Raw genomic sequence first — 144179 nt, 5'->3', positions numbered from 1 at the left:
AATTTTAGCAGAGGTACATGACTTCTAACTTGATCACATCATTTAAGAATAATATATGAAATCCTAAAATCTGAAGTCAAAATTATAATGGCATGAAGTCTAAACAAGAAGTTTGCAATCCCAGCAGCACATTGGGATCACTGGAGTGTTTAAAAACTTAAAAAAAAAAAAATTACATAGGCCCCACCTTCACAGATTCCAATATTATGGTGAAAGGTGGGGACCAGGCACTGGCATGTTTTTGAAACTCCACAGGTGACTCTGATGTGCAACCAGGTCTGAAAATCACAAGTTTAAATCAAGGCAAATAGATTCACTAGCAGATGGATGGAATGAATTTCCCTTCATTCAATAATTGTTGAATTCCACTCTGATTCTTGTAAACAGAAACTGTCGAGATGTCTGCCCTGTCTCACTTCCCTTCGAGGATGGCCTTCTTCTCCAGTTCCAATGGCCATGCGTGGACTATTCTCCCACCCACTCTGATCCGAGCCAACAGGACCAGGGATGGTCCAAGTGGACCACTAGACTCTCTCCCAGAACTTGGGCAGTAAGTTACCAGCCAGCTGGTTAGTGGTGCTGGGACCGGAAAAGTGTCATGGAGCCAGGGCTGGGGTGGGGAATGTCCACTTCCACAGAGAAGCAAGGAATGCTGAACAAACAAGGCTGAGAAGAAAACAGACCCGCAGAGAGGTCAAGGCTGAGAAGCCAGGGTGCAGCAGAGAGAGGCATGACCTTGATCGCTGACGTGTCTCCAAGAACTGGTTTCGGGGCTTGTGTGGCCTGGCTACACCACCAAGAGGTTGCTGCCTGTGGTTCAAAAAAAGCCCTCCCTACTCCTTTTCACTGGGAGCTGTTTTGTGCCGGTTTCTCTTGCTTGCAACTAAAAAGCCTTTGTTAGCACTGTGGTACGGACTTCCTTGGTAGTCCAGTGGCTAAGACTCCACACTGGAGGTGCAGGCGGCCGAGGTCTGATCCTTGATCAGGAACTAGATTCCACATGCTGCAACTAAAGGTCTGGTGCAGAAAAAAAGAAAAAAAAAAACCTATGTTAGTTTGGCAACGTGCTAAGTTTATGCCCCAAATATCTCTCAGTTAGGTAAAGGATGTGAGGTGATAGTGTATATACATTTCTGAGCCTGTGTGAAATTATTCTTCACCACCATGATTGTCTGCCTCACTGAACTAGAGGCCCCTTAAGGGAACGAGGCCATGCCTTCATCATCCAGCCAGTACCGGGCATAGTCAAATGGTACAGTAGATATTCAATAAATGATTGTTGAATTCAACTTTGAGGCTTGTCAAATAGTATATGTATAGTCTGCAAGGGCTGTCATAACACAATACTACAGACTGGGCAGTGGGAGTGCTTACACAATAGAAATTTATTTTCTCGCAGTTCTGGAGGTTGGAAGTCCAAGGTCAAGGTGTCAGTCACGTTGGTTTCTTCTGAGTCCTCTCTCCTTGGCACATTCTCACTGTTTTCACATTGCTGCTCCTTGGCCTTTTTTTCTGTGTCCTAATCTTCTCTTTTCATAAGGATTCCAGTCGTATCGGACTAACAGCCACCCTAATGACCCCATTTTAACTTAGTTACCTCTTGAAAGGCCCTGGTTCCACATATTCTCTATGTAGTAGCATTTTGAGGTACTGGGGATTAAGGCCTCCACATGCAAATTTGGGGGGGGTGGGGGGTGTACACAAGTCAGCTCATAACAATGTCTGCTCCTTTATTTATTTATTCAACTCGCTTTTATTGATTGTAATGAAACAAGCCTAGTATGATCCTTCAAACTAAAATTCTTGGGTGCTCCCTCACTGCTAAATATGCCAACCCTTCATATCCTTAGTCTGTAACTCTCAAAGACTCTTAGAGATTGAAGTTGCTCCAAATTATATAATTAGTCCTCAGAGGAAATCTAAAGCTACAAACTTCAGAAAAATAGGTAAGTTCCTAGCAAAAAATCTTATTTATTAAAATTAGTATGGATTCAGGTTGGATTTTTTTTTCTTTTATAAAAAAAATTTTTAAGATTTTTAAAATGTAGACCACGTTTAAAGTCTTTGTTGAATTTGTCGCAGTATTGCTTCTGTTTTTTATGTTTTGTTTTTTTTTGGTCACAAGGCATGTGGACTCTTAGCTCCCCAACCAGGGATCCAACCCATTCTCCCTGCATTGGAACTAAGCATAATATTCTACAGGTTCCTCCATGTTGTTGCAAATGGCACATTTTTATTCTTTTTTGTGGCTGAGCAGTATTCCATCTATTCATATGTTGATGGGCATTTAAGTTGTGTCCATATCTTGGCTATTGTAAATAATGTTGTTATGAACACAGGGATGCATGTATCTTTTTGAATTAGTTTTCTTTCTTTTTTCACACCCAGGAGTGAAATTGCTGGGTTATATGGTAGTTCTATTTTTAGGTTTTAGAGGAACCACTGGAGTGGGTTGCCATTTTCTTCTCCAATCAGTTCAGTTCAGTCGCTCAGTCATGTCCAACTTTGAAATCCCATGAATTGCAGCATGCCAGGCCTCCCTGTCCATCACAAACCCCCGGAGTTTACTCAAACTCATGCCCATCAAGTCGGTGATGCCATCCAGCCATCTCATCCTCTGTCATCCCCTTCTCCTCCTGCCCCCAATCCCCCCCAGCATCGGGGTCTTTTCCAATGAGTCAACTCTTTGCATGAGGTGGCCAAAGTATTGGAGTTTCAGCTTCAGCATCAGTCCTTCCCAATGCATGAAAGTAAAAAGTGAAAGTGAAGTCACTCAGTCATGTCTGACTCTTAGCAACCCCATGGACTTCAGCCCACCAGGCTCCTCCATCCATGGGATTTTCCAGACAACAGTACTGGAGTGGGTTGCCATTGCCTTCTCTGGTGTGTTTTTCAAAGTGACTGCATCAATTTATATTCCCACCAATGGTTTATGAGAGCTCCCTTTTCTCCACATCCTCACCAACATTTGTTATTTGTGGTCCTTTTTATAATAGTCATTCTGACAGATGTGAAGTGATATCTCATTGTGATTTTGATTTGCATTTACCTGGTAACTGGTAACACTGAGCAATTTTTCTTTTGCTTGTTGGCTATATGTATGACTTCTTTGGAAAAGTACCTATTCAGGTCTTCTGCCTATTTTCTGATCATGTTCTTAGTTTTTTTTATTATTGAGTTATATGAGCTGTTTATATATTTTGGATATTTATCCCTTATCAGACATATCATTTGAAAATATTTCTCCCATTCAATACGTTGTCTTTTAATTTTGCTGATGATATCCTTTGCTATGCAACAGCTTTTAAGTTTAATTAAGTTCCATTTCATTTTTGCTCTTTTCTTCCTTTGCCTGAGGAGTCAGATCCCCCCCAAAAAATTGTTATGAATTTTGATTTGCATTTGCATTGAAATTTGCTATGAAATTTGATTTGCATTATCATATCAAAAGTGTTTGCCTGTTTTCTTCTAGGAGTTTGTTCTAGACTCATGCCATCCAACCATCTCATCCTCTTTTGCCCCCTTCCCTTCATGCCCTCAGTCTGTCCCAGCATGTAACTAATATCCCAACCAAGCACATTTCCAGAATTTTTCTTCATGTTCTTTTTCTGTTCTGTTTAACACATCTTTGCCTTCAGAATTTATATAATTAGAATCATATACAGTGTGTTCTTTCGTGCCAGTCTTCTTTTTCACAATTAAATGTTTTTGAATTTCAATTATATTTTGTTTTTGAAATTCAAATATATTGTTTTATATTATGTTACAATATAAATGTTGTTATGTATAACAATAATTCTTTGATTTTTATTGCTGAGCAATATTTTATTACCTGGATATTATGCAATTTGTTTATCCAATCTCTTATTGATAAACATCTCAATTATTTCCAATTTGGGACTATTATGAATAAAGATACTATGGACATTCTTGTCCAGGTCTTTTTATGGATGCACACTTTTTATTTCTCTCAGCTAAAAACCTGGGAATGGACTGCTAGTTATTTAGAATATGTGTATGTTTAAAACAGAAGAAAGTTTCAGTTTCCCAATGTGGTTTTACCACCTTTTACTTCCAGCAGTAATGTATATGAGTTTGAGCTTCATATCTTTTCCAACACTTAATAAAGTCTTATAAATGTTAGTCATTCTAGAGGGTGGGTAGTAATATCACATAGTAGTTCTAATTTGCATTTCCCTGGTGACTTATGATATGTTGAACACTCATATATCTTACTTTGTAAAGTATGTGTTCAAGTATCTTGCCCATTTTAAAATTGAGCTGTCTTTTTCTTAATAATCTTCAGGCATTCCTTATATATCAGGTTATAAATAATTTTATGAGATATATGTATTGTAAATATGTTCTCCAACTTTGTAGCTTTTCTTAATAGCTTTTTGAGGAACAGAAAATTTTCATTTTGATGAAGCCAATATATCAATTTCTTCTTTTATGTTAAATGTACTTTATGTTCTGTCAAACAAATATTTGCCTGTGTCGAGGTAGAAAAGATACTCTCTCGTGTTGTCTTTTCTCTAGAAGCATTGAAATTTTAGTTTTACATTAAAAATAAATTTATTTATTTATTTTTGACTGTGCTGAGTCTTCGTTGCTGTGCAAGCTTCTCGCTGTGATGGTTTCTCTTGTTGTGGAGCATGGGCCTCGGTGGTTATGCACATGGGCTCAGCAGTTGCAGTTTCCCAGCTCTAGAGCACAGACTGAGTAGTTGTGGCGCACGGGCTAAGTTACTCCACAGCATGTGGGATCTTCCTGGACCAAGGAGCAAACCCGTGTCTCCTACATTGGCAAGCAGATTCTTTACCACTGAGCCACCACAGTGATTTTCCATTTAGATCTTTGGCCAATATGGAATTAGTTGTTACAGATAATATTAAGTATAATACTATAATATTAATATTATGTATATAATATCATAGTCATTGTTTTTATACAAGTATCCATTTTTAATCGTCATTTATTGAAAATACTTTCTCAGTGAATTACATCAGCACTTTTCCGAAAATCAGTTGACTCTGTAAATTTTTTTCTGGACTCTTTTGCCCTGTTGCATGGATATATTTGCCTATCACAAGGTTTCTCAATTTCAGCACTGTTGACATCTTGAGCCAAATAATTCTTTCTTGTGGAGAGGTTTGTTGTCCCTCACATTATGCATGCGTGCTAAGTCACTTCTGATGTGTCTGACTCTCTGTGACCCCATGGACCTGCCAGGTTCCTCTGTCCATGGAATTTTCTGGGTAAGAATACTGGAGTGGGTTGCCACTTGCTACTCCAGGGGATTTTCCCAACCCAGGGATCAAACCCACATCTCTTTCATCTCTTGCATTGGCAGGTAGATTCTTTACCCCTGTACCACCCACCTGACCCCCGCTCAAACCACTCCTCCACAGTGCCAGGTCTCAGGAAGCCACAGCTCAGAGAGCCTGGCTCTCACTATGAGGGAAAATGTTTTATAAAGTAACCCACCCCACACAACAGGGACTTGTAATTTTTGCCCAACTTAGGTGCTGTGTTAGTGTTTTCCTACTCCTCACCCATCCATTCAGCTCTCCGCATAGACTTGCACTATCCCATATGGCAGCTACTAACTAACATGGCTATTAAATTTAAATTCACTAAGATGAAATAAAATTGAAAAGTCAGGTCTGTGTACTAGTCACACTTCAAGTGTGACATGTAGCTACTGTGCGTGTGTGTGTGTGCAGTTATGGCCAATTCTTTGCAACCCCACAGACTACAGCCCGCCAGGCTCCTCTGTCCCAGTGGGATTTTCCAGGCAAGAATACTGGAGTGGGTTGCCATGCCCTCCTCCAGAGGATCTTCCAAACCCAGGGATCAAACATGCATCTCTTGCATCTCCTGCATTGGCAGGCGGGTTCTTCACCACTAACACCACCTGGGAAGCCCCCTGTGCATTATATAATAGGATAGTTGGCAGTGTCCCTGACCTCTCAGCTCATTAGATGCCTCTAGTACCCATTTCCTAATTGTGACAAATAAAAATGTCTCCATGTATTGTCAAATGTCTCCTGGGGGACAAAATTGTCCTTGGGGAGAGTCACTGGCATATCCTTTTGCCAACACCACATGACTTGAAATTACATGGTATAAGGTCTCCAATTTGTTCTTCTTTTTCAAGATTGTATTAGTTATTATAGCTCCTCCACATTTCTATATAGGCATAACTCAGAGATATGTGACTTTAGTTCCAGACCACTGCAACAAAATGACTATCATAATAAAGAAAGTCACATGAATTTTTTGGTTTCCCAGGGCACATTCAAGCTATGTTTACATTATACTATAGACCATTAAGTGTGCAGTAGCATTATTTCTAAAAAAAAAGTATACATATTAATTTTAAAATTCTTAATTGCTAAAAACAATTGTAACCATCATCTCAATTTTCAGTTAGTAGTAACCTTTTTGCAGTAGTAACATCAGAGATCAAATAACAAATATAATAATAATGGAAAACTTTGCCCTATTGTGAGAATTACCAAAATGTGACACAGAGACATGAAGGGAGCCAATGCTCTTGGGAAAATGGCATCAATAGATTTGCTGGATGCAGGGTTGCCACAAATTCAATTTATATAAAAACACAGTATCTGCAAAGCACAATAAAGGGAAGTGTAACAAAATAAGGTATGCTTGTGTAAGTTTTAGAATCAGCTTATCAATTTCTACCAAATAATACCTGCAGAGATTTTGATGAAATTATGTTGAGTCCATAGATCAATTTGGAAAGAATTAGCAATATAACAATTACTGAATCTTCCTATCTGTCTTAGCTTAGGCTGCCTTTATTATTTCATGATATAATAAAAACATCATGGACTTGGTGACCTAAACAGAGGTTTATTTCTCATAACTCTAGAGGCTGTGAAATCCAAGGTCAAAGTGATTTATTCCTGGCACTCACTTCCTGGATTGCATATAACCACTGTCTCACTGCCATTATATAGCCCTTATTACAGACTGGGTGGTTTTAACAAGAGAAATTTATCTTCTTACATTTTTGTAATCTGGAAGTCCAGTATCAAGGTATGCTTAGTTTGTTTCTCCTAAGGCCTCACTCCTTGGTTTGTAGATTGGCTCCTTCTTACTCTGTTTTCACACGACCTTTTCTCTGTACGCACATGTCATCGGTGTCCCTTCCTCTTCTTATGAGGATACTAGTCATATAGGATTAGGGCTCCACTATTACGACCTCATTTATCTTAATTATTTTCTTTAATGCCCTATCTTCAAATACAGTAACACTACAGATTAGAGCCTCAATGTGTAAATTTGAGGGGAACACAATTCATGAGGGTTATCAAATTTCCAAAGTATGTTTTTTTTTTTCAAAAGAAATTTTATTTATTTATTTTAATTGGAGGCTAATCACTTTACAATATTGTGTTGGTTTTTACCATACATCGACATGAATCAGCCATGGGTACACATGTGTTCCCCCATCCTGAACCCCCCTCTGACCTCCCTCCCCACCCCTTCCCTATGGGTTGTCCCAGAGCACCAGCTTTGAGTGCCCTGCTTCATGCATCAAACTTGCACTGGTCATCTATTTTACACATGGTAATATACATGTTTCAATGCTAATCTCTCATATCGCCCCACCCTTGTCTTCTCCCGCATAGTCCAAAAGTCTGTTCTTTACATCTGTGTCTCTTTTGCTGTCTTGCATATAGAGTCATCATTACCATCTTTCTAAATTCCATATATATGCGTTAATATACTGTATTGGTGTTTCTCTTTCTGACTTACTTCACTCTATATAATAGGCTTCAGTTTTGTCCACCTCATTAGAACTGACTCAAACATGTTATTTTTTATAGCTGAGTAGTATTCCATTGTGTCTATGTACCACAACTTCCTTATCCACTTGTCTGCCAATGTATATCTAGGTTGCTTCCAGGTCCTAGTTATTGTAAACAGTGCTGCAATGAACATTGGGGTACATGTGTCTCTTTCAGTTCTGGTTTCCCTGGTGTATATGCTCAGCAGTGGGATTGCTGGGTCATATGGCACTTCAAAATTGATGCTTTTGAACCATGGTGTTGGAGAAGATGCTTGAGAGTCCCTTGGACCGCAAAGAGATCAAACCAGTCAATCCTAAAAGAAATCATTCCTGAATATTCATTGGAAGGAATGATGCTGAAGCTGAAACTCCAATACTTTGGTCACCTGATGTAAAGAACTGACTTATTGCAAAAGACCCTGATGCTGGGAAAGATTGAGGGCAGGAGAAGAAGGGGATGACAGAGGATGAGATGGTTGGATGGCATCACCAACTCAATGGATATGAGTTTGAGCAAGCTCTGGGAGTTGGTGATGGACAGGGAAGACTGGTGTGCTGCAGGCCATGGGGTCGCAAAGAGTTGGATGTGACTGAACAACTGAACTGAACTGAACTGCGAGCAGTTCTAGTTTCAGTTTTTTAAGGAATCTCCACGCTTTTCTCCATTGTGGCTATACTGGTTTGCATTCCCACCAACAGTGTAAGAAGGTTCCCTTTTCTCCACAACTTCTCCAGCATTTATTGTTTGTAGGCTTTTTGATAGCAACCATTCTAACCATCCTGAGATGGTTCCTCATTGTGGTTTTAATTTGCATTTCTCTGATAATGAGTGATGTTGAGAATCTTTTCATGTGTTTGTTAGCCATCTGTATGTTTTCTTTGGAGAAATGTTTATTTAGTTCTTTGGCCCATTTTTTTATTGGGTCATTGATTTTTCTGGTATTAAGCAGAATGAGCTACTTGTATATTAATTGGAAATTAATTAATTGGAGTTGCTTGGAGATTAATTCTTTGTCAGTTGTTTCACCTGCTATTATCTTCTCCCATTCTGATGACTGCCTCTTCATCTTGCTTATAGTTTCCTTTGTTGTGCAAAAGCTTTTAAGTTTAATTAGGTCCCATGTACTTATTTTTTGTTTTTATTTTCATTACTCTGGGAGGTGGGTCATAGAGGATCTTGCTGTGATTTATGTCAGAGTGTTCTGCCTATGTTTTCCTCTAAGAGTTTTATAGCTTCTGGTCTTACATTTAGATCTTTAATCCATTTTGAGTTTATTTTTGTGTATGGTGTTAGGAAGTGTTCTAGTTTCATTCTTTTACAGGTGGTTGACCAGTTTTCTCCATTGTATATTTTTGCTTCCTTTGTCAAAGATAAGGTGTCTTTAGGTTTGTGGGTTTATAGCTGGGCTTTCTGTTTTGTTCCATTGATCTATATTTCTGTCTTTGTGCCAGTACCATACTGTCTTGATAACTGTAACTTTGTAGTATAGTCTGTAGTCAGGCAGGTTGATTCCCCCAGTTCCATTCTTTTTTCTCAAGATTGCTTTGGCTATTTGAGTTTTTTTGTGTTCCATACAAATTGTGAAAATATTTGTTCTAGTTCTGTGAAAAATACCATTGGTAGCTTGATAGGGATTGCATTGAATCTATAGATTGCTTGGGTGGTATACTCATTTTCACTGTATTGATTCTTCCAACCCACAAACTTGGTATATTTCTCCATCTAATTGTGTCATCTTTGATTTCTTTCATCAGTGTTTTACAGTTTTCTATATATAGGTTTTTTGTTTCTTTAGGTAAATTTATTCCTAAGTATTTTATTCTTTTCATTGCAATGGTGAATGTGATTGTTCCCTTAATTTCTCTTTCTGCTTTCTCATTGTTAGTGTATAGGAATGCAAGGGATTTCTGTGTGTTAATTTTATATCCTGCAACTTTACTATATTCATTGATTAGCTATAGTAATTTTCTGGTGGAGTCTTTAGGGTTTTCTATGTAAAGGATCATGTCATCTGCAAACAGTGAGAGTTTTACTTCTTCTTGTCTTATCTGAATTCCTTTTATTTTTTTCTTATCTGATTGCTGTGGCTATCAGCAAACATTCCAAATCTATGTTTAATAGCAGTGGTGAGCATGGGCACCCTTGTCTTATTCCTGATTTTAGAGGAAATGCTTTCAATTTTTCACCATTGAGGATAATGTTTGCTGTGGGTTTGTCATATATGGCTTTATTATGTTGAGATACATTCCTTCTATGCCTGGTTTCAATGAGCCAGAGTTTTGGCTTTGCTATTTTCTTTCTTTTGTCTGTTTTCTATTTCATTGTCTTATTCTCTTATCTTTATTATTTCCTTCCTTACACTTACTTTGAGTTTATTTTGCTCTTCTTTGTTGACTATCTTACAGTCTTACAGTGGAACATTAGATCATTGATTTAAGACCTTTTTCCTTTTTCTAACACGAGCATTTAAAACCATACATTTCCTCTCAGCACAGTATAAATGGCATTGTACAAATTTTGACATACTGTGGATTTACTATTTTTCAGTTTTAAATATTTTCTAATATCTCTTGTGATTTCTTTCTTGAGCCATATATCATTTAAAATGAGTTGCTGGTTTAAAATTTTTGGATGTTTTCTAAATTTTTTACTGCTTTTGATTTCTAGTTCTTGTTTTGGCCAAAGAACATACCTTGTATGATTATAATAATTTCATTTTAATTGAGAGTTTTTTTAATGCATAGCATATGATATATTGTTGTGAAAGCACCTCTAGAAAGGAATGTGTATTCTCTGGTTGGATGTAGCAGTCTATGAACATCAATTAGATCAAGGTGGTTGACAGTATGTTTAGATTATATTTTTGCTGATTTTTGGGAGGGAGTCTCTTGTTCTACCTCTTCCTACAAGATGTTAAAATCTCCTACCATTATTGTAGAATTGTCTGTTTCTCCATTTTGTTCTTTCAACTTTTGTTACATGTATTTCTGAAGCTCTGTTATTAGGCTCATACCCATTTATGATTATTATATGTTTCCCTGATGACTCAGATGGTAAAGGATCTGCCTGCAATGCAGGAAACCTGGGTTCAGTCCCTGGGTTGGGAAGATCCCCTGGAGAAGGAAATGGCTACCCACCCTAGAATTCTTGCCTGGAGAATTCCATGGACAGAGGAGCCTGGTGGGTTATACTCCACGGTGGCCAAGAGTCAGACATGACTGGATAACTCATACTTTCACGGCTTCCTGATTAGTTGATGCTTTCACCAGTATAAAATGTTATAAGATCTATTTTGTCCAATATTAATAGCCACTCTAGCCTTCCTATGGTTATTTTGCAGGATGTCTTTCATCATCTGGGCCTGCTATAATAGAATACCATAGACTAGGTGGCTTATAAACAACCAAAACCTATTTCTTAGTTTTAAAGGATCAATGTCCAGATCAGGGTGCCAACATGGTCAAGTTTTGGTGAAGGCCCTCTTCTGGGTGGCAAGACTACTTGTATCCTTATATAGTTGAAAGAGGACTAGAAAGTGCTCTACAGCCTCTTTTATAAGGGCACTAATTTCATTCATGACAGTGCTACCATCATGACTTAATTACTTTCCCAGAGGTCCCACTTCCCAATACCATTACACTGGGGGTAAAGATTTCAACATATGAATTTTAAAGGGGACAAAAACATTTAGTCCATTGCACATGGTATATTGGTATATCTCTTCTTTTTCCATCCATTTATATATGTTTTTATATTTAAAGTACATCTCTTGTGTAAAGCTTAGTTGGGTTTTGCTTTTAATTACATTTTGTTAATTTATGTCTTTGATTGTTATGTTTGCTCCATTAACATTTTAAGTAATTATTGATACGGTTGGATTTAGGTCTCTCATGTTATTATTTGCTTTCTATATTTGTCTCATTTACTGTTCTTTATTTTCTGCCTTCTTTTTCAGGTTTTTACTTTTAAAATTCCTGTTTAAGATTACCTGTTGGCTTTTTGAGCTACTAGGGAAGCATATGAATGTTCAAACCATCAGACAATTGCACTCATCTCCCATGTTAGTAAGGTCATGCTTAAAATCTTGCATTCTAGGTTTCAACATTACATGAACCAAGAGCTTCCAATTATTGAAGCTGGGCTTAGAAAAGGCAGAGGAACCAGAAATCAAATTGCCAGCATTTGTTGGCTCATAGAGGAAGCGAGAGAATTCAAGAAAAACATCTACCTCTGTTTCATTGACTACACTAAAGCCTTTGATTGTGTGGATCATAACAAACTGTGGAAAGCTCTTAAACAGATGAGAATAACAGACCATCTCACCTGTCTCCTGAGAAACCTGTATGTGGGTCAAGATGCAACAGTTAGAACCCTGTATAGAACAACTGGTTGGTTTAGGATTGATAAAGGAGTATGTCAGGGCTGTCTGTTGTCACTCTGTTTATTTAACCTATATTCTGAACACATCATGAGAAATGCCAGGCTAGATGAGTTACAAGCTGGAATCAAGATAGGCGGGAGAAACATCAACAACCTCAGATATGCAGATGATACCACTCTAGTGGCAGAAAGCAAAGAGGAACTAAAGAACCTTTTGATGAGGGTGAAAGAGGAGAGTGGGGAAAAAATGGCTTAAAACTGAATATTAAAAAAGCTAAGATCCCAGCGTCCGGCCCCACTCTTGCAGAGTTCATGGAGAAACCAAGCACCGCACTTGGAGAGTTGGGAGAACTCAGGTTTATTACGATGTGGGCCCAGAGGAGTTAACACTTCCAGCTCTGAGCCTGGAACAAAGGAGTTACAGAGTTTTAATAGACAGTGCATGATACCAGACTTTAGTGGGCAGTGTTAACTGTTAACAGGTTAGTTCAAACTAGGGGTTTCATGCACGTGGGACCAGCAGGTTAGGACACATCAGAGGGGATGCCTGACCTTTACACAAATAAACATTGTTAAGCAGGATTACAGGGCCTGGGTAATTGACAAGGGTGAGTGAGGTAAGGTTCAGCTCCTAGTATTGTTATAAGTTTCTGTTTTCCCCAAAACAATGTAACTTACATGACTTTGCAAGGAGTTAGCTGAGTTGCAGAAGCAGAAGGAGCATGAGGTTATTTCTGCTGCTGCTGCTGCTGCTAAGTCACTTCAGTCGTGTCTGACTCTACGTGACCCCATAGACGGCAGCCCACCAGGCTCCGCCGTCCCTGGGAGGTTATTTCTAGCGGGGTGCAAATTTTTAAATATTCCTCTTCACCACTACTTCATAGCAAATAGAAGGGGAAAAAGTGGAAGCAGTGACAGATTTCCTCTTCTTGGGCTCTGAAATCACTGTGGATGGTGACTGCAGTCATAAAATCAGAAGACGATTGCTTCTTTGCAGGAAAGTTGTGACAAACCTAGACAGTGTGTTGAAAAGTAGAGCCATCACTCTGCCAACAAAGGTCCGTATAGTCAAGGCTATGGTCATCCCAGTGGTCGTGTACGGTTGTGAGAGCTGGACCATAAAGAAGGCAGAGCACCAAAGAATTGATGGTTTTGAACGGTGGTGCTGGAGAAGACTCCTAAAAGTCCCTTGGACAACAAGGAGATCAAACCAGTTAATCTTAAAGGAAATCTTCCCTGAATACTCATTGGAAGGATTGATGCTGAAGCTGAAACTCCAGCATTTTGGTCTCCTGATTTGAACAGCTGGCTCATTGGAAAAGTCCCTGATGCTGGGAAAGATTGAGGGCAGAAGAGGGCGTCAGAGGATGAGATGGGTGGATGGTATCACCAACACAGTGGACATGAACTTGGGCAAAATCCTGGAGATGGTGAGGGACAGGAAGGCCTGGTGTTCTGCAGTCCATGGGGTCACAGAGTCATGGGGGACATGACTGAGCAACTGAACAACAATTGACATTTTAGCTATGCCTTTTACTTAATTTTCTTAGTGATTGCACTAGGGATTAAAATATCCATTGTTAACTTTCCACAGTCCACTTTTAGAGTTAGGACTGTTTCTTCCCATGAAATGTAGTAACTTTGTAATCACTTAGTTCCATTTATTAGCTCCTGTTATTGTCGTATGTATTCTATCTACACGTATTATATACACTATAATAAAATATTATACTTTTTCCTTTACATAAATATGTAGCATGTTATAAAGCCAATTCAATTAGTCTTTTATTTCAAATACTGAATGTTTTAAATTCTAAATTTTTCATTTTGGTCTTGTTTATATTTTGTTATCTGTTGGGGTTTTCTAATTTTTTATTGTTTGTTTTCCTTTACTTAATTGAACATTAATCTGATAATTCTAACATCTTGATCTTAACTGTCTTTTGAGAATGGGTCACATTTTCCTGGTTCTTTATATATTGAGTAATTTTTTATTGTATGCTGCACATTGTTATTTCGTTCAGACTAGATTCTGTTACATCTAAAAGGAAGAAAAGATGTGTGTGTCAACGTTTTTGTTTTAGCAGTACAATTAATTTGATTAAATTCAAACTTTAAACTATTTCCTCTGGGGTGGGTAACAGCTCAAAGCTCAGCTGATTTTTTTCATCCTTTTTGAGGTGCTCTGTGTCTATGGCAGAAGAGTCAGTCAGAGACTTGGGCAGAGTCTACACAAGAACCCAGGGATACTCTACTTTTCTCCTTTTCACAATTCCCTTTCTCACTTTTGAGTGGCTGTATTTAAATATCCAAAGCTCTAGTTTATGGCTCATCAGTCCAGGAATCTGATTGGTTTCCTATAAGTGCTTCAACCACCCAATGTCATGCTGAAATTATAGCCTGTTGTTAGAATAATGCTGCCTAAATGGGGTACACACCCTTTCTCAGAACTTTCTTTCAAGTTTTGATTCCTTTTTAAGACCTATATTTAATGCTCAGATCCTTCAAGTGGTTGTTTTTTGTCCAGAGTTTATAGTTGTTATCTCCTGGACGGTAGATTTGTTAAGATTTTATTCCTCAGGGTCAAAAGCAGTGCTCTTGATTGCTACATTTTTTCTTTTTTTGGATTGCTACACTTTTATTTAGGTTTATTTTAAAAGTCAAGGACTTCCCTCGTGGTTCAGTGTTTAAGAATCCATCTGCCAATGCAAGACATACGGGTTGGATCTCTGGTCCGGGAAGATCCCACATGCCATAGGGCAGCTAAGTCACGTGGCACAACTCCAGAGACCGTGCTCCTAAAGCCTAGAGTCTGTTCTCCCTAACAATGGAAGCGACCACAATGAGAAGCTGATGCACTGCAACTGGAGAGTGGTCCCTGCTCACTGCAACTAGAGAAAGCCGGAACCTGGCAAGGAAGATCCAGTGCAACGAAAAAAAGTCAACACTGTATCAGTAATACAGAAGGAAAGCATCACTTGCTGTGAACTGAATATAATCATAAAATAGTGATTCATTATTATTAATTTTTCAAACCTGAAAGTAGAAATAGAGAAGAACTATAATAATAAATAAAAATTTTAAATATAAATTCTTTGGTGAGAAAAATAAAACTGCTTTTAATGTCATTTGTAAAAGAGACAATAGCTCTCGTAGCTTAGTTTAAGATAAAGATATCTCACATCCTTGAATGGTTCAGTTTTTTAGATTTTACCAATAGAGATTCCCAACTAAAACGTGAACAAGAATGGAAAAGGGAAAAGATGTACCATAGTTTTTCTAATATGACTAAATACAGCTAGCCAAGAAAGGAAACAAAAATGTCACTCTAACAAACTTCTGCTTCAAGAAATCTCTAGAATCTGCTCTGAATGTGAATACTTACTCAGTAATGTCTGCAGGCTAATGGAGTAGGGGCTCTTTACCCTATCTAGTTTGAACAATGCATATTTAGCATTTGTAAAAATAAAAACTTTTTCAACTGTCAGTTCATGTTACAGTATTTTCATGTTCATCAGATGAGCTCAGAACCAGCTCATTCAGAAACAAATCACAGCATTGGTTTGCCCTCTGCCCATTTTCCTTGACTTGCCATCAAAATAATGAGATTTAGCATAAAATAAGTTACTAGGATCACTGCTCATCTTTTTATGAAGTTGAGGGAACAAAAATTGAGAATCCTCTTCTTCAAATAACAAGACTGATAATTTTATCTTTAATTTTGCCTGCATGGGCGGGCTTTCTACTTGTGGCACACTAGCCTAGTTACTCCCTGGCATGTGGGATCTCAGTTCCCCAATGAGGGACTGAACTTGCAGCCCCTGCACTGGAAGGCAGATTCTTTTTTTTTTTTTTGGAAGGCAGATTCTTAACCTGAGGACCACTGAAGTCCCAACATAACTAACAATTTTAAGTGGAAATACTTTCCCAAAGCTTTTCACCCCTTAGTACAAGAGTTCCTTGATTTACAGAGAACATCTCTCTAATCTGGTGGCCCCAGAAGACAACACATGAACCCCCTGAAGCCGCTGACACCCATTCTATAGTGCTGCAGAAAAAACGGCTGGGTTCCAGACAGTCTATTCAGCACCCTGTTCCTTTGGTTTTAAGCTGCTTGCTATGTGGATTACTCTGGAGAGGTGTTTGAGACAGTAAGTACAACAACAAATTGTTTCAGAGCTTCCAGTGTTCTTACCTTTGCTTCCTCAGGTCTGAAATTCTAAACCTTCCTCTCCAACAGGAGCTGAAAAGTGTTAGTTGCTCAGTTGTGTCTGACTCTTTGTGACCCTTTGAACTGTAGTCCTCCAAGCTTCTTAGTCCATGGGGTTCTCCAGGCAAGAATACTGGAATGGGTTGTCATGCCCTCCTCCAGGGGACTTTCCTGACCCAGGGATCAAACCCAGGTCTTCTGCATTGCAGGCAGATTCCTTACTGTCTGAGCCACCAGTGAACCCCTGGGGCTGAAAGCCCCATTTAATTTCTGCCCTTAGCTTTTACCCGAGGCAGAGACCATATATTTATCCACCCTCCCCCCAACTCCACAATGTCTCCACCTCTTCAGAGATGGCCTCGAGGCCATCTAGGCCTTGCCAATAAAGTTAGCTTACAAAAGTGAAAGAGTTACAGCCCCTTAAGGGCATGGGACTCCAGGCAGGGAATTCATTCACTCTAGGCTACCCTCTAGCTGTGAATGATACATGCGCAGAAATACTTCGGAAAATACTATGGTTAAGATTCTCTAGGATCACTGCTTAAATTAAGTTCAGGTTAAAATGCTCCATAAGTAGACAGAATATATCATTTATCACCCAAACCTATACTTTTGAGAAAGGTGGAGCTACTAACAATCATGCTTGGAAAGTAGGGTTAAACTAGAATTGCACCAGCAATCTGGGACCTGTGGTTACCCCAACAGTAAATGGTCTTCTGCGTGCCAAGATCCCCATTGTCTTTCTCAACTCAAATAGCACCTCCTCAGAGAACTCTTTGAAGGCTTTTTCTCTTAATTGTTCATCTTTCACAGGTACGGTTTCTCTAAACCAGAATCCTCTTATATCTCACCTCAGTCTATAGAGAGACAGATTGCTTAGCTTAGAATCCTGTCTCTACCTTTATTAGTAGAGTTTTTGGGCAAATAAACCTTTCTGTGGTGGTTTACTCACTTGTGAAGCAGGTATTAAAAAAAAAAGAACAATCGAACTTACTTGGGAGGATGAAATGAGTAATACATGCAAAGCACTCAGAATATCACCTAGTCCATAAGTGCTCAGTAAAGTTAGCTATCACTTCCTCTAAAAATGCCCCCCACTTCGAGAGTCAAGTATCTGATCATTTAAAAAATACAAGCAAAATTGTATTTGTCATTTCTGCCTCATCCATTCTTTCCATTCTGATATTTTGAGGAGGAATATTTTTTACTTTAATAGTGATCCTGAGTGAAAAAAAATTAAGTCATCTGGAGCCCAAATTTATGTCACAGTACTTGCTGCATTATAGAAGTTTCTATTTGCTTTTCCTGGGTGGTAGCTTTCTGGTTTTTATTCCAAGTCATGTTTTTGTCTTCTGTAGCAACGTGCCACATGTAGCAACGTCCCATATGTGGACAAAGTAGGTCCCTCCCGTCATTTCAGCAAACAAAGTGTGTAGCAGCCATAAAGCCACCTGTTATGCCCTGAGGGGAATTTTGGGCAGAGAAAGGATTCTGGCCCTCCATAGCACACATGTTGTTGTTCAGTCGCTAAGTGGTGTCCAACTTGTTTGTGACCGCATGGACGGCAGCACACCAGGCTCCTCGCTCCTCCACTATTTCCAGAGTTTGCTCAAATTCATGTCACTGAGTGAGTCGGTGATACTATCTAACCATCTCAATCTCTGCCGCCCCCTTCTCTTTCTGCCTTCAATCTTTCCTAGCATCATTTCCTAGGGTCTTTTCCAATGAGATGGCTCTTCACATCAGGTGGCCAATGTACTGGTGCTTCAGTTCTAGCACCAGTCCTTCCAAAGAATATTCAGGGTTGATTTCCTTTAGGATTGACTGGTTTGATCTTACAGTCCAAGGGACTCTGAAGAGTCTTCTACAGCACCACAATTGGAAAGCATCAGTTTTTTGGTGCTCAGTCATCACAGTCCAACTCTCACGTCTGTACATGACTACTGGAAAAACCGTAACTTTGACTATATGGACATTTGTCAGCAAAGTGATGTCTCTGCTTTTATAATACAGTTTAGGCTTGTCAGAGCTTTCCTTCCAAGGAGCAAGTTTCTTAGTTTCATGGTTGTAGTCATTATCCACAATGATTTTGGAGCCCAAGAAAATAAAATGTCACTGCTTCCACTTTTTCCTCTGCCATGAAGTGATGGGACCAGGTGCCATGATCTTAGTTTTTTGAATGTTGAGTTTCAAGCCAGCTTTTTCACTGTCCTCTTTCACCCTCATCAAGGGACAATTTAATACTTCACTTTCTGCCTTTAGACTGGTATCATCTGCATATTTGAAGTTGTTGATAAGATGCATATCAAAGGAATAATTTCAGTAAGCCCAGACTCTTACATCTTTCCTACATAGAAAAATACTAAAATCATCTTGAGATGTCTTTTTTTGTGATTAGCAATAATCTTTCAATGATTGACTACTTTTTCCTTTTCACAAAAACTCCTAAATACCCTTTTCCCTTATGGCCTTGGAACAATTCCTTAGAACATGGCTGTATCCTAGGCTATAGCCCTCATTAAAGCCACAGAATTAAACACAATTCTCAACTGCACCTGTGTGTTTTGTTTTTCAGTCAACCCACAGAAGTCTTTTGCTAAAAGAGCTAAAAGGGAAAATATTTTACAATGTAGACTTGCTAAAATCTAAAATCTGGATTTTTGGCACATCCTACATAAAATGGAATGGTAATTTTTGTTTATCTTGAAGATAGTCAACTTACAATTTCTACTTATTAGGAAAGAATGCCTTATCAATCACATAATAGTTTTATTTTCTGTAAATTTGAGACTTTGTCAGTTTTTTCAGGACCACAGAAATGCTATTAGAGAATGAGGATGGTATGCTTTTGAGCTTTATTTTTTGATTAGTGTACTTCTGATCTTTTGTTGTTATAGAACATACATAAAATGATTTAATGAATACTCACATATCTACCACTTGACTTAGGAAAATAGAACATTATCAGTATCTTTGAAGGACCTTATATGACTCTTCCCCCTCCCATCTCTTCCGTCACGGCTTCTATTCTGAATTTTGGGTTTATAGTGTTCTTGCTTTTATTTGTAGCTTTTCCATAGACAAAATATTAACATTTTAAAACTTTGTATAAATGGAGTCATGTTGTGTGTTATCATCTGTGCTTTGCTTTTCATCCCACAAGACTATGATCCTGAGCTTCATTCATGTTATTGCATGGCTCACATTCACTCCTTTTTGATGTTGTATGATGGTCCACTGAATGTCTATACAAGATTTGAGCAATTTATATACTTATATATTGTTGATTTATTTAGGTTGTTTCCTGTTTTGTGTGCTGTTGAAAGTGTTATGAACATTTTTGGACATATATTTTGGTAAAAATGGTCAAGAATCTTTCTAGGATACTTACTTAGGGGAGGAATTGTTGGCCATGAGCCATGCATGACTTCAAAGTTTAGTTGTTGTTATTTAATTGCTAAGTTGTGTCCAACTCTCTGCCACCCCACGGACTGTAGCCTGCCAGGCTCCTCTGTCCATGGGATTTCCCAGGCAAGAATACTGGAGTGGGATGTTTTCTTCCCCAAGGGATCTTTCTGACCCGGAGATCACACCTGTGACTCCGGCATCGGCAGATGGATTCTTTACCGCTGAGCCACTGCTGCTGCTGCTGCTAGGTCGCTTCAGTCGTGTCTGACTCTGTGCGACCCCATGGACTGTGGCCCACCAGGCTCCTCCGTCCATGGGGTTTTCCAGGCAAGAGTACTGGAGTGGGTTGCCATTGCCTTCTCCGGCTGAGCCACTAGCGAAGTCCAATTTTAGTAGCTAATGTCAAAGTGTTTTCCAAAGTGGTTGTGCTATTTTACACTACCAAAGTGTTCTTCCACTGCTCTGCATTGTCACCAATGCTTGTTAATGTGGACTTAAAGTATTTTGTCAGTTGAATACATGAAATGATGTATTTATGGTCTTAATTCATGTGCTCCTGATTACCAGTGAGTTTAGCACCTTTAAAAATTTATTTATTTCTGGTCAAGCCCTGCATGGCATGTAGAATCTTACTTACCAACCAGAGATGGAATTTGCACCCCCAGCAGAAGAAGCACCCACCAGGGAGTGCTTTTTGCACTCAGCTCCTTTTTGTATGTTTGTATTTCCTTTTCTGTGAAATGCCTTACTTAGGCCTTTAGCATTTTTTTTTCTATTACATTGTATTTTAATTTGTAAGAGTTTTTCACTTAATTTACTTATCTTTAATTAAAGTAAAGTTGATTTACAATGTATTAGTTTCAGGTTTACAGCATAGTAATTCAGTATTTTAATAGACTGCACTCCATTTAAAGTTATTACAACAAAGGATTACTCTCCAAAATATACAAGCAGCTCATCCAATCAAAAGGTGGGCAGAAGATCTGAACAGACATTTCTCCAAAGACATACAAATAGCTAACAAACACATGAAAAGATGCTCAATATCACTTATTATTAGAGAAATGCAAATCTAAACTACAGTGGTGTCACCTCGCACTGGTCAGAATGGTCATCATCAAAAAATCTACAAACAATAAATGCTGGAGAGGGTGTGAAATAAAGGCAACCCTCTTGAACTGTTGGTGGGAATGTAAACTGACACAGCCACTATAGAGAACACTATAGAGATTCCTAAAGAAACCAGGAATAAAACTACCATATGATCCAACAATCCCACTACTAGGCATGTACCCTGAGGATACCATAAATGAAAAAGACATATGTACCCCAATGTTCACTGCAGCACTATTTACAATAGCTAGGACATGGAAGCAACCTAGATGTCCATCAACAGATGAATGAATTAAGAGGTTGTGATGCTTATATACAACGGAATATTTCTTAGCCATAAAAAGGAACACATTTGAGTCAGTTCTAATCAGGTAGATGAACCTATTATACAGTGTGAATTAATTTAGAGAAACAAATATCTATAAAGGCATATATATGGAATCTAGAAAGATGGTACTGATGAACCTATTTGGAAGGCAGCAGTGGAGACGCAGACATAGAGAAAAGACTTGTGGACCTGTGGGGGAAGGAGAGGGAAGGACGAATTGACAGAGTAACAGTGAAACAAATATATTACCACATGTAAAATAGCCATGGGAATTTGCATATGATGCAGGGATCTCAAACCTAGTGTTCTGTGACAACCTAGAGGGGTGGGATGGGATGAGAGGTGGAAAGTAGGTTCAAGAGGGAGGAGACATATGTACACCTATGACTGATTCATGTCAATGTATAGTAGAAACACAATACTGTAATTATCTTCCAATTAAAAATATAATTAAAAAATCATAAAAGAGTAATTACAAAATAACGGCAATATTTCCCTGTTGTATAATATATCCTTGTTGCTTATTTATTTTATACATAGTAGTCTTTATCTCTTAATTCCCTACCCCTATCTTGCCCCTCTTTTCTTCCCTCTCTCCACTGGCAACACTAGATTTGTTCTCTATATCTGAATGTTTGTTTTGTCACATTCATTATTTTTTAGATTCCACATTATGTAGAATATTTGTCTTTGATATATCATTTTTCATGCAGTTTAAATATGTGATTCTCAAATGGAGGAGAAATTGCCCCTTAGGAAACATTTGGCAATGTCTGGAGACATTTTTAACGGTCACACAACTTGGCAGGGGAAGCATGTAATAGGTTGAGATCAGAGACGATACTAAAACATCCTATAAAGCACAGCCTCCACAGTAAAGAATTATCAGGCCTAATATGTTAATCATGTCAAACTAGAGATTTGTCCTAGATGCCAATATGTTATCAATTGTATGTGTTGTAAATATTTTTCCCAGTTTGTTGGTATCTTCATTTTTCCTGTGGTACTTTTTGATGATAAGAAATTCTTAATTTTAATATATTTAAGCTATCGATCTTTTCTTTTATGGACTATGCTTTTGTCTTTGATTTAATAAAGTTCTCCAGGCTTTAAGGATAGAGATGTTCCAATGAAATGTTCCATAAGTTTTAAATTTTGCTTTTTTATATTTAAGCCTTTGATTACACCTGTTTATAACCTACGAGTCCAAAACTAACTTTTATATGAAGAAATGAGGGCTATTTATTTAAAATCCATCTTATCCCCACTGGGTTACAATGCTGTCAAAACTGAAGTTTGCAAAAATGGGCTTATTTCTAGTTGTCTCTTTTTACCTTTTTATCTGGAGGCTAAAGTTGTTTTTACTTTCTAATAAAAGAAAAATTGAATCCCAAGAGTTTAAGGTTTTCATGAATTTCATGAAAGTAGATTTTAGAAGCTTTTTTAAAAGGTGTTTCTCTGTCTTTTCTAGAGATACAAAAAGAAGGGAATTTGATGTTATTTTGAATACCAAGACCAAATACTTCTCAAATTATTATAAAATGAACTCATTAATTTCACTGAAAGTTGTTTCACTTCTCCACAAACTACACTGTCTACAGTATACATTTCACAGAGGTTGGAAACCCATTTATTGTCTGGCAAAATGAGAGCCTTTCCTCAAATATTTTTTAACATCTATATTTAACCTTATACATCATCCAACTCTTTTATCTAGGGGTTGTAACAGAAATATCCATTTTCTTTCCTCCATAGTAAGAAAGACCATTTCCTAACTGCTGAGAAGCTGGCTCTTAAGGACATTCCCGACCAGATCATTCCTGGAAAGGAATCCATCGCTCAAAGAACATTCACACCTGTCAATCAACCTCAGCCATCAGCTTTCAAATCCAGTTGCTCTGAAGCCAGTGGGAAAACTATTCACAGGGTGAAGCAGAGACGAAATATATGTAAACATCTTTGTTTCCTTTTCTCTTTTTTAACGTTTCCCCTTCATTCTCATTTAGGCCACACAAGCTCCAAACTAGTATTCAATAACACTGAAGTGGGATCATTTTATTAAAAGAAACTATACCTTGGAATTGAGGTAAGTCAGAAGCAGAAATATAAATACACTGATTCAGAAAATAATTCAGCATTGGGACAAAAACTTTTCCAGGAAAGAAACATTTTTTTCAATTTTTTCCTTTGGGAAAATACTCTGGAAATGATTCCCTTTTTAAACAAGTATTTGCTACTGCTTGTTACTCTTTTTTTCTTGAATATTCTTGAAATGATTATCAACTAATAATGCAATTAATCTGGAGCTTCAAGTATAGGTTTAAGGGAAAATGAGAAGGGGTTTTCTGTAGTGACAGCACTTTCCATGATACCTACTTTTGATATCTGATCACCATAAAGATTGACAACTCATGGCAAAGCAATGATGTACAGTGGTCATTAAATACTCTGGTTGGACAGGGTGTCTCTAGCTGATTACCATGTCTGGGATCAGGTGGCAGTTAAACCCAAGGGTGCTAAGAGGATTTACCACACATACAGCTCTCAGATTCTATCAAATTTGTTACATCTGGAGCACTGTTTAGAACCATGTAGCAGAGAGACATTTACTCAAAACTCAAAAGAGACCTCTATTTACCAAATGGCTGTACATACGTCTTTCAGATACAGGAGTATAGATCTCTGGTGGTCTTATAAGGAAATTTTCATAAACAAGATTTGTAAGTTTCCAGCTCATTTAAACACATTAAACAAGCAATTTCCTAAAAATTGCAAAGGCAAATAGGAGCTGCTCTAGGAGCAATGTAGAAGTATGCAATGCTGCAAGTAAACTGGACTGAGAAATCAGTTTGTTTTGCAGGGACATCCTCCCCTCCAAGTTGAGGCCAGGAACACAGGATTATACATGAGGGGAAAAAAAAGACGAAGCCACAAGCATAAAAAGTCCTACAGCCATCAGACATAAACACACAGCCTGTTTTATGTGGAAGATTAAGGATCACGCTGCGAGTTTTTACCTGCCAGGCAAAGGGGACCCCCTGAATCTCCAGTTGAAGGAAGTAGCAGCAGTCATGGCCCATGCTCCTGAGAATAATCGGGTCTCCCATGGGAGCTGCACCTGATCTGTACCTGTTTACTTTTGCCTCAAACTGCTCACATGCAGACTAGGAAGGCCTGCAGCTGAAAACATCACAATCACATGGACAACAATGCCAGGAGCACAGGAAAGGCCATCATCCACATAAAATTCACACTGAAGGTGCTGCCCAAGGGCTTAGACCAGGGCAACGATATAAGCTGTGAGCCCTAAAAGAGATCCTTCCCTACCCAGCCTCCACACAGATTTGGAACAGCCAAGTGGTACATGTGAATGTGAAGTAGGGTTTAGCAGTTTCCATTTCCACTAAATTGTTGAAAATAAACTGAGGGCACCTTAGCTCTTTATATGCCATCATATATATCCGGCTCAAGCTTAACAAAACACTATGAAATTTTAGTCTGAACGTCAGAAAATCTAAAATGGGACAACGCGGCGATTCTTGCTCCCCACGCCCAGGTCGGTGTCAGGGTACCTCCCCGGTCATCAGTGAACACAAGTTCTGGTCCATTCGGTTAACTTCAGACGTCGGCCCACTCCATCGAGTCTCAGTCTTCCCATTTCTTCAGGAGGAAACATTTTTCGAGTCACTGGACTTGGAAACGACTCCACCGTGAGGTGAGACACCCTCTATTACACGTTCCCTAAGACAGGTTCCCAAAACAGGGAGTAGCTTTAACTCGTCTGTGAGGAGTCTAGAGCCGGCGGTGAGTCCGAAAAATGAGGAGGTTTTGACCGCTGACGTCGGAGAATGAGATTTGGGAAAGCAAGGTCCCGTCTCCGCAGCACCACTTCCGGGCCGCAGACCGCCCGACCGACGTACAAGCTGACCGTTAGGCGTGGGCGGGGCCGGGGTCACGTGGCCTGCGCGGGGTCAGAGCCCGGCGTACGCGGGAGCACGCAAAGCGGCTCGGGCCGCGGCCGCGCGCCTGGCGTGCGCGCGCAGGCCGGGGGCGGAGCGTGTGGGCTGAGCCTCAGGCGCGCGGCGGGGCGGAGGCGGGGCTCGAGCGGGGTGGAGGGCGGAGGCGGGGCCTCCTCCTTCACCTCCTCCTCCTCCTCCTCCTCCTCCAGCGAGGCTGGGCCGGCGGCGGCGGCGGCGGGAGGCGGGTGACCCGCGGAGGGGCGTCTCGGCCATGACTGCGGAGCTGCAGCAGGACGACGCGGCCGGAGCGACCGACCGCCACGGCTCGGTGGGCCTCGCGGCGGCGGGCGCGGACCAGGGGGCGGACTCCGGGTCCCACGGGGTAGGGGTGCGGGGCCCAGGCTGGAGCCGCGCGGGGCGCGGGCGGGCGGGCCTGCGGAGATGGGGCGCGGGGCTGCGGAGGGCGCCCGGGCCCGGCGGGGGCGAAGGCAGCGCGCCGGCAGGGGTGAGCACGGGGGCTCCGGGAGGAAGCTGAAGTCTCTGCAAGGCTCGCTCGCAGAGACTGAGGACTCTTCTTGGGGTCCGGAGACAGGCTGAAGTTCGAGGGAGGTTAGCTAATTTGGGATATCAAAAATAAAGGACTGGACGTGGGCTACTGTCTGCATCAGGGATCTCTAAAGAGAGCGCTCCTGGCCCCCGACTAGGGGTGAGAAACTTCGGAAAGGGGCAGCTTTGCTGGATTGTGTTTTTTTTTGTTTGTTTTTGTTTTCGAATCCGTTTTAGGGCAGTGCTGTTCTAAGAGTCTAAAGCAGACCGAAGTTATCTAAGTTAAAGCGAGGATTTTATCTACACCGTGTGAAAGACCAAGGGTCCTTGTTACCACTTCCTACCTTCCACATCCCCCCCCCCCCATATTTTTAAGCAGAAAGCAGCCTCCCCAGTTACTGCATTCATCACTGTAGATTTTTAAGGAAAGGGGAGGAACACCGTGATGAATAGAAGGTATGCTGATAATGCTTTCCTAGTTCTAGTATCTAAGAAGATTGAAATCAATACAGGGATTTCTGGGCTAAGAAGGTGAGAGGAAAAGAACACTGGTTTGAGAGAAAAAAAGGCTAATGTCTGTTCCAAAAAAGAAAAAGAAAAAAAAAACCTTGGGAAGTGGGCAATTTGAGAATGTCTTCTAATGTTACTTTGGAATGTTCTAACTTAACACTACCCTGTCACCCCTCAAGTGGTGCGCTTTTTCAAGACAGAATGGGGAACCTGTACCAAGTATTTAAATGCGAGTTTGGAAGTGAGGAATTTCATAAACTATTTATCTATTTACAGTACAGAGCTATCAAGATACCTCCACGTGAGAAACCTTTTACGCCCTTTTTTTAACCCCCTCTTCGGACACTCAAGAGACCAATAAAGTGACCGCACTTCCTTTTAAAATTCCGGTAGTAAAAGATACCTCCAGGTCCTGGGCTCCAAAGTGAAAGCAGGCAAATGGTGTTTCATGTGCTGATTTTTAATAGAAATATTGTTAGGTGTTTACAAATGACCCTTGGAATGTGAGTCAGGATTTTCTTCCGTTTCACAGATCAGTTCTGTTTCTTCAAAGGACAGTGACTTAAAAGCAGGTGGGAAAATCTTAGTTTTGAGATTGTCATGTTGATTTAGAGAAGAGACTATTTTAAGGGAGAGCAAGTCATATTTAAATTTGTTGGTTGAGACCATGTGTCCTTTGGTCAGCGGCAACTGCATTTACCTCTGCCTCAGTTTGAGGGATGACCACTGTCTCAGCCTTCTCGGTTTAAGCGCTCATGCTCATGTGTGAGGTGTTTGATGAACACTTGTATATAAGTCATAGCTATTTTTGGAAAGCTTTGGAACTCCAGTGGCTGTGGCTGGCTGGAGGACCTGATTCCTGGCAACCTGCAGAGTGATGACATTTACTGTTCTTCCCAGCGATTCGCCCCATACAGACAGATGATAAGCTTGGAATGCTTGATAATGTTTGCCCTTTCGGTTTTTTCTAATGTAAAATGCCTGAAGTTAGCAGGCTAGAATGAAGGAGTCTATATGGGGAGTACTTTTCCCATCTCAGAGGAAAGATTTTGGTATTTTCTTCTTCATCTTAAGTTTCATGTTAGAATGAACTCTAAATTCTCTGAAGTAATTCTTCATTGCCCTTAAAGGATCTTGAATTGTTCTAATTGAGGGGAGCGCTCCTCCCCTGACACTCAGCAGCTATTTAAAACTTAGAGTGCTTCCTTTCCCTTATTGGTCAGCGAACAGGCAGAATCTGTCATAGCCCTGAAGAACTTGAGTCAGACGAAAACGCAGTACTCTTGAAATCTGTTCTTAGTCTGCACTTGAGTCTAAAAGAGGATAGGTACCATTTAAATCGCAGCTTCCCAGGTGGCGCTAGTGGTAAAGAATCCACCTGCTAATGCAGGAGACCTGAGAGATGCAGGTTCCATCCCTGGGTTGGGAAAATTCCCTGGAGGAGGGCATGGCAGCCCACTCCAGTATTCTTGCCTGGAAAATCTCATGGACAGAGGAGCCTGGGGGGCTACAGTCCATGGGATCGCAAAGAGTCGGACGAGACTGAAGCGACTTAGCTTGCACCATTTAAATCAGTTCTTCACTTAGATGAAAACCCAGCAGCAGTGTGCTCTCGGAGGGAGAGCATTGAGCAGTCCTGAAGAGAGCTCTTGCTTCTCTGCTCAGGAATTAAACCTGGGTAACCTGGATGAAAACCAAGAGTCCTAGCCACTGGACCAAGGGCTAGAGGCTAGGGGCAAAGTGGCCCTGGCTCTTGCCCCGCTTTGAAGCAAGAATATTTCAAGGAGGCAAAAAGTATAAAAACAGATGGAAAGTTTATGATTTGAGACACAGCACAATATATGGGAGAGCACACAGGAAAACAGTTCGTTTATCCAACTCAGAATCAGGGCAGAGATACACACCCTGACAGGGTATGGGCATCCTCTCTGATGAGGAGTGGTGCAGTAAGTTAGAAGCTAGGCAGAGACACACACCCGGAGAGGAGCGCAGGCGTTTAGAGACACACCCAGAGAGATGTGTGGCCGTCCTGGATAAGGAGGAGGAGTGAGGAGGTGATGTAAATCATTTATATAGGACAGTCCTTCCAGGGCTTTGCTTACCTTTGACCCATTATCTTGTTTCTCTCTTCATGCCTGACTGGCCCATGGATCTTCCCCAAGATGCACGTGCAACTTTTTGCTGAGACGGTTCCCACTGTAGCGGCCTGTAGGTGCATGTCCACACTTATTATGGAGTGGGGTCCCCTCCCTTTTCAACTCCCAAAAGCATTCCTTCACATGTGCAGACAGGGAAGTCTTCCTTGACCTCAGGAGTGGGCACCTTATCTCTTTGCTTTAGCAGAGCTCAGCTTTTACCACTAGCTTTGTCCTTAGAGTGTCTGGTTGAGAACAAGGGCTTAGTTTTACTCCACTTGACAACCACCAGGTGTCCGGCCCAGAGACCCACTGCCTCCTACCTCAGTAGGACAAGCAATTTGAAGTCAGATTGGCTCTTACAAACCTGTCAACCTTTGTAGCTGTGCTAAGGCTCGTCATACATCCTGCTAACGGAAGCCCTGTGAAAACCTGTTTCTGAGAAAATTTAGTGCCTTCTTTTGATTTATTGGTTTTATACACTCTTTTATCTTATCTCATTTCTTGTAATTTTTGGAACAACAGTAAGTGAGTGCTTGGTTGGCATCCACAACTCTCATGCCTCCAGCTCCAGACAGTTCCTACTCACACAGTACTTTTAGTAAATTTATAAAACACATTGACAAGTAACACCTCACCAGGCAAGATCTTGCCATGTGTTTTCTTTCATCAAAGAAATTTAAAGCAATAGCCAAGTGAAACGTATTTTTCAAGGAGAATAATGATGCTGATAGTAGTAATAGATAACCTTGATTGATCATGTACTATATGCCAGACTGTGCTTACAACTTAACATATCTCGGTACTTAGGACAACTTCAGGAAGTTTTCTTATTTCTTGTTAAATAATTTACACAAGGTTACTTACCTAGTAAAGGGTACAGCCAGGGTTTAACCCAGGGATTTCTAACTCCCAAGAGCTCAAGAAATCTCTGATCCTACTTCTTTGTTGATGGACCCATAGTTTTGGGTCAGAACCTATTACTCTGTAGAACTCTCTTCCTGATGTTTAAAATTTTCAGTCCTCACTGCACTCTTTCTCAATAGATTACCTTCCTTTCTACTTGGATGAACTAACTGATACCTAAAGAGCGCTCTGTCTCATGCTTGGGGTCCTCCCCCCTTCAGAATCTTTTTTCTCTCAGTGGAAGATGTACTCTTCCCTTCTCCTGTCTTTTAGAGATGAATCTAAATCAGTGGTGTCTAGAAACCTTTTTGATTGTGACTCCTAGGGAAGAATACGCTTGTCATCTAGTGCGTGGAAGCCAAGAATGCTGCTAAATATCGTGCAGTGTATAGAGGGCCCCCCCTTCCCCAAAACAAGAAGTTGTCTGGCCCAAAATGTCAATGGGGCTTAAGAAACCCTGGTTTAGATGATGTTTCTCCTCATTCGCCTAAGTTTTCTTTCATCTTCCTTATCCTAGCCTAACTCCCAGGTACCTTCACTGCCTTCTGCTCCCTTGAAACTCAGGATATGGTCCATGGACCAGTAGCATCCATATCGTCCAAGAGTTTGTTAGAAATGTAGAAATTTGGATGTGCTGGAGCCAGCTTGTACTTGTACTGCCTCTCCATGTGACTATATACATTTCTTCCCAACTATCTGTTCAATGACCTCATGTTAGTAGCTTGAAATCTTCATCGAAATATTTCTATTAAGGCAATAAATCGGCTGGACAAACCAACATACCACTGTTTGGGCCTCTACCCTAGACCTGCAGAATCAGAATCTCCTTTTGACAAGATCCCTGGGTGATAAACTTTGAGAAAGTGATCAATTTTCTGCTGCAAAGGATTCCCATATTCCCTTCAGCCACGCACACTTCTCCTCAACCCTCAAACAAAATAGCAACAATAGCAAAATTGTCTCTGCCTTGTTCTTTAACCTTGTTTACTGTCTTTCCTTTCATTTTGTTTACTTTCTTCCAAGTCAACCTGTTTCTTCTCTAAAACAGTTTTCCAGTTACAGTGTAATTTCAGCTCATTGTGGAAAATTTGAAAAACACAGACCCAGGCAAGGTTTAGCTCTTGGCTGGTAGGAGCCCGCCCCCCCCCTCGCCGTCCTCAGGCCGAAGTGAGCTGGTTCCCAGGTTTTACTTCAGGTGCAGTAGCAACTTTGCAAAAGCCCAGTTAGGAGGTGACTCTGGGGATCACTTAGGCTCCAGCAAGATGAGGGCTGGTTGCCCAGAGGCCTACAGAGAGGCTGATCAGGCAACAGAAGATTAGATTGTAGGGCAGTAGGTGGTTTTATGTGATCAGCATCTCCCAGGCCACCCAACGAGAGCCTTGCCAGCAGTAGGCTTTTAGTATTGGTAGCAAGTGAAATGGATCTCTTGGAGGTGACCAGTGACTAATCACCTTCTGGTCAGGTCAGTGACCTTTCAGTACTAGTTCTTTCTACATCCTTGCTTATTCAAATACTTTCTCAAGTCCCATTTGCATGTTTTGATTTGTGATGCTTTTTCATGGCCACTTTTTGGTTAATACTTATTTCGGCTTTTGATTTTGTTGCTAGTTATTATCAACTGTTCTGCTTTTTACAAAAAAATTCCAGCCTGTTTTCTTGAATCATTCACCATGGTCTCATCACAGATGTATCACAGTAAGCCCTCACTTCTGAACAGATAACATCATTTTACAACTTTCTTATGAAAACTAGCCCTGGAAAAGATGTTTGAATTTATGTACTACGGCTTTCTTTTTTTTTTTTGGCGTGGAGGGATGGAGTCGTGCTGCACAACTTTATAGGATCTTAGTTCCCAACCAAGGATTGAATCTGTGCCCTTAACAGTGAAAGTGCCAAGTCCCCACCATTGGACCAGCAAGGAATTCCATACTGCACCTCTGCCCTCGAGTGCGAGGGCTTCAGTAGTTGTGGCACTTGGGCTTAGCTACTCTGTGGCATGTGGGATCTTGCTGAGCCGGGGATCAAACCTCTGTCCCCTGCATTGGCAGGTGATTCTTATCCACTGCATCACCAGGGAAATCCCCTACTGCAGCCTTCTTGGTTTTGCAGATATAGTAGCTGGTTTAGGGAGTTGATTTACTCGTGATCACCGTCTGTGGTGGAGCCCTGGCCTCAGACTGTTTGCATGTCCTGTTAGTGTGCCCAGCGTTGCTGCTGGTGAACTTGCTGAGCCCTCTTCCCTGGGACCTTTGGGCCCTGTGTGTATGTATGTTTGTGTGTGTGTATTCGGCTGCACTGGGTCTTAGCTGCACGCAGCATCTTTAGTTGCGACATGCAAACTCTTAGTTGCGGCATGTGGGATCTAGTTCTCTGACCAAGGGTGGAACCTGGGCCACTTGCACTGGAAGCTCAGAGTCCCAGCCACTGCACCACCAAGGAAGGCCCTGAGGCCTTTATTTTTCTGGCTTTTCTACATTTCTTCTCTGCTAGGGGCGAACCTTTGCTTTCTTTGTTGTTACTGTCCCTTTATTAACTGCTTCCAGATCTGCATGTCTGATCCCAAATTGCAGATGACTTCAACTCCTCTTTTTCCAAATGCTTTTTGAGCATTTCTACTTGAGATAAACATTTGCTGCCTCACTCCTTTTCCCACAGTTACTATACCAGCCCTGCAAATATGTACTTGTAATCATAACCTCTACCATATGCCAGTTTTTGGTACATTTTTAATCTTTATCAAAACCCTACAAGGTATGAATGATTATGTCTTATTACTGTGGGGAAACTCAGCCTCAGATATGAATATAGCTTACAAGGTCCTAATAAGAAATTTTTAAACCAAAGTCTGTCTCTGTATTGCATTTGAAAAAATGACTTACTCAAGAATAAATTCTAAGTAGCACAGTTGAGGGGCTTCCCAGGTGGCTCAAGTGGTGAAGAATCCCCCTGCAAATGCAGGAGATGAAGGCAGAAGAAGCAGGGTTCCCTCCCCAGGTCGGGAAGATCCCCTGAAGACGGTAACGGCTACCCACTCCAGTATTCTTGCCTGGAAAGTCCTGCAGACAGGAGCCTGGCGGGACTACAGGCTACAGTCCATTGGGTGGCAGAGAGTCAGATATGACCTAGCAACTGAGCATACACAGCATAGCACAGTTGAGACTTCACGCCATTCTGACTTTGCTGCAGTACGTGCCTTTTTAGAACCAAACTTTTTGACTCCCTTGACAATTTGTGGAGCACCTTAACATATATTTCTCATTGAGCCCATATAGCAACCCTGTGAAATAAAATTCAGTGCGAAGCAGAATTTGCAAAATGACACAACTAGTAAGTAATAAAACTAAAACCCTGGCAAAGGCAATTATTTTCCTAGGATATCACTATTTTTACTACAGTCTGTAGATGAGTCTTTTAGATGGACGGGTCATAGTAGTTACATTTAAAAATCATTTTTTCACTTTAATAACAGTTCCTATATGCATTACTTCATTTCATAGTCACACCTGTGCTGCCAAAGCTTATGGTATACTTTATTTTCCAGCCGTAGAAATTGATGCTTAAGAAAGTTGAAATTTTCACAGAGGCTAATGTGTGGTGGAGTTGGGGCTACCTGGTGCTATTTCCACCATCAAGGCTTTCTAATAAAAAACAGGTCAAAATGCCAGACATTCAAAGCCAGATTAAAGATCTGCATGAATTGATGCTAGCAGCTGCTTCATGGTGGTTGGTAGGTTAAATCTGAGATATCCTAAGAAAATATTTCCTTTTTCCAATATTTCTGTGCAAGTTAGTACTTTCCTGGTGGTTTTTTTTTTTTTCCTTTTTTGTTGTGTGTATGTACGTGCATATGTAAAGCTCAATTTTTATTCAGTTGAGGTGAAATTCATATAATATAAATTACCTATTTTAAAGTATACATCTAGTATATTCACAACATTGCACAACCACCATTTCTGTCTAGGTCCAAAATATTTTTATCACCCCAAAAGAAAACCAAATTCTAACTAATCAGTCCCTCCCTGTTTCCCCTCCACTCTCCCCCCTGACCACACTGATCTGCTTTCTGTAGCTGCGTTTTACCTGTTCTGAATAGTTCATGTAAATGGAATCGTATAATATGTGACCTTTTGTGTCTTGTGTCTTTCGCTTAGTTTATTGAAGTTTATTCAAGTTATAGCATGTATCAGTACTTCATTCCTTTCAATAATGGCTAATATTCAGCTCTAGAACCAAACATGGAACAACAGACTGGTTCCAAATTGGGAAAGGAGTACATCAAGGCTGTATATTGTCACCTTGCTTATTTAACTTATATGAAGAGGACATCCTCTGAAATGCTGGGCTGGATGAAGCACAAACTGGAATCAAGATTGCCAGGAGTAATATCAATAACCTCAGATATGCAGATGACACCACCCTAATGGCAGAAAGTGAAGAGGAACTAAAGAGCCTTTTGATGAAGGTGAAAGAGGAGAGTAAAAAACCTGACTTAAAACTCAACATTCTAAAAACTAAGATCATAGCATCCGGTCCTAACGCTTCATGTCAGATAGAAAGGGAAATGAAAACAGTGACAGACTTTATTTTCTTGGGCTCCAAAATCACTGTGGATGATGACTGCAGCCATGAAATTAAAAGATGCTTGCTCCTTGGAAGAAAAGCTATGACAAATCTAGACAGTGTATTGAAAAACTGAGACATCACTTTGCTGACAAAGGTCCATATAGTCAAAGCTGTGGTTTTTCCAGTAGTCATGTACAGTTGTGAGAGTTGGACCATAAAAAAGACTGAGCCCCAAAGAATTGATGCTTTTGCACTGTGGTACCAGAGAAGACTCTTGAGAGTCCCTTGGATAGAATTGATGCTTTTGAACTTTGATGCTGGAGAAGATCTTGAGAGTCCCTCGGAGAGCATAGAGATCAAACCAGTCAGTCCTAAAGGAAATCAACCCTGAATGTTCAGTGGAAGGACTGATGCTGAAGCTCTAATACTTTGTCCACCTGATGCAAACAGCTGACTCATTGGAAAAGACCCTAATGCTGGGAAAGATTGAAGGTGGGAGGAGAAGGGGACGATAGAGGATGAGATGGGTTGGATGGCATCACCGACTCGACATACACGAGTTTGAGTGAATTCCAGGAGATAGTGAAGGACAGGGGAGCCTGCATGCTGCAGTCCATGGGGGTCGCAAAGAATTGGACATGACTGAGTGACTGAATAACATACATATATCTAGTACATCTTACCTGGTGTAAGATGTAATTTTTCCATTGGTGGACATTTGAGTTTTTCCCACCTTTTGGCTTTTGTGAATAGTACTTCTGTGAACAGTCGTGTCCAAATATTTGAGTGCGTGCTAAGTCACTTCAGTCGTGTCTGACTCTTTGTGACTCTGTGGACTGTAGCCCACCAGGCTCCTCTGTCTTTGAGATTCTCCAGCCAAGAATACTGGAGTGAGTTGCCGTGCTGTCCTCCAGGGCATCTCCCTGACCCAGGGGTCAAACCTGTGTCTCCTGCATTGCAGGTGGAATCTTTACCACTGAGCCATACATAAAGCCCTAAATATTTGAATACCTGCTTCCAATTATTTTGGGTATATACCTAAGTGTAGAATTGCTGGATCATAGGGTAATTCTATGTATAACGTTTTGAAGAACCTCAGACATTTCCATAGCATCTTTTCTGTTTTACATTCCCACCAGCAGCACACAAAGATCCCAGTTTTTCCATATCCTCCCCAAACTTGTAATTTTCCATCTTTGCTTTGCTTTGTTTTATAGGAGTCATCTTTGCCTATGAAGTGGTATCTCATTTAGTTTTGATTTGCGTTTTCCTAATGGCAGTTGTTGTTAAGCATCTTTTCTTATGTTTATTGATCATTTGTATCTCTTCTTTGGGGAAATGTCTGTTTCAGTCCTTTGCCTGTTTTTTGAATTAGGGTTTTTTGTCTTTGGTTTTTGAATTGTAAGAATTTGAATATAATCTGAATACTAGATCCTTATCAGATTTATGTTTTGAAACTATTTACTCCCATCCTATAGGTTGTCATTTCACTTTCTTGATAATGTCCTTTGTTGCATAAAAGTTTTTAATTTTGATGAAGTGCCACTTACCTATTTTTTTCTTCTGTCACTTGTGCTTTTGGGATAATATAAAAAGAAGCCATTGTCAAATTCAAGATACTGAAGATTTACCTCTAACTTTCTTGTTAGAGTTTTATAATTTTAGCTCTTATACTTTAGATGTTGATCCATTTTGGGTTAGTTTTTGAACATTATGTGAAGTTGGAGTCAAACGGGAGAAGGCAATGGCACCCCACTCCAGTACTCTTGCCTGGGAAATCCCATGGACGGAGGAGCCTGGTAGGCTACAGTCCGTCGGGTCGCTAAGAGTCAGACACGACTGAGTGACTTCACTTTCACTTTTCACTTTCATGCACTGGAGAAGGAAATGGCAACCCACTCCAGTATTCTTGCCTGGAGAATACCAGGGACGGGAGCCTGCTGGGCTGCCGTCTATAGGGTTGCACAGAGTTGGACATGACGATGTGACTTAGCAGCAGGAGTCAAACTTTATTCTTTTGCAAATGTATATCTAGTTGTTCTACCACCATTTTTGTTTGTGGAGTGTGTAAATTAAGGTGTACGTCATGTTGCTTCAGTAAGTGGATATATTACAATATGTTTGCTCTTCTGATATTTGTCACATCACTTACCTATAGTGCATTATTATTATGTTCAATAAACCTTACATTAAATCTCTATGGCTATTTTAGTACTTGTTGCAAATTTGTGCTCTTAAATACTGTCAATCTTATCCCTATACCATCCCTAATACCATTTTTTGAAGAGTCTTTTTTTTTTCCCCCGTCAAATAGTCTTGACATCCTTATCAAAAATCGATTGACCAGGACTTACCTGGTTGTCCAGTTGTTAACACTCTGCTGCCAGTGCAGGAAACATAGGTTCTGTCTGTGGTCCTGGAAGATCCCATGTATCACAGGGCAGCTAAGCCCATGTGCCGCAACTACTGAGGCCCCTGCGCCTGGAGCCCATGCTCCGCAGCAAGAGAAGCCACTGCAGAAAGAAACCCGCATGCTGCAACGAAGAGTAGCCCCCACCTGCCGCAACTGGAGAAGGCCTGTGTGCTGCAGTGAGGACCCAGCACAGCCAAAAATTAAATAAATAAAACAGAAAATAAAATTAAAAAACTTAAAAATCAGTTGACCGGAGATTTATGACTCTTTTCTGGACTCCCAATTGCAATTCATTTGCCTATCTGCTTATCCTTATGCCAGTACTGTACTGTCGTGATTACTATAGTTTCACAGTAAGTTTTGAAATCTTAGAGTGTGAGCCCTGTTTGTTCAATATTGTTTTGGCTATTCAACGTCTACTGAAATTCCATATGGATTTGAGGGTCAGCGGTTTCATTTCTGTAAAAATGATCATTGGAATTGATCTTTTCTGTATTGCATTGAATCTGTAGATCACTTTGGGTCGTATTGACATATTAAGTCTTTGTGATGGTTCATTTTATGTGTCAGCTTGACTAGACCAGGAGGTGTCCAGACGTTTTGTCAACCATTCTGGTTATGTCTGTGAGGGTGCTTCTGGATGAGATTAGCATTTGAATCGGTAGGGTGAATAAAGCTGATTGCTCACTCTGATGTCTTTGGACCTCATCCCAGCTACGGAAAGACTAAGTAGAAAAGAGGAAACTTTACCTAATTGGGTGCAGGTCTTCTCTTGCCCTCAGACTGAAAGTTACGTCATAAGCTTTCCTGGTTCTCAGGCTTCCAGCTCAGGTTAAAATAACCTCATTGGCTGGTTCTCCAGCCAGTGTAGATCTTGGAACTTCTCAGCTTTCAAAATCCCAAGAGCCAATTTGTAATAATAAATTTCTTAATTCACATATACTGGAAACTATGAATACAGGATTTCTTCACACACCACATGCACGCCCTGTTGGTTCTGTTTTTCTGGAGAACCTTAATACGGTCTTCCAGTCCACGAACTTGGATGTTATGAAAGTTTCCTGTAAGTTTTTTCTCAGTGTTATGTAGTTGTTAGTATACAGATCTTTCACCTTCTTCGTTAAATTTATTCCAAAGTATTTTATTCTTTTGAATACTTTTATGAATGAAATTGTTAATTTCCTGTTTAGATTGTACACTATTACTGTATAGAAACACAGCTGATTTTTTTCTATTGATCATATGCTCTTCAACTTTGCTGAATTTGTTTATTAGCTCTAGTGACTTTTTTGTGGATTTTTTTGGGTGTTTTATATATCATGTCATCTGTAAATAGGGATAGTTTTGCTTTTTCCTTTCCAGTATAGGTGCGTTTTATTTATTTTTCTTGCCTAATTGTTCTGGCTAGAACTTCTAGTATAACGTTGAATAATACTGGTGAAAATGGGCTTCTTTGTATTAATACTGATTTTAAGGGGGACTCTTTCAGTCTTGCACTACTGTGTATGATGTTAACTGTGAGTTTTTTTTTTTTTTAAATACAGGCCCTTCATCATGTTGAGGAAATGCCCTTCTTTTCCTAGTTTCCCAATTATGTATGTCATCAAATGTGTTGTGTTTTTCTGCATTGATCAAGATGATTTTCCCCCTTCATTCTGTCATTGTGGTGTAACTACTTTTTTTTATGGTTTCTTTTCATGCCTTTGTTAGTCATGTTCTCTCAGGCACCCGTTTTCAGATGTTGACTCGGCATCATCTCTTCTTCTCTGAGATGTGCAGAGCATACTCTTAAGTGCTTAGTCACTCAATTATGTCTCTAGCCCTGTGACCCCACGGCCTGGGGCCTGCCAGGCTCATCTGCCCATTGGCTTTTTCAGCAAGAACACTGGAGTGGGTTGCCATTTCCTCCTCCAGGGGATCTTCCCAACCCAGGGATCAAACCTGCATCTCCTGTGTCTCCAGCATTGCAGGTGTATTCTTTACCCACTGAGCCATTGGGAAAACCCATAGACTGTACTCTACCATTCCACTTTTCCTACCAGCTTCCTACTGCTTTCATCATCTTTGGTTTATTCAGTAGCTCTGTAACTCATGGTTAAGCTTTCTTTTCCTAGTTTTAACCCACATGTAAACTAGCTGTTAATATATGCTAGATTAATCCCTTTAAAATGCCTTTTTTGCCCCTCACATTTCTTCCCTGCTGAAGAGCCTGTAATGATTTTATGTTGTTCATTAGATCAAGTCTAAACTCATCCTGACATTTAGAACTGTTCATAATGCCATCCCAAGTCACCTCTCTGGTCCCTGTTATTTATAAGAGATGGAAACTACACACTGAGGCCCAACTAATAATAACATAGAATTTTGTTTCTAAAACTATAAGCATGTAAACTTGGTTTCTATATCTTTTCCTGTATTTTCTTAGTTTCTCATTTAGCAAATAGATTGCTAAATGGCGTTTTCTTAAATGTTTGAAGATGCATTTCATAAGACCTTGTCATATTAGTTTCCTGGACGTGTTTCTTGTATTTGGTTGAGGCATATATGTATTTAAAGAAATGAAAAAATATTGTCTTAGTGTATTCTAAAGTAAGAAAAAAACAAGGTGCAGGACTTTGTGTATGGTATGAAAGAAGACGTTCATGTGCATAGACCATTTCTGAAAGATGTCAGAAACTATTAATAGTGATTACTCCTGGGACATGGAACTGGATGGAAGGAACAGGGAAATTTCCCTTTCATTTTATATCATTTTGTGCTGTTAGAATTTTCTACTCAGTGAATGTGGACAAAAGAGATGAAAAAGTTTGAGTAAATAATGATTAGTTCTTCTTCCTTGCTTTTAATTTTAGTTCAGACCCCTTTACACCATTTAGGATTGACTAACTTTTAAAAGCTTTTAATGCTTTTTAAAAACGTTAAGCCAGTTGATGAACTGAAACAGTGATTTTCATCATGTACCTAATTTTTGCACCATTAAAATAAGTTATCGATTTCAGGGGATTCAGTTTTATCCAGAAAAAATGGCTATTTGTCATTTGTGGACTCATAAGGCACTTTAGAGTTTCATATTATGAGTAAATTGTACCAACATAGAGTTGTTGCTGGAATAAAAACTGAAAAAATAGCAGGACTTTGCGGACTTTTTCCGTGGAAGTTGGAAAGGTTAGCAGCAGTCTCAGACTGTGTTAAGACTCCGTTATATAGCCTGGGTTTCTGGAGTTGCTGCTGTGTATTTTCTTTGACTCTTAGAGTTACCCTTTGCTTTCCTTGGATATTTAAGGTTTATTTTTAAAATTAGAAAACCAGATCTTTAACTTTGGAGAGAATTTTATTAGGCACACCTTGGTATTTCTTTGGAGTAAAGTAACATTTATCAGTTACTTAGTTTTAAATTTAGAAATGTACTTGTAAAAATAGACAATCGAGATCAGTAAATGTGTGCATCAGAATGGTGAAAATAGCATTCCTGTTTGAAGGAATGAAATCATCTAGAAAGCACCCTTGTCACAGTGCTAAACTGAGTATTTTGAAGATTGTGAGATTAGTAATCGCAGTAGTTTGCTCATCGAGTTTTAATTTAGTTGCAGTAGAATTAGGCCAGTTGTTTATTACAAAAACTTGATAACTTAATGTTTTTACCATGTAATAATATTGTTTATGATGAGTTGCCGTCTGCTTTAAGAGAACCTCAGTACAAAGAAGCTTTGCCCCAAAACTATAGAGTAGCTGAGCTCTTTCTAGAGATGTGTGTGTGCCTGTCTTTCTTTACTGCCTCTGGGCAAGAAAAGAGAGTGCTCTTTGTTTTATGTATTTAGTTAAGGAAATGCAAACCTGTTGGCTCTTGCCAGTTATTTGACTTCATTATGACTAGAGCACAGGCTTTGTCTTGTCTCTTGTTGGGTGTGTGCTTTATTTGTAGCATCGTAGTTAACGGTGAAGTTAATATTTAAATCAATTTCGTGTGAAGTTGAGGAGAAACTGGGAGTTAGCGATGCACTAAGAGCCTAATGAACTTGTCTGTTGTAAAATTAACATGTCAGATACACCCACCAGGCTCCTCTGTCCATGAAATTCTACAGGTAAGAATACTGGAGTGGGTTGCCTTTTCCTACTCCAGGGGATCTTCCTGACCCAGGGGTTGAACCTGACTCTTTTGCATTGCAGACGGATTGCTTACTGTCTATACCCAGGAAGCCCTGATCTGGATTTGGGTTGTGGGCACTACTGAGAATTTAGGTTTAGCTAAATATTTATGAGACTGAGTCATGTCATAGCAATTGTTCATGTGTGCCAATAGCATAGCTTATTCCTTGTGAAATGTGTTGTTCAGACTCTTAATGGTTATTTTTGATTAATCATTTAGTTCAAGACATTTGATGACAAAATTGGTTTTATAAACCTTAGTTTTCTAATTTGCACAATGAAGATGATCCTTGACTATTTTAGGGTTGTTCCAGGGGTTACATGATGTATGAGGCATCCATGGTTCCTGACAGGCGTTCAGTAAGTGTTAGTTAACAATTGTGAACAGCACTGTCCTGTGGATAATTCACATTAGGTGGTGTGTTGTGTGATTGTTGTCTTTATGGAGGCAGGAATTTCACATTTAAAACAGAGATCCATATGGTGAGAAATATCAGGTAAAGATAGGAAGTCCCATTCCTTTGCAGGCTCATTTGTTCCATTGGCATGGGAGGTTAGAAAGGGCAGAGAATAGTAAGGGGCTGGAGTCCTTGAATAGCATGGGGCTTCCCAGGTGGCACTAGTGGTCAAAAACCTGCCTGCCAGCGCAGGAGACGTGAGAGACGCTGGTTGATCCCTTGGTCAGGAAGGTCCTCTGCGGAGGCAGAGCAACCCACTCCGATGTTCTTGCCTGGAGAATCCCCAAGGACAGAGGAGCCTGGCGGGCTACAGTCCATGGGGCCACACAGAGTCAGACTGAAGTGACTGACTTAGCACACACACACAATTCTTGAGGGAGATGAGATGAGCATAACACTGTTCTTGGAGCTGCACAGAATAATTTTATCTCTTTGTCATCTCTGCCCAATAGCTTTAAAAAAAAAAAGGGAACCTGAGTTTCCTTTCCTGAGTGTATTATTCTAGATGTGTTAATGTCTGCTGCTACCTGTTAAAGCGTGGAGACAGAGGAGTGGGACTTTAACCTGTGGCCACATGTAATGGCTAGTAAGTTACTTATCGTTTGAATGCCATATTTCCTTGATTAGCACTTACTTGGCATTCTGAGATCTCTGAAATTGAGATGCTCCTTGCTTGACTATCTTCCACGTAGCACATGTGGTGTAGTTATCATGGTCTACACACGTGTGGGCTTGGTCATAGCTGTTCCTGCCACCATGGCAGCCCAGTTACATGCCCTGTTGGTACTGCATGGTTAGTTTCGTTTCAGTTCAGTTCATTTCAGCTGCTCAGTTGTGTCTGACTCTTTGCGACCCTATGAATTGCAGCACGCCAGGCCTCCCTGTCCATCACCAACTCCCGGAGTTTACTCAGACTCATGTCCATCGAGTTGGTGATGCCATCCAACCATCTCATCCTCTGTCATCCCCTTCTCCTCCTGCCCCCAATCCCTCCCAGCATCAGGGTCTTTTCCAATGAGTCAACTCTTCGCATGAGGTGGCCAAAGTACTGGAGTTTCAGCTTCAGCATCAGTCCTTCCAATGAACACCAGGACTGATCTCTTTTAGGATGGACTGGTTGGATCTCCTTGCAGTCCAAGGGACTCTCAAGAGTCTTCTCCAACACCACAGTTCAAAAGCATCAATTCTTTGGCGCTCAGCTTTCTTTAAGGTCCAATTCTCACATCCATACATGACCACTGGAAAAAACATAGCCTTGACTAGACGAACCTTTGTTGGCAAAGTAATGTCTCTGCTTTTAAATATGCTATCTAGGTTGGTCATAACTTTCCTTCCAGGGAGTAAGTGTCTTTTAATTTCATGGCTGCAGTCACCATCTGCAGTGATTTTTGGAGCCCAGAAAAATAAAGTCTGCCACTGTTTCCCCATCTATTTGCCATGAAGTGATGGGACCAGATGCCATGATCTTAGTTTTCTGAGTTAAGTCAACTTTTTCACTCTCCTCTTTCACTTTCATCAAGAGGCTTTGTAATTCCTCTTCACTTTCTGCCATAAGGGTGGTGTCGTCTGCACATCTGAGGTTATTGATATTTCTCCCGGCAATCTTGATTCCAGCTTGTGTTTCTTCGAGCCCAGCATTTCTCATGATGTACTCTGCATATAAGTTAAATAAGCAGGGTGTTAGTTTACTTGCCATCTAAAATGACTTTAAAAAGATCCCCCTATGATTCAACAGTGAAACAAAAACTATGAAGAAAAGCATAGAAACAGAACAACAGGGTACAGATTTGATTTTATGTGAAGTAAAATATTTGTCTTTGGAGGAATGATTGCCATTTCAGATTTTCTTGCAAAACTACAATCAAATGTATCACGGGCCCTCAGAAAGGAAGCTACTATAGGTGTTTTAAGCCTTTTTTGTTGTTGCTGCTGAGAAATATGCAGGAGAGTTACTTAATGCATTCCAGGCTGTGCATCTGGAAGCAGGGTGAATGGTTCTGTTTCTCAATGTAAATGAGACACTTTGGAGCCACAGGAAGCGGATGTGACCAGTTCATGTGTCTCCTGGGACTGTCGTGAAGGTCTTGTGTCATGGTTTAAGTAGCAGCAGTTTTTCTCTTTGGTGGCACCATTTTATAACTGGTGGCACCTTAGATTCAGTCTCTTCTGGTGTTTACCTCTCTAGCTCATGATGGTAGCTTATTTGGAACTGATTGTTCTACAGAGTAATTAAAACTGTGCCTATATAAAGGCAGCTAAAATAAAAATAGGAAACGTGCGAAGATCAAGGTCAAAATTTCAGAATAAAACATTTGCATTGTTTTGCATTAAGTAGGCATTCTTGCCTGTGTTCTTCATCTTCTCAGATACAGCATGGCATAGAGGTTAGGGTGCAGACTCTGGAGTCGGGCAGCCTGGGGTCCAATCCCATCTCCAGTCTTTACTAGCAGTGACTCTCCGTAAGTTGCTCAGCCTCTCTGTGCCTCAGTCTTCTGTCAGATGGGCGCAGTGCCTCTCCCACAGGTTTGTTCTGAGAGATAAATGAGTTGATACCTCTGAAGTGTTTTCAGCAGCACCTGGTGGGAAGTAAGCGTGTGTGTGAGCTGTTATTCCATCTGGCATTGTCTTTTGTTGACACACCGAGTGGTCCCAGGTGAAGGTGTGTTTGTCTATCCCACTCTTCCCTTCTTGGTTCCAGTTCAGTCTGACATGCTACCCATTTCCCCTTCCCAGTTGTTATTCCATCCTTTTTTGGGTACGTCAGTTTGAACTTTTTAGAAAATTGGGTATGATTGAGTTATATAGATTCACACACTTTTACACAGTATGATCAACGGAATTAGGATTTGTTTGCAAACAGACTTTTTGATGCTTTACTTTTCTAAACATCACATGCTGTGTGTGTTCAGTGTTTTCCAAGGTTAGCTTTGGACACTTCCTAGTGCGAAAGTCCCTCTCCCAGTGCCCAGGCAGTGACTGCCCGAGACAGACGCCCAGCCTCCAGGACTGCTGGGCTCAGCAGGGTAGGGTTCCATTTCGAGCCTATGACCACGGCCTGTGACTAGAACAGAAAGACTGTTGATGCTTTTCTGAGGACTGTAGAGGGGTGTTTCAGTTCGTGTTTTCTAGTGCGTGATACTTGAGTGTTGCATTGGGCCCTCAGCTGTTGAAGGACAGAGGATACTGTTTCACCGCTGGCAGGGAGCTAGACTGCCTCTTGGAGACACAGCGCTAACTGAAAGATAGTTAGTGGTCACGCGTCAGCTGTTGATCTGGGGCTTCATTCTAGGATCCCCTTAAGAATAGTATAAATTAGATTTCTGCTGGTTGGGCTAAATGTGAACAGTTTCGTTTTCAGTATTCATCTGAAAGATCACTATGTCTTCACTTGGGCCAACCGACTGTTTAAGTTGAGCTGCCTTGTAAATAGGTGTTTTGTGTTAACTTTTGTCTTTGTGCAAAACAGGACAAAATGCTTAGTGAAGACTTTGAGGCTGAAAGGGGTTATAAACTGATCTTGTAGCACGGAAGGTTTTGCCATGATTCAGATTAATGAAGAGAAAACACTCCATACTTTATTCTCTCTGGAATTTTATTTATAATTCAGAAAATTCTGGCTTTATCTATACTTCTTTTTAAGCAATCAGACCTGAAGTTTCAAATGTGACATTGGTGATATCGTTTGTTAATTACATGATAGGAAACTTATTGTCAGTGAAAAATGACACACACAAATGGCATGTGCAGTGAAGCTTAAAATAGCACATCTTCACATCCATGCAAATTCCCTGGACTCCTTATAGTGACCTACTTAAGCACTGCTCACAGAGAGAAACATGAGGCACTTTAAGTGTCCATTAGGGCTAGAATATTACCTTTAAATGTTTTGTGTATTTGCAGTTTTACTCTCTACTTGTATTTCTTCCACAAGTGCCAAAAGCACTTTCTATGATTAAACTTGTAAAGAGTAATACATTTGACATTTCACAATGTGTCTGACAGTCAGTACCTTGTTGCTTGGGGCTTGTTGGTTTTTTACAGTAAGAAATGCAATTCTCAAACCTGTTTACCCTGGATGTTTATGTCTCTTCTTTACATGTATCCAGGTTTACTTTCTGATTGACCCATGTCTTGTGTTCATTTTGTTTCTCAAATACAGAGCTGTCAAATGCTGTTGAATCAACTGAGAGAAATCACAGGCATTCAGGACCCTTCTTTTCTTCATGAAGCTCTGAAGGTTAGTTCAAGGCCTCTGTGAGTCAACAGGTTTTAGAACAGTTGTTCATATCATAGTTATGTCAGTTCAGGCTATTTTTATGCCAAAATGAAAGTGCATATGTATAGGGACAGAAGTTCTAGAGGTCAAATGACCCAGCATCTTCAACCTGTAAATTATAAGAGCAGGAAAAAGTTGAGGGTGGAAGCGACAGTGCAGGGAACTCTGCAGAGATTTAAGATACATATCAACTAACTGCCCTGTATGGGCCTTTTTTAATGGATCCTGATTCACACTAAAAAATACTTGAGTCAGGGCAATTTAAACTGGTTATTGTGTGAGGACAGCACTGTGGGTTGTATATTTTTTTTAAAGATACATTCTGAAATGTTAAATGATGATGTAATAAGATGCTTAGGATTTGCTTCAGAATATCTGAGGGGGGGGGAGGCAGAAGAGAGAAAATAAGATTGACTGGCTCAGTGACTATCGAAGTTGAGTGATGGGCACTTGGGATTCAGTTATATGTTCTCACTTCTATTGTATACGTTAGAATTTTTCCCTAAGGAAAGTTTAAAAAGTTAAAACGAAATAGAAGTATGGTCACCACTTGAGAATATGATGACTGTTTGGCACCTTTATTGTAGGGGCTGACTTCATTTGGAGTCTGATACATCATGCCTTAGCCATTGTGCAATCAGGAGGAGGAGTATCCAAAGCAATGAGGTTTCATTCTTGTTTGCATGCTGTGGGAAATCAGTGTGTGGCGCTCCTGTCCTGAACCTGGGAGTGTGATAGCATCACTTCAAGTTACCTACTGTATATCCTAGAATTATGCCTAGATTTAGTGTGACACCAGGGTAGTAAGGAGTTATAACCCCCAAACTCACTTGCTGTTTATTTTAAAAGCCGTGATGTTTGACTTTTGAAATTTGTTTGTTTCTCTCCCCTTAGGCCAGTAATGGTGACATCACCCAAGCAGTCAGCCTTCTAACTGATGAAAGAGTTAAAGAGCCCAGCCAAGAGACTGCTGCAGAACCATCTGAAGAAGAGGGGAGTGCTGCCAGCAAAGAGGAATTAACAAGTAGGTATATCCTGGCGGGCCCTTTTCTGAACTAGCAGAAATTAAGAGATGAGTTTCTGTGAGTGTCCTTTCCATCACATCAGCCCTTTGGAAATAATGGTAATCATGGCTAATTACTGAGCCATAATGAGGTGCCAGGCACAATTCTCAGCACTTAAATGGTTCCATTCATTCAGCAGTTATTTAATGAGCCCCTGTTAGGTGCCAAGCACTCTTTTAGGCACTGGAGATGAACAAAAGGAACAAGAATTGCTGCCTTGTGAGAGATGAGGCTGTGGAGCGAGCAAACAGGAGGCAGATCATGCAGAGGCTTCATAGCTGCTTGGCTTGTACTCTGAGCTGGAGGACCAGCCATTGGAGAGTTTGCTGCAGAGGAATGCTGCAAACTGGTTTCCACTTCCTAAGGATCATTCTGGCTGCTGTGTTGAGAACAGAACTGTGAGGGGGAGTAGTGAGCATGGGGCAGAGAAGGGAGCCCAGCACTATTCAGGAAGCTGTCACTGATGAGGGCAGTAAGGGCCAGGATGCAGTGGTGGAAGGGTGACAAGTGCTTGTTGCACAGGATCTGCTTACAAAGGAGATGAGGGCTGTGACAAAAAAGAGAAGGCTTAAAGATGACTCCAGGATTTTTTCCTAAGCAGCTGTAAGGGTGTAGTTGTACTTAACTGACATGGGAATAATTACCGATGGAGCAGATTTGGGGTGGAAAATGAGAAGATCAATTTTGGCAATATTAAATTTGAGAGGCCTGTTAGACATCAAGGTGGAGTGTCAGAAAGACCGTGGAGATCCCGTTGGGCCGTTCAGGGGAGAGAGCTGGGCTGGACCTGGATAAGACTTGAAATCATAAACTTGTAAATGGTACATAAAGTTATGAGAAAGGATGAGCTCTCCTAGGGAGCGGGTAGAGAAACGAGAAAAGCTTTCATGTCTCAGCAGTAGGTACTTCCAGTGTTGAGATATCTGGGGAAGGTGGAGGGGGCAGTGAAGAGTGTATAGAGGCATAGCAGGAAGACCCAGAGAGTGGTACTCTGGAGACCAGAGAGGCTTCTCAGAGGAGGACCTGTCAGCTGGGTCAGGTGGTATTAATGGATATTTGGGCAATTTCAAGCTATTCTGAGTGCTGCTGCTGTGAGTATTCTTGTATATGTCTTTGAGTGCACAGTGACTTATTTCAATCCATATTTTTCTTTTTGAGATGCATCCGTGTTGGCTATACCTGTAGTTATTTCTTTCCATGTGTAGTATTTCTTGGTCTGAATACACAAGAGAATTAATTGATACATTTGTTGATTGACTTTGGAGTTGTTTTGAATTTTTTTTGCCATTATGAGCAAATCTACTGTGAGCTGTTTTGATTTGTGTTTTTTCGTGCACGTATGCAAGAGTTTTCTTTAGTATTTAAAAACTCACGATGTAATCGGTAAGTACTGAAACATGCCCGTCTTCATCTTAGTAGGTATTAGGTGTCTCAGACGGTAAGGAGTCCTCCTGTAATGCGGAAATCCTGGGTTTGATCCCTGGGTTGGGAAGATCCCCCTGGAGGGAAAGGCTGCCCACTCCAGTGTTCTTACCTGGAGAAGCCCCGTGGACAGAGGGGCCTGGTAGGCTACAGTCTGTGGGGACACAAAGGGTCAGACACGACTGAGCGACTAAGCACGCAGCATTAGTGACATTAGTTTCTGAAATGATTTTTTTAACCTATGTATACTCCCACTAATAGAGTTTGAGGGTAACTCTTGCTCTTACAATTGTTAGATTGTAAAATTGTTGCTTGTGTTTTTGATATAAAATGATCGTCTTGTTTTTAACTAGAATTTTTAATAAGTTAAATAATGATACTGATCATCTTTTCCCTTTTTACAGTTCATGTTTCTTCATGTGACATTTCTCTTAGTATCTTCTGTTGGTTTTTCTGTTTGTTTCTTTGTATTGATTCTTGATATTCTTACTGATAGTGACCTTATTTTCTTGATATGAATCCTTTTTTCTGGACTTGGGCATTGCAGATACCTTCTTGTTGATGACCTGTGTTTCTCCTCTGTGGTGATGAGCTAATAAATAGCTTTAATTTATTAATCTTCTGCTGTGGTTTATGCTTTTTGTTTAAGAACTCCTATACCATGATGTCATAGGATATTCTGTTATATTTTCTTCTAAAATTGTAGTGTTTTGCTTTTCATATTTAAATATTTAATTCATCTGAAATGGATTATTTTGGTAAGACATAAGATAGAAATATAGTTAGATCCATCACTGCCCCCCAGCACTTCCCCTAGCTATCCAGGACCTTTTATTGAAAAGGCAGAACTTACCCACTGATCTGCAGTATTAGTTCTGTTACATTATTTTCGTGTTTTCCATTTTACTTCATTATCTGTTTTTAATTCTTTGCGGTATATACATAGGAGTGGAATTGCTAGATCATATAACAATTTGTGCTTAAGTTAAAATTCTAGAATACCTTTTTTTCATAACTGCAACATTATCACACTTAAAAGTTAATAACAATTTCTTAATCTCATCAAATACTATTGAAGAAATTTCCCAGATTGTCTCGTGAACAATATGTTGGTAGTTGGTTTGAGAGTATAATGACCCACATAAAATAAAACATTAAGCTATATTTGAAGTCTGGTTCAAGATGGCAGATAATAGAAGGATGTGCACTCATCTCCTCCTGCGAGAGGACCAAAATTGCAGCTAGCTCTGCAGGAGGACAACCTGCAGAAATTTGCAGCCAGACAGGACGAAAGTGCTGCTGCTGCTAAGTCGCTTCAGTTGGGTCCGACTCTGTACGACCCCATAGACAGCAGCCCACCAGCCTCCCCCGTCCCTGGGATTCTCCAGGCAAGAACACTGGAGTGGGCTGCCATTTCCTTCTCCAGTGTGTGAAAGTGAAAAGTGAAAGTGAAGTTGCTCAGTCGCATCCGACTCCTAGTGACCCCATGGACTGCAGCCTACCAGGCTCCTCTGTCCATGGGATTTTCCAGGCAAGAGTCCTGGAGTGGGTTGCCATTGCCTTCTCCGTAGGACGACACTGGAACCCACCAAAAGAAGATACCCCACATCCAAAGAAAAAGAAGAAGCCACAGTTAGACAGCAGGAGGCATACAGTCATGTAAAAAATCAAATCCCATACCTGCTGGGTGCGTGACCCACAGGCCAGAGAACAGTAATGCCAAAGAAGTTCTCTCACTGCTGTGAAGGTTCTGAACCCCATGTCAGGCTTCCCAGCCTTGGGATCCAACAAAGGGACTGGAAGGCCAGGGAATCTGGCCTTGAAGGCCAGCAGGATTTGATTACAGGATTTCCAGAGGACTGAGGGAAAAAAAAGACTCCAGTCTTGGAGGACATAAACAAAATTTTGTGCGCACCAAGACCAGAGGAGAGGAGCAATGACCCCACAGGAAGCTGAACCAAAACTACCTGCTAGGCTGGAGGGCCTCCTGTGGAGGCGTGGGTTAGCAGGGGCTCACCACAGAGACAGGGGCACCAGAAGGTCCCCCTTGGCGTAAACCCTCTTGGAGGTTGCCATTAACCCTACCATAGAGCCCGTAGACCCCAGGACTGGGTTGCCTCAGGCCAAACAACTACAAGGGCGGGAGTATCAACAGATGCTTGGACCAAAGCTTTACTGAGCAAGGCCCTGGCCAACAGAGCAAGACCCAGTTTTTCCTGTCACCAGTCTATCCCATCAAGAAGCTTACATAAGCCTCTTAGCCTGGTCCATCAGAGGGTGGACAGAAGAAGCAAGAAGCAGCACTGTCTCACAGATGGCTAAAACAAAAACCATATTACAGAAAGTTAATCATGATGAAAAAGCAGAAAGTTATGTCTTAGGTGAAGATAAGTTATGTCTTAGACGAGATAAGATCCTAGAAAAACAACTAAATGAAGTGGAGATAGGCAACCTTCTGGAAAAAGAATTCAGAATAATGGTAATGAAGATGATCCAGGATCTCAGAAGAGAGTGTAGACAAAGATTGAGAAGATGCAAGAAATGTTTACCAGAGACCTAGAAGAACTAAAGAGCAGACAAATAGAGATGAATAATACACTAGAAGGTGTCAGCAGCAGAATAACTGAGGCAGAAGAATGGATAAAAGACCTGGAGGAAAGAGTCGTGGAAGTCACTGCCACAGAACAGATATAGAAAAAAGAAAGAAAAGAAATGAAGACAGCCTAAGAGACCTCTGGGACAATGGTAAACACACCAACATTCATGTTATAGGTTTCCCGAAGGAAAAAAGAAAGGATCTGAGAAATATTTAAAGAGATAATAATTGAAAACTTCCTGAACATGGGAAAGGAAGTAGCTAAGCCCAGGAAGCACAGAGAGTCCCAGGAAGGATAAACCCAAGGAGGAACACAGCAAGACACATAGTAATCAAACTGACGAAAATTAAAGACAAATAAAATATTAGAAGGGAACCCTCATAAGGCTGTCAGCTGATTTCTCAACAGAAGCTCTGCAAGCCAGAAGGGCATGGCATGGTTTATTTAAAGTGATGAAAGGGAAGAACCTACAACCAAGAATACTCTACTCAGCAAGACTGTCCTTCAGATTTAATGGAGAAATCAAAAGCTTTCCAAACAAGCAAAAGTTAAGAGAATTCAGCACCACCAAACCAGCTTTACAACAAATGCTAAAGAAACTTCTCTAGGCAGAAAACACAAGAGAAGGAAAAGACCTACAGAAAATAAACCCAAAACAATTAAGAAAACAGTAATAGGGTCATACATATCGCTAATTACCTTAAATGTAAACAGATTAAATGCATCAACCAAAAGACATAGACTTGCTGGGCAGATGAAAACATGTGCATGTATGCACTTCCATTTACCACATCACTCTGCTTGACCCCCCTCCCAAATTGTATGTAATTATTTTATATTATTCAGTTAATCATGTTCCCATTATGGCTTGCAGTTGTAATTATCTTTTATTTTTTGTCTGGCTATTGATTGTGAAAACAGATAAACATCTTTTACTATTGTGATTATGTAACTATTACTCATTTAATACCATTGTATCATGATTGGCAACAGAAAAATAGTAGAGCTCTATATCACCAAAACTAGGATATAATAGAAAAACCTTTGAAAAAAATCAGTTTTTAAAATCCAGGTGCATACCAGAATTATCTTGGAATTTTTTGAAAAATACAAACGCTCAGGTATTACTTTATTTTCTCCAGGGCTCCAGATATGTTTCTAATGAGCAGTCATGTTTAAAAACAACTGGACTATATGATGATCTTTTATCTAGTTTGTTTCACTTTTTCTATTTCATATTCAGTACTCCCATTTCACTTAGTTTATGTTCTCCAACTTTTCCATCTCTTTTTAAAATTTTCTTTCTCAAGCTTTTATCAGGTGTAGTAGAAAAGACTTTGTATATTTTAAAAAACGTATGAATTTTTGCCTAACTAAAAAAATTATGACATTTTGATTCCACTTGTTTGACTTAGTATGAATAGAATGCTTGATTTCTAATTAAAAAATAGATAATGCATGAAGCAACAAAGGTTTACTCTATGACACAGGGAACTATAGTCAATATCTTATAATAACCTATGATGGAAAATAATGTCAAAAATAATATATGTGTATTTGTATAACTGAATCATCTTGCTGCGCTCCTGAAACATTGTAAATCAACTATACTTCAATAAAAAAAAAGTTAAAAAAATATGTTTGAAATGTTTTTCAGATTCCTTTTCTCTATAAAGTCCCACCTCTTTTTCTGTCATGTTTCATGCATTCTGGAATTTGCTGTTTGCATTCCTGTGGTATACTTTAGTGAAGTTTTATGTCCTCTGTCCTTCCTGTTAATTTAGGTGCTTATCTGACATGACAGTGACGTCATAGGTAGTATTGTGTATATTTCTCCTGTTTTGTCATATCAAGAAGCAAATAATGTCTGGTCACCCCCTTTTTGTGTTGTTAAAATTGTTGCTGTGTTCAGGTTGTCAACTTGATTCATTTATTACAAAATGCCCCACCTGATGTTTCCAGCCACCATTGGTGATTATTGCTTAGATTCTTTATTTTATTGGAGATTTCAAAATGATAATATTTTATGTCATTACCTTGTAATTTATTAGTTAGAATTCTTTTTTTCAGTTGTGGTAAAAACACATTAACAGAATTTACATTTTAACCATTTTTAAATGTATATTTCAGTAGTGTTAAGTATATTCACATTATTGTGTAAAAGATCTCTGGAACTATCTTGTAAATCTGACACTTCATTCCTATTAAGCAACCCTTTTCTCTCTCTACCCCACCCCTGGTAACAGCCTTCTGCTTTCTACTTCTATGAATTTGACTACTTTAAATACCTCATATAAGTGGAATCATAGTTAGGTTTTCATGACTAGCTTATCTCATTTAACATAATGTCCTCAGTGTTCATCGATGCAGTGGCGTGTGACAGTATTTCCTTTCTTTTCTTCCCAGTTCTTTTCCTTATGGTGAAGTACACATAACATGACAGTTACTGTCACAACCGTCTTTAAGCACACAATTCACTGGTATTGTGTACATTCATGTCTTTGTGCAGCTATCATCACCTTCCATCTCCAGAACTCTTTCTTTGTCTTGTGAGACTGAAACCTGTCCCCATTAAAGAGTCATTCCCTATTACTCCTTCTCCTAGCAACCTCCGTTCTTTCTGTTTTCCATGATTTTGACTACCCTAAGTACCTTTTATAAGTGGGATTGTAGAGTATTTGTCCTTTTGTTTCTGGCTTGTTTCACTTAGTATAAGGTCTTTAATGCTCATTCACATTGTGGCATGTTAGAATTTCCTTTCTGTTTAATGTTGAATAATACTCCATTGTATGTATATACCAAATTTTGTTTATCCATTTGTCTGGATAAACAGATAAATGGATATTGGGGTTGCTTCCCCCTCTTGACTTTTGTGACTAGAGCCATTTGAACTTGGATGTACAGATGCCTCTTTGAGACCCTGATACATACCCAGAGGTGAGATTGCTGGATCATATGGGGGTTCTACTTTTCATTTTTGGGGGAGCCTCTGTACTGTTTCCTGTACCATTTGCACCATTTTATAATCCCACCAACAATGCCAAAGAGTCCCAGTTTCTCCAGACCCTCCCCAGCTCTTGTTATTTCCTGGTTTCGGGTTTTCGATGGCCATTCTAATCGACGTGAGGCGGCAGCAGCACATGTGGTTTTACTTTGCACTTTCTCTGAGGGTTAGTGGCACTGAGCGTGTTTTCATATGCCTGTTAGCCATGTTACATCATCTTGGGAGAAACGTCTATTCAAGTCTTTTGCCTATTTTAAAATCAGATTAGTAGAGTTTTTATTGTTGTCAAGTTGTAGAAGTTCTGTATATATTCTGGATATTAACTCTTTATCAGGTATATGATTGGCAGAGATTTTCTTCCACTCTGTAGATTGTCTTTTCACTCTTTTGATTGTGTCCTTTCATGCTTTTAAAGTTTTTACAAAGCTTGATTTAGCTCTGTTTCTTGATTTTTGCTTTTGTCTGTGCTTTTGGTGTCATATCCAAAAAGTCAATGTCATGAAACTTTCTGTGTTTAACGTTTTGAAGAACTGCCAAACTCCATTCCTCTAGCTTCCCCAGCAACTGCACCATTTTACATTCCCACTGGCACTTCACAAGGTTCTAACTTCTCTACATCTTCACTGACACTTGTTTAATTTAGCCTTCCAAGTGGGCGTGAGATTCACATTTCACGTAAATCTCATTGTGGTTTTGACTTGAATTTCCTAATGGCTAAATGATGTGAAACACCTTTTCATGTGCTTATTGGCCATTTGTATATCTCCTTTGGAGGACTGTCCATTGAAATTTTTTGCTCGTTTTTAAATTTTTTTTTATTATTAAAGTTGGTCTTTTTATTTTTCAGTTGCAGGAATTAATATATTCTGTACATAGTTCCCTTACCAGATACATGATTTGCAAAATTTTTCTCTCATTTTGTGGGTTGTCTTTTTGCTATCCTGATGATACCCTCTAAAGCCCAAAGATATTTATTTGATGATGTCAAATTTACCAGTTTTTTCTTTAACTCTTGTACTTTTAGTGTCATCTGGAAGACGCCATTGTCTAATCCAAGGTCATGAAGATTTACCTATTTTAAGAGTTTTGTTTTACCTGTTCTCTTGAGGGCTCGATCCACTCTGACTTCATTTTTGTAAATGATGTGAGGAAGGAGTTAAAAGTCATTTTTTTGCCTGTGGATATCCAATTGTCCCAGCACCTTTTGCTGAAAAGATATTCTTTCTCTGTTGAATTGTCTTGGTATCTGTGTTGAAAATCCGTTGACTGCAACCATGAGGTTTATTCCTGGACTGTCAGTTCAGTTCCACTGCTTCTGTTCCATTGATCCTTTCATTTATTCTTGGGCTGGTAGAAAAGGTCTTGATGGTTAGTTTTGCGTTCTTTGTGATTTTTTTCTTTATAAATTATTTCATTGCTCAGGTATAGAAATTCATTTAACTTTTGTTCATTGATTGCTTATCTAACCACCTCTTATTATTCATTATGCCTATTTTCCATAGATTATTTTGGACTTATTGTATATGTGAATTACAGGTTTTGTTTCTTACTTTGCAATCTTTATTTTTTAAACTTTTATCTTATTTTCTTATTACACCACCAGGATTTTTCAGAGCCACAGTGAGTAAAAGCCCTCACAAGAGACATCTTCATCTTATTCTTGGTTTTAAAGGAAATTTCACAATTCAGTATAAAGTCTGCTGTGGGTTTTCCATGGATAATTCTTTATCAGTCTAAAAATACTCTTTTTCTCTTCCTACTTGGCTTGGAGTTTTTATTCCTTGATAGAAGTTGAATGTTATCAAATACTTTTTCTGTATCTATTGAGATGATCATTTTTTCCTTTAATTGTTTAGATAATGAGTTTTACTGGTCTCTTTTCTAACATTAGCTCAGTATTTCATTTCTACAATGAATTCAGCTTGGTCTTAATATATAATCTTTTGTGGTGTGTTAGCAGGATTCTGTTTGCTTATATTTAGGCTTTTTACATCTGTGATCATGCATGAGTTTGTCATTTTGCCTTTCTCTTACTGTCCTTGATTGGCTTGGGACATAACAAGGTGTTATGTTGACTGTGTAAAATGGGTTGAGAAGTATATTCCCTATTCTCTAGAGTAGTTTGTGTGAGATTGAAAGTACCCATTTTTTGAATGTTTAACTTTTAGCTGCTATTTTACAATAAGTACACTATAGGTATGGGATATATTTCTGACTCTGTGAAGTAGGCTGCAAAAGGGGGTATTTGATTCATTGCACTTTAGCAGCTTGTTATTACTGTACTGTTAGCTAATCTTAAGGTTACAGTGTGGCAGTAAGTTATTACTTTGACTCTGGCATGGAATAATAAGGTTGTATTTTCACAGATGAGCCATTGTAGTGAGAGCTAATTTTGTGACTGCTTTTACCTTTTTGCCTTCAATATAGACAGAAAGGCAGTGTTTCCTGCATGTAGACTAATTAAATTTCTGTTTATCTTACAGAAGTGATAGACCTTACTCACGATAGCAAGGATGATCTTCAGGCTGCCATTGCTTTGAGTCTGCTGGAGTCCCCCAAAATTCAAACTGATGGAAGAGATCTTAACAGGTTATTGACTTAATTTATAATCTTTGTTCCACACCTTAGTGTGTAGGTCAAAGACAGTTCTGCCAGGCTTCTTTAATTGCACCTAAATGAAACTTCTTTTACAAGAAAATTTAAATTCATGTTAGCTTACTTACTCTTTGGTTCACTTTTGAAGAAGCTAAATATGGTAAGAGTCTTACTGCAGCCTGCTGTCTTTGAGTTGAGTAGAAACTGCAAGGTTTTGTAATTTTCAGTTGCTAGGATGGAAACCAAACTAGTGCAAATATCTGATAAATACATATTCTCTTCTTTTTAAGGTGTCTATGAGTTCATATTCTGTTTGTAAACCTTGAGCCTTTGTAAACTTTGAGAGTTACATTGTTGGCTATTTGAAAATGAAAGTTATCATTAACTCCCCTGTCTCAGAAGTGACTAGAGGGATATATTTTTTGATTTGGTACTGATTTAGTGGTTGGTGTTGTTCACAAATAACCCAGTTCCAGGGGTGGCATGTTATTTTGTAGACACGTTGACTCTCTCCTATTGCTGAGTTGCTTAGGACCATGATATGTGTGTTAAACAATTTGGAGGCGCTTATCTTTAGCAGAGTGTCTCTCTTGCCTCTTTCAATGGCAAGTCTGAAATAAGGCACTTTCATTGAAATATAAAACTTTTAATAGTCTTGAGTCTTAATAGTCTTGAGTCTCAACTCAGTTCCATCAGGGCCTTACTGGTAATAATCTCTGCTTGGAAGGATTTTAGCAACTTTATGTTTAAACCTTACTTTTCATTTATGTTAAAATTAAAGTTATGGTATGCCCAGTGATAACCCAGTTAGTAGTGTACCTGGCATTTTGAATTTCCTATGAAAGGTTATCTACAGCCTCCTTACAGAATATTGTTGTTTAACTCTTTTCTTTTTTCATGTGTGGTGTGTTGGCACAATATAGGATGCACGAGGCAACCTCTGCGGAAACTAAACGCTCCAAGAGAAAACGTTGTGAAGTCTGGGGAGAAAATCCCAATCCCAATGACTGGAGACGAGTTGATGGTTGGCCAGTTGGGCTGAAAAACGTTGGCAATACATGTTGGTTTAGTGCTGTTATTCAGGTATGAAATTTTTAAGAGACAACTGTGTCTTCTGGAGACAGTTTTGTAATGTATTAAGCTGGAATATGAGAAACACAGCTTTGAAAAAAAATGGAGACAGATAAGTAAACCTGGAGAGTTTTCCCCACAGTGTTATCGTATTTCGGTTACTTTCTTATGTTTCGGACCTAGACGCTCTGATGTCTAAAGTGGGCAGTACTGAAAACAAAATCTTCCGTGTTTTTAAATAGGTTGAGTGAGTGGTGTATTACAGCAGAGCACAAGTTAATTAGCAAGGAGAAATCAGTCTTTGAGAGGCTATTGTAAGGGACCAAGCAGGAAGGAAATGGTCGCAGCCTGGAATGGAAAAGTGGCATAAACTGTGGAAGGTGGGAGTAAAAACATTCTCAAGGTGTTCAGGAGATGAGGTGTATAGGGCATGGCAGGCAGCCTAGTAAGGATATGTGCAGGAAGGGCTGAGGAAGACCAGATTTCTGACTTGAGATACCAGGTGGACAACAGTGCCATTTGACACCAGAGGAGGAATAATTTGCATGTGTGTTAAACGTGGGATGTGGTTAGTTTTAAAACATGCTGAGTTGTAGGGTCCACATGGAACTACTGGGTAGGCAGTTATCTTTGTGAATCTATTGTTCAGTAAAAAGACCTGGGCTGCAGATAAAATTCTGGGAATCAGTAGCCTGTAGTTGGTGATCAAGCCCCGTGGATGGATGGATGAATTACCCTGGGGAGCGTGTTGCCTCTTAAACTTAGCGTGGTTGCAGTGTAGCACTTTACCCCATCCTGCAAGCTTCTCCTTCATAGTACTTGCCAGCAACCCAACTGCTCACCAAAAACTGAGCCCTCTGTTTCCACGCATAAAATCCTTGGGTTCCTTCAGCTCACTCCTTGCCTGGCACTGTTTTAGCACTGGGGAAACAGCAGTAGATAAAACAAGGCCCACACTCCCATGGAGTTTGAAAAGAGTGGGGCATACAGGATACAAATTACATATCAGGTGGTGCTAAGGACTATAAAGGTGAACGAGAGTAAGAGGGACTAGAGAGGGAAGGGGTGCTGTTCATCCAGGGGGGCTGGGTAAGGCCTTTCTGCCACGGTGAGCACCTGAGCAGAGGCTGGACTTGGGTGAGGGATTGGATGGGCCATGCAGTTACATGAAGAACGTTTCATATGATCACGTAAAGAACGCTGCAGACAGAGGGGACGGCAAGTACAAAGACTCAGAGTCAGGAGCTTAGTACGTTGAGAAATAGGGAGAGAGCTGGGACTGAGCCACCAAGGAGGAGGAGCAGACAGCAGTGACGACAGAGGTTTGGGGGAGACGGGGGAACCCGGGGGTCATGCCAGGGATTCAGAAATTATGAGAGGTGGTAAGTGTTGGAAGTTTTGGAGCAGAAGAGTACTGTGATTCTGCTTCTGCTCTAAGAGGCTCACCGGCTTCTGTGTTGAGAATAGGATGTAGGAGGTTCATCAGGAATTAGGGACATCAGTCAGTTCTTTCCTTTTGAGAGAGAGGGAGAGAGATTGACTGAGACTGAGACCCCACCCTGAGTTGATGTGGTGTGAGAGTTGATCTCTCCTGTGAGAGATGATGAAGAGGAGGCAACTGAGAGAAGTTTCAGAGAAAGCACGGGGGGATGGGACAGAGCACGTGTGGGGAGGGCTTGGCCTCCAGTAGCAAGAGGGCAGGAGAGTAACAGGAGAGGACAGGAAGAAGTGATGACTGCTAACTCACGTTGAATTGGTTCCTGATGGTCATTTTTTCCTCTGAAATAAGCACCACTTTCTGAGACAGCGTGGAAAAGTTGACAGAATCTCTTTAAAAGAGGGAAAGTTTAAAATAGTTGTCAACAGCGGGAAACCAGTTGGCACCAGACCACAGTAGTAGAATTTCTAAAAATATGAAGCTCTGCTTGAACTTATAGACTTAAATGCATGGTGGTATCAGTGTGCCCTGCTTTATCGAGACCTTTTCTCTTGGCAGTGCTCCACACTGCTTAAGTGGAAAATTAAGTTCATCTAAGTTGGAGGATTTGCTGGGTAAGATGAAAGAACGAAAGGGCAGTTTGAGAATTTAATGAAGCGTGGTTAGAGATCATGGGATCAAAGCTGGGGAGAGGGCGAAATGATGACAGGAAGGAGGTAATGACTGGGGAGACAGGGAAGATACTTGTTTGCTTGGGTTCCTGATGACGTCAAAGCACCGGTGTCCTGTGGGCCCCTGAACACGTGAGCCAGAGGACAGGTTATCTGTCCAGAGCAGGGTTTTCTGAATTTGTGGTCTGAGTGTTGGCAGTTGTTTCAGGTACTGAGGTATCCTGGGTGTGGATGGGGGTGTAGAGATGGAGCCGAGGAGTAGGTCACGAGAGGTAAGATGCTCAGGGAGCCAGAGGTCCCTGGGCTGAGCATAAGTACCTGTGTTCCCTCCATGAATATAAGCCAGATAGCTGCCTAGTGCTGTTCTGAGCCCTTGAGATACAGATGTGAACCAGACCTAGACTGAGCCTTGCCCTTAGGAAGGTAGATTCTTGTGAGGCAAGATGGACAAGGAACAGTAAATAGAAAATAATAAATAGTTGGAAAACTTAACTAGTTAACTAGATAGATAAGTTTCTATACTATGTTAAACTGTGGTCAGTGTGGTGGAAAAAAGAGGAGGGGGAGGGAGGCTGGAGCTGCCTCGGGAGGGCGGGAGGAGTTTCCCACATCGACTGTGAGGTCAGGCCAGGACTCTTGAGGGGCTGAGGCTGGAGCACATGCCTGGGCAGCAGGCAAGGGAGCGAGCCCATAGCTGCCGGGGGTGATGGTGGGGGCTGGGGGTGGGGGTGTTCCAGGTGACGGGACGCGCCTCGCAGGGCCCCAGCATGGGAGCGAACTTGGCGTGTTCAGGGGACTTCAGAGCCCCGAGTGGCTGGAATGCTGAGTGGAGGTGAGGGTCATCGGAGGTGTTGTTGGAGAGGTAACTTGACTTTTGTTCTGAGTGACACGGGGAGTCGTCGTACGGGTTCTGAGCGGAGGAGTGATGGACTCTGGCTTGAGTTTTCAAAGGCTCCCTCTGGCCCCTGAGGAGAGCAGAATGGAGGGGTGAGGATGCAAGTGTTGAGATGTATGAAGGGGGCTGCCGCAGTCGTCACCGAGAGGCGTGCTGGGCCAGGCTGGTGGCTGTGGGAGTGGAGGAGAGGTTGGAACCTTGATTTATTCCCAAGGCAGAGCTGAGAGGCTGTCCCATGGGTTGGATGTTGACCGAAGTTACCTAGGAAGGCTGGCGGACTTGGGGTGGTCGGAAGAGCTCTTACCACATGACAGTCTTCAGTGGCTCGGGGGCTCTGTTTTGGTCACACATGTTAGAAAGAGAGTGAGAAGGACCTGTGTGGAGAGTGGGCTGGTAGAGAGGAGGTTCTGGAGGTTGGATTAGGTGCTTGGGACTGAGGGAGAGGACGTGGTTATGGATAAAATAGTGCCCCAGAGGCAGAGTACAAGGGGCTTCTTACTGGATGTCAACGGTTAGTAAAAGGAAAGGAGTCAAAAGATTATTCTGAAGTTCTAAATTCTGATGCCTGGAGGAGGAGGATGTAATTAGTGCTAGAGAGACTTCAGGAGAAGCAGCAGATGGTGGAGGGCCAGTCAGTATTGGATTGGGAAATGTGAGTAATGTTAACTCACACTGTTGTCATTTTTAAGAATCACAGCATCTTTGGGGGAAGCCAGACCTTGGCGAAGCTGCAGAGCTGCAGTGAAGGGACTTGGGAATGTAAAACCATTTTTCTCACAGTGGAAGAGAAGTCCTGGAACTTTCCTGTTAGCAGAATGGGGATGAAACTGAGAGGAGTGGAGAAGGGCTAGGTAAACAGGGGAGGTGGGAAGAGAAGAGAGCAGGTGGCAGGTAGAGCTGAGCATCCCAGGCCTGGCTCCAGACAGAACTTTGCTATCCCAGCCTCACCTGACTGAAGTTGCCAGGCCAGGTGTCCACTCCTCCTGTTGGCTGAATCCCAGTAGAGCTTGTGATGTCCCCAGTCCAGGTGTACTATTGGCTGAATTCTGTAGAGCTTGTGATGGAGTGTGGGAGGTAGGAGGCCCATTGTCCACTCAGGCTGCTGCTCCAAGAGTTCCAGTCTATGGGGCTGGAAGGCTTTTTCACTGGAGGAGTATGTTGGGATGAGGAGTCATACAGGAGATTTTTCAAAACATCAACTTTCAAAAGAGAGTCAGTCATAGTTGGAAAAATGTATAATTTATAAGCAATAAAAAGGAATTCCTTTCCCTAATTCTGCCAGTCCGAGATATCTGCTGTTACAATTTCTTAATACCAGTACTTAGGACAAACAGTGGAGAGTAATGAACACAGTTTTAGAAAGAAATGTTTCAAATCCCTGTACTATTGAGTCCCTGTTATGCCCATTGCCCATTATGTGCCTTCCTAGACACACCCACAGATGTATGTAACCCTTAACAGTGTACCATGTTGTTTTATATGATTGAACTTCATATACACAGCATAGTACTCTTATTTTTCTACATAGAATGTTTCTGAGATGCATCCATGTTGATACTTGTAACTCTTGATCATTCATTTTTACTGTGTAGTTGTCCATTTTATGAAAACATTGTTTCTACATTATTAATGACTGTATAGTAATCTGCTGTACAGGTGAACTATAGTTTATTTAATCTTTTCCTATTAGCCATGAGGTTGTTTCTAGTTTTTCTCTAAAAAGGATTAACATTCTTTCTGCTAAATTTTTATACATAGCCATTAAATTCTTAGAATAGAATTACTGAGTTAATGGTTATACACATATTTTTATGATAAAAAAATTTTTTTTGCTGCAGTTATTTTGAAAGAAAGGCTATTAATCCATTTCCTTCTTTATTTCAGTCTCTGTTTCAATTGCCTGAATTCCGAAGACTTGTCCTCAGCTATAGTCTACCACAGAACGTACTTGAAAATTGTCCAAGTCACACGGTAAATTGGTGTTGAGGAGTCTTCAGTGTTCAGCCCCTTTCATCCCAAAGGCCTTTAGGTTTTGGTTAAAGCTGGTGACTGTGATGGTCTCTGGCTTCTGCAGCATTTGTTTCCATCTCCCGATGACCCCTTTTATTTCTTTGTGGCAAGAAATAAGGATTTACAAAAACGTGAAGTTAAGCAGGAATAAAATGAGAAAAGTAGTTCTAAGAAAGCAGTGAGTCTCTCTGGTGGCCTCAGCTTTTCTGCCCCTGGGCCTCCCTCAGGCACCTTCAGCCACTCGCGCTGAGTGATGCAGAGTGGATGATGGGGCGCTGGAGGCCTGGACCTTCACAAGAGACTGCAGCTCGTTCTTGCCAAAGGGGGCAGCCTCCTGCCCGGATCAGCCCTGCCCTGCCAAGATTTCACCTTGGTGATGCTGTTCCCAGCAGGAGGGAGGGCAGCGGCCTTAGAAAGGGAACACTGTACTTTCTGACAGTATGCTGTCTCTGGCTTCTGTCAATACACAGGTAGTCATGAGTTTAGGCAGTCCCCACCACAGCCCTTAGCAGAATACCTGTAACAGTTTGAGACCTGACTCTGCTCTAGATCTTCATAAATGTAAATTAGGGAGTGATCGTTAACAACTTTTTTCTTTATGCATTCTAATTTTCCAAATACAAGGTTATAAGAGTACATATGACTATCTTTCCTGCAGGAAAAGAGAAATATCGTGTTTATGCAGGAGCTTCAGTATTTGTTTGCTCTGATGATGGGATCAAATCGCAAGTTTGTAGACCCTTCAGCAGCCCTGGACCTCTTAAAGGGAGCGTTCCGATCACCCGAGGAACAGCAGGTACTGGTCCTGGAGCCTGCAGTGATGCCTTGCGACTATTGCTGTGATGCCGCTTTGTTTCAGCTGCATAATAAGCTGTGATCATGACGGTGTAGGACTTCAGTGCCTGCTTTTGCCCTTTATAATGCTTAAGGAACAGGTGGTAAAAAAGAATGTGCATGTGTATGTGTGCTGTGTAGAGGAGGCTGGTGGTTCTAAAGCAAAGAAGTAGTAGAAAGAATAGAATTTTCCAGGGACTGTTGAATTAGAAAGGAGGAGGTTGAAAGATACCTCAGTGAATCATGGCAAAGGGTCACCAAGGAAAAGAAAGTCCGTCCTTTTTCTGCACCTTTGTCTTGGAATGGCCCAGATCGCAATCCTAATTTTAAAACTGTCTAAACCTGAGTTCAGTAGCTTTTCTGAGCAATCTTTCTTTTCTAGTCACAAGTCTGTTCCTTTCCCTATCTCCTATTAAAATCAAAACTAGCACTGTTGATACAATTACTTTTTTTCCTCTGTTTGTCTAAAGGTCCTGTAGTTCTCTGGAATTCTCAGAACATTTCGAAACATTTTGTTTCCCCCTTCAGATCTCCTGTTCTAGAGGACTACAGTCTGTTCTTTGAACCTTTCTAAAAGGCCTAGCTGGAAGATGTGTTCCATAATTTGTTACAAATAGATGCCCCTGGAAGGGGCAGTGTTCCATTTAGAGCACCTTGTGTTGTCTGCAGCCCTTGGGCTCCAGTGTTCCTTGTATCTTCATGATATTTGGACCTGAAAAAGGAATCTTGCACAGTAATAGAGCCTTCCTCATTGGCGGGGTAAGGGCAGAGTTTCATTTGCCCACGTACAGTGTTGAGTCTAACTCTTCTGCACCTTATGCGTCTCTTACAGCAAGATGTGAGTGAGTTCACACACAAGCTCCTGGACTGGCTGGAGGACGCCTTCCAGCTAGCTGTCAATGTTAAGTGAGTGCTGCGGGTTTGTGCATTCTCCTACTCATAGCAGTTCACTGAGAATGATGATACAGGAGAAGATGATTCTTCTCAAGTAGAAATTACTGATTTTTACCAAACCCCATGGGGTAGCCACTCGTATTTGTCATTGTTTATCCCCCTTGTCTTTGGTTTTCCCCTCTATAGATAATCACATTCATCTGTAACTTTTTACTAAAAGGGCCATAACTATTAACTTTTAAAAGTCAACACCTGTGCTGTAAAAGTATTGAAAGGTCAAATCAATCCTTGATGTGAGAATGGAGGTGTAATATGAATACGTTGAGTTTAATTTTTCAGTTACTGACAGAAGTAAAATTCAAGGCAAAGAATATTGCCTCTTACCAAATACAGATGCAAAGGTATTTGTTCCCTAAGCTTTTTTTTTTTAACTCTAGATGGAAGAAGTATGTATCATAAAATAGCTTTCTAATACATTTAAGAAGGGATTAGAGAAATAAACCGTTTTCTTTCTATTTCTGTTATGCCACCAGGAAAACTTTTTCATTTGAAAAGCTGCACAAGAGGGCTCACTCTTGCTTTTATACAATTTCTGTACCTTATATACTTCTGTCACTGGATATGGATGTATCTATTGAATGTACACACATACATGTATTTGCATGTATGACTTCCTTATTAGACTTTGAGCTCCTTAAGGCCAGGGGTCATGCCTGTTGCCTTCATGTCTCCAGACTTTAGTACAGTGCTGGGCATATACTTGACCAGTGAGTTTTTGAACTAAACTTACTCAGTGAGTAACTAATCCTTCACTTTAGACCATACCTGGCTCTTAATGAAAATGTTTTATTTTTGCTTTTGAGTGATGGTTTGGTTTAGTATATTGCTTATCTCATTCAAATGATACAGAATTGTTTCCTTGTTTTAAAAGTAGCAATCCCAGGAACAAATCTGAAAATCCAATGGTGCAGCTGTTCTATGGTACTTTCCTCACTGAAGGGATTCGTGAAGGTAAATCCTTTGCTCTAAATGTTAATTCTCGACTTGTGACCACATGTATATTTACTGTGAAGAGGCTTGAGAGTCAGACAGATGCAGGTCTGAATACTAGTTCTGCCTCTTTGATGTGTGTGATCATGGACAAGCTCCGTGGTCCTGGATCCTGGATCCTCAGTCTCTTCATCTGTAAAATGGGCACAGTGTTTGTTGTAGAACTGTTATATTGAATTGAATAATATTACCAAGCCCAAACCTGGTATTAATATCATACGCACACTGATATTTATCAGTTTTCTCTGTTTTTTTCCAGACATAATATCTAAGCTCAAAGTGTTGTTGAATCAGACTGCCAAAAATGTGTCTCCTCTAGTGGCTTATCTAGCTGCATATCAGACACATGGCCAGTCATTCCCCATCTAACCCTTGTCATCTTTTGCCCTTCTGATAGCCTCCTTAGAACAATCTAATCCACTATCACTCCCCCAAAACAGCATTTCTTACTGTCGTATACAACTAGCCAAGTGTTCAAATACCCTATTTGTTTTATAATTTTTTGTGTATATAAATAAATTTATGTATGTAAATATAAATGCACTTCCCTATGTGTATACTTTTTTACAGTTTGTGTTTATCAGGATCAAATGTGACTCATTTGTGACTGGTTGATTTCTTTCCAGAATCTGCAGACTATCCCATCCCCCCATTTTTTCTTCCTCGAAATACTTTTTTTTTTTTTTTTTTTAAAGAAATTACGTTGTTCTCTTATATTCTCTACAGTCTAAAATTTTGCTGCTCACTTATCTGTGATATAGTTTTAACATATTCCTCTCTGCTCATCATTTCATAAATTGGTAGTTGGATCTAGAATTTGGCCAGATTCAGGTAAGGCTTTTTAATTAGTCTAGACTAATCTGTAGATGGTAGGACAGTCTTTGATTAGGAGACATGTTACCTCTGGTTGCCTTTCTTTCTTGTGAGGTTAGCAGTTGTCAGTGATCTGTGCGTGGATCCACTGGTTCATCAAGGCCATGTATACTTCTAACGTGTTCTCAGCAAATTGCTGAACTAAGAAGATATTGTTTCTGTGGTGCCAGGAAAAAAGCTTTAGAAAGCAGTAGTGATGCCTTTAAAAAAGCAACCTGTCTCTTCGCCTAGGAAAGCCCTTTTGTAACAATGAGACCTTCGGCCAGTACCCCCTTCAGGTAAACGGCTACCGTAACTTAGACGAGTGTTTAGAAGGGGCCATGGTGGAGGGTGACGTTGAGCTGCTTCCTTCCGATCATGCAGTGAAGTACGGACAAGAGGTGAGTTGGATATTTTTTGCTTTTGCCATTGTCAAAGCCAGTTAAACAGGACTGAGCTTTTGGGCAGACTGTTTTCACGTCACGTATTAATAACTTTTTTTTTTTTACGTATTAATAACTTTTTACACTTAGCAGGACTTGTACTAGTCTGAAGTTTTCATGAGTTGTTAAGAGTAGTGAGTCTTAAGTGTTTGATAATTAAATTCTTGTATGATTTGAGTTAATTATATAAAGGTTGTATGCGGCCTCCGATGTTTTTAAGTGTGATCAAGTTTTTGTCTTTCTGTTGAAGCCTCCCTGTACCTGAATAGGGAGACCCCCTGCCTCCATATTTTTGGAGGGTAAAAGTGCAGTGATTAATTCCTATGGTATGCCATTTAGAATATCTTCCTTACTGTAGTATTTACTGTTCTCAGTTGTAAATTCTGCCTTTGCTTTAAATTTTTTTAAATTTAAGATTCATTTATTTGTTTTTTGTGAGTTGGAAAGAAAGGGGGAAGGTGAAGGGCAAGTAAGGGTAATTAAACATCTCAACGTTTCCATTGGGGTAAGAGTTAGTGAGTTATTTTGTAGCATAATTGCCAGCACCACACAGCTTGAATTATTCTCCTTTCATCATACATTTTGAAACAGAGTTGTGCTTTTTATGAGTCCAATCCAGTAATTACTTAAAGGAGAAAGAAAATCTTTCTTGAATTTAAGGGGGAGCCTGACATGAGCCTTGTCCAAGTACATTAGCCGTAGAGCAGTGTTAGAACAGGGAGAGAACTATTGCCTCCCTAGCTTTACAAGGAACGTGTTAATTCCTGATCGGGAGGCTTAACGTCTGTGCCACCTGTGCAGAGCTGATGCATGCTCTTACAAAAGAGAGAGTGTTTATTCACAACTTGGACCTCTGGAGACTTTTATTCAAGAATTGGACCTCTCTAATTAAAAAAAATAGAAAATAGTGCCTGTTTAGATTTAGCTCTGAGGAGGTCGGGCAGATTATCTGGATTCACCTCATGCCGACAGGGGTATGTGGAGGGAATATAGTTAGTTGGACCTTCGGTAAAGGGAACATTTTAAAGTTGTTGGTATGAACCTCTGCCACACAGGTGAATTGAACAGAAATGCCTTTCCTGGTCTAGTTTTTCCTCATCTATGATCAGTGACAGTTGAGATCTTTTTTTTATGATTCAGTACTTTGTTTTCTTGAAACTCAAGGTAACTTATCGGTTGATTTGATGAAGTCCTTTGTGTTATCCATAAATTCTTAGAATTCAGAGTTGTTTTTCAGAACCCTCAGAATCATGAGGCTATTTCAAGTTTTGTTTTTAGTAGTAAAGGGGATTCAAACTATGTGTGAATAAGTAGTATAGAGGATGTGTACACGTATTAGTCTTTTTATACAATTTCTAATTCATTGGTTGGGCTAGCTATTTTCTCCAGGTTTTAAGCCTCTTAAATGTTGATGATGTAGTGAATGATATGTAGATTTTTGTGCAGTTCACATATTTAACGGTCATTATTTCTGACGACGATAGTTGAGTTAAAATGTTGTTCACTGACTTGTAACTTTGAAGTCTTGAGGAGAGTTTAACCATATTCTGTAAGAAGGCATGATTCTGTGTGGGCATTTGAACTATTTTGGATTAAAATAAAATTTCAGTATGAGTTTCATTTGAATATAAATTCTATACCAAAAGAGAGTCTAATGAGGGATAGTTTAAATCTGGCTATTGCTGTTTCCTAAACTTAACTTTTCTCTCCTGTATTTCTACTCTTGATTTAGCGTTGGTTTACAAAACTACCTCCAGTGTTGACCTTTGAACTCTCAAGATTTGAGTTCAATCAGTCCCTGGGTCAGCCAGAGAAAATTCACAATAAGCTTGAATTTCCTCAGATCATTTATATGGACAGGTGAGTTCTGTGGTTGATTGTCTTCTTGATGTGCTGTAGCAGAAGTAAGCTTGTACTAGGTGTATTGTCCATAGTACTCTTCTGGAGGTCTTGATAACATGCAAATTTGGATTCAGTGGATCTAGGTGGGGGCCCAAGAGTTTGCATTTCTAAGAAGTTCTCAGGGTGATGCTATTTTCTGATCTCTGGACCACAATTTGAGTAGCTAGGCTTTAGGTGAAAGCTCTGCTCTCTGCAGTGGTGACCAGTATGTGGAGTAGCTGCTGTCTGTTTCTCTCATCTGAATACTATTTGTATTCCTGAAAAAAATCCTAGACAGACTTACAGAACTTTAAGTCTGTTTTATCAGCATATAGAAATGTTACCATTCTTAAGTGTACAGCCAATGAGTTTTGATGAATATATGCAGTCAAGTAACCACTACCACAGTCAATATACAGAATATATCCGTCACCCATGCCCCTTTACAGTCAGTCCCTTCCCTGTGCCCTCAGGCAACCACTTATTTTCTGGCCCTCTAGTTTTGTCATTTATAAAGTGTTATAATTAGGGACATTAATATTCATTATGCACCCTGTTGTGGTCATCATCTTTCACTTAGAATGATGTTTTTGGAATTCATGTATGTTGTTGCATATATCAGTGATTTCTTTCTTAGTATTATTGAGTAGTATTACATTGTATGGATTTACCACAATATTTTTTCCATTAACTAATTTAAGGACATTTCAGATGTATCCAGTTTTAGGCTATTATGAATATGAATTTTCACATAAAAGTTTTGGTGTGGCTTTTAGTGCTTCTGGGTAAGATACCTGGGAGTGAGATTGCTGGTTGTTGTATGAAAAGTATGTTTTTAACTTTATAAGAAATTTCTAGACTGTTCTCTAAAGTGGCTATACAATTTTGTGTTCCTATCAGCCGGGTATGAAAGCTACATATGGTATAAGTCCTCACCAGTATCTGGAATTATCAGTCTTTTAAATTTTAGCCATTCTGTTGGGTTTATTGGGGCTTTTCTTGGCGGCTCAGATGGTAAAGAATCCACCTGCAATGCGCGAGATCTGGATTCAATCCCTGGGTTGGGAAGACCCCCTGGAGAAGGGAATGGCTGGCACCCACTCCAGTATTCTGGCGTGGAGGACTCCATGCACAGTGGAGCCTGGTGGGCTGGTCCGTGGGGTCGCAGAGTCGGACATGGTGGAGCAACTTTCATTTTCACCGTTCATTGGGTTTATAGGAAGATCTTTATTTTTCTTTTGACTTGTATTTCCATGATAACTAACGACACTGAGCATCTTTTTGTGTGCTTAATTAACGGTCATTTGTATCTTTTCTTAGGGGAGGTGTCTTTTGTCCACTTTTTAGTTTGTTTGATTGTGTTCATACTGAGTTGTAAGAGTTCTTTATATATTTTAGGTATGAATCTAAATCTATCTTTGTCTCTTCCATTTCTTTACTAGTATTTTTAGAAGAGCAGGAGTTTTTAGTTTTGATGAAGTCTAATATATCAGTTGCCGTTTCATAGTTTGTGCTTTTTGTATTCTAATTAAGGAATCTTCCAACCCAGGGTCACAAAGGTCTTTGATATTTTTTTCTAGAAATTTTGTGATCTTTACTCTTATGTTCATGTCTATGACCCTTTAGAGTTTATTTTCATATCTGGCATGAGGTAAGGGGATATTTTTGCAGGAGGCAGTAAGGCGACATGTGGATATCCAGTTATTTCAGCATCATTTGTTTAAATAGCTCCCTTTTCCCCACATCTTGATACTTTTTTAAAAAATTAGTTGGACTTACATTTGTGGTTCTTTTTCTGGAGGTTTTATTCTATCTGTTGTGTCATCTTATGCCAGTACCACAGTCTTTAAACTACTGTGATTTTATTATAAACCTTGACATCAGATAGTATAAATCTCCTACTATGTTACTCTTTAAAAAAAAAAAATGTTTTGGCTATTCTCATTCATTTCTATCTAAGTATTAAAACCATCTTGTCAAAACCCCTGGTAGCTCCTGGGATTCTGATTGGGACTGTGTTGAATGTATAGATCAATTTGGGGAAATTGACATTTTAGCAATTTTTAGTCCTCTAGTCCATGAGCATGGTATTTATTTACTTATTTATAATATTTATATATTTATATTAAAGAGTTCATTTATTCAACTCTTTGTTAATTTCTCTCAGCAGTGATTTACAATTTTTTGTGTACAGTTCTTGCACATATATGGTTGTTTATTCCTAGATAATTATTGCCTTTGATGTTATAAGGCTTTGAAAAAAAAATTTACTTTTCATTTGTCCTTTACAGGTATATAGAAATGCAATAGATTTTTTTTCTCTTTCTTTTTTAATTGATTTTGTGTCTTTTGGCATTACTAATAAATTCAGTTATTAGTTCTGATACATTTTTGTAGATTCCTTGAGATTTCCTACATACAGTGATCCTTTTATCTACAAATGAAGGCAGTTTCACTTCACTTCCTTCCTTTCTATCTATATGACTTTTATTTCTTTTTTCCACCTTATTGCACTGACTATGCTTCCAGTGAAAACATTGAATAGAATAGGCAAGAGTGGTCCTTCTTGGATTGTTTCTGATCTTTAGGGGGGAAAACTTTTAGTCTTTCATCATTAAATATGATGTTAGCTCTGTATTTTCATAGAGCTAACATAAAACAAACCCTGTGTCTGATTAAGGCAGTTTCCTTGTATCCAAAGTTTGCTGAAACTTTGTGTTATTAATGTTTTTAAATATAAATTGTGTTTGTGGGATTATTATTTGCTTAGGTATATGTACAGGAGCAAAGAGCTTGTTCGAAGTAAGCGAGAGTGTATTCGAAAACTCAAAGAAGAAATAAAAATTCTGCAGCAAAAACTGGAAAGGTGAGTCATAGACACCTTTGTACTTAGAATGGGGTATTAAAATTGGATAATTTCCTTTTATATAAAAATGAATTCAGAGTTTAAGTATTAACAAGTATATTTTATAAAATGGATAAGGAAAATGTGAAACAGTCTTTAAGATGGGCAGTAGTGGTCCCAGGACACCTTTGACCCAAGTCACATGGTGAGTTATTGACAGTGTACTAAAGAGAAGCCAAGTTCTGATTTCATAGCTCTTTACTTTTTCTGCTCTCCTTGCCATCTTGTTCACAAACATAGGAGAGGTAACTATCACAAAACTCTAATCCCTTTGTCTTGAGAAAGCAGTTTTAGAAGTGCCTTGTAAAGGTAAAACAGGTCAGCAGTGCTGACTCAGAGAGGGCTTGTATTTTTGACACATACGAAGTCCTTTCTCCTGTGGAGAAATCATTGTTCATCTTTTCTTGCTGACTGCTTTTGTGAAGTCACCCTTGACTTCCTAAGAAGGAATCAGTGTAACTTCTGTCTCGTCAGAGACCATTAATTTAGTCTTTAGGAAGGAGAGTCCATACGATGTCAGTGGCTTTTTTTTTGCCTTTATCTACTTACTATTTTTGCTGCTACCGTTACTCCAGCTCTGACTACTTCATTGCTAGCTCAGTAATTTCTCTGAGAGGCAAAACCTGCTACACCAGCCTGAGAAAGACCCCGCACCTGTGGGTACCCCTTCCAGCCCCTCCCCCTCACTTAGGAAGGATTCATCCAAGGGTGGTTGTGATCCATCATCTTGTTGTCTTAATGTGGACTTAAGCTGGAGACTGAGTCCTCAGATACTCTTGGAAATGATTTACAGGACTTTATACCTATGACAATATTTCACTTTAAAAGTTTGAGTGATACTTAATAAGATTAGATAGTTATAATTGTTTTCATACACCATACCTGGTATATCTGATGTATTTTGACTGAAAAATACTCAATTTGCAATAACCAGCTAGGCGTTCTGACTTATTTAGATTTTAAATAGCATACTGGTGTATTTTCTGTAGTATGAATATGACTTTCTTTTTAAAATAAAGTAACTTAAATTTTTGGATAATATTACTTGGGTAATTATTTTTGAAAAATTGCTTGTCTGTGTGTGACATAGTTCTGGGAATCTTTGCAAGGAACTTGTTAATGGATACCATTGGGTAGTAGAACTGAGGCGGGAATGGATGGCTTTTATGGTTTGTTTTATCCTTTTTTGAATTTGAGTTTTCTTACCAGGTATATGTATTACTTTTATTATTAAAAAAAAAAAGTTCACCATTTCTTCTGTAAAAGCACCTTGATATCATATTAAATATAAGATTTCTTGTGTACAGTGTAGATATTTTTTTGAAACCACTTTCATTCTAATTCTGCTAAATTAACACATTGTATGAAGTAGTTGGCCTAAAGGAATTCATTAGAAGAACAGGAAAATGATTGTGTCATAGAATTGAAGATAAGTTTCTCAAAGAAAATTTTTTCCTGAAATTTTGTATGAATATCATGTTAAAATACAGCAGAATGTTAAAATAAAATACATGTAAACCTGGGAAGAGTTACAGATGTAAAATGACGGCTTAGAATCTTATGACAGATTATCAGTGCTGCAGTGCTACTAGAAAGATGTTTCCTTTGGTCCAAGGCAATCATGTATTAATAAATTCTTTCAACAAACAGTGCTTAAGAAGACATTTACTATGTCTGTGGGATAGACAAGGAGTTCAGAGATGGGAGATGTTCCTTCAGTGTTAAAGGGAATGACATACTGAAAGAAGACCGTGGAGAAAATAGATCTTGAAAGATCAGTCAAGTTTAGATAAGTTGATAGCTGACAGTAAGCCAAAGAGAGATCTAAGGACTAGAAACAGTTATTTAAAGTTCCTCTAGCTTTATATATTTAACATCCTTTTCTTTGAAAGCCAAAACTCTGTGGCAGGCAAATCCATAGGAGAAATCATTCTGTTTCTCTTTTAAATTAGAGAGGATGAAGTGTCTTTGCTGCATATCCTCTAACATGTGGTTGATTTTGAGTTGCATTACATTTTATTTTTCATTTCATAGTATACTTTTTGATGTAGAAACAGACAGTTTTCCTTCTCCCTAGTTCTGTGGCTGTTTCTTTCACTTTATTCAGAGAAGAAAAATGTGAAGTGACTCTCTCCTTTTGTAAATGGAATCCCAGAATTATAGTTTACCTGTACCAGTGAGTCAACTTATGTACCATTTAGACTCTCTACTGCAATGAACTGTAGAATTCACTAAAATAAATCTCTTTTCTCAGTGTAGCATGTGCTAGTAGTAGCAGAACATTGGGTATTACTAAAATAATTGGTTATTTTGATTACATATTGAAGACATTTATTATTTACTGATTCCAAAGAAATCTTCAGTAATTTATGCGTGCCCTGCACTGTTAAATGAGTACGTGAATCATAGTGTACATAGGACTTAATCTCTGACCTTTGTCAACACCTACTTCCTATTTCCAGCTTTCTCTCTTATTTTTCCTAATTGCAGATTACTTGATCTAAAAGACAGCAAAGAAAAAAAAACCTTGGGTACATTAGATTGGTACAAAAGTATTTGTGGTTTCAGACCCTGAATTTTAAATCAGTATAGCTAGGCTCGAACACATCTTTATTAATCAAAGTAGGAACCATTACAATCAACACATTCTTGCCAACGAGAAAAAAGCATGCTTATTCCTGTAGCATAAAAATCTGTGCCTTGGGATTTGACGAACTCTTGGAAAGCATTTTCTGCATCCTGCTGGTTGTAAAAGCGTTTTCCTTGCAAAATGTTGTTGAGATGCTTGAAGAAGTGGTAGTCAGTTGGAGAGAGGTCAGGTGAATATGGCAGATGAGGCAAAACTTTGTAGCCCAATTTGTTCAGCCTTTGAAGCATTGTTTGCGTGACATTTGGTTGGGCATCGTCATGGAGAAGAACTGCGCCCATTCTGTTGACCGGTGCTGGCTGCAGACGTTGCAGTTTTCAGTGCATCTCATCATTTGCTGAGCATAGTTCTCAGATGTAACGGTTTCACTGGGACTCAGAAAGCTGCAGTGGATCAGACCGGCCGCAGACCACCACACAGTGACCAGGCCCTTTTTTGGAGCAAGTCTGGCTTTGGGAAGTGCTTTGCAGCTGCTTCTCTGTCCAGCCGCTGAGCTGGTCGTCCTGGTTGTCAGGTAGAGTCCACTTTTTGTTGCCCATCACAAGCCGTAAGAAGTGATTTGTTGTTGTGCAGAATAAGAGGAGGTGACACTTGAGAGTGACACATTTTTTGATTTTCAGTCAGCTCCTGAGCGCACCCAATTTCTGAGCTTTTTCACCTTTTTTAATTTGCTTCAAATGCCAAACAATCATAGAATGATCAACACTGAGTTCTTGGGCAACTTATCCTGTAGTTGTAAGAGGATCAGCTCTCAGTTGGTCATTGTCAACTTCTGGTGGCCGGCCACTATGTTCTTCATCTTTCAGGGTCTAGTCTCCTTTGCCAAACTTCCAGAAGCACCACCGCACTGTACATTCATTAGCAGTTCCTGGGCCAAATGCATTGTTGATGTTGTGAGTTGTCTCAGCTGCTTTATGACCTATTTTGAACTCAAATAAGAAAATCGCATGAAATTGCTTTCTGACTAACATCATTTCCGTAGTCTAAAACACAGCAAGTAATAAGCCATTAGCAAAAAAACATGAAGCAAGAAATGCACATTAAAGTGTATAACATAACCATGTTTATTTAAGAATATATTCCAACATCAAATGGTGAATTTCAGCAGCGCAAAACTGCAATTACTTTTGTACCAACCTAATAGTTCACCAGCATTATTTTCAGATTTGAGTAATGATAATATATCTCTCTTCCTTTAAAAAACAAGAGTTTAAAAAAAAAGTTTACTTTTTTTTTTTTGATTAGAGTTTACTTTTATGAGTAGAGCCTAACTGTGATTTGAATCACACCACTGGTGTGACTTTGAATAGGAGCCCACCTGAAATGCTTTCTGTCAAGTATAAAGATTGAGACTGTTGTCAGTTTTCTCTTTTGTAGTTAGAGAACTTTTGCTCTGTAGATTAATGTATTAAATATTGTATAGCCTTTAGGGATAAGCCTTTCCATTGACTCTCCATATAATAACACAGCGAGCCTGAAAGTATAGATGCCTTGGCACTAGAGTACCATTTTCTCTGCCTCGTAGGTATGTGAAATATGGCTCCGGCCCAGCCCGGTTCCCGCTTCCGGACATGTTGAAATACGTAATTGAATTTGCCAGTACAAAACCTGCCTCAGAGAGCTCTGCGTCTCAAAGTGATGCATGCATGACAGAACCACTTTCTTCCACACACTGCCTGACTTCTGACCTGACATCCAAGGAAAGGTAACGGAAACAAGTTTTTAAAATAGTATATATTGGAGTTTTTGGCTTAATCTGAGCTGTGTGCCTTGTTTCCGCCTGATGAACACTCGCCCCATGAGAGCTCATGGGTCATGAGCTCTTTGTCTTACAGGGATGGGTTTTGCCACTTAAGTAAATCGTTTGTAATTCCCACCCATGCATTCGTCTCACCCAAGGAATAGTTGGGATTATTACAGAGGTGTCTTGAACTGCCTGGAACAGTGTTCATTCTCTGCCAGGCCCACCTGGCTCGGAGGTTGCTGTAAGCTAACTGCCATGGAAGGCCTTCCCCAGAGGAAAACTCAGCCGCTGGTTTTCTAAAACATGGCATTCACTTGTCTTCTGAAGGAGTCTGCATGACTGAATAAACACCAAGCAAAGGGAAACTTATTTACAAGTAGAAAATTAAAATAAGAGAAAGAACTGGCTAGAAATTGAAGAGGACAACCTACAGAGGCTTATCCAGCAAAGAGACAGAGAGGCCTTGTCACGTGAGCCCTTGATTCTCTTCTAGCTCAACTGTGTGCAACAGCCTTTGTGGTCTGGAGGAGCCATCGGGGCCGGCGCGGATCAAATGTGATCCGTGGGTCCTGGCTAACAAAAACGCTAGAGCCTATAGAAGAGTTTAGACTTTTTTATGTTGTTAAAAGAAACCCAATCATTCCTTCGCTGCCCCTCCCACACGCACGTTTTACTATTCATTCATTCATGTGTGCCGAGTGCCTATTTGGATAGAACATACTGAACGGTAATAGCGGTTATCTCTAGGGGATGGCGCGAGGCACGGGGTGGAGGGAGGGTTCGTTTACTTTATACTCTACCTATGTGTGTCTGTTTGGGTTTTTGTAGAATGTTCTCATGTCCTTTGTAAAATATAAATGATTTTAATTTTTAAAAAGTGGTTTTATCTGTTTAATAATATGAAATAGTACTGACTGATACTAGATTTTAAAGTTGCTGTGTGTGTGTAATCTTTTTTGAGATTGAGACATCTCTCTTGCTTACATTGGCCTTGTTTTCCCATATGTATGGGTCCTCAGGGAAAAGAGGTTTGCTCCATTATTTTGTTTATGAGAGAGAGGCAGGTAAGAAGGGGAGTGAGAGTTTTAAGTCAGAACTGTGCAGTTTATGTTCTTGAGTTTTGGTGTGAAACAGAAGCCTCAGTACAGTTAGATTCGTGTATATTCCTGCTGATTTGTCTATGTGCAGTTTTTTTGGCGGTAGTTAATTAGTAGATAAGTTAACAGTTACTTTACATACTTTGTTCTCAGTTTATGACAATGATGTAAAGTGGTTGACATCCACCTCTTAGAGCTGAAGAGTTAGATTCCTTACCCGAGGCTACTACCTTCTCCTTGGGTGTTTAGCTGAGATGTGGTGGAGCTGGAGTTGTCTGCCAGTAAGTTCTCACCGTGTGCTCTCCGGGAGTGCCACCTAGTTTGCATTCCTGCATGTTGGGTACACAGCTGATACTATTTTTCATCTGTGTATTTTGTTCCTGGATCCACCTGTCCATCTCACTTTGGTCAGTTACATCTTAGAAACACAATAGTCGATCCCTTGACTACTCGACTCCCCATCTCTTTTCCATGTTCCCTCTCATCCTTTCTTCTTGAGAAGAAGGCTTATTGTTAGAAGTGGTTAGGGAGCAGGTGCCATAGACTTGTAAACTCAGGCAGATTTGAGTGTAATCCCTCACTGTCCTTTACTAGCTGGGTGAACTTGGGAACACTGCTTTATTTCTCTGAATCTTAGATTTGAAAGTTGGTAAAATAGGAATGGTGATAATACCTGCCTCATCAGCAAGCTGTGTTAAATGAGATGATGCCTGTAAAGGGAAGGTTTGGCTCAGTAACTTTATAGAGTAAACACTCACTAAATTGTAGCTGTGCTTTCCCACAGAGCCGCTTGCTTTACAGAGTGCATTAATTTAGGCAAAGACGTATTTTGGAAATGGAGGAGAAAATGGCAACCTGCTCCTGTATTCTTGCCTGGGAAACCCCATGGACAGAGGAGCCAGGCAGGCTACAGTCCATACATGTATGCTAAGTTGCTTCAGTCATATCTGACCAATTCTTTGCAACCATATAGACTGTAGCCTGCCAGGCTCCTCTGTCCATGGGATGCTCCAGGCAAGAATACTGGAGTAGGTTGCCATGCCCTCCTCCCGAGCTACAGTCCATGAGGTCCCAAAGAGTTGGACATGATTTAGCGACTGAGCACAGATGCATAGTTTAGAAATTAAAATCTGAGCTTTTTTTTTTTCTTAATCTTCCTTCAGTACAAGTAAAGACAGCACATCTCAGGAAGCTGAAGGAACCTTTTCTTCCTCTGAAGATTCTGTGCACAAGTCTAAGAAGGCAGAGCAGCCACCTACACCTCCCCATTCTTCCGTGGAAATGCCCGCACACCCAGCTCCTCGAGCAGTCACGGATGAGGAGATAAACTTTGTTAAGACGTGCCTGCAGAGGTGGAGGAATGAGATTGAGCAGGATATACAAGGTTGGCCCTTCTGCTTGTCAGGTGGTTGCTCTTTGCCTTTTCTGTTTGTGTGAACATGTGGAAATTAGGCACCTTGGAGACACATCCTGTCATTGCCATGTATTCTGTTGAATTTGAGGAACTGTGACCTCTTTGATACTTTTGTTCCCTGTGAGATTAGGTCAGACACTTTGCTTTAGTAATACAACCATGAAAAGTTCTTCCCTAGATTCCCTCCTCAAATTTTCTGGGAATTCCTGGGTATCTTGGATACACAATGCCACTCACCTTAGAGAATTTTCTGTGTCTGCTGGATTTCCTTTCCTGTAGTTTATCTGAACTCTGACTTCAGTTGACCCAAACTTAGAATTTCAGTTTCCCGAATTTCCACTTTTAAAGTTTTTTCTACATACAGTATGCTTTATTGACAGTTAAGGAGGCAAAGAATATCTGAGTAATGCTTGCAGTGTAAAATCACATTCAGCATTTTGTTCCTAAAATCCTATGGCCTTGTCTTGTTTCTCGTCCTCCCCTTCTTTCTCCTTTTGTCTAGGGAGCAATAAATAAGTAAATTGTACAAATCTAGATTCCTCTCAGGTTCTTATTGACAGAAGTCTGGCCCTGCTTGTTACTTTGCCTTCCCTTTCCAGGTGTCTCTGGCACATGTAGTTTACACCCAAGTGACCCTTAAAGTCTGTTTTTAGAGACTGTTTCCTAAGAAATTTTGGTGCCAATTATAAGACATGATTTTTTTTTTAGAAATCTTAATGTAGTTATATTAAACTAAAAGCTTTTGTAACCTAAAGCACTAGCTGCTTTAAAACTGCATGCTTCCTTATGGTTCATAGAGAGAAGTTGAAAGGGTGAAAACCTCAGGTACAGAGACGCTGTAGTCTTTGCAGAGCTAGAGCTGCCTGTGTGACGTGGGGTGAAATCATTATAACTGAGTGTTCTTTTTTAACAGACTTAAAGAACTGTATTGCAAGCACTACCCAGACTATTGAGCAGATGTACTGTGATCCTCTCCTCCGTCAGGTAGAATGCAAATTGATGGGGAAGTAGTCAAGACATGTTCTAATGGTGCTAATGGGCAGTTACAGAGAAGTTGATGGTTTTCTTTGAAACTGAGTGGAAACTTCCCTAAGACATAAAAGTTAATTTTTGAAAGAAATATGTATTGTTCTATATTTTAGGCTAAAAAAGAGCAGTGTATCTTCCTTCTGCCACCAACAGAATATAAAACATATTTGTCTCAAGTCTACCACATGGTATTTTTTCCATGTGTTGGAAAGGTTTGTTGTTAAATATTAATAAAATTTCTCATAAAATGATAATGAAGCAGTACAGTGAAGGAAACCTGACCAGGGACTGGTTCCCCATCCTTTCCAAAGTACCATGATCCTTCATGATTCTTCATTTAGCAGTGTGATTTTTAACCTTTATGTCTCTAGTAACTCCAAAAGAGAGGTAGGCAGGGCAGAAATTCTTACTTTCCACATGTTTTTGTTTAAAATAACATTTTGGGCGTTGACAGGAAAGAGGTTGCAGTTAGGGGACTGCCCTCCACGGGCTTCTGTGTAAATGAATGACTGTGGGAGGGGAGCCCTGTTTCTAGGATCACGAGAAACCATAGTTGTGTTGCATAGCAAGAGTGCACCATGTGAATCTTGGGTGTTGACCATTTTCTCTTTTCTATTCTTTAAAAAAATTTACCACCAGTAAAAACATGTCAAGGTACTGATTAAATGTAATTTTACTTTACTGACTTGCCTTTCTTTCACCAGTACTTAACTTGGCACTTAAGCATTACTCTTATTTTCTCCATATTGCCAGTAGGGATGGTGGGATGGGGGCTGGGGGGAAGCTTTTCACATTTTGAAACAAACAAGTAGGTAATTAAAAGGATCTTCACCTCAGATAAGTGGATGATTACCTGCAAGAAGAAATATAAAGACTGATTCATAATGAAATATATGACTGATTCATAATGAAATAAGTTAACTTAGATTTTAGTTAATAGAAAATTTATTAATTTTAGTTAATAAAACAGTCAGAACAGCATAACTGCTAAAGGCCCCAGGTGTGGTAAGCATCTTCTCAATATGAGTGGTCATGGTGCTTCTGTTTTCAGATAGACTGAGTTTGGAACTGGGGGAATGAATAAGTCTCAGTTATTTTTTGTTTCAGATCTATAATCATAGGAGTTAAAGAGTTAAAGAGAATCATCTGGTTTAACTGTCTGATTTTAAAGCTTCAGGAATGGGAGATTCCAAGGCTATGTTGTTTTTAGTGCATCTTAAATCAATAAGATGTTTTGTTGATGTGAACCCTACATCAAACACACGTGTAAACGGGCAGTTGTCTTACGTCTTATGGTTGGGCATCCTTTGGAATTTTCGTCGCCTCAACCCCTGTCAGCTGATTTGCTTTAAGCTGACATGGGGAACGCTCTCTGACTTGCAGGTGCCTTATCGCTTGCATGCAGTGCTGGTTCACGAAGGACAGGCAAACGCGGGACACTACTGGGCCTACGTCTACAATCAGCCGCGGCAAGTCTGGCTCAAGTACAACGACATCTCTGTTACCGAGTCCTCCTGGGAGGAACTTGAGCGAGATTCCTACGGGGGCCAGAGAAACGTTAGTGCCTACTGCCTGATGTACATTAACGACAAGCTGCCCCACTGCAGTGCAGGTAAAACACTATGAGCAGAGGCCAGGCTTGCGGAGACTGTACTTCTCAGGGAAGGGAACAATTTGTAGTTTAAAAAAAAAATTAAACTCGGATTCATTAGATGGACATGAGTTTGGGTAAACTCCGGGAGTTGGTGATGGACAGGGAGGCCTGGCATGCTGCGATTCATGGGGTCGCAAAGAGTCAGACATGACTGAGCGACTGAACTGAACTGAACTGAATGATGTGTTTAAGAAATACAAATAGTATAAAAGAGAAGAAAAAAGAAAAATAAGTTTGCTTTCCTACTTCCTTGAGCCCAACAAGTATTCATTCTTAGGCTCCTAATGTAGTCTTCTAGAAATGTTCTGTGCAGATGCTAGGTTTTATTTATTGATATCTCAGCTACACCCCATTTTTTCCCCACCAAATGGGATATTTTTCCATTCTGTTTGGCATCTTTTTCATTGTTTTTCTTAGCAATCTCTCTATTTTTATAAATAGAACCAACTTATTCCTATTAACAACTAAAATAATTTCATTGCATGGAATATGTATATAATTTATTAAACTAGCCTCCTGTTGATAGACTTTTAAGTTGCCTCTAGTTTTTCCCTTTTTTAGTGATGTTCTTGTGCACATGTTTTTTGCACCTTTTGGAGAATAGCTAGATTTTATAAATGGAATTGCCTCAGCGGTTTCAGACTTCTCATAATACTGCTACTAATGCTAACAATAATCATAATTATCATTTATGCTGGTACTTTCCTCCTTACTGCATACTTTAAGCTTTATTTCTCTAATAACTTATTAACTCTAACACAGAGGAGGCAGGGCAGAAATTCTTATCACCCACATTTTCCAGCTGAGGTCTGTACTTGTCATACAGCCAGTAAAAATCTGGTTCCAGATTCTATGCTGTTTTCCATGTGTATTACTCTTTCTTCTTTCACATCTGAGATCATGGAAGGCGTCTTCTTTTAGTGTTCAAACTTCACGGTGTTGCATAAGGAAACCTATAAGGCATTTTGTCTGGGCAGCAAGTGGTCTTTCTTGTGTGCTTGGTGGGTAGGGGATGGAGAGAATGCTCACTTCACAGTAACTGATCTCCTAATTGCATGTTTGCAGTGTGAGGGCAGGAACAGCTGCTCGTGGGAGTTTCTGTACAAACGATTGTGCTGGCTGTGGGTGGCATACAGGGGCCTTGTTATAACGGGTGTGGCTCATCTACAGAAATAGACAAAAGCGAGAACTGTCGTTTAGTGAAAAGGCTGGTTAACAGCAACCAGTATGTGGATGTGCTACTCTGCTGTAGGGTTTTATGATTTGTTTCAGTTGTAGGGTTGGAAATGAGATTCCATATGTCATTGATAGCCTTGTCATTTTTCATCATAGCCTTTAGTGAACCCCAAGTATTAGTGACCTATTGATCTAACCTTTGTATCCCTTTGCTTTGTGGTAGCACTTGACTATGTGAAACTTAAGGCAGTATAAATGTCTTGGTTTTCATTTTTAACCATCTTGAGTTGGATATACTTTGTTATTTAATTCAATTTATTATTATTATTTTTTGACCACACTATATTGCTTGTGGGATCTTATTTCCCTGACCAGGGATCAAACCCACGTCTCCTACAGTGGAAGCTCAGAGTCCCAACCACTGGACCACCAGGGAAGTCCTGGAGATGGATATTCTTATCAGTAATAGGGGCATTGTTTACACTGATAAAACTGTATATCTTGAAATTTCCACTGAATCTAATGATTTTCTGAATTCCCAAGAAATGTTTGGTTTGTTCTTGCTACTTTGTCTGTGATTGGCTTCTACTCCAAATCCTCACTTGTTACCATTGATTGATTCATTTAACAAATATTCAGTGTCCTTCCCTTCCAATATGCCAGCCAGTGTTACTGGGGTACCGTGACTATTAGCCTGATATTGTAAGTACTGCAGACAGTGGATGGATTAGGTGTGTATTTTTCATTAAAAGTAAGAAAAAAGACAAAGTGTCTTACTTCTTTTCTGGAAAGGAGCTTTGGTTTCCTTGAGGCCTTCGGCTTGGTGGGACTGTTTTAACTGTGTCTTTGTTCTTCCTCAGAGGCGGCCCCAAATGAATTAGATCAGATGTCAGGAGAAGTGGAAGCCCTGTCTGTTGAACTTAAGCATTACATTCAGGAAGATAACTGGAGGTTTGAGCAGGAAGTGGAGGAATGGGAAGAAGAGCAGTCTTGCAAAATTCCTCAGATGGAATCTTCCACCAGCTCAGCATCACAGGACTTCTCTCCATCACAAGGTATCTGAGCAGGGCATTTATGCCAGTGACTTGGGGGAGTCCACACTGCACTCCCGTAGCCAGCCCCATGCACTTCCTCTGAGTGAGCCATGCCACGCTCTGCACAGTGGAACTAGAGTTGGTGTCGCACAACCTGACAGCCTAGCTTGTGGCTCTGGACAGTCAGCTCTGCTGGGCAGAACCAACAGCGAAAGATTAGCAGCTAGCTACCTGTACTTTCACTCTGTTTAGTGCTAGCTTATTTCCCGGGTTGCAGGAGAAACTATGGTAAGATTAATAGGTAGATTTTAGGAAAACTATTCTGTAAAGGTAATCTTCCTAATGGATAGTTGTTTATAGGAAGCCTTTTTGCCATGAAGAAATATGACAACATTGGGAGCACATTAAACTTTACAGAATCATCAGTGACTCCTTGCTGAAGCAGCTATTTCTTTTAGCCACTAGTTTCTAGGGGAAATTTACATAATTTTTTCAAAAGGTTAGTTAGAAGGTGTGTACATTAAACTTTGTATCCAGTCATGCTTGCCTTGTAGAGTGTTCTAGTGGTTTTATTACCGGACGCTGATTCCTCCCTGCTGTTGTTTCTCAGAATCTTCAGTGGCCTCTTCCCACGGGGCTCGATGCCTGTCCTCCGAGCACGCTGTGATTGTGAAGGAGCAGACTGCCCAGGCGATTGCAAACACAGCACATGCCTATGAGAACAGTGGCGTGGAAGCTGCCCTGAGTGAGGTGAGGGGGCCTGGAAGTCCGGAATCCAGAGGGGCGGGCTTCCGGCAGTAAGTGCCGCAGTTTTCTCATGTTTCTGTTATTCTGTATCTGCTGCGTTTAACCAATCCCTCTTTATTTCTGTTTTTTTCTTACTCTTTCTCTCCATTCTGCTGCCACAGCTTAAGGAAGCTGAACCCAAGAAGTCCATGCCCCCGGAAACAAAGCTTGCAGAGCAGGCAGAGCAGCCCCCACAGGCTCGTGACGCAGAGTCTGCTGCCCAGCCTAATGCTGAGGTCTCTGAAGTCGAGATTCCCAGTGTGGGAAGGATTCTGGTTAGATCTGATGCAGATGGATATGATGAGGAGGTACAGAGATGAGTCAGGGTCTAGCTGTCTGTTGTCAGTCTTGTATTTCCTTCTCACGTGACTGAGCATAGCTGTGTAAGGTGTTCGGCAACAGTATTTTCTCTTTGACACAGGAGGTGGGCGAGAGGGCCTTAGTCTCCATCCTACACTGCCGCCAGCAGGTCTCTACTCAGGCCTGCCCTCACGAGGCGGCGGCTTAGAGAGCTGGAATTTAGTTCCATGTGTCGTATCCTGAACAAAAAATTGCCCTTTAAATTAGGAGTCTTTGGTAATATTAGTCCATTGCATTTCCTCCAAACATGAAAATTTCAGTTGTCTAGTGGTCAGGTCAAATGTGAGTTGACCTTGTTTTAACTCCGAAGCTGTAGACTTCCAGGTTGTTCGCTGTCTGCCTCCTTTGCAGTTGTCCCCACACACTAACAGTCACGGATCCTGTCCTCAGGTTTCTGTGGGATGGTTATTTTTTTTAATCATAGCAAGGTTTTCGCTTTATAAAGTCCTGTTTGTGTACCTGCTAGTTTCAGACTGTTTGAAATGTGCTGTTCACCCAGGTAAAACTCTGAAAGACTGGTGTATTTAGGATGGACACCCAAACCTCAGAACGCAATTGGGATTCTCACTTCAGACCTTTCCCCTCTGAGAGCTATAATTTACCTTGATTGTGTAGCAGTGCCATATCGTAGCTATTTTTAGACATACACCTTTATTCATCTGCCAAATTAGAGAGAGTCTGTAGGGGTAGATTGTCACGGGCACGGTCTTGTGGTCGTGCAGAGGGCCAGGGGCTGCTAGTGTTGAACGGGGCGTGGGAGCCTGCCCCCGCGGTGGCTGCTGGCCAGGGGGCATGCCACCCTGCTTCCCTGCGGCAGTCTGCTCACCTTTCTCTCACAGTCTTCTTCTGAACCTTTCTTCTCTGCTTTCTCTCTGTGTTTTGTGCCCTCTTGTGGTAGGTGATGCTGAGCCCTGCCATGCAAGGGGTCATCCTGGCCATAGCTAAAGCCCGTCAGACCTTTGACCGAGATGGGTCTGAAGCAGGGCTTATTAAGGTATCTCTGTTTTTGTCTTGTTTTTTAAATTCTAATTAAATTAGAATTAGGATTAAATCCTAATCCTTGTACCACAGGGATCATCATCATGGGGCAGTGATCATATCAGATGCTAAAAAAGTGTTTTTCATTGAGGTAAAACATAAAACCCCCTTCGCTGCCCGACTAACAGCCCAGCCGTTCCACCGCACTGGTGGATCCTCCCCTCGTGGCACTAACGCGGCCTCGGCGCTCTGTGGCCCACCTGGCCAGGAGTAACCTCCTTGTTCTTAGGAGATGCCTATTAATAAAGCTGTGAATGAGACCTCGCCTTTGTAATTTGGAGGCCATGATATAAGAAAGTAGGCCATGCTTTTTAAGGTGTTTGAATAAAATTTAAGATTCTTAAAGAAATTGCATTTGTTTGGATTTTTAAATTTCAGATCCTTGGTACTCAAAGATATGCCTGAAACAATTAAAACTTTTGTTTTTCTGAGCATTGTATGAGGAAAATGATTTTCTTGTGAGTACAGGATGTCTTTGGTGCCGGAGGAGTTTTGTCCTTTTGAAAGGCAAAGAGATTATAGGTTCCAGTTGCCTCTGTCATTCCTCAATAAGAACGTCTTAGAAGTCGTCTTAGAGTGATGAAAACATCCTTAGGCAGTGGTTTCTGTGTGTACAAGCCCACCATGCCCCCTTTTCTGATTACCAATTCTGTCTTCAATAGGCATTCCATGAAGAGTACTCCAGGCTGTATCAGCTCGCCAAGGAGACCCCCACCTCTCACAGTGATCCTCGTCTTCAGCACGTGCTTGTCTACTTCTTCCAAAACGAAGCACCTAAAAGGGTAGTAGAGCGGACCCTTCTGGAACAATTTGCTGATAAAAATCTTAGCTATGATGAAAGGTGAGAAGGGAGTGCTTCAGTGAACCACCCTTCCTTCTATCTTGACTAAGTCCTCTGAAGGGGAAACTCATTACTTTCTTAACTTTGTCCACAGGTCGATCAGTATTATGAAGGTGGCTCAAGCAAAACTGAAGGAGATTGGTCCAGATGACATGAATATGGAAGAGTACAAGGTGAGGTCCTCTCTTTACATCTACAAAGCAAACATGTTAATTTCTAAGGCAACCCTAACAATTAAAAAATAAAAATGTAAGGAGGCCAAGGTGTTGAAACATTTGAGGCTGTCATTTATATGTTCTGTTCTTGTGTGCTAAGTCGCTTCAGTCGCGTCCAACTCTTTGTGACCGTATGGACTGTAACTCTCCAGACTCCTCTGTCCATGGGATTCTCCAGGCACGAATACTGGAATGGATTGCCATTTCCTTCTCCAATATGTTCCTCCTAGTATAGTAAATTATACATATGCACAAATATATTTATAATCTACTTTGTACAACTTGTAGTAATATTAATAAATTTTATATATAAGCTATAAAGCAAACAATTTTATATTATCGCCAAGTGACTCCCACCCCCTCTCAAAAAAAACTGAGTCAGAATGATCTTTTCTTACCCTTTGAATGGCCAGTTTCTTTATTCTATTATTCTCTTCAACTGACCAGCACTTCATTTACCTTAAATACTCACTTTAGCCTTGTCCTAGGCAATACAATTCGTGATTTCACGGTTTTAGTTTGCTTTAAATAATATACAGTTTTCTAATATTTCTGTATTCAAGACTAAAATTTTTATGCATTAAAGTGCATGCATGACTACAAATTTCCAAACACAAAACACATCATGTAGGTACGACGCTGTTGAGTGCCACCTCGCTATGTCCTACTCGCCGCCCCTGGCCCCCACCTCCCCCACCCCCAGGCAAGCTTAGTGTTTTTCCTGAGATTGGAGCGGCCTTGACCTTCTGTCTTCCCTCATCTGAATGGTTTCCTCTGAACTCGGGAGGCCATTCATTCAGACCAGAGTTGAATGACTTTGACATGGGTGTTGGAAGTTAAGATCCGAAATTCTAAAGCTCATGTGAAATGAGTATTTTTGTTCCTCGGCGGCAGGAACAGGACACGGAAAATTAAGGTCAGCGGTAGACTTTTATCATAAATGTCCAGTACTTTATTATCTGAAAGCTTTTGTGTCTCCTGTTTTTGTGCCAGGCCATATGAGCTCCGTAAGTATTAGTACTGAGTTTGAAGCTTGCTGTGGGGAAAAGGGTAGAAGCAGTTTCGGTCATAATCATGAATGGCTGTCATTCGTTTTCAGAAGTGGCATGAAGATTACAGTTTGTTCCGAAAGGTGTCTGTGTATCTCCTGACAGGCCTGGAACTCTATCAGAAAGGAAAGTAAGTGGCGTCTCATGTTACCGAGCGTACTGGTTGTGGATGCCCACCAGGCTCTCTGAGGACCACAGCCCCTTCCACACATACCCTGTGTCTCTGCCTTTTTCAGTGTTCTACTTCACTTTTGCACTGAACATCACGTGTGTGTCTTCATCTTTTATATAATGATAGATTTCTCGGTCGAGAGATATAATGGCCAATTTTCTTTGTGATAAATTAAAATGAACTCAGAAAATGAATTTTAGAGTCAGTGTGGACTGTAGTGAGCCTCTCGTCCACCTCCTTGTTGTAGAGTTGGGAGAAACAGTCCAGGGAAGTGCCATGATTTGCCTTGAGCTTCTTGGCCAGTTTGCAGAGGAGCTGAGGCTACCTGTGGTCTTTGGCTCTCAGGCTTTTCCCCCTGCACCATGCTGCCTCCATGCTTAAGACTTTTCCATCCCTGCAGCCGGTTACATTCTTGTATTAGAGCATGCTGGGGACTAAGCCCTGGGTTTGGGGAAGGAGCACTGAGCTGTTTTCATCAATAACTTTCTCAGGTACCAAGAGGCGCTTTCCTACCTGGTGTACGCCTACCAAAGCAATGCCGCTCTGCTGATGAAGGGGCCCCAGCGGGGCGTGAAGGAGTCGGTGATCGCTTTGTACCGAAGAAAATGCCTTCTGGTGTGTACTCTTTATAGAGCCTGACGATTTTTGTGTTTTATTGTGTTTACCTCTGTTCCTAGAAGCCAGGAAGAAATATAACATAAAAAAAAAAAAACCCTCCTGCAGGCTTTAGGTTGTTCTAAACCCTCAAGAGTAGTTTTACATTGAAACAGATGAAGTTACTTCAGTGAACATCATTCTTCTTCCGCCCCGATAGAAGTTAGATGAGAACCACATCTCCCCTTTCTGGTGCCTTTTGTGTGTGCCGCATTACAGCTTATGTCACACACCTCTCTGCTAGATTGTGAGTTCCGTGAGCGTAGATCCTCTTCTTAAGCAGCCTTGTTCTCTGCGCCTGGCACATGGAAAGCATCTAGGAAACATGTGTTTTCTGTGTTCCCTAACTAGTAGGCTAGTAGACGAGAAGCTGTCGTAATGTCTGAAGAGACTCGTTTTTAAAAGCTTTGAACTGTAAGGACTGGTCCTGCCGTCGCGTTAACATCCTTGCCATGAACCACAGGCGATCTCGCCCGGTCGTTTTGCTCTTGGCTGCTGCGTGGGCAGGCCCACCATGGTCTGTCCACCTCCCCGGGGTCCCTCCAGGCGCTTGTCCTTCAGAAAGCCGCAGAGGCGGCTTAACCTCAGGCTGAGCTTGCCTTGGGCCTCCCTGCCACCCAGCAGGATCACCCTCCACCCGGAGTGAGGCCCGCATTTCTGCCACTACCTTTTGTTAATGCCAAATGGAGATTAAGTTGTGACATGTATGTATCTCAGAAACTTCATTTTCTGGTTATCCTTGGATTCCTGGGTCAGTTGTAGATATGGCATGGCACTTTGAAGCTGAAAAGGGAGCCTTGTAGATTTGATGGACCACAAATGCTTTTATGTTTTAAATCACCAAATAGAGATTACGTTTTGAACGTCCTGCTCAGCTGCCACAGGAAGGCACTAATCAGGATTTGGCTTCTTTCCGCCTCTGGGTCTCAACTCCCGGTGTGTGTCAGAATCACCTAAGGGCTTTCACGTGTTGGTGGCCCAGGCCTCTCCCAGACGGTTAAACCAGTCTCCTGGTGAGGGGCCTGGGCAGCACCTTGTCTTCTGCAGGTGATTTTTGATTTTTGGTGAAGAGTGAGAACCATAGAATAGGTCTTTTGATAGAAACAGGTGTTAAATATGACCTTGACTTATAAGTTTAGGCCACTTGGTCATAGGCTTTGCTGCATTCAGATCACCTTGGGGGCATTAAAAAAAAAAAATCCCAGTGTCTAGGTCAGCCAAATACCAATCAAATTGGCATGAGTGGGTTGGGGCATCTGTGGTTTTTAAGGATCCCCAGGCAATTCCAATGTACAATGAAGTTTGGGAACTACTTTTTTAAATATTTTTTGAGACTTTTTTCCCCATTGTTTTTATCCATAGGAACTGAATGCCAAAGCAGCTTCTCTCTTTGAAACAAACGATGAGCACTCTGTAACAGAGGGCATTAATGTGATGAATGAGTTGATCATTCCCTGCATTCACCTTATCATTAATAACGACATCTCCAAGGATGACCTGGATGCCATTGAGGTCATGAGAAACCACTGGTGCTCTTACCTGGGGCAGGATATCGCAGGTGTGGTGTTTGTTGCCGTTGCCAGTAATTTCTGAGACCCTTGAGAGTTCTGGAAATGCAGTGGACTCACTCTGCAGCACTGGTTGTCACACCTTTTTAAGGGATTGGAATCCCTTGGCATGTAAATGCGTGCAAGTGTACCTGCTGTACTGAAACAAGAAACAGGGCCCCGAACCCCTGTCCTTAGCCTCCCTTATCTCCGCTGATGGCTGAATCACCTCCACAGCCGGCCACACAGCGCTATTTGAGAAAAAAAATCACTGCTCTCCAGCAGTGTTAGACTGCTGTTACTCTTGCACCTGCCAAAATCTGAACTTGAAGTTTGTAGTTTAAATATTAAAAAAATCTGTTTTTGCTGCTTGATTACCTGTTGGTGCCATAATTAAATTTTCCTATGACTTGAAGTTGTAAGACATAAACATTTTATTAACTATGATGCCTTCAAGGTTAATAAATTAGTAAAGGGGATGTTTGTGCCTGTCCAAAGCATTTTGGAAAGGGAGCCTAAAACTAGATATTTTTAGGCGAGTTTGGTTGACTTAGAAAGTTGTTAATGTATCCTAATATGAAGCCTCTTTGTTGCTTACTGATGTAAAGATATTCTGTTGATTTGTCAAAGTGTTCAAGTTTATGATATATATTGAAAAAATCTATAATAATTAGTAGCTAAGAATTTCATTTTAATGTTTTCAGTTTTTGTTTAAACTATGTGTGACGTTATAGCCTTACTTAATGCCGTGTACACACTGGTATATTTTAATTGAAGGATAAGACCAGTGTTATCTTTATGGCAGTATGTTTACAGCACATTATATTTATGGCACTTTCTCAACTTTTAAAGGATGATCGACTAAAAGACATGTCCATAATGAAGTGAGTATATAGTGTTATCCTGGCGCATGTCAGATGACTTAAAACAATGACCTAAAACTTTGCTGTAGTCGGCAAATAGGTCTTTGCGCTTGATTTGGTCTAAAGGAATCGTCATTTTTCATTAGCTGGCCAGAACAGTGCTTTGAACTTGGAGATTGTTACAGACTTACTAGTTTTAACTCAAGAGATTTATTTAGCTGTATACTAACCATCCATTTTCCCTCCACAGAAAATCTGCAACTGTGCTTAGGGGAATTTCTACCCAGACTTCTAGATCCTTCTGCAGAAATCATTGTCTTAAAGGAGCCTCCAACTATTCGGCCCAATTCTCCCTATGACCTTTGTAGCCGATTTGCAGCTGTCATGGAGTCAATTCAAGGAGTGTCAACTGTGACAGTGAAATAAGCCCCCACGTGTTCAAGACCCAGCCTGGTCTTTGGTTGACCGTCTGTTGCACAGAAGTCTGTTGTCACAGTGTTTACCCTACGAAAGGGATTAGGTGGGAAAGTGAGACTCAGATCCAGATCCTAACTATGCTGTGTGTGTAAAGAAGGATTGAAAATAAAACTGCACTTTTTAGGTACAGAATCATAGAAGTGACTTCACAAAAAAAGGCAGGAACCAGTGTATTAAGGCGTTGATTTGTGGCAGAAGCCCTGAAATGTCTCTTGTCCCTACAAGACAGCCTGGGCTTTTCTGAGCCTCAGAGTATCCTTCAGGCATAAGTATTTTTGACAGCAGACTAGAAGGGTGATTCATCAGGACCTGAACTGTATGAACAGCTACTCGTTATTTTATCAGATGCAGATGACATTAAAAAAAAATTTAACTGCAAGGGAGGAGATGAAAAAATGGGTTGTTGCCTGGCTCTTGACAGGAGATGAAAAAATAGGTTGTTGATGAGCCGCCACCCTTTCACATGTGGGTAGAACATAAGGTCATGTGGCAGTAAGATGCTGAAAAGTCAAAAGAAAGCTGCCTCTCCTTTCTTTCTTCTATTTTATTTTATATTTTTAAATAAACCAGAAAACCTCATACTCAGTCCTGAGTGAAAGAAAGGAGAAAGCATTAAGGACATCAGATGGAATAGCAGCATTGTGAAACTTGACTAAAGATCACATTTTCAATGTTGTAAACTATTTAAAGGTAAAATTTTCTAGCATCTGAAAATGGCTAAAACACATGGCTAAGGCTCCTGCTGGTCCAGAAGAACATTTCGATGCCCCGCCCCCTTTTTTCCTTTTAAAAAATAGGGGATGTGGGTTTGTAAAAAGAAAAAGACTATATATATATATGTATATGTAGAGAGAGAAATATCCCATTGACCATTTTTAAAAGGCTCCAGATTGGGTATTATGTTTTAACCAAATTTTAAAGATTGCCAGGGGAATTGTGGGAGGGTCAAAGACTTGCTACAACTATGCAGATTTTATAAATGTGCAATAAAAGTATTTGTTTTACCTTTGGTATGCAGTATGGCCTTTGTTTATATATGTTCTATTTTGGAAACGGATGGACTCAGTAAGCATTTCTCATGTTTCAGTTTTTCTTCTTAAAAAGAAAAGGGCAGATTAAAGAGTTAAGAAGCTTGATGGGAATGAAAAGTGTCAACTAAAAATAGTCACAACCTGAAAGCAGAGAGTGGTTTTATTCAGTGGGAATTTTTAGAACTTCAAGCCTGGGAGGCAGCCTCTCAAGTAGCCCTGAGAAACTGCTCCAAGGAGGCGATGGGGGAAGGAGTCAGGTTATACAGAAGTTTGTACCAAAGAAAGGCAGGTAGTCTGAACATCAAAGATTACTGTTAATTAAGGAAAACCAGCTATCATGTTTAGCGCTCTTGTCTGTATGGAAAGATGCAAGCATCTGGGCTCACTGCACTCATTCCTTTCATATGCATCTCAGCTATCTGGGGGCATCGTTCTCCATTTTCGGGTCCTTTGGGCTCAGAAATGAATATGTGGAGGGCCTGAATCACAGATGGCTGTGACCTCCTTTCTAGATATGGCAGGAGATACTCCATTTCACAAAGGCAAGTCACTTCTTAAGCAGCATCTAGTGGTGTCTGATCTGTTTTCATCTCATTTGCTAGTTGCATTGTATGTAAGTGTATCCACATTGTAATTTGATTTAGAAGTCAAAAAAGTTATTTTCTTGAAGCTGAATTTTTTATATTTTGGTCTTATGAATGGTTACGCCATCCTTTACAGATGTCCAGAGGTGCTTTTGTGTTTTAAAGCTCACTGCAAAGATTTTTTTCATGGGGAATTGATTAATTTTCTTACTCATTGATTGTGTGTGTGCTAAGTTGCTTCAGTCATGTCTGACTCTTTGCGACCCCATGGATTGTAACTCTCCAGACTCCTCTGTCCATGGGATTCTCCAGGCAAGAATACTGGAGTGGGTTGCCATTTCCTCCTCCAGGGGATCTTCTCTGGAGATCCACGGAGCAAACCCACGTCTCTTGGCATTGGCTGGTGGGTTCTTTACCATTAGTGCCACCTGGGAAGACTTTTACTGTTTACCATTTGCCCTTGGCTTTTAAATCCCTGTCATTACTGAGTGGTGTGCACAGTTATGTAACAACCCTGGGATGCTAATGAGGACTGTTGGCTTGCCCAAGGTCACAGGTGTCCTAGGTGGTGGAGCCAGGACACTTGTCCTTGGTGTGTCTCACTTCACAACCTGTGCTACTAACAACTACTCGACTGCCCTTGGAAGTCTTGTAAGATCTTTTGCTTTTTCACATTAGTTATTTCCTGATCAGCTTTTGAAAATCTACAGTTGTTGAAGAAATGAACAGCTGGACATCTGTAGTGGTGGATCTGCTCAGACCACCCAGCAGGGTGCTGGGGCTGCCTTAGGTACTGCTTGATTTCTTTTAGGGTCAGGAAAGTGCCTCAGGCTAAGAATGGTTTTACTTACTTCAAGGGTTGTGAAAAAGCAGGATGAGCAGAAGGGACGTTGGGGCCAAGGTGGGGAAAGAACCAACCTGACCCTTAACCTGGGATGATTCAAGAGTTTGGGCAGGTTACACGACTTCTGCATGACTTCCCTGGAGACTGGGATTCGCCTCTCCCTGGTTAACTGGCCTTGCAGTCCTCTTCTGTTGGGGTTTGTTAGCTCTTTTAAGAACTTTTTTTCGGTCTGTCAGTTGTGTCCGACTCTGCGACCCCATGGACTGCACACACCAGCCTTCCCTGTCCTTCACAATCTCCTGGAGTTTGCTCAAACCCATGTCCATTGAGTCGGTGATGCCATCCAACCATCTTATCCTCTGTCATCTTTTCCTGCCTTCAATCTTCCCCAGCATCAGGGTCTTTTCCAATGAGTTGGCTCTTTGCATCAGGTGGCCAAAGTATTGGAGCTTCAGCTTCAGCATCAGTCCTTCCAATGAATATTCAGGGTTGATTTCCTTTAGGATGGACTGGTTTAATCTCCATGCAGTCCAAGGGACTCTCCAGAATCTTCTCCAGTGCCACAGTTTGAAAACACCGATTTCCTGACTGGGTTGGACAATTAGAGCCCACATGCCACAACTAAGACCCACTACAGCAAATAAATAAATCAATATTTAAAAAAATAATCTCTTAGTTCTTTGTTATGGCAGGAATCCCAACTACTAGCTCTTGTGTGGGGTATTTTACGATTGTTCAGAGAACCCTGTGCAAAACCTCCGCATCATTCCCTGGTGCAGCGTTGGGACTTTCTGACTGAGCTCTCCCACTCCTCTCAGCTCTTGCTCTCGCCCCTCCCACCTTCCAGCAATGCTCCGGACAGTGCCCCCCAGACTGCCTTCCCCAGCACCCATTCAGGTTACAGAAAACTTAACCATCCACGCACCAGTAAAAGGCAGGAGGACTGGTGCTGCTGCCTCGCCCCACCCAAGCCAGCCCCCTGCCTCGGGCTGCTCCAGTGGTGGTCAGGCACCCTCCTCTGTGCCTCCGTCATCCAGCAGTTTCCGCCGCTCAGCAGGGTGGGATGGGTACATTTCAGATACCATCTTCCCTGCTGGGAACAGCTGCATCTGTGAGTGGTTCTCCTGTGGTCCATCTCCCCACCCCCTCCCCTCCCAAGGAAGGGTGGAGACATCACAATGCTCCCGACTGTTGTGAATTCCCTTCCAGGAATCCTCCCTGCTGAGTCTGGGTGTTTCTCTTCGGCGGGCTGTGTGAAGGCTGACCACCAGTTTACTTCTTAGCAGCAGAGTGGTGAGCCCCTGTCTTTAGAGTGAGTACTAGTACTAAGTCAATTCACTCTCTCTTTGCAGCTATTAAGGACTAGCCTGCCAGGCTCCTCTGTCCAGAACACAGGGTTTCCTGAAGAACCCAAGGCATATGTCACCCATTGGATTTAGCTTTGAGGTACTATTCAAAATTCTGGGCAACTATCGATATGGCTGAGATAGCAAGAACACCTGGCTTTAAAAATAAATCCACAAATTAGAGTGGAATGTGATTCCAGTTTCTTTCAGTTCTATATCAGAGGCCAGTGACTACAAACATTTTCCGACCTCTGAGTTTTGTGTTACCCTAACCCTGGCTGCTAAGACACACCTCCAGTCCAGAAGCCCATGAAACTATTTCTGATTTTCCTCCCATTCCAAAATGTGTCTCACCCTTGCGACTTTCCCCTTAGAGCTAGTCCCAGAGGCTCAGAAGGGTAACAGATGAATATTTTAACAGGGACTTTCTGGAATGCCTTCTTTGCAAATCGTGAAATGTTCAGATTCAAAGGAAGGCCAGGGGAGAAGATAGCATGGAACTCATCAAATTCTAACTGCATCAGGTGTGGCAAGTCCCTGAGTTATTTTCTTACGACGCCTTGCACATAATAAAAGCTTTCGGCTTGAAACCTTAATTGATTGATGTCCCTTTTTGTTTCTCATACATATGACAACACACTTCTTCATGTGTAACCACAATAAAGAAATGTTTTTAATGCTAATTTGCCACAAATGTATGAGAAAAGACTGAGCTGAAGTTAAGATTTAATAAGTTCTATTTTTATTTCTCATTATTTTCCCTACAAAGTAGCAGGTAGATAAGCACGGTGGCAGTTTTAGGTGAAAAGCATCTTCAGATTCTTTCTCAAAAAGTAGATTCTGTCCAGAATGCAAATTACTTCCTTCAGGGGATGACATGCTATTGACTGCTTGGGAATCAATCAACAGTGCCTGCTCCACTCCTGAATTTTTTTTAAATGCCTTTGTGTCCTTTTTAAAGGAGAGTTAGGAAGACAGACTTTTTTTTTTCCCCCCTTAACAGATGTTTAGTTTGTGCCCTTTCTTTGCAGAGGAAGTCATAATCACACACTGATGGAAAACATCATCAGCACCTGCACCCTGGGGATTAGGGTGAGGGCTGCAAGCCACCAGCAGGAGCAGGTGAGCTATCTGACAACAAAGACCCTGTTTAAACCCCAACAAATGCACAGAGCGCAAGATTTTTCTTATAGGTCTTTTTTTTTCTTCTGCTTGGGTGCTAGTTTTTCTAGTTTTTCCTTTGTTCAGCCCATCCCCATGAAGCAACCAGTTGGGGTGATGAGAGAATGCCACGGCATCCAAACCTGGGATTCAGGTCTCTGCCAGCTAATTACTCACTGTGGGCATGTTGCCTAAATTCTTCGTTTCCTCATTAGGAAAACAAATAATATCTGTTCTCCCCAGCTCAAAAAAAAAAACACCAAAAAACCAACCCTCAAAACAACAGTAAATAAAGCACAAGATATGTGAAAGTGCATTGTCATTCTTAATCCCCACCCGGCTGTGTGGCAGGGATATGGCACAGGGACAAGTTGTTAGGAAAGTGGGGTGGGCTCCTGCAGGTCAGCTGAGCTCCTATTCCCGGCCCCACGCTTGGCTTCCTGTGGTTCTAAGAACACAGATAACATTCTTCAGGCCTTACAGGCCCTGCATGGTCTGGTTCCTTCCTATTTCACCAACCTTGCCTTGCACTTTCTTCTTTCTCCATCTAGAACTGCTGTCCACCCTTCAGCTTTTAGCCAGTTACCATTTCCTTAGGGTGCCCACTCATTGAACCTAACCAGGTTAAATTCCTCCTATTGCATGATCTTATAGAACTATGTGTTACTGTTGTTTAGTCACTCGGTCGTGTCTGACTCTCTTGCAACACCATGGATTGTGGCCCGCTGGGATCCTCTGTCCATGGGATTTCCCAGGCAAGAATACTGGAGTGGGTTGCCATTTCCTTCTCTAGGGGATCTTCCCCACCCAGGAATCAAACCCATGTCTCCTGCATTGGCAGGTGGATTCTTTATCACTGAGCTACTAGGGAAGCCCATGGGACCATGTACCTTTCCAAATTTGTAAAGTTTGTCACAATTATAATTTGCACTGATGTGACTCCCTGTCAGTATTTGTCTACCCTAATTGCCTAGATGAGGGGCAGGGACAAGTTTTGTCTTATTCCTGGTTGTTAGCACAATGCCTGGCATGTGGTAGGTAGACAGTAATATTTGTTCAAAGAGTGAATGAATGACCAGATGGATGAATGATGACATGGGTCCTCCTTGGAGATCCTATGGGATCCAAGGAGAACTCTTGGATATTTGAGCTTCACTCCTGATTGAAACTTGGCCTCAAGATCTTTGAAATGTAATCCAGAAAGAATAGTTGATAAAAAGGGCATCAAAACCAGAGAAAGCCAGAATACAAATTTGATGCAATCCCCTTTTATACTCAAAATTTCATTTACCTGAGGTTTTTGGATCTGTGTATGTGAAGTGAAGATACACAAAAGGATATGTAAAAGGGAAAAGAGTTTTCTGGAGAAACTGACCCCTACAGGATGCTATTCTGGGTGAGAAGGTAAGTGAGTCAGATACTGCAGGCAAAGTTGCACCTGGGCAGGCTCATTTCCTCAGAAAAAATAAAGGGAACTGCTATGGTCTACGCTGGCAAATGGTTTATTCTTGTATGTGCATATTCTTGCTTGAATGAGAATGCCAGGGCTAGGCCAGGCGAGAAGGAGAGGCATCTGAACACAAGCACACCACTAGCGTGTGCAGGGAAGGTCTCCTCGGTCCTGCGAGCAAAGGTGCCTTTGCCCTTGGAGAAGGGACCTATCTGAGGACATTGGGAACCCTTAGTTGTTCTCCTGCAGGAATTGTTGATGGGTCAGTGGTGACTCTCAGCTGATTGGGGAGAGGGAGGCAGACGGTAGTGAAACGAAGAGGGTGGATTTGCAGGGTAATTTCAGCTGATGAGCAGGTTTATGAGCAAGCAGGAGGCTTCCTCTTGAGGACCTGCAGAAATTCCTAGGGAAGACCTGGGGCTGGTGGTCAGGAAAGGGGGACAAGCAAAGGAACTGGGGTCGTTGTTGTGAAAGGGACTTTATTGGTAGCTACAGCCTAGGTAGGTCATCTGACATTTGGATTAAAATGTAAGGGATTTATTATGTGAGTTTACATATGGTAAAAGGTATTTCCAGCGAGCTGACAATTCTTTCCATGTATATGCCCATGTTGGGCAGTCCTTGGGCACAGCCACGCCAGAGATCTTCCTAGTGCCAGTGCTGAAGGTGCCCTGTTCTGGGCAAACCAGGATTGTTGGCCACCCTATCTCACTCACACCATTTCTTACCTTCATGTTGGGGAGACAGAGCAGACTACATACAGCCTCCTAACATAGCAGAAATAATAATATGTCTTCCCTTTGGAATATTAAGAATCTACAAAACAGCAAAGATATATTGTGACGCTCCCTTTCAAATCATGCACCTGAAGCTGAAAATGAAGGCAAGGAGGTTTCCTATCCTGAGGTGCTATTCTAGGCCAATATTTCATTTTCAATTGCCAAGGTATATTCTTAAGCTTTTCTGTCTACATGTGTAGTAGACTAGTTTTTCTAGGATGGATGCAATTTTGTAATGTTTTTCTTGGTAATAGAAGAATCAAGTATATAATTCATAAGTTTAAAAGCATTTTATGTAAATAAAATCTAAATCAGATAAATATGTTTTTAGAAACTGTGCTTTGATTTTTCATTCTGAAATTAGGATCATCACATCACTAAGACAGTCAAATTCCTGAACAAACAGGACAGTGACCACTACCCCTAAAATGAGGCAAACAAATATACAGTGAAGAGGGTAAGGAAGAAAAAGGATTCTACTGACATTCCTGTGTCCCAGAGATTCCTTGGCAGAAGCTTGTCCTAGGTGAACAGGGTCCCAGGTCTTGGCATTAGGTAGAACGAGCCATCAGATACCTGTGCTGGCGCACAGGATGGCGGGGCAGTTGTAGGAACAGCCATGTGGGGAGAAGACACATCTTCTTTTCCCAGGTAGGCTGAGAAGATGAGGAGTAATCCACCAAGGGCCAGGAAAACACCAGCAGCCCAGCCCAGGTAGAGGGCATCTCCAAACTCCCACCGAGGCACGATCTCAGGGATGCTGTCATCCCAGAAGTCTTGGATTGTGGTGTAGGCCACCCAGGAGACTGGAAGGAGGGTAGTGGCTGCAGCTGATGCCTCCAAAGTCCCTCCCAGGAGGCAAAACCTCCTTTTCAGCACTCGTCTGATCCTGTGAAACTGGAAGCATTCGGCCCCAAAGCCAGAGAGCAGAAGCCCTGCAAGTCCGAGCCCATGGGAGGCCACCATGAGGATGCGGGATGCCTGAAGCTCCCGGGGCAGAGACAGGAAGGACTCAAAGGCCTTGCACACGGTGGCGACTTCCTCCTGATCCACGCAGACCTCCCAAAGCCCCATGGTCCAGGTCTCCATTTCGTTCAACTCCAGACTGAGAGTCTTCCACTCGGGAAGGACGGTGGTGATGCATAAGCAGACGCAGCCAAGGAGAGAAAGGAGCAGTCCCCCTAGCTGGGTTTTCCCCTGGAAACTCCAGGACATGGTTACTCCCACCAGAGAATAAAGGCAGAAAGCAAAGGAGGAGAGGCGGCTCAGTGACTGCGTCAGGCAGGACTTTTCCAAAGTTGAGTGGAAGGTCTTTCACGTTTGGAGAGGGTTCCTGTTTCAGTTTTCTAGACAGCTGGTGCCAGGAACTTGGCAATGTTTGGGTTTAGGGGGTGTGCCCAACACTGGCTTTGGGGGTGGATCCTGGGGGAGGGGCCCATGAGAGGCAAAATAGTCAGATAGTAAACCATCAATACACATTTGATGAGTAAATTAATAAACTTAAAATTACTCCCCAGGTCCAAGAAGACAAGAATGATGTTCTGGGAATACACATTTATGTAATCTTTCTGGAGGGTAACATGACTTCATGTTTTACACTTTTTGTTGTTGCTTTTGGTTAGTTGCTAAGTTGCATCCCACTCTTTTGCGACCGCACGGACTGTAGCCCACCAGGCTCCTCTATCCATGGGATTTTCCAGGCAAGAATAGTGGAGTGGGTTGTCATTTCCTTCTTCAGGGGATCTTCCTGACCCAGGGGTGGAACCCATGTCTCCTGCATCTCCTGCACTGGCAGGCAGATTCTTCACCTCTGAGTCACCAGGGAAGCCTTTTACACTTTAAAATATATACATGGGTGCATACTTGCTCAGTCGTTTCAATCATGTCTGACTCTGTGGGACCTTACGGACTGTCGCCTGTCAAGCTCCTCTGTCCATGAGATTCTCCAGATTCTCCACTGGAGTGGGTTGCCATGCCCTGCTCCTGGAAATATATGCATGCTTTGTCCCAACACCCTACCTCCAAGAATTTACATTAATTTATTGTGAATATATACAAAGATGTATGAAAATATCCTTTGAACTAGTGTTGATCATTGTGTATTATTATGTACAGTTTAGGCAGCTGTTTTAAATTGATGTAGAAGAAATTTTAATGACGTGAAAAATGTTTTTGATATGTTAAGTGACAAAAACAGTGACCAAACAATATACAGGTTCACTTTCACAAAAAAGTGCATATATCTGTATCTATATGTATTAACATATATATGTGTGTGTGTGTATATATATATGTGTGTGTGTGTGTGTGTGTGTGTGTATATATATATGTATACCACAACGTGTTAACCATTGTTATTTTTAGTGGAAACAGCATGGATAGTTTTTTCTTTCTTATTTGTGCCTATGTATTGAGTTGGCCAAAAAATTCATTTGGGGTTTTCCATAGCATATAATGGAAAAACCCAAATGAACCTATAGTCCAGCCCAACATTTTATACATTTTACAGATTTAATCATTTAGTGATTTCGTGGGCAGAAAGAAAACAATCTCCTATCCAAGGAGTTTATTCAGACCCAGAACATAGCAGGAGGTATGCGCTTCCACCTCGGTCTCCGGCTGACAGCAGCTATAAATAGATGGTAGTCACACCAGCCTCCATTCCTATTTGTTGCTGCTGACAAGAGGCAGGTTCCGACAGGAAAGGAAATAATTCGCATTTACTGAGTATGGCTAAATACCAGCCTTTTGGCCAGAGTCTTTATCCTTATTTAATGTTCACACCCCCGCTGTGAGACGCAGGTTAGGTAGCTTGCCAAGGTGCCCCAGCTGGTAAGCAACACATCCGAGTCCTGAGCCCGCGGCTGGGACTCCGAAGTTTCCTCTTTGGCTCCCGCTTCCTGCGCTGCGCCTGCGCACTGGTGACACAGCGTGCCGCTGTGGGCTCATCTTTATGGCAAAACACGAAAGAAAACTGGCATTTATTATATTGAAGACATAAGTGTTGACCAAAGCATTCCCCTATTTACATTTTAACCTGAGTGCCCTGTAGTACACTAGGAAGTGAAAAGGGGGCGTGGGATAGTAAGGGGGAAGCATCTGAAAAAACAGTGTCTTGACTTAACCTGAATGACACCTCAACACTTAAGCAGCCTGATTAACTTACCAGCCTTGTAAGGGGGGACAGAGGTGAGCAGAATCTTCTGGAATGTCTCCTTCTTTTCTTTCATGTTTTATTGTGGAAAATTACAAGCATATACAAAAGTAGAGCAGATGGCATAAAGAAATCTCGTGTACTCTCACTCAGCTTCAGAAATTATTCACTGATAGCAATCTTGTTTCATCCATACCTGCAGCCACAACGCCCGGTCCCTCCTTTAATCCTGCCTTGAAACAAATGGGATGCTCTTTTAAATTGTAGACTCCTTCTGCTGCTTTTATAGCAACCACATGTTCTAATCAAAGCGATGGAAAAATATTATGCTTCCCTGGAAACACTGTCTGCTTGTACTATATCTGTCCAGATTTGTGTTTGACACTTTGCTTCCTGAAACCAGGCATGCCACATGTGTGTGAGACATGTTATGTCAGGAGGAATTCTTTCAGACACTGTTCCTTATTTCTTTGGCTTTTCTTCAGAGCCCTTTCTTGGTGATTTGTGAAAATCTGTGAGTTAGGAGATACACAAACCAGGATAAGTGTGAATTATAAAAGAGGTCAGATGAGGGAAAACAGAACCCATTCATTTGTTAATTTCTTTAATTTTTTTTAAAATAAATATTTATTTGGCTGCACCAGGTCGTAGTTGTGACATCTGGCCAGGGATCGAACCCTGACCCCCTGCATTGGGGGCATGGAGTCTTAGCCACTGGACCACCAGGGAAGTCCCCTAATTTCTTTAAAAATTTTTTAAACTTATTTTTTATTGAAGTATAGTTGATTTACAATGTTGTGTTAGTTTCTAGTTTACAGCAGTGATTCAGTTATATAAATATATACATATATATGTGTACACACATAAATTCTTTGTCAGATTCTTATTTATTGTAAGATATTAAATATAGTTCTCTGTGCTACAGTAGGACCTTGTTATTTGTTTTGTATGTAGTAATGTGTATCTGCTAAACCCAAACTTCTAATTTGTCGTCTCCCCCTTTCCCCTTTGGTAACCTAAGTTTGTTTTCTGTCTGTGAGTCTTTTTCTATCTTGTCAATAAATTCATTCATATCTTTTTTTTTAAATTTCACATATAAGTGATATTATATATTTGTCTTTCTCTGATTTATTTCACTTAGTATGATAATCTCTAGGTCCATTTGTATTGCTGCAAATGTCATTATTTCATTCCTTTTTATGGCCAATATCCCATTGTATATATACCACATCTTTTTTAATCCATTCATCTGTCAATAGGCATTTAGGTTGCTTCTGTGTCTTGGTTATTGTAAATAGTGCTGCTGTCAACATTGAGGTGCATGTATATTTTTGAATTAGTTTTCTCCAGATATATGCCTTGGGGCTTCCCTGGTGGCTTAGAGGGTAAAGCATTTGCCTGCAATGCGGGAGACTCGGGTTCGATCCGAGACCTGGGTTCAATCCCTGGGTTGGGAAGATCCCTGGAGAAGGAAATGGCAACCCACTCCAGTACTCTTGCCTGAAAAATCCCACGGATAGAGGAGCCTGGTAGGCTACAGTCCATGGGGTCACAAAGAGTCGGACATGACTGAGCAACTTCACTCACTCACTCACTCATGCCTAGGAGAGGGATTGGTAGATCATATAGTAACTCTATTTTTAGTTTTTTAAGAAATTTCCACACTGTTTTCCATCATGACTGCATCAATTTACATTCCCATCAGGAGGATAGAAGGGTTCCATTTTCTCCACACCCTCTCCAGGATTTCTTACTTGTAGCCTTTTTGGTGATGGCCATTTTAAGTGGTATGAGGTCAAACCTCATTGCACTACTTTTGATTTGCATTTCTCTAATAATTAGTGATTTTGAACACCTTTTGTCCTACTTTTTGACAGGGAGGCCTGGCGTGCTGCAATTCATGGGGTCACAAAGATTCGGACACAACTGAGCAACTGAATGAACTGAACTGATGCCTTCTTTGGAGAAATGTCTATGTCTTCTGCCAATTTTTTTGATAGGGTTGTGTGAGTTTTTTGTTATTGAGTTGTATGAGTTGTCTGTATATTTTTAAAATTAGCCCCTGTTGGTTGCATCATTTGCAAATATTTTCTCTCAGTTTGTCGGTTGTCTTTTCATTTTGTTTATGGTTTACTTTGCTGTGCAAAAACTTACAAGTTTGATTAGGTCCCATTTGCATATTTTTGCTTTTGTTTCCATTACTTTGGGAGACTGACCTAAGAAGACATTGTTATGATTTATGTCAGAGAATGTTTTGCCTATGTTTTCATCTAGAAATTTTATGGCATCATGTTTTACACTTAAGTCTTTAAGCCATTTTGAGTTTATTTTTGTGTATGGTATGATGCAGTGTTCAAACTGCATTGAGTTACATGGCAGTCCCTACATCACTTGCTGAAGAGCTACACCACCCACCCGCCCCCTGCTACGTTGTATATTCTTGCCTTCTTTGTCGAAGATTTATTGATGATAGGTGTGTGGGTTTATCTATGGGCTCTCTATTTTGTTCCATTAATCCATATGTCTGTTTTTGTGCCAGTTCCATGCTGTTTTGATTACTGTAGCTCTCTAGTACCGTTTGGGATCTGGGAGGGTTATGCCTCCAGTTTTTCTCTTTTTCATCAGCATTGCTTTGGCAATTCTGGGTCTTTTATTGTTCCATATACACTTGAGCATTATTTTTCTAGTTCTGTGAAAAAATTTCATGGGTAATTGGAAAGAACTCTCATTAAGTCTATAGATTGCTTTGGGTAGTATGGCCATTTTAACAATATTAATTCTTCTAATCTGAGAGGTGTTAATTTCTTTTTCTTAACTCAAGTGTTCATTTGTACTTGGGTACATTGACTGACTGTGTGTAGCAATCCCATTCCACTCGCTATGCTCTTTCCTGTTCTTCCTGTCTGACTCTTCCTTGTCTTTTGTTGGAAATTTGAAGAACAGTCTTTAGCTTATCCAGCGCTCAGGGAGAGGTGGAACTTCTACAATTTAGTTTCTTAGAAGAAGATTCCAGAACTTCAACCCGATAACTCTCCATTCTTAGTTCAGATTCCTTCTTACTGGGAAACCTCCCTGATTCAACCTGAGACTGGGTACTCCTCTAATGTTTCTTCTGCCCTTTGTATCTTCCTTAGAGGTAGATTAAGCTTCCAGGGCTGTTACTTGTACAGAACCCTTCCAAGGGCTGCACTTAGTTTTGTATTTTTTATTTTACATTCTTTTCCTTAAAGAGTCCTCCCCCTCCTGACAATTGTGTAAGATTTAAGTCCCACAACATCTGGATCAACCTCTCAACTACCTCCAAGATAGTAATGGCCATATTTTCCTGAGATTATTTATTCACATATTTAGGATTTCCAGCTTAGCAGTGTCTGCCGTATAGTAGTTGCTCAATAAATATTGTTACAAGTTTTCAGGAACTTCATCTGCAGGTCCTTCTTTCCTCACTGGGCATTTGTTAATATAAATATTTATATTTCAAAGAGAGGCTGACAGGTCCACCAAACAAAAGTTGATTAATTTTCTAGAGAGAGGCACTTCTCAAGATATTATGGCTTCCTGTCTCAACCCCAAACTCATTTCCTTTGCTTATGTCATGGGAAGGTTCCCCTGCCTCACTAGTATAAGCAGATTGTTCCATGGACACTTAAAAATGACAAAGACCTTCAGGTCAGCATCCACTTGGGCTCTACCCTCACAATATACCTTTAAAAATTTTTTTAAAGCATTTTAATCAATGCAATATATGTTTATTGTAGAAAAATAGAAAAATCAGGGGAAAGGAGAATAAATACCATCAATTTATCACTAAAAGTTAATTTGGTGTACATACTTTATATATATCATTTATTATTTTTAATACTGCAAACTTATAAGCATGCACAGAAATGAGAATATCAGGACTCCTTGCAGTTGGCCACAAACTAGAGTAGGTGGGTCATACATATTCACATGGTAGCACTTGGCAGTTACAAGTGGGAGACGCTGCTCTCATCAACTTTGTATGTGGCAGCCAAGTGCTGGCAATAATTAGGTCATTTCATACTTGACCCTGTGTGCTTGTTCTGAGAACACCTCCCAAATTAATTACTCTTCTACACCTTTCCCCATAAGGACCTTATTTTTGTTTGAACAAAGGTTACATGTATGTTCATTTATTTTTAGAGCTTTATAGCTTATAAAACTTTATAATTAACCCTGTGCTCAGATCCATGGGTCAAGAAGATTCCCTGGAGAAAGAAATGGCAACCCACTCCAGCATTCTTACCTGGAGAATCCCGATAAGACAGAGGAGCCAGGCGGGTTATAGTTCAGAGGGTGGCAAAGAGTCGGATATGATTGAAGTGACAGCATGCAGGCACGTATGCACATACTATATTGCAAACATCTTTTAGTATGTAACACACTTGAAAAGTGAAACAAATTTTTCAAAGTTTTGATAAAATTGATTTGTAACCTCTGACAGAAAGTGCTAAGTATCATGTTCCACTCCATTCAGTACTAACGTTATTTATACTTCAGTTCAGTTCAGTCACTCAGTCGTGTCCAACTCTTTGCGGCCCCATGAACTGCAGCATGCCAGGCCTCCCTGTCCATCACCAACTCCCGGAGTGTACCCAAACTCATGTCCATTGAGTCGGTGATGCCATCCAACCAGCTCATCCTCTGTCATCCCCTTCTCTTCCTGCCCTCAATCTTTCCCAGAATCAGGGTCTTTTCAAATGAGTCAGCTCTTCACATCAGGTGGCCAAAGTATTGGAGTTTCAGTTTCAGCATCAGTCCTTTCAATGAACACCCATGACTGATCTCCTTTAGGATGGACTGGTTGGATCTCCTTGCAGTCCAAGGGACTCAAGAGTCTTCTCCAACACCACAGTTCAAAAGCATCAATTCTTCTGTGCTCAGCTTTCTTTATAGTCCAACTCTCACATCCATACATGGATATGGAAAAACCATAGCCTTGACTAGACGGACCTTTGTTGACAAAGTAATGTCTCTGCTTTTTAATATGCTGTCTAGGTTGGTCATAACTTTCCTTCCAAGGAATAAGCGTCTTTTAATTTCATGGCTGCAATCACCATCTGCAGTGATTTTGGAGCCCAGAAAAATTAAGTCAGCCACTGTTTCCCCATCTGTTTGCCAGGAAGTGATGGGACCGGATGCCATGATCTTAGTTTTCTGAATGTTGAGTTTTAAGTCAACTTTTTCACTCTCCTCTTTCAATTTCATCAAGAGGCTCTTAGTTCTTCTTCACTTTCTGCCATAAGGGTGGTGTCATCTGCATATCTGAGGTTACTGGTATTTCTCCCAGCAATCTTGATTCCAGCTTGTGCTTCCTCCAGCCCAGCGTTTCTCATGATGTACTCTGCATAGAAGTTAAATAAGCAGGGTGACAATCTACAGCCTCGATGTACTCCTTTTCCTGTTTGGAACCAGTCCGTTGTTCCATGTCCAGTTCTGACTGTTGCTTCCTGACTTGCATACAGGTTTCTCAAGAGGCAGGTTAGGTGCTCTGGTATGCCCATCTCTTTCAGAATTTTCCACAGTTTATTGTGATCCACACAGTCAAAGGCTTTGGCATAGTCAATAAAGCAGAAATAGATGTTTTTCTGGAACTCTCTTGCTTTCTTGGATGATCTAGCGGATGTTGACAATCTGATCTCTGGTTCCTCTGCCTTTTCTACTTAGGTAATATAAATAATATAAATGTATATTTAATAGATGTTACACATACGTATGGGGCTTCCTAGGTGGCGCTAGTGGTGAAGAACCTGCTTGCTAGTGCAAGAGAGACAGGAGATTCAGGTTCCATCCCTGGGTCAGGAAGAGCCCCTGGAGGAGGGCATGGCAACCCACTTCGGTATTCTTGCCTGGAGAATTCCATGGACAGAGGAGCCTGGTGGTGTACGGTCCATAGGGTCGCTAAGAGTCCGATAGGACTGAAGCAATTTAGCACGCACACACACACACATAAATAAATATGCATAGTACATATAAACTATGCAATATGAAAGGAGTGCAATTATGGCATACTTTTATTTATGAGGTGATGCTACGTCCTTGCACAACTGCAGAGGGTACCATTCACATAGATTCTGATGGTCACTGCAGTCCATGAGAATGAATACTTAACGAAAAAAAATCAAGATGGGCTCCATGGGTCTTCAGGCTACATAAAATTTCACAGGAAAGCGATTTGCAATTGAGAAAGGTTCACTTGGGACTGGTAATTAAGTAAAACCATTTCACTTCTAGTGAAACACCGGCGGGAAAAGACCAGTTTTTCAAAATGAGCTAGTAAACGCTTCTACGCACAGTTTGCCAACTACGGGACACCGTGGAAAGTCCCCGCCAGGATAGCCGCGGTGCCTGCTGGGAGTTGTGGTGCGGCCATCGCTTTTCGTGAGGAGATCTGGGCCCCGCGAGACTCCGTTTCCCGGCAGGCCGCGCGCCAAGGCAGCCGGCGGGACGGGAGCTGCCGCGCTGGCTGCGAGTGACCCTGTCCGTTTTGGTTCTTGTGGTAGCGATGGCCTCGTTCGTGACGGAAGTCCTGGCACACTCCGGGAGGCTGGAGAAGGAGGATCTGGGCACTCGGATCAGTCGCCTGACCCAGCGGGTGGAAGAAATCAAGGTGAAGCCGGAGCAGCGGGCGGCTGACTCTAAAGAGACGGAGGGAGGAGCCAGAGTGGGTGCAAGTCTGTGGGGTGAGGAGGGGGCTTAGAGGGGAGCCCAGACAGGGACTGGGGACTGCGGAGCCGAGGAGGCTGGGACGCTGGGAAGAGGCGGTGGCTGGGGCAGTATTGGGAGTGGGGTTAGGCTGGGGACGTATGGGATAGGGGGACGAGGGGAACGCGGAGGAGATCAGCAGAGCAGGGAATTTGGGACTGGAAGCCCGAGGCGTCTGGGGAGCGGAAGCGTAGCACCTGGATAGAAATGAGGGCAGGGCCACCCCACCCCTCTTCGGAGTGTAGTTTCCTCCTCTGTGTGATTCGTGGATGAATGTGATAGCTTTGGGAGGATTGTACCGTTCTCCTCCCTGAATTTTTGTTATTAAAAACCTATCAATACTTTATTAAACTCAACTCTCTTCTCCACCCCAGGCCTTTGAGACTTTGCCGAGTGTTACAAAACACGTGAATAGCACTTCTTTGGACCTTGCTGTCTTGCGATTGATACAAAAACAAAAGACAGCTAACCACACGCAGTTTCACTTTGTACTACTGTCATTACCTTACATTTGTTATTTGCCCACATCTTTGTTGCTTTCTTAAAACATCTTAAAAAGATGTGTACCCTGTGGATTTAAGAGAGCAAGTTTGGCAGTGAACCATAAAGGCACAAAAATGGTTTTATTTTACCAAAATGATTTCCTAAGTGTTAAGTATTCATGTCACTGGCATCTCTCCTGGAATATGGCTTTAGGATTTTTCATTGCTTTTTATATGATGGAAAGAGGACCGACTGTTAAGCTACTTTAGCGTGGCGCTCAAGGCTCCTCCACATTCTGGAACTACCTTGCCTTTCACCAGTTTATTTTCCCATCCAGACAGATGAGAATTACTGTCTATTCTCCAAGCAGACCCACTCTTTCCCTAATTCCCAGATTTTATTTATGTTGCCATCTCTCCATCTTTTACCTGTTAGTATTCCTACTCATTCTTCAAGTTCCATCTCAAATGTAGTTTCATGAATGAAAAATATCCCCATTTATCCTCAGGCAGAGGTGCTCTGTTTCTTAGTTGTGCTTCTGGAGTACCTGAACTCTTGTTATATTGCATTTCTGTTTTCTGATTACTTAAGTGTATACTATCTTTCCTACCTAAAAGAAATTTATTTGGGACAAGCATAATTTCCCTGGTTTAGAGGTAAAGAATCTGCCTGCAATGCAGGAGACACAGGAAACGTGGGTTCGATCCCTGGATTGTGAAGCTCCCCTGGAGGACAAAATGGCAACTCACTCCAGTATTCTTGCCAGAAAAATCCCATGGACAGAAGAACCTAGTGGTCTACGCTCTGTGGAGTTCAAAAGAGTCAGACATGACTGAGCAACTGAGCATGCACACAAGCACAGTTTATTCGTGTCTCCCAAACGTTGACTAATTCAGTGAAAAATATTCAATACTTTATTAAATTATTTTGCATTAAAGGAGATAATAGAACTCAGATCAACTTAGGGTTTTAAGATTGTGTGTGCTCAGTGGCTCTGTTGTGTCCAACTCCATAGCCCCATGGACTGTAGCCTGCCAGGCTCCTTTGTCTAGGGAATTCTCCAGGTGAGAATACTAGAGCAGGTTGCCATTTCCTACTCTAGGGGATCTTCCCAACCCAGGGATCGAACTTGTGTCTCTTGTGTCTTCTACTTTGGCAGGAGGATCCTTTACCACTAGTGCTACCTGGGAAGTCCGAATTAATTAAGATTAGGTCTTGCAATTTTATAAGCAAGGAAATAGAAATTCATAAACCAATTGAGATATACAGATTATGGTTTTAATTTATTCATTTACTTTTTTTCCTGTTAGATATATGATTAAAATTAGTGACTATAGTCTGAACTGATTTGATTCAAAATGAGAATTTCTGGCTCTGCCTTTCTCTTTTTCAGTGTTTATACAATTCTTGGGCACTGTTGGAATTTGTTGATCATTGTCTTCTTGTACCCTTGTGTTATGGGACTTTTAAGGGTGGGAGAAATGTTTTTTTCAGAGAAACCCATTGGCTTGGAGAGAAAGTGAATGGGTATGAGTAGCTGGCAAAAATGCCCTGACTTGGAAGATACCTAACAGAAGACAAGCTATATATTTTAAGAGTTTGCTACTCATCTCATTGTAATTTTTCTCTTATATAATAGGGCGAGGTGTGCAGTATGATCAGCAAGAAGTACAGCGAATTCCTGCCTAGCATGCAGAGCGCCCAGGACCTGGTTACCCAAGTGGATAAGCTATCTGATGACATTGGCTTGCTGAAATCTAGGATAGAGAGTGAGGTAAGAATAGTTTGTTATGTTGGATAGATTTGTGGAGAGAAAATTCAGCTTCCGGATTCCAAAGACAACTCGGTTTACAACTTTTTTTCTTAATCTTCATTTCTTTTAAAAAAAGAAAAATTACTTTTTGGCTGCATCAGGTCCTAATTGTGGCCTGTGGGATCTAGTTCCCTGACCAAGGATTGAACCCTGGCCCCCTGCATTGGCCTTCTTAGTCACTGCAGGGAAGTCCACCAGGGAAGTCCTTAATACAACTTCTAAAGACCTCACTTTCCTTATTGGTGAATAGAAGTTGAATTAGATGACCTTAAGGTAAGTTCCAGTTTTAAAATACAAATGTTTTCCAAAACTATAAACAATTTCTTTTTTATGGTAAAAAATTTTAAGCTATACTAATAATGTCTTGCATTTTAGTTCACTTTATAAAAGAAAAAAGTAGCCTCAAGATTTTAATGTCTTCATAATAATAACGGATAAAGCATGTAAGTGAATCCTTTGGCCTTGTCTCTTATCATCTCCTCCTTTAAAATGCCTGTATCTCTTAATGGCACGCATTCTCTTATATCTGCAGCTGGCCTCAACATATTAAAGCTTCAGCACAGTCTTTGTCTTTTGACTTTCTTGTGGAAAATTGGCTTGGATTGCCAGTCACAACCACTCTACTTCCTGTCGTAAGGCCACTTTCCTTGGACATGCAGGGAATCGCTGCCCATCTTGTACTGTGTCACTTTACACTTTATGGAGCTAGTGCTTACTGTACTTCTTATGGAAAGTCTGGCAGATTTTAAGAATGTTCACCATGTTTGCCAGAGTGCTGTCATCACAAAGGAGTAAGCCAGTGTTGAAACAGGAATATCTACTTCATAATTTAAAAAATGCTTTTCGTATATATTATCTCACCAGGATTTTTCCCTTACAGTTTCCTTTTAGGAAAAATAAGCAGTTTAAAAAAATCAAGCTGATATTAGAGGTTTAAATTGAGTAGGTGTCTTGTACATCTATTGTTAAATTTTCACTTAGGATGCATTGATATCCAAAATCAAGATGTCAAGATATTCTCAAGGTCCTAAATGAAAGACATCAAGTCTCTTCTCTGTGTGGCAGTTACTAAAGAAGGAAAGGGAACAAATGTGTTTTTAAAAGTTCTGTATAAAACTTGAATCACAAGTTGGGAAACCACTAGCCATTTGGAAAATCTATTTAACAGTTAGTTTACCTGTCATTCTTGTTTGTGGTTTTAATAAAAATAAATCCATTACTCTGCAACTCTGGTACAGTTCAAATAATATATTCAAAGGGTATTTGTCAGACAAATAAGTCAATAGTGCAATCATAGACTGTGTTACTAGAAATGAAGTATCTGGAACAAGAGAGTAATGGACTGTGTATGTTTTCCTGGCCAGAGTATGACTGGCCAAGATTTATTCATTCTGATTGTTGTATTTTTAAAGATGATTGGTTTTGATGAGAGGGTCCAGACCTGGCCACCATACCATCTGAGGAACTGAAGAAACTGGGGGTATTTAGCTGTGAGAAACACTTTCAATATTTGGAGTCTTATTATTTGAGAGAAAGACTCAAATTTATGACTAGAGAGGGGGAATTTGATTCAATAGGTGGACTAAAGGGTTTATTCAGTCATTTGATATATTTACTGAGCATCTGTAAGGTGCCAGATACTATGGTAGTTGGTGAAATAGATAGTTTTTTATTTCAAAATGTGAATCTCATGCCTACTATAGAGGAATAAAATAATGTGATACACACTAAGTAGGAATAATTCAGTTAAAGAGAGGAGATGTTGCTAAAGACATCTTCTGTACAAACAGGGGTCCAAACCAGAGTCTGAAGTGATAGGTAATTAAGCAAAAGAAGAAGGAGAAATGTTTAGGCAGGCACAGGGGACAGCATGGTGGAAGCATGGAGGTAGTGGAGAGATACCACTTTTGGAAAGCTGCAAGTATTCCATATGACAGATGTTTATAGAGTGAGGTGGGAGGGGCCATGAGATTAAAAAGGTAAACCAGAACCATGTGTATTAGTTTAAGTAGTAAGGATTTTCTTGATTGCCCTGTAGAAGCTGTAGAGGAGTTTAAGTAGGGGAGTGATGTCAGATTTGAATTTTAGGAATCCCATTCTGCTTGCAGTTTGAAGAAAAGACTTGAAGGAAAAGAGACTGGGAAATGAGAAGGCAGTTGAAGCATCAGGAGGCAGTTAAAGTAATCAGGCAAGACAGGCTGCGACCTGCACCATAGTCAGTGGCAATGGGCACAGAGAAAAGTGGATGAATCTTGGGGACTTTCAAAAGATATAGGATCTTTGGGAGTTGCTGGTATGAGGAGTGAAAGATGGAGGAGTCTCAGGTAACTGTGGAACTAGGTTATTGATGTGCCATCCATTGAAATAGAGAATCTTGAGGAGGAGTAGGTTTAGGTCGAGTTTAAATATGCGCTGCCTGTATTAAATCTAAATGGAGCTGCACAGTTGGCTTGTATGAAGATGGAGGCTAGACTGTTATAAAGAAAGATGGGGCAGGGCCAGAAACCTGAAATGCAGTGACTCAAACAAGATACATATTTCTTAATCATGGTCTCCAGGCCAGCAGGCTGATTCTACAACCCAGGGCCTGGCTATTCTAGTGCATTCTGAGTCAAGAACTGTGGTGGATAGTTTGTTCCTACAGTAGTAGCCAGTGGATGAACGTTTTTGCACAGCACCCTGAGCCCCAGTTTCTACAGGGCAGGGTGTGGTGGGCTGCGTGATAGAAGAAAACTCCTGAGCTTAGAGAGTGTAAATGTCTTCTAATGGGTAGTAAGCATGCTGGATTTTTGTCATCAAGGGAAATACTATTTCTTTTTTTCAAATGTTTGTTTACTCTACAAACATTTTTGAAAAGATAGTTCAGAACAAAAGACAGTCCATTGCTTCACTTGCAAGATGGTGCTGAAGTGTGAGAAAATCCTAAAAATTTGTCTTCCAACAGTCTGTAGAGCAGTGGAACTGGCAGCATTTGGTGGTTTGGTAGACACGGAAGATTTCAGACCCCATCTCAGGCCTACTGAGTTTGAGTCTGCATTTTAATAAGATTCACCAAGCAATATGTATATATGCATGTTATAGTTTGAGAAGCACTGCGTTAGAATTTTGTTGTTGTTTATGTGGTTGCAGTTGGTCTCTCCCCATGTCCAGTGATATCTGGAGGTTAAGAGAAAATAGAGGGCACAGAGAAGACGCATCTGTTTTCTTAAGACCCAGATTTGGAAATGGTAGACATCACTTCTGCTTATATTCCACTGGTGGGATCTTAGTCACATAGTCACACCTGACTGAGAGGGACAGCAAAAACAGATAGTGTAGCTGGGTAGCCACATGCTGTTCTTATGAGAGAGTGGATTTTAGAGGATAGTTTGCACATCACCCCCTCCATATACATATTTGGATTTTAGGAAAATGGTGTGGACTTGAGAGAGCCGCACTTAGCAATTGAAACTGTGAGAATGGAGAGAGTATATACAGCAGGGTTTTTCAATCTAGGCACTGTTGAATACCTAGATTGGGGCTGGGTATTATTCTTTGTTGTGGGGGGCGATCCTGTACATTGTAAGATGTTTAGATGTTGAGTATCCCTGGCCTCTGCTCACTAGATGCCAGTAGAACTCGCTCACTTGTGACAAGCCAAAATGTCTCTAGACATTGCCAAATGTCCCTGGATGGGGGTGGGCAAAAAATGTTTAATTTTTTGAGAACCATTGGTTCAGAGTAATAAGAGGGCCAGGGAGAAAGGAATATCAATATGTGTGAAGTGATCAGAGGGAAAATGAAGGTCCCAAAAGAAAATGAAAAGAAGTGGCCAAAGAACCAGGAGAAAAATGAGTAGAAATTGGTGTCATAGATCTAAGGGAAAGAAAATAATAGTGTACTGATAAATGGTTAAGTACTGGTGATACATGCTTTAGACATAGCAACAAAGATTTGATTGATATTTTTTTCTTAAAGATGGGGGAACTTTTAACATTTAAATCTGATGGGAGGAGCCATCCTCTAGTAGCTATTGAGTCAGTATGTAATTAATGAATGAAGAATGAATTAGTAAGAGGTAAAAGATAGGGAAAAGAGGAAATAATTGATAGTGCAAAGTTCCTGAAAAGGTGCGACAGAATAGGAGGTGGATCCTCACTTAACCTAAGAAAATCTTCCTATTCCTATTCAACTCTAGAGTGAATTGTCACTTGGCGTGGGGATACCCTTCTAGTAATCCAGGTGGGTGAGTTCTCTGATGTGAGGTAACTGCTTAAACTAAGACTCGTTGCTGACAAGAGGATATTATGTTGATGACAATGCGTGTTTCTGCATAAGACAGGGATTTGGGCCATTTGGACCACTTCAGGTCTCTTCCTACTACATTCTATGATTTTTATTCCATTCTTAACCAGCATTTAAATTTAATCATGAGTTATTTTCAGCTAATAAGGCTTATTGATTATAATAAGTATTTAATTTCTTAGGTATAGTATAGCTAAAAAGTACTTGTCTTTGTGAATTAGGTCCGCCGGGATCTTCATGTATCAACGGCTGAATTTACAGACTTGAAGCAACAGTTGGAAAGAGACTCAGTAGTCCTCTGTTTGCTTAGACAGCTACGAGAGGTCAGTAAATTCAAACCAAACTTTAGTGATTTAGTGGTGAGAAAGTTGGTTTTTTTTTTTCCAGTTGGTCTTATCGTTCAATGAGTATGCTTTGACTATGTGCTATTTTTTTCATATTTTAAAAACAAACAAGCAGACAGACTTGAAATAATAAGATGTATTAGATAAAATACCTAATAACTATACTTATCTTTTCAGTTTTCTACTGCTATTGAGGAATATAATTGTGCCTTAGCAGAAAAGAAGTATATTTCTGCTGCTCAGCATCTAGAAGAGGTATTAAACACTTTCTCTAAAACATGAACAAGTAATGCTACTCTTGTTTTAAGTAAATTTTGTGTCACTTGTATTCCTTATTGTTATACAAATATATTCTAATTGCCTAGAGTACAGTTGAAGTGTTTAATAGTGATTCCGTTTCACTGCCAGGCCCAGAAATGCTTGAAGTTACTAAAATCCAGAAAATGCTTTGACTTAAAAATATTGAAATCTCTCAGCATGGAGCATACAATACAGAAACAGAACATACTTTATCACCTTGGAGAAGAGTGGCAGAAGCTGATTGTATGGAAGTTCCCACCATCAAAAGGTGCTGCTAACCTCAGTGAACTGCTTTGCTTAATCTGCCTGAACCGGTTTGGCTTCTGAATGTGTTCCAAATGTTTTTTATTGGGAGAGAAGAAGACTTCATTTATTAATCTCCCGGTTCTATATTGGGTTCTCATTTAAGCAGAATGTTTATGAGGACCAAAATGGTTGTTACTTCCTTCACAGTTCTCTTTCTGTCCCTTTGGCTAGGAAGGAGCAGAGAAGAGGGGAGATGATTGAGAGGGGTCCATGAGGTGAGGGTGTGCCCCAGGAGGTGGTAGCACTTTAAGCCTACAGTTCCATTCCATTGTAGGGTGTGCTCATTCCCAGAGCCCTCATCCCAACAGTCAATCTTTTCTAAAAGCTTAAAGAAACTGTTCGACCTTTCTCTCTCTTGCTAAGGAAGACAGGGGATTGATGGAATAGGAGTTTGACCCAATTTTTTCAGTCCTCGGGGAAAATTGGTGACAGAATCATGAGAAATGGGATAACTCGGGGCCTGGCTTTTATTTATACTACTTGGCTCTCAGCCCCTCTGCCCACCTCTGGGTGTGAACCCTCTTTGATATCTTGTTTACACAAGGTAAAATCTCCGAGGGTATATTGAAAGACATGCCATTAAATCCAATATCTTTGCCAACATTTAATCTTGAAATTTAGTCTGTTTCAGAGGAAACTTCAGAGTCTCCCCTTTCCTCCTTCCCCTTATCCACTTTGGCCTTCAAATACGGTGAATATGTATATATATACATAGACACTCCGCCCCCCCAACCCCCCCCCCCCATCCCATGTGTATTTTCAAGGAGGTCATCCAAAAGTTATAGATTCTATTTCCAAGCAGATTATAAAATGAAGAGAAGATGGCAATTCTTTGTTGTAACACATCCTTCTTGTTAAACTTGTTTGACAGGCTGTTCTCTTTATTTCATAAAGAGGGAACATAGAAGAGGAGGCCTTAACTGAAACTAGGATCTCACTTTTTATTCTTTGCCTTCGTTCAGTCATTCAATATATTTTTTGTTGTTGAGGTATAGTTGATTTACAGTGGTATGTTAATTTCCTCTGGACAGCAAAGTGATGCAGTTGTACATATATATATATATATATATACACACACACACATTTTAAAATTTTCTTTTCTGTTATGATTTATCACAGGATATTGAATATAGTTCCCTGTGCTGTACAGTAGGATCTTGTTGTTTATCCATTCTCAGCACATTTAATATGCAGTTATTGTAGGTGCATCATCTTTTGCTCTCAGTTTGATTCTTTGAGCATACCGAAGGAAGTAATTTCTTGTTTTAAAGTGATGTCAAGGACTTGTATGCAGCAATTCGTACTTGCGTTAGAAGTGTATTGTACTAAACCACGTTTTTAGGACTCTTGGTAGACAGTGGGCTCTCAGGAATAGAAATGGGAACATCTTGTATTGCTGAGACAGCTGATATTTTTTCCCTTCTCCATAGATATCAGCAACTTGGAATCTTGCCTGCAAACAGAGCTTCATTTATGCACTGAACAATCTCAGAAAGAAGAGAAGGACCCTGTGCCACCAATCAGTTCTGTCCTCTTGGCATTTTCTCTTCTTGGAGAGCTACATACCAAGCTTAAGTCATTTGGTAAGACATCCTACTTTGTTTCATTTACATGACATTTTCAGAAAGTCCAGTGTTAAAAGAATGATGGGAAAAATCAACAAATATTCTCTGAATGATATTGATGATGGATCATAGGGTTTGGCTTCATGATTCATTAAGTAGAATTGTTATAAATATTACCCTTTTCATTAAGGGCTTAGATCTGATCCTTTTTTCTTTTCTCTTTTTCTCAAACTAGCTGCTGGTGTTTATTTTTTTTTTAATAATTTAAATAAAAATCTGTAGACAATCTGGGAAACTTCAGTGGGAAAACTTGTATTGTGTAATCTCATGGTATATGTTTTTTTGTTGTTAGGCTCAAAGATCTTTTTTTCTCAAATGTCTTCAAGTGATTTTTTTTATGAGTGTTCATATAACTTTCAGGTCAGATGCTGCTGAAGTATATCCTTAAGCCTCTGGCATCTTGCCCATCCCTTCTTGCTGTGATAGAAAGCCAACCTAACATCACTATCATTCGTTTTGAATCTGTGATGACTGACTTGGAACATCCATCACCATCTGAAGTTTTTGCCAAGATCAGACTGGTACTGGAAGTGGTCCAGAAACAACTTCTAGGTGTGTATACCCAAGGCCATGCTTTCATATTTTAGAAAAGTTGATGTGGTATTTGAAAGTAAATATTATTTTAAAAAGTGGATATTACTTTAAAAAGTGGATAAAAATGCTGCCATTCTGAGTGAGCGGAGGATGGAGGTGAGTAAATTATGTCTTGGGAAAAAAGTAGTTACCTTTCTATTTCTTGCTCTGTTTTGCTTTCCTTCTCTGCCTAGTGTTGCCAGGTAAGGTCATCAGTGGTACCCCATGTTCTTTGTAATATATAGTTGGATTTTGGGATGCTTTTCTCTCATGGGACTTCTAGGGACATCATATTTTGGGACTCTTGGTTAATTACAGGAAAAGCAGAAATGAACTGAGTGCTGTTTGACATATTTCAGTGGGAAAAATCCCCATCAACCTAATTGATATACACAAACTGAGTTTAACATAGGACATGAGTTTCACTCCAGCTCAGCCTGCTGGTTGGATCTTTATATGTTCACCCTTGAGACAACAAGTTTCTGTGCTGCTTGGGTCATTTTTTGGCTGTCACGCCACTAAAAGTAAAACTTCTTCCTTTTTTTATTACAATACTGTCATTTTAGTCTATTTGACTTACCTTCTTTTTCCTTTTCTCAGTTGTCTGATTGAATAGTCAAATTAGGCACTCTTGCTGTGGAAAAAAAAAAAAGAAATGCTGCTATTGTTTGTAAGCCTTCCTGGCAGTCACATAATTTATTTATATATAAATAATTTATCACTTTTTATTAAAGTGTAGTTAATTTACAGTGTTGTGCCAATTTCTGCTGTGTAGCAAAGTAGCTCAGTTGTATACATATAGACATTCTTTATTTATATATAAATAATTTATTTGTAAAGCAAGGAATTCTTTCTAGTTTTGATAGCAGAGAATAAAAAATTTCAAGACTTGTATGAACTGCAGAAATCCAAGGTGGTTTTGTTCTTGTTCCTTTACTTAGGGAGATAATATACTGTTGTTTTTATTAGATATAACAAAAAGTTGTAAACACAGAGTCCAAGGATTGGAAGGAACTAGAAAGGTGATCAATCCAGATATCTCTGACGCTTAACTCTCCTCTGTAACACTCCCATCAACTGGTCACAGCAAACCTGAGCACCTTTGAGAGTCCATCCTACCTCTGGGCAGCTCTTGAGTACTGTCAAGTTTTTTAAAAAAAAAATTGTATCTCCTTTCTGTATTAAATATGCTTGCCAAAATGCCCGTTTTGGAAATTAAATCTTTGGGGTAGTTGTTTAAAAACTATGTTCAAAATATATTGCACTGTAATATCTGCTTTACCAATGCTGTTTCTACTCTGTGGAGCTGTATAGAAGTCTAATTCTTTGAAATTGGACTTTGAAATTCTTTCCAGTCTCTGTAATTATGTCCCCTATGTCTTACCACCATCTTTACTTTTTTAAAAAATGAAATAATGTTAGATCTTCTTATCTTCAGTGATTTTCTATGGATATATTCCATTTTTTATTAGTCCTTTTTATTACAATATGGTGTTCAAAACAGAACAAAGTATTCTAGATACCGTCTGAACCAACTCAGATTAGTACGGGAGCATTCACTCCTTTATTCTCAGTTTCAGGTTTCTGTTAGTATAGCCAAAGGCTGTTATTACACAGTTAACTTATTGAGCTTGATGTAAATGAAAATCCCACATACTCAGTGCAAACGGCTGCTTTCCTATCTTACACCTGACTTTACAGTTAACATTATTCTTTGTTGAATTTTACTTGATAAAATTTTACAGTGTGTTAACTATCCTTTCTACTTCATGTTGAATGCACATTTGATAATCATGTTTTCTTAGAGCTTAAGTCAGTGATAGTACTATTAACCTAGGATAAGGCTAGATTGGAGGGTGCTCTGGGGAATTCCAGGAGCACCCTGGAATGTCTTTCCAGTTTGACATTGGTCCTTTAAGTGCTCAATCCATTGTGTCTGTAAGTTTTCTTTGTACCTAGGATATTCAGAACAGAAGACAACTCACTGTTGCTCGGTTCTCTTCCCATCTGTTTAATATCTTTCAGTCAATATTCCCTTCTTTCATCTTCTTCTCCTAAATATAACCTGAGGATCATACTTTGTAGCCTTAGTTCTTTTTTGAGTCTTCTACTTTCTTTTCATTTTAGTTATTATGAATAATAATAATATTATTATTATTATCATAAAGGTTTTTACCTTCCCTCTTATGTGTGTCTTTGGTTATATGCTCCTTTCATCTTTTAAATATGTGTTTTTTACTCTCAAGTTTTCTTTATTACTAAGCATCATTGTACCAACAGCAAAGGAATTTTTAAAAAGAGGATAAAAAATTCTTTTGGGAATAATTTGGCAAAATATATAAAAAGCCTTAAAATGTTTGTATCTTTAAACCAAGATTTCAACTTCTAGGAATCTGCCCAGAAGAAATAATCTTAAATATATGAAACCATTAAAAAAAAAAGCCCTATATATTTCAATTAAAATCAGTTTTAAATTAGGAATGCACACTGGCATTAATATTTGTTAACATTGTTTTAGGTGTTATTGCTGATGCAAAGAAGAGAAAATAAGTATAATATTAAAATAAAGAGAAGAATTTATCTTTACTTGTAAATGATGTGACTGTATACCTAAAAAACCAAAAGACTCTACTAAAACTTTTATAATTAGTAAGAAATTTACTAAGTTGTCTAGGTACAGTATAAATCTATAAAAATCAGATTTCTTCTCTCTAGCAATAATCAGTTATAAATTAAAATATAAAGATATTTATAATGGCAACAGAATTTATTAAATTCTTAAAGATAAATTTAATAGGAAGAATATATGTAAAGGATAGCATAAAACTTATTGAGGACATAAAGGGAAGGGAGGCTATCTTGGATTAGAAAACAATCTTAAAAAATTGTCAACTCATTCCAAAATAACGTATAAATTTAATACATTTCCAGTCAGATGCTTGTTAGGTATTTTTTGAACTGGACAAATGAATTACTCTAGAGCTTGCATAAAAAAATATGAGACTTGCCAGTAAAGATTTGAAAAATACTAGTTGGAGAATTTTATAATTAAAACGATGTTTTTGACATAGGATCAATGGAATGAAAAAGAGTCCAGAAGTAGAGCCAAGAATAAAAGAGAATTTACCATTTGATCAGTCACATTTTAGTTTAGTGGGGCAGTTTATTAAATAATAGTGCTAGCAAAATTGGCTATGTGGAATGAGATAAATTTAGATTCCTGCTTCGTACTTCAGAGATACATTCCAGGTGAATTAAAACCTTATATGCAAAACGTAGAACAATAAAAGTGTTGGAAGAAAATTTATAATACTTAAATATTATGAATGCATAAAGGAAATGATTGACAAATTTGACTGCGTGTAAATGTCAAATTCTGTATGGTAAACAGTACCATAAACAAAGATTATATTGTACTTGGAGAAAAGATCTTCAGTGCATTTGACAGACAAGAAGTTGATATAAAGATTTTTTTCCAAAGAAAGAGAAAACATAGTAACAGAAAAAGGGTAAAAAATATGAATAGGCAATTTATGGAAGAAGACGTTCAAATTATTAATAAACATAAAAATAGGTGTTGCTTAATCTCCCTAATAGTGGAATGGAAATCACAGCATCAGAGTAGAACTTTCCACCCTTAAGGTTGACAAAACTCAGAGATCTGTGTAAGACACTTTTGGTAAGAAAATGGAAAGGTAGATTCCTTCATTGCCTTTGTGAGTGTTTTTTAGCAAGTAATCTGAAGCTCTATAGTTATGCTAAGATATTCATCCCTTTGACTCAGGTAGCCCACTTTTTAATTCCTTACAGACATCATATCGACAGTATGTATGTTTGCTTGTGTAATTACTGTATATACTTGCATACTGGAATGGGTATCATCTGAGGAAATGGTTGTATATCTTACAGTTGAGCCATACTATGGGGTACTCTGCAGCTATTAAAAAGAAGTAAAGTATTGCATATAGGGTTATCATTACCATCTTTCTAAATTCCATATATATGTGTTAGTATGCTGTAATGTTCTTTATCTTTCTGGCTTACTTCACTCTGTATAATGGGCTCCAGTTTCATTCATCTCATTAGAACAACTAATAAAAGTAAACAAACAAGCAAAAAAAAGTTTTGCTGATTAAAAAAAAAAAGTAAAGTAGAGCTAGATACCTCAGAGATGGCCATGATCTATTCTTAGGAATAAAAAGTTAAGTGTAAAATCTGTGGCATGAACCCATTTTATAAAAATGGATGTAGCCCCTTAGTTGAGTATTATATTGGTTTACTAGGGCTTCCATAACAAAATACCACAGGCTGTGTGACTTAAAAAGCAGAAATTTATTTTCTCACAGTTTTGGAAGTCCAAGGTCAAAGTGTTAGTAGATTTGGTTTCTGCTGAGCCCTCTCTCCTTGCTTAGCAGACAGTCTTCTCAGTGTCCTCACATGGCCTTTCCTCTCTGTATGCTCACCCCTGATGTCTTTGCTTTTCTTAGAAGGGCACTAGTCATAGTGGATTAAGGGCAGGACTCCACCCTTATGACCTATTTAAAGGTGAATCCTGTCTCCAAATGCAGTTACATTGGGGACTAGGGCTTCAGCATATGAATTGTGGGGTACACGATTTGATCTATATCAAGTGTGTGTATTTTAAATGTAAGGGAGGAAGAATACAAACCAAACTCTTAACATTGGTAACTTGGGCACAGAGAGACGGAGAAACTTGTGGATATGGAGAGGGAAGATTATCCTTTTTCTTTAGAAACGTTAGTGGTATTGATTTTCTAGAAAGTATAAGTTACTAAAATTTACCGAGAAGTAGAGACTCTGAACATACGAATAGTTGTAGAAGAAATTTGAAGGTTGTTAAAGATATCCTATTTAAAAGGTCACCATTAGGCACATAAAGTTTATGACTAAATTCTAGGTGCTTTTCAAATTACACATAATCCTTTTGATAATCAAGCTCTTTTGGTCAATAGAAAAGAATAGATAAGTATCCTGATTAATTTTTTTAAAAAAAGCATAAATTTGATATCAAAATGTACACACAGAGAAAACAGAATGATTTTATCAAGTCATTTTATCACTAGCTGAATTTACAGGCTCAGTTCAGTTCAGTTGAGTTGCTCAGTTGTGTCTGACTCTACGACCCCATGGACTGCAACACGCCAGGCTCCCCTGTCCATCACCAACTCCCGGAGCTTAGTCAAACTCATGTCCATTGCGTCAGTGATGCCATCCAACCGTCTCATCCTCTGTCATCCCCTTCTCCTGCCTTCAATCTTTCCCAGCATCAGGGTCTTTTCCATGAGCTCAGATCCCATTAAAATCGCATTTTTGGTTGGATATTTAATTGTGATTTCAGGTGACTCATTTTGTCAATTCTTTTTTGAGAGGAAGCTTGACAAATTCCTAGTATATTTGCTGAAAATGTCTCCTAATAGTGTCTGCTTTATCATCTTAAACATTTTTTTGCATAGCAAAATTTTGCCTTGCTCTGTTTTAGCAAGTTGCACTGCCATTCGTTGTAAAATTCTTGGCATATTTTCTTCCAGTCTCTTTTTTCCTTTACTGTTTCTACCAGTTCCACCAACTTTTGCATCTTCACTTGATTCTGCATCAATAGTATATTTTAGTTTTAAATTTGAAGGTTTGTTTATAGTTATTTTCTTAAATGAGAAAAATATATCATAATGAAAATAATAAGCACTTCAATTTAACTCCTTTTTTCAGTTTATATAGCTATCACTGTAGCCTGTGCTGTATGCACAGAATATTCAGGTACACACATTACAGTGTTACACTGATGCATAGGAAAACAAAGTCATTGGAATGGAATGAATCTGTTTACTCTGACTACATCGAAAATGTGTTTATATGAAATACTAGAAGTAATATACGTGCCTGAAATGAGCACTACAGTACACATACGGTGATGCTATGGTTAAAGTGAGATGTGGTCTTATCAAAGCAACAAAATTGTGCTTCACAGAAAAGTATTTTATGCTACTTCATTTTTTTTTTCTAGTTTAAAATTTTTATTAAAAAAATATATAGAGATCCCATATACCCTTCACCCAGTTTTCCCCACTGTTAGCATCTTGTATAACCATAGTATAGGATCAAAACCAGGAAATGGATTGTGGTACAATTCACAGAACTTATTCAGATTTTTCCAGTTTTCCTTGCACTCATTTGTGTGTGTGAATAGTTCTATGCAATTTTATTACCTGTATAGATTCATGTACCTACCACTACACTCAAGATATGAAACTAGCCTATCACCACAAGGCTCTTCTATGCTACCTTATAACCACACACCTTTGCTTTCAGTTTTAAACTTAAGTTGAAATTACTTAAAATTTTAAAAAATTGAATTTGTCACATTAGCCCCATGTCATGTGCTCAGTAGCAAAATGTGGCTGATTGCCATCATATCAAACAGTGCAGGCCTAGACTTCCAATTTTACAAGATAGCTCAAGGCTTTGAGGTAGTATGGTCACTTTCTTTTAAGGTCCTCTTACACTATTTAGTTAATTAATAGTGAAAGTCGCTCAGTTGTGTCCAGTTCTTTGCAACCCCATGGCCTAAACGGTCCCTGGAATTCTCCAGGCTAGAATCCTGGAGTGGGTAGCCTTTCCCTTCTCCAGGGGATCTTCCCAACCCAGGGATCAAACTCAGGTCTTCCACATTGCAGGTGAATTCTTTACCAGCTGAGCCACAAGGGAAGCAGTTAATTAATTAACTTCCTCAAAATGTGTTAGAAAAAGCCACCATAAAATATTACCGTGGAAGATATATTGAAGTATTCCATTTGACAGACTAGATATTACATGATAATGTAAGGTATTTATTGATATTTTGCTTAGAATAAACACTCTGATCCTTTGCAGAGATGAAAAAATACGTTTATTTATTATTGGAGAAATGGGATTTTATTCTAAACTAGTTTCAACTTGGTATGCAGAACTTCTGAGTGCTTGTCATATAATCAGATCCGTGGTTAGCAGTAGATGATTATAATGTAGATCGCTTACTACCTAATTGTTGCAGAGAACAGGCGGGCAGTCTTATAATGCATATGATTCATCTGAGCAGTGAAAATACAATAATAATTTTGTGTGTCATGATTTTCCCACATAGTTAGTTGAAGTAGGGTAGAAGTACTTGTGCTGTTTTCTTCCCTGTCATCTTAAAATTGAAGAATTCTAGAAAAGTAGGGAATTTGAGAATATATCTGGTGTGTGAATAGCTTCTTGTTTAAAACCTTTTCTTTTGATTTCAGATTTACCTCTTGATGCTGACCTAGAAAAGTTAAAGACATCTAAGATCACATTGGCTGAGATGCTTGGTGACATGATCTGGGAGGACCTATCTGAGTGCCTTATTAAAGATTGTTTGGTTTATTCTATCCCGACAAATAGCAGCAAGTTACAGCAGTATGAAGAGGTAAGAGCAGAGGTGTCACCGGAGGTTTGGATAGACCACAGGTTCTTGTCAGTGTCCTTTGTTTATCTTGGAGATAGTTTGTTGTTTAAGAAAATTATTCATAAGATGTGGATGCAAATTCCCTATAACTTCATTTCTCTTCTGGCTTGCTACCTTTTGATTGGGAAGTATGCTTTCTCATTCAGTATTAATATGTTTTCATTAGTAAGGTACTTTTGAAAAAGAATTGTTTTTATATTTGTATCAGCTCTAGTAGCTACTAGGCGATACTTTACTTTTTGGCTTCTTTCTGGTGTTTCCTCAAACACTAAAATAAGTACAGAAGTCCCCCCTTAGGTATGTTCTAAGACCCTCAGTGAGGACGTGAACCTGTGGTTGTATTGAACTATAGATATATGTGCAGTGTTTTTTCTATACTTATGGGCAGGTAGTATATACAATGCGGATATACTGTACAAATGGATGATTCATATCCTGTGGGTAAAACACAGCAGGTCAATGTGATATTTCATCACACTACTGAGAACAGCACACAATTTAAAACTTAGGAATTGTTTGTTTCTTGAATTTTTCATTTATTATTTTCAGACCATAGCTGACTGTGGGTAAATGAAACCAAGGATAAGGGAGGGGGATTACTGTATATTTACTAAAAAATTTGTTGCACTTTTACTAAGCAGAGTCAGAAACTCCTAATGAAGATGCTCTTCCTGATGAATTTAAATGTGTAATATTTTCTACATAGTAATGGATGGTCTGTTCTAAAACTTAAATAACCGTCTGCTCCTTGTTCTTTTCTGTACATTGGATTTGAAATTTTAATATTGAAAAGGAATATATGTATATAATTCTTTACTTTCTTTCTTTTTCTTGCATTTCTTTTTCAGATCATACAATCCACTGAAGAATTTGAAAATGCCTTAAAGGAGATGAGGTTTTTAAAAGGAGATACTACTGATTTGCTGAAATATGCCCGTAATATCAATTCTCATTTTGCTAACAAGAAGTGTCAGGATGTGATTGTGGCGGCTAGAAACCTAATGACCTCTGAAATTCACAACACTGTGAAGGTATGGGGGGGATGGTTATAATTTATTACATTGCATTAGGAAGCAGCTTATTTTTGAAATGATTGTGGTAGAGTGGAAGAGCATGTGACATTTGCTGAGATCATTGAGGTGAGTTACTAATTTTCTTAAACATTAGTTTTCTCATTTTGAAAGGGGTCCTAAGACCTATCTCTTTCATAGGGTATTGTGGGATCAGATAAGATAATGCACATAAAAGCATTGTATAAACTGAAAAAATCTACATGAATTTAATGGATTACTGTTGTTGAAGTCATAGAGTATATCAACCTATAGTTTTCTTGACTTTATCACTTGAATTTTTAGTATGCAATTTTGTGACAAGTACTGTTATATACAGAGATTATATCCTGTTGTGAAAATGTTGACTTCATTGCTTAAGCTAATAGAGGTGCTAGTTTTGAAGTTAATAAAAGGAAACAAAAAGATACGATCTTTGTATGGTGTAAAAATTATCCGTAAAATCTGTGGACAAATTATAATTTGCATTGAGGGTAATTTACTCCTTTGACCTTAGATAACTCTATTTTTTCTGTTTTTTAAAATATCTTACATATATAAATTAATATTTGGCATATATAAGTGTTATTTAGATTAGAAGAAGACACAGACTGAATAACCCCTTAGAAAATTCCTCAGCCGCTTTTCTATTACCACTGAGAGGACCATGCCCTTCTCCCCTCTGTGCTTTCTGCTTGCCCCTTTCTCCTGGGGTTACCCTGCTGTAGTGTCCACTTCAGTAAAATATATAATTAGCCATTTGAGCTCCACAGATATTAACACATTTTGGTGTAATCTGGGAATGTCGGGGGAACTAAAATACACTCAGGGTTTTTACATGAATGTCGCTTATGTCACTCTTGTGCACAAAACCCAGTGGCTTCCTATCTCATTTAGAGAAGGACCCAGTCGGCTTACCATGGCCTGCAAGGCCCTGGCTGATGCATCCCCTGTTGCCGCTCTGACTGCATATCCTACTGCATTCCTCTTCAGTCACTCTCTTCATTTGCCAGGACAGCTTGGCTACAGAACTTTGAAACCTCTTTACCCCTCTGCTTGGAATATTGCTATAGACTTGCTCCCTTTCCTGATCACTATTTTACTTTTTAAGAAAAATTCATTATTTTTAAAAATATTTCCTTGGCTGCGCTGCTCAGCATGTGGAATCTTAGTTCCCCAACCAGGGATCAAACACACGCCCCGCCCCCCACCCCTTGCATTGGAAGCACAGAGTCTTAACCACTGGACCACCAGGGAAGTTACTTGACCACTATTAAAATTGTAACCTCCTCCTATTTTTTTTTAATTATTTGTATATTTATTTTTATTTTTGGCTGTGCTAGTTCTTCTTTGCTGTGTGGTCTTTTCTTTGGTCGCAGTGAGTGGGGGCTGCTCTCTAGTTACAGTGTGTGGGCTTCTCATTGCAGTGGCTTCTCTTGTTTCAGAGCACAGGTTCTCAGCCTGTAGGCTTCAGTAGTTGTGGCTTCCAGGCTCTAGAGTGCAGATTCAGTACTTGTGGTGTACGGGCTTAGTTGCTCTGCAGCATCTGGGATCTTTGTGGATCAGGGATTGAACTCATGTCTCCTGCATTGGCAGGCGGATTCTTTACCACTGAGCCACCAGGGAAGTATGAGTCACTCAGTTGCATCTGACTCTTTGTGACCCCGTAAACTATAGCTCTCTGGGCTCCTCTCTGCACAGAATTCTTCAGACAAGAATACTGCATTGGGTAGCCATACCCTTCTCCAGGCAATCTTTCTGACCGAGGGATTGAACCAGGGTCTCCTGCGTTGTGGGCAGATTCTTTACCATCTGAGCCATCAGGGAAGCCTCCCCCTATTTCTTATACTCTTTGCTTGCTTTGTTTTTCTTCCCTCATAGCTCAGTTGGTAAAGAATCTGCCTGCAACACAGGAGACCCCGGTTCGATTCCTGGGTTGGGAAGGTTTGCTAGAGAAGGGATAGGCTACCACTCCAGTATTCTTGGGCTTCTCCTGTGGCTCAGCTGGTAAAGAATCCACCTGCAATGCGGGAGACCTGGGTTCAATCCCTGGAGAGGAGAAGGGCTATGCACTCTGGTATTCTGGCCTGGAGAATTCCATGGACTGTATGGTCCAAGGGGTCACAAAGAGTCGGACATGACTGAGTGACTTGCACTTTCATGTTACTTATTATAAATAAATATTTTATCTGAATTATTTATTGTTTTTCCCCACTAGAAAATATGCTCTATGTGGGGAGGGTTGGTTTCTTTTTTCCAGTTTGTTTTGTTCTTTACTGTTTTGTTTACTGTTGTACCTCTAACGTCAATAATATACCTGGTGCATACTACTGTGTACTTAGTACTCAGTAAACATTTGGTAAATGAATTAATATATATCCCAATAGCTCTGCATAACTCCTTGTTATAAATATGATTGTTACTAGATTGCTTTGACTCTGGGCTAAATCTTTTAGCCTTGTTGAACCTCAGTTTCCTTTTATGTAACATGACAGAATTGAACTAGATAATCTCTGAGCTCCCTATTCAACTAGTTCTGACATTCTGTAAGATTGTATTTTCCTCCCAAATATCCAAATCCTAATGATGGAGCTTCCTCTAGATAAGAGTTTCTCAGCATTGCTACTGTTGACATTTGGGACCAGATAATTCTTTGCTCTGGGGCCTGTCCTGTAGGATGTTCAGTAGCATCGCTAGCTTCTACCCACTCGATGCCAGTGGCACCTCCCCTGGTTGTGATATTTGTATTCTCATTGAAACGTTATAACAGCCCTATAAAATAGATGTTATTATACAAATTTTATATATAGATGGCAAGTCTGATGACTTTAATGTTTTTTTAAGACTTGAAAAAAACTTAAACTTTTTCTGTCAGAAATTTTCCATAGAGGTCCAGTATGTGCTGAGCAGAGCAGCTCTTCTTGAGGTAGGAACCTGCTGCTGCTTCCTGCTTAATCTCCCCCCAACTTTTTTTTGGCTCCCAAGGCATCTTTGAGAAGCACGATTTGAAAACCATTATTTTAGTGCAATTTCTTCATATTGCAATGAGAAAATTTAGGTCAAGAGAGGTTAAATGACTGTGTTTAAAGTTAGGGTAGAAAATATCACTGATGTTTCCAGACTAGAGCCCTAGTATTCTTCCCTTCGTATGTGTGTACTCAGTTACTTTAGTCGTGTATGACTCTTCGCAACCCTGTGGACTGTCACCTGCCAGCCTTCTTTGTCCATGGGATTCTCCAGGCAAGATACTGGAATGGGTTCCCATACCCTCCTCCAGGGGATCTTCACAGCCCATGGATCAAACCAGTGTCTCCTGCATTGCAGGCCATATTCTTTACTGCTGAGCCACCAGGAAAGCCCTGTGCTTCCCTTTAGTTTTCACCAAATCTGGGAATTCTTATTCAGTGTAAATGTAGGGAACATTTTTTGGATTTTGTTTGGAATTTTGTTTTTAAGAGCAGCATAAGCTAGCTTGAATGTGTTGTTTCTTTGGCTAAGCCAAGACATGTTTCTAATGGGAAATAATTTAATGACAGTGGAACACAGAGTCATACTGGTGTGCATTAATCCAATATTGTAATCTGAGAAAGAGGATTTTTTGAAGGTCCTTTCATTTACCTAAAATCTTGGGTCAGTTTCACAGCTTTGCTGTTTCCACCAAGAATAAGAATGCACAGAATGAAAAGAATGGCACTGTAAAAGGGATTGCTTATTCCTTATGATATACTTTCACCCGAGATTGAGCAGCCATTAAAGTACTTCCATATTCACTCATATAATTATTCTGTAGATCCACTGCTTAATTGTGATGGAAGCGGTCAGCATCTTATTCCTCACTATCTGCATACATCTGGATTATTCTCAGGACAATGCATTTTCTGTGTTTGACTCTTAGATTACTCCTGCTTCTAAGATAAGTGTGCCAGACTTACCTTGTCCTAATGAGGACGACAAGCTACAAGTACAGAAAGTGTCCACAGCTCAGTACAATGAGGTGGCGAATTTAGAACCTGAGAATACGTTGGACCAACATTCCTTTTCTTTGCCTACATGTCGCATCAGTGAATCTGTGAAGAAATTAATGGAACTTGCCTATCAGACTTTACTGGAGGCAACAACCAGCAGTGATCAATGGTATGAGTTCTGAGTTATCTGAACATGACAATGACTTGGTTAAATGTGTATCTAAACTATACATTTATTAAGAAAATTAGCTGGACTTCTTTGGGTTTTCTTATCCTATTAGTTAATATTTTTTTCCCTAGAGATTCAGTATAGCACACAGGTATGTACTGGTAATCAACTTTTACTTACAACGTATAGTCTTATAGCAAAGTATGAGAAATAAAATCATAAATGTGGGTGGACAAATGGGTTTGACATTAAAAATTGTTAATCACTTTTTAACCAAAAGCTCTTTAATTTTTTACTTTTAACTTTTTATTTGACTTGAATGGTATTACAGGAGAAAGCACTTGTGAAGAACTTAGAATGTTCCCTGGGAAATAATTAATACTCAGATGTTAATTAGTATTGGTGGTGGTGGTCATAGTGGTAGCTGTACCATCTGCTTCAGCCTAACATTCATTTTACCTTTTGAAATCTAGGTCCTAATTAATTTATATTTGAAATACTAATGTTAAGTAATAATAGTTTGTTGGGCAGCCAAAGGTAGAAGGAAAAGAATGAAATGCACCAAAGTTCTGACTTCTCCCTTTCCAGAAGATTTCTTCTAGTCAGCATTACATTCAAGATACCTAAACTCGATTCCACATACTTCCATATTTGAATCTCTTTTTGTTTAGTAGGCTCCTTCCCCTACTCCTGAACCAGACTGAGGAGACGACAGTAGGCTGTAGCCCAAGTTGATTGTAGAGTGGGTTTTCCAAAGCCTCTTTAGTTTGAATCTATGTGTCGTAGTTTTTTTATTTCACATTCTCATAGGAAAACAGTTTCAGTTAGAGCTTGACTTAATCAAATTGCGTCTTCCAAGGGGCTTCTGAAGTTTTAATCTCCATGTATAAACAAACCCTTTTATTTTATTCTGTTCCAGAAAGAACATGTATACTAAAATACTTCCATGATTTTAATGAATCATTATGTTCACGAGTCCATCCTGTTTTAAATATAAGGAGGAAGAAAAACGTAATACATGTAAAAGGAATTATATACTCCTTTGGCAGAATAAGGGCTTCCCTTTGGCTCAGCTGGTAAAGAATCCACCTGCAATGCAGAAGACCTGGGTTCAATCCCTGGGTTGGGAAGATCCCCTGGAGAAGGGCAAGGCTACCCGTTCCAGTATTCTGGCCTGGAGAATTCCAGGGACTGTATAGTCCATGGGGTCGCAAGAGTTGGACATGACTGAGTGGCTTCCGCTTTCACTTGGCAGAATAAATATAGGAGTGAATAGGGCCTCCTCGGTGGCCCAGTGGTAAAGAATCCATTTGCTAGTGCACGAGACACAGGAGATGCAGGTTTGATCCCTGGGTCGAGAAGATCTCCTGGAGAAGGAAATGGTAACCCACTCCAGTATTTTTGCCTGGAAAATTCCATGGACAGAGGAGCCTGGCGGACTACAGTCCATGGTGTCGCAAAGAGTTAGACATGACTGAGTGACTGAGTATGCATGCACTTTTTTTACATGGTATTCACCTGAAATATACCCGAGCAGAAGTTAGGGATGCAAGACAATTTTTTATAAGATAATACCAAACTATATATGTGCATGTATTTTTAAAAATTTACTTATTTGGCTGCACCAAGTCTTAGTTGCAGCCTGTGGGGTCTTTAATTGCAGCATGCGAACTCTTAGTTGTGGACTGTGGGATCTGGTTCCCTGACCAGGGATCTAACCCCTGTCCCCTGCATTGGGATGGCAGAGACTTAGCCACTAGACCACCAGGGAAGTCCTACCAAACAACAGTTTTGTATACTGAATGTCTACGGACATCAGTAGACCAAAAATTAGTTTTAATAGGACAAACAAAAACACAACTACAACAACCCACTTTCCTATTATCAAACTTCAAACAGCAACAATGCAATGAAAAGAAAATGAAATCATTTAGTCAGGTATCATAGTCATCAAGTTTTAACAGTGTTTTGGGGCATAGTGAACCATGACTAATTTTTTTAATAATCATTTGTGGAATTCCTGTGACTTATTCAGGGTACATAGTTTTAGTTAGTTTTATGTAGAAGTAAGCTCCATGAGCCTTTTATTTGCTCTGAGAGCTTTTTAATAATAATCTTTAGGTGTTCTAAGACCAGACTTAAAGGGCAAGAAATCTTGAGGTTGGATTCTCTCCTAGAAATGTTGATTCATGTCCTTGCATGGGGGTGAGAAGGAGAAAAGGTGGAGGCTGAAGGCAGACTGGCCCTGACAGCACCAGTGAGTGCCTTTATTGATGCCTTGCCCTTTGCAGAGTGCGCCAGTGAGCAGGTGACATTTGCTGAGGCTTAGCTCCATTTGTTGCTGAAGGGATACTCGGGGTCCTGGCAGAGCACAAATTGATAAATGGAAAAGAGGCTTTGCGTTGAAAGTCACTGTTCTTAACACTGTGAATGGGCCCAGGTTTTCAGACCTGCAGTCCAGTTGGTAACTCCTGGCTGAGAATTCATTCCATCCAGAGGAATGGTGTTTTCAGCAGTGACCAAGGCAGCTGTAGTCTTAACTGTAGACTTAGCTTAGTCTCTTCAGCTGTAGTCTTAGTGGGGAACTCTCACTTAAGGTGCACTGACTTTGAATTTTTTTTCTCATTGCCTTTATATCCTTATGCATTTCTCTTGAAACTGTGTTTTCTTTTTAGTGCTGTTCAACTTTTCTACTCAGTGAGGAATATCTTCCATTTGTTCCATGATGTTGTACCAACATATCACAAGTAAGTACCACTGTGTCTGACTTCCATATAATATTGTAAGCTTAAAATGTTTGAGTCAGGTTAAAACAGTAACTTGATATTCTCACCTAAGATAATTGGCTGCTAAAATTCACAATACAGTGCAATAAACCATTTACAATACATGTTTAAAGTACATCAGTCATTAATAATACATTAATAAGGGTACTATAATCTGCAGGATATTAGGTGAGACGAATTTGGAAACTTAAGAGAACTTTTACCCTATTACTGATGGTAGGCATTTTCAAAACTGTCTCACTTTACTTGGTTGCAAAACAAAAATGTCATCCATTGCTCCATATTGCTATCTGGTAAACATCCCACATTTTTTCCTTGGCATTCATAGCTTTGCAGACTTAATACCAGGTGGCACTAGTGGTAAAGAACCTGCTTGCCAATTCAGGATACTTAAGAGATGCCGGTTTGATCCCTGGGTTGGGAAGATCACCTGGAGGAGGGTATGGCAACTCACTCCAGTGTTCTTGCCTGGAGAATCGCATAGACAGAGGAGCCTGGTGGGCTATGGTCCATAGGGTTGCAGAGAGTTGGACATAACTGAAGTGACTTAGCACACACACACAGCTGCTCTTTTTAGTGATCTTAGGCTGTATTTACCTCACATCTTGGATTTTTTTTAAAGTTTCTTTTAATATTAATCTGATAAGTTAATATTTAAGCCTCCAGGAGTTCTCTTTATCATCCAAATAAAGTGTTTTGGATGACCTTATAGATATTTTAAGTAATATGTCAGCAAAGCTATTCCTTAAGTCAAGAACTCTGGTTTCAAAGAAAAGGTCAGTTTAATGTTTATAGTGATTTTTAGTTCAGATTTTTGAACAATTGAGATGTTTTTAAGTAGGTCCATTTATTTTGTTCTAAAAGACCACTTATTTATTGTAAGCTTATTATTTTTATTTGTATTCTCTTTGCTGTGGCTTAAAACTTTTATTTCACTTTCTACTTAGTTAGGTAAAGGAAAAGAGGAAACATCTTCAGGTCAGTTAATAGCCATGCCCTTGGGAATTCAAAGACAGTTGGCTTAGGGCTTTTTGTGCTTAGAAACATTTTTCACACTGGGGTGGAGTTAGATTTGCCGTTTCCCCCCTTTGTATGATCTGAGAACTTTATGCTAGACCAGTGGTTTACAAACTTTAGTGTGTTTCAGTCACCAGGAAACTTTGGTAGGATACAGATTACCAGATTTCATGCTCCAGATATCTGATTCAGTAGGGCTAGAGTAATGTTGTTTGGTCACTGAGTTATGTCCAACTCTTTGAGACCCCGTGGACTGCAGCATGCCAGGCTTCCTGGTCCTTCACTATCTCCCAGAGTTTGTTCACATTCATGTCCATTGAGTCAGTGATGCTGTCCAGCCATCTCATCCTCTGCCACACCCTTCTCCTCCTGCCGTCAATCTTTCCCAGCATCAGGGTCTTTTCCAGTGAATTGGCTCTGCATATCAGATGGCCAAAGTATTGGAACTTAAGCTTCAGCAGCAGGGTTGGGATAAAGGCTAGACTTTTTAACAGATTTCCAGGTGATGCTGCTATTTTCTTGCCAGGGGACCACACTTTCAGAACCACTGTTCTAGATTAGTGCTCTCAGCTTTGGCAGTATTTTAGACTCTTTCATGGACCTGTGAGAATATATGTATTTGCTTAGGCCCTAATTCTAGAGATTTTGATGTATAGGTGTGATTTAAGACTCAGACATCTCTGTTTTCTAAAGCCCTGTGATGATTGTGACGTGTAGCCCAAAGTGAGAACAACTGTCTTAGGTTGTTAGTTTCCAACTTTGTGTATTCTAGCCTGACATGGAATGGCCACACCAGGAAGTTTAATTGAATGACTGCAAGTGGACATGTAGCAGAAGTTTAAGACAAGCTCTCTTCTCAGGCTAGGTAGATAACACTAATATGTGCAGAAGAATTAAAACAGTGATTTTTAATCTTTTATAAAAATTTAAAATCACCTGGTGGGATTTTAAAACATAAATGCCCCGATTTCACTCAGAGGTTGTGTTTTGTTTGGAGAGTGAAGTCTAAGCATCTATATATTTAAACTTTCTCAGATGACTAATCTGCAGCCACTTTTGAAAACTAGTGAGTTGGAAAATAATTAAATGCTTCATTGTATAAATGAAATAGGAGTTTGGGAAAGAGGAAGCAAACCTGTATTGCCACAGACTTATCAGTGTTAAATTTTAAGGGAATTATGTGTAGCTATTCTAGGTTTCTAGTACAAAGAGTTGACAGAGGTAAACATCCATTCCCTTGCTCTTTTTTTCTTGTTAATCACTGGGTTAGTTTTATTGGATAAGGTCTCATGCAGGCAGAACAAACTCACTGTGTGGGAGTGGGAGCAATGAGTTTACATCATGTTACTTACAGCATTTATACAGTAGACAGTGATTAATAACCGAGAAAGTCATTAGAAGAGCCAACTTCAATAACAGGTGATTTCTTTCTTTTCTTTCACTTCCTCCTGACCTAGGGAGAACCTTCAAAAACTGCCACAGTTGGCTGCCATTCACCACAACAACTGCATGTATATTGCTCACCACTTGCTAACCCTCGGGCATCAGTTCAGGTTGCGTCTTGCCCCCATTCTCTGCGATGGCACTACTACTTTTGTGGACCTTGTACCTGGCTTCCGGAGACTTGGTAATGATGCCTTAAATGTAGGAAAGCATTCTGATAATGCAACTTATCAGACTAGTATCTTTATAATTTACAAATAAGACCTGTTCAAAATTAGATAGTGGTCCCTGAGCTATATTGGAAGAGAAAGGGCATTTAATATGCAGGTGTTCCCAGTTACATAGCTTTATGAAGTGAATGCAATCTTTTGAAAGCATTACTTTTTCATGACATGATTCTGTGGTACATTAGAGTTACCAAACTGCATTGCTGGTGTGTGGTGAATTCACCAAATTAGAGTTATGTCAGTAGAGTGACATGTCCTAAGAGGTGTAGTGTGACAGCCCTGTTAGCATTGTTTGTAAGAGTCACTAATGTCAGTGCTTATTTGTTTGCAAAACCTCAAACCAGCCCCCTTCTCTTCTACTTCCCTTAGCTTTACTTCTGATTATTAAAAATCAAAAGAAATATGGGATATCAGTATGTTTACTATAATGATAGCCTAAGAAAAGCAGAGAATCTGTATCATTTACTTAGCTTTTCAATTCCTGACTTTCCCCTGAGGTAGTGTAGATGTATCAGAAAAATAAGCAGTGGCTTCTACTGTATATGTAGTCTAAAAGTTCGCTGTTCTGAGGATGGGCTTGGAGGGACTGGCTGATGTATTGGAAGTGGTGTTTTTATTAACCGTAACCTTAGGGCCACCTTATGTTAACTAACAAGCAATTGTTTTCAAATAGGCAATAACAGATATTTGGTTCCTGCTTGTCTCTCCTCCTCCACCCTGAGTGTAACTGAACAACGCTCAGAATTCTTTATTCTCTTTTCTCGTCATAGGGACCGAGTGTTTTCTGGCCCAGATGCGGGCACAGAAAGGAGAACTTCTGGAAAGATTATCAAGTGCTAGAAACTTTTCAAACATGGACGATGAGGACAATTATTCTGCAGCAAGTAAAGCAGTGCGGCAGGTGGGGAGCTGTTGTTAACTCTGCAGTTCGTGCTCTTTCTTTAGATGCTTCCTGCTTATTTTTAAGCAGCAAAGCGTACGTGGCAGGTAGCTCAGTTGATTCCCCACAAGTCCCTGTAGAAATGTGGCCACCTTTTCTAGTCACATTGATGACCTTTCCTTTCCCCTGCCCCACCAAGTCAATAGGAAGCTGTCTTCCCATCAAGCCAATAGTGCGCCTAGTTATCTAATAAGTCTGCCATCGCAAGTATTGGGTTGACCAAAAAGTTCGTTTGGGTTTTCCTGTAAGATGTTGCAAAAGACCCAAATGAGTTTTTTGACCAACTCAATGTTTTAACCCATAAACTTTGAGAAGTTTGAAATACTAGCTTTCATCTTTAAAAAAATGCTTCTCTCTCTTAAGTGACTTACCTTTTTACTCCAGTTTTCCTGTCAACAGGGTAAGTATTTTTCATCAAGCAAGGATATCACTAGGGTGAAGTATTCGAGAAACATGAGTTCTGAATGGCTTTACATCACTTTTATGTAACACTTCTTCTTCCACACACACAGGAATGGTAAATGTAAATCTACCATTTAGAAAATGTAAGTTGTAAGAAAAATGTGAGTTGCAAGGAAAATGTGAGTTGTAACAACCTCTGTTTCATGTAAAGATCTGTATTTTTCTGACAGGTACTGCACCAGCTAAAGAGACTCGGAGTTGTGTGGCAGGATGTCCTGCCGGTGAACATATATTGCAAGGCTATGGGGACTTTACTCAACACAGCGGTTTCTGAGATCATTGGCAGGATCACTGCCCTGGAGGTAAGGGCCATTGGATGCTTCTCCAGACTTGAGCTGCAGTTGTTCTTCCAGGTGATGTTGATGTCTCATTTTTAGTCAACACAGATGGTAGAAGAAATTGTTCGTGTCTCATCTCTAAGTCATTGTACTGTTATTTTCTTACTTTTATCTTAATTCTGTTTTGCTGGAGTCTTGCTAATCTCTGTCCTTTATACCTATCTAAGAAAGTAGGATCATATGGCTTATGCCACCTGGCATCTGTAAATTATGAGTGAGGAGCCTGGAAATGGGGCAGTTCTCCCAAAATACAGAGTGTGCGGTTGTATACTTAATAAGTAGGTGGACTGAAGACTTTAATTTAGTAAGATAAGATGCAGCCTTGTGCAGGTACCACTTTACCAGCACCCTGTTGACATTGGGACTGTATGTGTGATCCTGCAGGAAAGTTGCCTGGACTCTGCGAGCTGAGTGTAGATTGGCTAAACCCCTGTAATAAGATTCCCTGCTTTGTAGCACACTGCCCCACTTTCTACTGGAGAAACGGATTCTTTCATGCAGGCAAATGAAATTACCGACGATCTGTTGAAACCTATTGCATGTCATTCTAGCTTTGGGAGTATTGTCAGAATTGATGAGATCAGTAAGGTCTGCTGAATTGGTTGGAAAACATCTTGCTGCCACTGACCCCCTGAATAACATGCACCAAAGATCTGCTTTTTTCTTACCACTAAACTGGTCTAATTCTGTTCTGTCGTGTTCCCTTTGTGCAAAATCAGGACATCTCTACCGAAGACGGTGACAGATTGTATTCCTTGTGCAAAACAGTGGTGGATGAAGGACCTCAAGTATTTGCACCTCTGTCTGAAGAAAACAAGAATAAGAAATACCAAGAAGAGGTTCCAGTCTACGTGTCAAAATGGATGCCATTCAAAGAACTGATGATGATGCTACAAGCCAGTTTGCAAGAAATTGGGGATCGGTGGGTAAAACCCTTCTGTAGGATTTATTAATGTCTTCACAACTATAAAAGAATATTAGTGCCATCGAAGGCAGTGCTTTCCTCTGTTTCCTGATGTTACTCAGGAGAGTTTCATATTGAGTAGCAGTGACTGGGGCCTTTGCATGGCCTGTTGTAGTGTGGATCTCATGACCACTGTCTCATATTTGATACTGTAAGGACTTCTTGCTTCTGTTATTTTTGTCTTGAGCATGTTGTTTTGTCATGCTCTACAGATAGATGATCTTGTATTGCTTGCACTTACAAGAGGTGCAACCTTCTGACACCTAGATGGGAATTCTTGCCCATTTCAACCAACAGTGGATGCATTTTAAGATTGATTTTGATATGTTAATAGAGAAGTGACTTTTACCTGTAAGAATAGTCAGCATCAAACCACTGTTTGTTTGAGCAGCAGGTTTTCTACAGGGATTCAGTACCACACACATAGAAAGGACTGACCTTTTCGTAAATACAGTGGATGTTGTTTTCTCTCAGCACCATCAGTTAACATTGCTGTGCTCTGTAATTGCATACTTTGTTGTATCCTATTGAGTGTGTGAAGGTCGTTGATACTGTGCAAAACAGGATAAATACTGGCTAGTTGCATATCCATGGATGCTTTAATTATTGTCCTGGTATATGATTAACAAGCAGACATAACCTTGCATAGAGAATGCACTGATAGGCGTTGAGGTCCATATCCATCTCTGTAGCTGCTTGTCTAGCTGCTTTAGGTTGGTTTATACAGATGCCCAAGTGTATTGGACTAGCTCTCCTTGATGTGTCTGAGTTGTTCCCAGCAAATACTATTCATTCTTAAACAAGGTAAATGAGATTTTTGTTTGAAAAAACAAAATCACCTCAGAAGACCTCTAACTGCCCTTAGTACAAACTTCAATTGATTCATCTGTTATTTACAAGTCCTTGGTGGGTTATGTCTTCAGATAAGACTCCAGAGGGCAGCAGATGAGAAATTTTGTTTCTGCTGTTAAAAGGGCCCTCTTGCAGCTCAAGAATGATCATTAATTCTTTGTTATGAGGACAGTTATAATACTAATATATCTCAGCTTCTTTTCTTCCGCCTAGGAAGATGTTCTTCCTCCCAGAGATTTCAGTAGACATAAGGATAATAACTAGAGAAAATATTTTTTTACCAAAGAAACTATCTTCGGTTGTATAGTTTAAACATTTAAAAATTAAAATATATACCTATGAAGTACAGTATGTATAACATATTCACAAGTCTAAAGAACAAAAGAGTAAAATAAGTGTTCGCATACCTACTACCCAACTTAAGAAAAAGATGGTCATTACCTTTGAAGACCCTTATGTGCTGTTCTCTAAATGGCCCCCCCACCCCCAGAGGTAACTGTCTTGAATTTTGTGTTATCTCCTTGCTTTTCTTTATAGTTTTACCACATTTGTACGTATCCCTAAATATAAGTTTTAGACTTGCCTGTTTTTGAACTTCCTGTTAATAGAATCTTCTATAACTTGCTTCTTTTGATTAGGGAATTCATTCATGAAAGTATGTATAGCTATAGTTCATATGCACTGCTGTATCATATTCTGATAATAGTCATAGTTTTTTAAAAAGTTATAATTAACATATTAGATTACTTTCAGGTTTAAAACATAGTGATTTGCTATCTTTATACATTATGAAATGATCATCACAGTAATATCAGTTACCATCCATCACCAAAGTTGTACAATATTGACTGTATTCCTTATGGGTATGTTACATCCCTGTGACTTATTTATCTTATAGCTGCATATTTCATAGTTTATTTATTCTGTTGTTTCACATATTCACCAGTATTTGGTATTATCAGACTTTAAAATTTTTCCTAGCCTAGTTGCTATGAAATGGTAGCTCATTGTCCTTTCAGTTTATATTTCCCTAAATGCTAATGACATTGAGCATCTTTTTAGTGATCTTTTTTTTTTTCTATTGTAAAATGCCTATTTATCTTTTTTATATTGGAAAATCTGTGCTTTTCTGTGGAGGTATAGTTGACGCGTAGTATTACTAAGTTACGGTGCCCAATACGGTGACTCAGCTTTTGAAGGTCATACTCCCTTTAGTTATCATTGGCTCGGCTCCCTGTGTTGTACACTGTGTCCTTGTAATTTATTTTATTAGTTTGTACCTCTTAGTCCCCAGCCTCTAAATTCCCTCTCCCCACTGGTAACAACTGGTTTTTATTCTCTCTGTGAGCTGTTCATATTTTTTACCCTTTATTCTACTGATTTTTTTGTGATTTTAAATGTATTATTTTGTGCCTCTTTGTCGGTTAAAATGTGCCACCTGTGGTTCACTTTTTAAAGTAGTTACGGTTATATTTCTCTATATAACCCTGTGAGCATGTGGTTCTAATTGTCAAGTTTAAACGGGCTTAGTGAATATAGAATAAGGAAGTGTTTATCTTTCTAACTTGGTCTCTTCATCAGTTTATGCTGATACCAAAACGCAGCCAAGAAGCAGAAGATGTTAAACATACTGAGTGGTAGACTCATAAAGAAGGGGGGAAATGCCAGAATTTGTTTTATTTCCATTTTAACACATTATTGAATCAATGTCACTTAATATAACAAATCACCGGCCACAGGCAGTAGTTTCTGCAAAAATCCCCTGGTCAATAATGAGTTAAACAAATACATGTTTGGAATCAAGTAAGCAATTTAAAAACTTTGCTTATACTTAATAGGAAATAGAAATTGTATTTTTTTATTTTGCAGGTGGGCAGATGGAAAAGGGCCCTTGGCAACTGCATTCTCTTCCAGTGAAGTAAAAGCTTTAATTCGTGCCTTGTTCCAGAACACAGAAAGAAGAGCAGCCACCCTTGCTAAGATTAAATAGCTCCATCTTCCTGAGAAGGCCATGTCTTGACCAGGTGGATTCCTCTTGGCGTAATCACTCCTTTAAAGACTTCTTGGAATCACTGATATGTTGTGGAAGTTTGATTTCACCCAAGAACGCCTTACCTCCTGGCCTGTATGATAAGATGTCAAATGAAGTACCTCAAGTTGTTGACTTTTCAGCCACCCTCCCATGATAAAAAAAACCCCAGGGTGACATTATTTCATGTGCTCCGAGGATCTCGGGACTGTATCCATTGAAAATACAAGCTCTGGCCTTGGATCAAGGAATCCGGGACATTCCAAGAGTCTGAATAAAGAATTTGTGAGGGATGGGAGATTTATTTTGGAGGGCAAGGGAACTATATTTGGTCTCTTGGGAATTAAAGAGACTGCCTTTAATATTTCTTTCCAATAAATAATAATTTTCAGTTATGGGTGAGTGTTTAATAATATGGGAGCTTAACAAAGGAGGCCATCAAGTTTTCCTGTCTTTTGTGCCACTCTTTTTATTGACATTTATGATCCTCACAGAGGACTCACTGACTTATCTTCTTTCTTCATGATACTGTCTGATAATTTCTCAACATTCTTAGGACCCCTAAGACTTTCTTTTAATATAAATTTTTGGCACTTTTTGCTATTTCAACTAAATGCTTTTTTTTTTCCTGAACTTGCACACGACTTGTCGGATCTTAGTTCCCTGACCAGGGATTGAACCCAGGCCCTAGGCAGTGAAAGTGCAGAGTCCTAACCTGTGGACTGCCGGGGAATTCCCAGACTAAATTCTATTTTTTAAAATTGGATTTTCTTTTCTTCTTCTTCTTTTTTTTTTGTCTTCTCAAAGTCCACTGTTTCTGTACCTCTCAGATGGCAAAGGTTTTACATTGCCAGTGTGCCTTCGGTATGTACGTGCTGTGAGGTGCGAACTCTGGGTTCTGCAGCCTGATCCTTTATTTGGTGAGCATGGTTAATCCTACAGCTCAACTTTCTCTGTTTGTAACTCTGCAGCCATTGGAGTTTATATTAGATTGAAGTTATTCTCTGTAGAACTCTGGGTTGTATCTCTTCATGCAGAGCTATGATTTCCTCTTGTGAAAAGAGGGAGAAGAGTGTCGTCTGTGTGTGCCTCGGAGAAGGTGCTGTCTGGAGGAAGTTTTCAGTGTAGTGGTCTGCTTCCTCGGGCTTCAGCCCCCAGTCCCCGGCACGCATAGAATAAACTGCCTTCAATTATTCCAGCTTCCCCTTGTTCTTAGTTCGGGCTCAGCCCCTAGACATTCTGGTTGCTCAGTTTTCCTTTTACCTGTTTAGAGGTCATAGAATAATGAATTAGAAAGAAGGCTGGTGTTTTTTTATCAGAGAACTCAGCTGTGGTTGATGACAACCTATTTATTTATACTCAACATACCCTATTATGACAACACACAGAAAAAAGACGCCTGAACCAACTTTAGTTTTTTTGAGAACAAAGAAGTTGTCTTCCTTGAGAGAGGGGGAGGGGACCATTTTCACAGATGAAGAAAATAACTGTTTTTGAAAATCCACACAATTTGAGGTAGCATTCTTTTTTTTCAGCGGTGGAGAGAATGGGGAACTAAGGACAAAACTGAAATACGTGAATTACGGGACTGTTAACACACAATAGCAGATTTCTTTTGTTCATAGAAGCTATTCCTGCTGCTTGACAGGTGTAGCAATTGAGGGGTGGGATCTCTTATAACTGAATAGCATGCTCCTTATCCCATCCCTTCCCCCGCCATTAGCGCAAAAAGCTGCATCACAATTCTTCTGAGGCTGGGTAGACTCCATCCCTCAGCATTTGTTCCTCTAATGAATACTCTGTATATTATATCACACAGAGCAGGCAGACTCCAATTGCCAAGGCAGTTGAACAACTGGTGTGGGAATATTCGTTCTGGTCAGAGATCTGCTCAGCCATCTGACTGAGCAACATGGGAGTAGGGTCTTGTAGCTCTTACTGAGACCCTGAAGGTAACTATTCTGATTGGGAACCTAGGATGGACTGGGAGGGGAACCTTCTTCCTCTAGAAAGAGTGTGGATTATGGGAGTAAGATGATTTTTTTTTTAAGTTTTTTTTTTTTTAATGTGGACCACTTTCAAAGTCTTTATTGAACTTGTTACAGTGTTGAACTTCTGTTTTATGTTTTGGGTTTTTTTGGTCAGGAGGCATGTGGGGTTTTAGTTCCCCTACCGGGAATCAAACCTGCACCCCCTTCATTGGAAGGCAAAGTCTTTTTTTTTTTTTTCCCATTTATTTTTTTGGAAGGCAAAGTCTTATAACCACTGGACTGCCAGGGAAGTCCCAGGGGTTAAAGGAACTTTAGAGGCTTGACTCATGTGTCTGTAGGTCAACAAGAAGAAGCCTCTTCCCAGATTACACCCAGAACTATACCAATGACAGGGAAATGAAATTCCAGAAAGGATCTCCAAGGTTTTAGTAAAAAGGAAAGTTTTTCTTAAAAAAGGCAAACCCCCGATGTAACTCGATAGTGGTTCTGTTGCAGTGTGGATCCTGAATTGTTGGTGACCCATGCACGGTCACTTTTGCATCGGATTCTCTCTGAAATGGGGATCCTCCAGATGGCAGTCTCTGCTCAGGCCTACAAGCAGCACAAGGCATCTAGGCCTGGTCCGTGGGAACCGAGGCCAAGGAGCTTGTCCATTTTACCCTGGGCTTTCCTGGCCTTGGTCAGCCCAGGAAGGTGGTTCAGACTCTGCGTGCATCTGTTTTATAAACGGTGACATACCACTGAACAATCACTTGTGGATAGATCAAACAGTATTTTCTTTGATTAATAACACTGTTAAAAAAAGATATGGGCTTCCCTAGTGGCTCAGCGGTAAGGAATCTGTCTGCAATGCAGGAGACACGGGTTTGATCTGTGGGTTGGGAAGATCCCCTAGAGGAGGAAATGGCAACCCACTCCAGTATTCTTGCCTAGAGAAATCCCATGGACAGAGGAGCCTGGTGGGCTGCAGTCCAGGGGATCGCAAAGAGTCAGACATGACTGAGGGAGCATGCACGCATTCTATTGTTTATTCGATTTCCTATGATTATGTCTACCTTCTG

At 40.2% G+C, this 144179-nt stretch overlaps 3 protein-coding genes and 2 long non-coding RNA genes across 12 annotated transcripts; 3 read left to right on the top strand and 2 right to left on the bottom strand.

Moving 5' to 3' along the window:
• Positions 1 to 3489: 3489 nt before the first annotated feature.
• LOC122450224 lies at positions 3490 to 18145 on the top strand. The gene is made up of 3 exons (XR_006272085.1): positions 3490 to 3554; positions 12727 to 12729; positions 18130 to 18145. It is a non-coding gene; the product is annotated as an uncharacterized LOC122450224 (long non-coding RNA).
• A 7226-nt stretch (positions 18146 to 25371) lies between these two features.
• USP28 (ubiquitin specific peptidase 28) lies at positions 25372 to 91613 on the top strand. 8 transcript variants are annotated; one of them, XM_043481511.1, is made up of 26 exons: positions 25376 to 25552; positions 45061 to 45138; positions 46072 to 46201; positions 55748 to 55853; positions 56783 to 56942; positions 61819 to 61905; positions 62603 to 62740; positions 63611 to 63684; positions 64607 to 64683; positions 65827 to 65975; positions 67750 to 67877; positions 70669 to 70764; positions 74976 to 75155; positions 77455 to 77675; positions 78619 to 78689; positions 80118 to 80346; positions 82425 to 82619; positions 83209 to 83348; positions 83507 to 83692; positions 84643 to 84738; positions 85445 to 85623; positions 85718 to 85796; positions 86938 to 87017; positions 87551 to 87674; positions 89076 to 89271; positions 90374 to 91613. In XM_043481511.1, the coding sequence occupies exons 1-26, from the start codon at positions 25496 to 25498 to the stop codon at positions 90547 to 90549; spliced, it is 3432 nt and encodes a 1143-aa protein (XP_043337446.1). In that variant the 5' UTR covers positions 25376 to 25495; the 3' UTR covers positions 90550 to 91613. The 8 variants fall into 8 exon arrangements, with proteins under 8 accessions (XP_043337450.1, XP_043337446.1, XP_043337445.1 ...); XM_043481510.1 differs by having other exon boundaries at positions 64604 to 64683; XM_043481509.1 differs by having other exon boundaries at positions 25376 to 25606.
• Positions 91614 to 98136: 6523 nt separating this feature from the next.
• Positions 98137 to 99090, bottom strand: CLDN25 (claudin 25). The gene has a single exon (XM_043482976.1). The coding sequence runs from the start codon at positions 99008 to 99010 to the stop codon at positions 98318 to 98320; it is 693 nt and encodes a 230-aa protein (XP_043338911.1). The 5' UTR covers positions 99011 to 99090; the 3' UTR covers positions 98137 to 98317.
• A 1458-nt stretch (positions 99091 to 100548) lies between these two features.
• LOC122450625 lies at positions 100549 to 101180 on the bottom strand. The gene is made up of 2 exons (XR_006272149.1): positions 100962 to 101180; positions 100549 to 100744 (listed from the first exon to the last, which is right to left on the bottom strand). It is a non-coding gene; the product is annotated as an uncharacterized LOC122450625 (long non-coding RNA).
• Positions 101181 to 107394: 6214 nt separating this feature from the next.
• ZW10 (zw10 kinetochore protein) lies at positions 107395 to 141522 on the top strand. The gene is made up of 16 exons (XM_043482010.1): positions 107395 to 107580; positions 109798 to 109932; positions 114477 to 114578; positions 114777 to 114854; positions 115008 to 115167; positions 116636 to 116788; positions 117191 to 117382; positions 124684 to 124847; positions 125735 to 125917; positions 129831 to 130069; positions 132745 to 132816; positions 135330 to 135499; positions 136313 to 136443; positions 137115 to 137246; positions 138002 to 138204; positions 140968 to 141522. Exons 1-16 carry the CDS (start codon positions 107476 to 107478, stop codon positions 141086 to 141088), a joined length of 2340 nt encoding a protein of 779 aa, XP_043337945.1. The 5' UTR covers positions 107395 to 107475; the 3' UTR covers positions 141089 to 141522.
• The last annotated feature ends 2657 nt before the right edge of the window (positions 141523 to 144179 follow it).

Source organism: Cervus canadensis, chromosome 11 (genome assembly GCF_019320065.1).
Source record: "Cervus canadensis isolate Bull #8, Minnesota chromosome 11, ASM1932006v1, whole genome shotgun sequence".
NCBI classification, from domain to species: domain Eukaryota; kingdom Metazoa; phylum Chordata; class Mammalia; order Artiodactyla; family Cervidae; genus Cervus; species Cervus canadensis.
This window is presented reverse-complemented; position numbering and strand designations above follow the sequence as displayed.

Coding starts and splice junctions, on each gene's coding strand:
- ZW10 (XM_043482010.1), top strand. CDS start 107,476: ATGGCCTCGTTCGTGACGGAAGTCCTGGCACACTCCGGGAGGCTGGAG. Junction 114,855..115,007: donor CTGCTCAGCATCTAGAAGAG/GTATTAAACACT, acceptor TTTCACTGCCAG/GCCCAGAAATGCTTGAAGTT. Junction 124,848..125,734: donor AGTTACAGCAGTATGAAGAG/GTAAGAGCAGAG, acceptor TTTCTTTTTCAG/ATCATACAATCCACTGAAGA.
- USP28 (XM_043481508.1), top strand. CDS start 25,496: ATGACTGCGGAGCTGCAGCAGGACGACGCGGCCGGAGCGACCGACCGC. Junction 70,765..74,975: donor CTGCAGCAAAAACTGGAAAG/GTGAGTCATAGA, acceptor TCTGCCTCGTAG/GTATGTGAAATATGGCTCCG. Junction 83,693..84,642: donor CAGATGGATATGATGAGGAG/GTACAGAGATGA, acceptor CTCTTGTGGTAG/GTGATGCTGAGCCCTGCCAT.
- CLDN25 (XM_043482976.1), bottom strand. CDS start 99,010: ATGTCCTGGAGTTTCCAGGGGAAAACCCAGCTAGGGGGACTGCTCCTT.